Raw genomic sequence first — 144,179 nt, 5'->3', positions numbered from 1 at the left:
TATTGCTTGTGATTATAGTTCCTAAAGACATTGGATATAATCTTCTGGCTATACAGGAGGACCCTGTTTCTCTGTTTATATATATATATATATATATATATATATATATATATATATATATATTTTTTTTTTTTTTACTTTACAATACTGTATTGGTTTTGCCATACTTCATCATGAATCTGCCACGGGTGTACACATGTTCCCAATCCTGAACCCCCCTCCCACCTCCCTCCCCATACCATCCCTCTGGGTCATCCCAGTGCACCAGCCCCAAGCATCCTGTACCCTGCATCAAACCTAGACTGGCGATTCGTTTCGTATATGATATTATACATGTTTCAATGCCATTCTCCCAAATCGTCCCACCTTCTCCCTCTCCCACAGAGTCCAAAAGTCTGTTCTATACATCTGTGTCTCTTTTGCTGTCTCGCATACAGTTATCGTTACCATCTTTCTAAATTCCACATATATGTGTTAGGCTACTGTATTGGTGTTTTTCTTCTGGCTCACTTCGCTCCGTATCTGTTTACCTCTGCCGGGTCTTATTTGCGGCCTGTGGGATCTTCTGTCGACACTTTCTCTAGTTGTGGTGTGTGGGCTCTAGAGCATGTGGGCTTAGTTGCCCTGCAGCATGTGAGATGTTGGTTCCCCAGCCAGGGACCGAACCCACGTCCCCAGCATTGGAAGGTGGAGTCCCAGCCACTGGGCCCCCAGGGAAGTCCTGTCTAAGTACAGCAGTCTGAACTTGCTCAGTCCAAACTCCCTGTTTATCCCTCCCTCCACGCTTTCCCCTGTGGCACCCACGAGTTTGTTTACTATCTGTGTGAGTCTGTTTCTGCTCTATAAGTTCATTGGTATCATATTTCAGATTCCTCAAATAAGTGATACCATCACATTTGTCTTTCTCTGTCTGACTTCACTTCGTATGATCATCCCTCGATTCCTTCACATTACTGCAAATGCCATTATGTCATTATCTTTGAGGTCTGAGTAGTATCTCAGTGGTATATACAAAGATATCTGTATAGAATACCTCTTGTTTATGCTTTCATTTGTTGATGGACATTTAGGTGGCTTCCGTGTCTTGGCTATTGTAGACAGGGCTGCTGTGACCCTTGGGATGCATGTATCTTTTGGATTAGAGTTTTCTGCTGGCTTAAGCCCAGGAGTGTGACTGCTGCTCATGTGGTAGCTCTAGTTTTAGTTTTTTTTAAGGAACCTCCATACTCTTCTCCAGAGTGGATATGCCCGTTTTCATGACCACCAAAGAGCAAGGGGGTTCCTATTCCTCCACATCCTCTCCACATTTATTTAGTATTTGTACCCCTTTAGATGATGGCCTTCTGACCAGTGTGAAGTGACAACTCATTGGAGTTTTGACTTGTATTTCTCTAATAATTGGGGTTCCCCAGTGACTCAGCAGTCAAGAATCCACCTGCAATGCAGGAGACCTAGGTTCCATCCCTGGGTCAGGAAGATCCTGTGGAGGAGGAAATGGCAAGCCACTCCAGTAGTCGTCCCTTAAAAGTCCCATGGACAGAGGAGCCTGGCGTGCTACAGTCCAAAGAGTCAGACATGACTGAGTGAGCACACTCTCAGATATTTAGGGATGCTGACCATCTTTTCCTGTACATATTGCCCACAGGTGTATCTTTGGAGAGCTGTCTGTTGAGGTCTTCTGTCTAATTTTATTCTATTTATTTCTGTACTTACTTAGTTATTCATTCATTCATTCATTTTTTATTTATGACAGCCCCATGTCTTCATTGCTGTGCGTGGGCTTTCTGTAGTCGCAGTGACCAGGGATCGCACCCACGTTCCCCACATTGGATGGCAGACTCCCAGTCTACTGGACCACTAGAGAATTCCATGCCCAGTTTTAAAGCTGGATTGTTTGTAGTTTTTATATTGTTTTTTGAACTGTTGGTTTATGTTGGAAAAGAAGGCCTAGTGGTCACCCCATTTGTAGATGTTTTCTTCCCGTCGGTTGCATTTTGATGTTTATGGCTCCCTCTGAGGTGTAAAAGATGATAAGTTTGGTGAGGTCCTCTTTGTTTAATTGTGATTTTGTTTCTGTTGCCTTGGAAGGCTGACCTAAGAAAAACATAGCTAGGATTTATGTCAGAGAATGTTTTGCCTGATGTTCTCTTCTAGTAGTCTTTCGGTGGCATGTTCTCTATTGAAGTCATTAAGCCTGTTTGAGTTTGTGTCTGTTGTATGAGGGAGTGTTCCAACTTCATTGATATGTGTATGTCCCGCTTCCTCAATCCCACTTGCTAGAGGGACTGTCTTCTCTCTTGTATATTCCTGCCTCCTGTATTGAAGATTAATTGACCATAGGTGTGTGAGTTTATTTCTGGTGTCTCTGTTCCTTTCCCTTGGTCAGTCCATCTGCTTTTGTACAAGTTCCATGCTGTTTTGTTACTGTAGCTTGGAAGTATTGTCTGAAGTCTGGGCAGCTCTGTTCTTTTTTGCACAAGATTGGTTTGGTACTTCTGGGTTTTTATGTTTCCTTGGATTATTCTAGTTCTGTGAAAATTGTCATGGGTACTTTGACAGGCATGGCATGAAATCTGTCTGTAGTTTGCTTTGGATGGTAAGACTCTTTAAATAATACTGATACTTCATTCCAAGAGCACAGGGTGACTTTCCACGTCTTTGAATCATCTTCAGCTGCCTTTATCAGTGTATCATAGTTGTCAGCATATAAGTGTCTCACCTCCCTGGTCAGGTTTAGTTTTAGGTACCTTACTTTGTTTTTCAATGATTTGAAACAGGATTGTTTGTTTTCTTAGCTTTACGTTTCCGTTCGGATATTCTGTTGTTGGTGTGAAGAAATGCAGTTGATCTCTGCACATCAATCTTGTATTCTGCTGTCTGGCTGGACTTGTTTACTGGTGCCTGTAACTGACGTGTGGCATTTTTAGGATGCTGTCTATATAGTGTCACATTACCTGCATACCGTGACAGTTGTGCCTCTTTGATTCCAATCTGGATGCCTTTCATTTCTGTTTCTTAGCTGATTGTTGTAGGTAGGACTTCCAATCCCATGTTGAAGAGAAGGCGTGCAAGCGGGCTCCCTTCTAAATTTTAGTTGGAAGGCTATCAGCTTGTCATGGTTGAGTATTGTTTACTGTGGCTTGGTCCTGCATAACTATTATATTGAGATATGTTCCTTCCATAGCTGTTTTTGGAGGAGTGTTTATGATGAATGGATGTTGAGCTGTATGAAAAGCTTTTCCTGCATCTGTGGAGATGATAATATGGTTTTGTCTTTTCCTTTGTTGATGTGCGGGCTCACGTTGATTTATTTGTGTTATGTTGACCCATCCTTCTGAGCCTGAAATGAATCCAACTTGAATGTGGTGTGTGATCTTTGTGTGTGTGTGTGCTGAGTCACTTAGTTGTGTCCAACTCTCTGCAACCCCATGGACTATAGCCCACCAGGCTCCTCTGTCCATGGGGATTCTCCAGGCAGGAATATTGGAGTGGGTTGTCATGCCCTCCTCCAGAGGATCTTCTCAACTCAGGGATCAAACCCAGGTCTTCTGCATTGCAGGTGAATTCTTTAGGGTCTGAGCCATCAGAGAACCCCAAGAATCTGGAGTGGGTAGCCTATCCCTTCTCCAGGGGAACTTCCTGACCTGGGAATTGAACAGGGGTCTCCTGCATTGCAGGTGGATTCTTTACCAGCTGAGCTACCAGGGAAGCATGTTGTAATAGTTTGTGTATAGAAAAGCAGCTCAGTTAAACATATGTATATCTATCTATTCCTTGTTATAATGTTTCTTTTTTAGTCCCTTGTTAGACATTGAATGGAGTTCCCTGTGCTATACAGTACGACCTTTTTTGTCTGTTTTATATATATTAGTCTGCATCTGTGAATCCCAAACTCCTAGTTTATCCCTTCCCCACCCTTTCCCCTGTAGTGACCATGAGTTGTTTTTCTGTGTATGAGTCTGTTTTAGGTTTTCAAATAAGTTTATTTATATCATATTTCAGATTCCACATATAAGTGATCTCACAGGATAATTGTCTTTTCTCGTCTGACTTCACTTTATATGATCAACTCTCCATCTGTCCATGTTACTGCAAATGGCATTACGTCGTTCTTTCTTGATGGCTGAGTAGCATGTGTTCAGTTGCCCAGTCGTGTCCAACTCTTTGTGACCCCAGGGGCTCCTCTGTCCATAAGATTTTCCTGGCAAGAGTGCTGGAGTGGGCTGCCATTTCCTCCCCCAGGGCATCTTCCTCACCCAGGGATCGAACTCATGTCTCCTGCGTCTCCTCCATTGCAGGCAGATTCTTTACCTTTGAGCCACTTCAGTCTGTCCATGTTGCTGCACATTGCATTATGTCATTTTTCGGCTGATGGCTGAGTAGTCTATCCATGTGTATATATAGACATATCCGTATATCTCTGTAGAGCACAGCTGCTTTTATGCATTCATCTGCTGATGAACGTTTAGGTGACTTCCACGTCTTGGCTATTGTGGATAGTGCTGCTATGACCCTTGGAGTGCGTATAGCTTTTTGAATTTGAGTTTTCGGTGAATATAAGCCAGGAAAGGGATTCCTGGATCATGCGGTAACTGTCTTTAGTTTTTAAGGAACCTCCATACGCTTCTTCATAGTAGCTGTGCCAACTTTCAAAGAGTAGCATGGTTCCTTTTTCTTCATATCCTCTCTAGCATTAATTATTTGTAGCCCTTTTGATGATGGCCATCTGAACAGCATGAGTGACAACTCTTTGGAGTTCTGACTTGCACTTTAATAATTATGGATGTTGACTGTCTTTTCATGTGTCTTTGCCTAGGGGTAGTCTTCTTGGTGAACTGAGATCTTCTGCCCAATTTTAAAGCTGGGTGGTTTGTGGTTTTGGTATGGAGTTGCATGAGCTGTTGGTGCATTTTGGAAATGAAGCCCTTGTCAGTCACTCTAGATATTTTCTTCCAGTCTGTTGGTCGTGTTTTGATCTTGTTTATGGTTCCCATTGCTGTGCAAAATATGGTAAGTTTGCTGAGGTCCTATTTGTTTAGTTTTGCTTTTGTTTCAGTTGCCTTGGAAGAATGATGACAGAAAAACATTACTTCGATTTATGTCAGAAAATATATTATTCTTTTCAAGGAGCTTGTGGTGTATTGTGTTGTATTTAAGCCATTATGAGTTTATTTTTGTGTGTGGTGTGAGAGTCTCTCAACTCATTGACATGTGGCTGTTCAGGTCTTCAAGTACCACTATTTGAAAGGCTATCTTTTCTTTAATGTATGTTCCTGCTTCCTGTCTCAAAGACTGATTGACTGTAGGTGTGTGGGTTTATTACTGGGCTCTCTGACCTGTGCTGGGAAGATTGAGAGCAGGAAGAGAAGGGAGCAACAGAAAATGAGATGGTTGGATGCATCACTGACTCAATGGACATGAGTCTGAATAAACTCTGGGGAGATAGTGAAGGACAGGGAAGCCTGGTGTGCTGCAGTCCGTGGGGTCATAAAAAGTCAGACATGACATACCACTGAAGAGCAACAACTGACCTGTGCCTTCGATCCATGTGACTATTTTGTGCTAGTTCCATGAAGTTTGGATTACTGCAGTTTGGTAGCATTGTCTGAATTCTGGGCAGCTTTTTTCTTTTTGCACAGGATTGCTTTGGTTATTCGAGGTCTTTTATAGTTCCATATACATTTTAGGATTATTTCTTCTAGTTTTGTGAAAAAATATCATGGTTAGTTTGATAGGTATCACATGAAATCTTCAGTTTGCCTTGGCTATTAGGGCCAATTAAAAGCCATAATTTTTTCTACTCCAAGAGCGTGGGATGAGTGTCCACTTCTTTGAGTCATCTTCAGAGTTGCATTTGAAGTTGCATTTATCAATGTTTTTAAGTTGTCGGCAAATACGTCTCTCACCTCCTTGGTCATGTTTAATGATACGTATTGTGTTTTTTGAAACAGTTTTGAATGGGATTGTTTTGTTTGCTTAAATGGGATTGTTTTGTTTACTTTTCTTTCTGAAATTTCATTGTTAGCATGAGGAAGTGGAAGTGATCTCCTTGAGTCAATGTTGTATCCTGCTGCCGTGATGAATTTGTTCACCAGTGCTAGTAGCTGATGCGTGGCGTCTCTAGGGTGTCGTCTGTATACTATCACGCCACCTGAATACCATGAATGTCCTACCTCCTTCCTACCAATCTGGATACCTTTCATTATTGTTTCTTGTCTGATTGTTGTGGGTAGGACTTCCAGTTCCATGTTGAATAGAAGGGATGCCAGTGGGCTCCCTTTGTTCTTCCAGATTTTAGTTGGAAGGCTATCAGCTTGTCACCATTGAGTATTATGTTTGCTGTGGGTTGGTCCTGTGTAGCTTTTTTTTATGTTGAGCTATGTTCCCTCTATATCCACTTTAGGAAGAGTGTTTATGATGAATGGAGGTTGAATTGTATGGAATGCTTTTCCTGGGTCTGTGGAGATGATTCTGTCATGGTTTTGGTCTTTTCCTTTCTTGATGTGCTGGATCACATTCATTAATTTGCATTTGTTGAGGCATCCTGTGAACCTGATGAATCCAGCTTGATTGTAGTGTGTGCGTGCTCAGTCCCTTCAGTGGAGTCCTGCTCTTTGTGACCCCATGAACTGTAACCTGCCAGGCTTCTCTCTGCATGGGATTCTCTAGGCAAGAATACTGGAGTGGATTGCCATGCCTACCTCCAGGAGATCTTCCCGACTGAGGGATTGAAGCCACATCCCTTATGTATCCTGAACTGGCAGGAGGGTCTTTACTACTAGTGCCGCCTGAGAAGGGCATGGTGTGGTGTATGAGTCCCACTTATTTTCTTGGTTGAAGTGTCATTGAGTCACAGTGTTGTGATAGTTCCTGCTGTATAGACAAGTGACTCGGTTATACATATCTGTATATCTATTTTTGTCATATTGTTTATGGTTATAGTCCCTATAAGATGTTGACTGTAGTCCCCTGTGGTATACAGAAGGACCTTGTTTCTATGCTTTATATATTTTTTTAAAATGTTTGTTTGTTTAGCTGTGTCGGGTCTTAACTGAGGCCTGTGGGATCTTTTGTTGAAGCTTTCTCTAATTGCAGCCTCTGGACTCTAAATGGTGTGGGCTTAGTTGCCCTGCAGCATGTGGGGTGTTGGTTTCCCAACTGGAGATCGAACCCACATTCCCTAGCATTGGAAGTTGGACTTCCAACCACTGGACCTCCAGGTAAGTCCCCTCTGTTTTATGTATAGCACTCTGAATCTGCTAATTCCAAACTCCCACTTTTCCCTCCCCCTTGCTTTCTCTGTGGTATCTATGAGTTTTCTACGTGCTTGAGTCTGTTTCTGGTTTGCAAATAAGTTCATTGGAATCATAGCTCAGATTCTTCATTTAAGGGATACCATATTATTTGTCTTTCTCTGTCTGACTTCACTTCTTATGATCATCTCTTGGTCCTTCCGTGTTGCTGCAAATGCCATTATGTCATTCTTTTTTTGATGTCTGAGTAGTATTTCAGTATGCATTTATAGAGATATCCATATATCTCTATACATCTTGTTTATGCATCTGTTGATGGACATTTAGATGGCTTCCATGTTTTGGCTATTGAAAGCAGTGCTGCTGTGATCATTGAGGTGCATGTATTTTTGGAATTAGAATTTTCTCCGAATATAAGCCCAGGAGTGTGACTGCTACTCATGTGGTAGCTCTATTTTTAGTTTTTGAAGAATTTCCATACTTTTCTCCAGAATAGGAGGGCCAGTTTTCATGGCCACCAGAGGGTAGGGAGTTCTTTTTTCTCCACATCCTCTCCAGCATCTAAGCATCTGTAGCTCTTTAGATGATGGCCTTCTGCCCAGTGTAAGGTGGCAACTCATTTCAGTTTTGACTTATTGCTGAGCTTCCCCAATGGCTCAGCGATAAAAAATCCACCTACAATGCAGGAGACTCAGATTCACTCCCTGGGTTGGGAGATCCCTTGAAGGAGGAAATGGGAACCCACTCCAGTATTCTTACCTGAGTAATCCCGTAGACCAAGGAGTCTGACGGGCTATAGTCCAAAGGGTCGCAAAGAGTCATACACACCTGAGTGACTGAGCACCCTCTCTAATAATTAGGGATGTCAGCCATCTTTTCACGTGCTTATTGCTCACGGGTATATCTTCTTTGGAGAACCATCTTTTGAGGTCTTCTGCCCCATTTTACTTTTTTGTTCAGTTATTCATCCATCCTTTTTGTTTGTTTGTTTTTTGTTTTGTTTTGTTTTGTTTTGTTTTTTTGCTGCCTCGTGTCTTCATTGCTGTGCATGGGTTTCCTCTAGTTGTGGCGAGGAGGGGCCCCTCCAGTGCAGCATCCAGCCTTCTCTTTACAGTGGCTTCTCTTATCTCAGGGAACAGGATCTGGGTATGCAAGCTTCAGTTGTTGTGGCACACTCCTCACACTGGTTAGAAGGCTGTCATCCATAGGACTACAAATAATAAATATTGGGGAGGACATGGAGAAAAAGGAACCTCCCTACCCTCGGTGGCTATGAAAACTGGCTCAGTATTTGCAGTGTGCAGCTCTGTAGAGCGCGAGTGGGCTGCAGTAATTGCAGTCACCAGCTTAGCTGCTCCGCAACATGCAGGGTCTTCCTGGACCAGGGCTCACACCTACATTCCCTGCTTTGGAAGGCAGGTCCCCAACCACTGGACCACCAGGGAATTCCATGCCCAGTATTAAAGTTAGATTGCTTACGGTTTTGATACTAAATTTATGAACTGTTGGTATATTTTGGAAATGAATCTGTGGTTGGTCACATCATTTGCAGATATTTTGTCCCAGTCATTGGTTGTGTTCTGATGTTGTTTATGGTTCCCTTTGCTGTGTAAAAAGTGATAAGTTTGATGAGGACCTGTTTGTTTAGTTTCGATTTTGTTTCTATTGCCTTGGAAGACTGCCGTAAGAAAAACATAACTAAGGTTTATGGCAGAGAATGTTTTGCCTGATGTTCTCTTCTAGTAGTCTTTTGGTGTTATGTTCTCTATATAAGTCATTAGCCACCTTGAGTTTATTTTTGTCTGTGGTATGAGGGAGCGTTCTAACATCGCTGATTGAAATGTGAATGTCCAACTTCCCTAATACCACTTGGTGAAAGGACTGCCTTTTCTCTCGTGTATCTTGCCTCCTGTGTTGAAGACTGAGTGTAGACGTGTGAGTTTACCTCTGGTGTCTCTGTCCTGTTGCTTTGTGCCAGTTCCATGCTGTTTTGGTTACCGTAGCTTGGCAGTATTGTCTAGCGTCTAGGCAGCTTTATTGTTTTTGCACAGGATTGGTTTGGTAAATCTGGGTCTTTTATGGTTCCATGTACTTATTTGTATTATTCTAGTTCTGTGAAAAATGTCTTGGATACTTTGATAGGGATGGCATGAAATCTGGATTTTGCTTTTGGTAGTAGGGCATTTAAATAACCCTAATACTTCCATTCCAAGAGCATGGGGTAGCTGCCCACTTCTTTGAATCATCTTCAGTAACCTTTATCAGTGTATTATAATTGACAGCATATATATCTCATCTCCTTCGTCAGGTTTAGTTTTACATGTGTTTTTTGATATGATTTTAAATAGGATAATTTGCTTTGCTTTACTTTCCCTTTCTGATATTCTGTTGTTAGTGTGAAGAGATGCAGCTGACTTCTATACACCAATCTTGTATTCCACTATCTTGCTGAATTTGTTTACCAGTGCTCTTAATGTAGTTGATGAGTGGCATCTTTAGGATGCTGTCACCACAGTATCATGTCACTTGCGTGCCACAGACATATCTCTTTGCTTCCAACCTGGATACCTTTCATTTCTGATTCTTGGCGGATTGTTGTGGGTAGGACGTGCAGTCCCATGGTGAAGAGAAGATGTGAAGTGGGCTCCCTTTCTTCTTCTAGATTTTAGTTGGAAGACTATCAGCTTGTTACGGTTGAGTATTATGTTTGCTGTGAGTTGGTCCCATGTAGCTTATATTATGTTGAGATAGGTTCCCTCCATCCCCAGTTTAGGAAGAGTGTTTATGATGAATGGATGTTGAATCGTATGGAATGCTTTTCTTGGGTCTGTGGAGATTATCCTGTGGTTTTTGTCTTTTCCTTTGTTGACGTTCAGTAACTTGCATTTGTTGAAGCATCCTTGTAAACCTGAGATGAATCCAACTTGACTATGGTGTATGAGTCCTCTTCTGTTTTTTTTTTTTGACTGAAGTACCATTAATTTACAGTGCTGTGATAGTTCCTGGTGTATTGACAAGGGACTCAGTTCAATATATATATATAACTTTTCTTTGACATATTGCTTAGGATGATAATTTCTATAAGACAGTTTGTGGAGTTCCCTGTGCTGTACAGGAGGTCCTTCTCTGTTCTCTATATATTATAAGTATTTATTTAGCTGTCAGGTCTTAGGTGGGATCTTTTGTTGAGACTTTTCCTACTCGTGGCCTGTGAGTTCTAGAGCATGTGGGCTTAGTTGCCGTGTAGCATATGAGATGTTAGCTCACCACCCAGGGATCAAACCCACTTCCCCTTCATTGGAAGGTGGACTCCCTACCTCTGGACTTCCAGGGAAGTCCCCTCTGTTTTATGTATAGTAGTCTGAATCTGCTAATCCCTGATTCTCAATTGATCCCTCCCCTCTCCTGTCCCCTGTGGTGGTCATGAGTTTTTTCGATGTGAATCTGCTTCTGGTTTGCAAGTAAGTTCATTAGTACCCTATTTCAGATCCCGCATATAAGTGACACCCACGATACTCATCTTTCTCTCTGGCTTCACATGATCAACTCTCGGACCCTCCACATTGCTGCAGATGCCACTATGTCCTTCTCTTTTGATGCCTGAGTAGTGTTTCAGTATGTGTATATAGAGAGATCTGTATGTCTATATGGGGGCTTCCCCAGGGGCTCAGTGGTAAAGAATCTGCCTGAAATGCAGGAGACCCGGGTTCAATCCCTGGGTCAGGAAGATCCCCTGGAGGAGGGCATGGCAACCCAGTCCAGTATTCTTGCCTGGAGAATCCCATGGATTCAGAGAAGCCTGGCAGGCTTCAGTCCATAATTTGCAAAGTGTTGGACAGGACTAAAGCGACTGAGCATACATATATCTATGTAGAGTACAGCTTGTTTATGCATCCATCTGTTGATGGACATTTAAGTGGCTTTTGTCTTGGCTATTATAAGCAACACTGCTGTGACTCTTAGGTTCATGTATCTTTTGGAATCAAGCGTTTTCTCTGTATACAAGCCTGTATGACTGCTCCTCACATGGTAGCTCTGCTTTTAGTGTTTGAAGGAACCTCTGTTCTCCTCCCATAACAGCTGCACCAGTTTTAAGTGGCCACCAAAGGATAGGGTCATTCCTTTTTATTTACATCCTCTCCTGCATTTATTATTTGTAGCCCTTTTGATAATGGCCTTCTGAGCAGCATGAAGTGACAGCTCATTTGAGTTTTGACTTGAGCTTCTCTAATAATTAGGGATATTGTCCATCTTTTCATGTGCCTATTGCCCACAGGTATATCTTCTTGGGAGAATTGTCTGTTGAGGTCTTCTGCCCAACTTTATTTTATTTACTTATTTATTTGTTCATCCATCCATTCTTTTTTTTTCCTTTGGCTTTGCCTCATTGCTTTTCCTCATTGCTTTTACAGGCTCTGTCTAGTTGCAACGAGCAGGGGTGACTGACTCTCCATTGCATTGTCCAGGCTTCTCACTGTGGTGGTTTCTCTTGTGGAGTACAGGCTCTAGGCCCTCGAGCTTCAGTTATTGTTGCATATGGGCTCAGTATTTGCAGTTCATGGGGTCTAGAGACTCCCATTTGAATGCAGAGTTCCAAAGACTAGCATGGAGGGTTAAGAAAGCCTTCCTCAGTGATCAGTGCAAAGAAATACAGGAAAACAATAGAACAGGAAAGACTATAGATCTCTCTTCAAGAAAATGAGAGATACCAAGGGAACATTTCATGCAAAGATGGGCACAATAAAGGACAGAAATGGTATGGACCTAACAGAAGCAGAAGATATTAAGAAAAGGTGGCAAGAATACACAGAAGAATGATTAAAAAAAAGATCTTCATGACTCAGATAATCACAATGATGTGATCACTCATCTAGAGCCAGACATCCTGGGAATGCCAAGTCAAGAGGGCCTTAGGAAGCATCACTATGAAAAAAGCTAGTGGAGGCAATGGAATTCCAGTTGAGCTATCTCAAATCCTAAAAGATAATGCTGTGAAAATGTCAATATGCCAGCAAATTTGGAAAACCCAGCAGTGGCCACAGGACTGGAAAAGGTCAGTTTTCATTCCAATCCCTAAGAAAGGCAATGCCAAAGAATGTTTAAACTACGACACAATTGCACTCATTTCACAAGCCAGCAAAGTGATGCTCAAAATTTTCCAAGCCAGGCTTCAATAGTACATGAACCATGAACTTCCAGATTTTCAAGCTGGTTTTAGAAAAGGCAAAGGAACCAGAGATCAAATTGCCAACATCTGCTGGATCATCAAAAAAGTAAGAGAGTTCCAGAAAAAAAATATCTACTTCTGCTTTGTTGACTACACCAAAGCTTTTGACTTTGTGGATCTCAACAAACTGGAAAATTCTTCAAGAGTTGGGAAAAGCAGACCACCTGACCTGCCTCCTGAGAAACTTGAATGAAGGTCAGAAGCAACAGTTAGAACTGGACATGGAACAACAGACTGGTTCCAAATAAGAAAAGGAATATGTCAAGGCTGTATATTGTCACCCTGCTTATTTAACTTATATGCAGAGTACATCATGAAAAATGCTGGACTGGATGAAGCATAAGCTGGAATCAAGATTGCTGGGAGAAATATCAATAACCTCAGATATGCAGATGATACCACCCTTATGGCAGAAAGTGAAGAAGAACTAAAGAGCCTCTTGATGAAAGTGAAAGAGGAGAGGTTTTCCAGCTTTTTCAGCTGGCTTAAGCTCAACTTTCAGAAAACTAATATCAGGGCATCTGGTCCCATCACTTCATGGCAAATAGATAAGGGAAACAGTGGAAACAGTGAAAGACTTTATTTTCTTGGACTCCAAAATCACTGCAGATAGTGATTGCAGCCATGAAATTAAAAGACACTTACTCCTTGGAAGAAAAGTTATGACCAACCTAGACAGTATATTAAAAAGCAGAGACATTACTTTGCCAACAAAGGTTCATCTAGTTGGTTTTCCCAGTAGTCATGTATGGATGTGAGAGTTGGACTAGAAAGAAAGCTGAGCACTGAAGAACTGATGCTTTTGAACTGTGGTGTTGGAGAAGACTCTTAAGAGTCCCTTGAACAGCAAAGAGATCCAACCAGTCCATCCTAAAGGAAATCAGTCCTGAGTATTCATTGGAAGGACCGATGCTGAAGCTGAAGCTCCAATACTTTGGCCACCTGATGCGAAGAGCTGACTCATTAGAAAAGACCTTGATGCTGGGAAAGATTGAAGGCAGGAGGAGAAGGGGACAACAGATGGATGGATGCTCGGCATCACGAACTCAATGTACATGAGTTTGAGTAAACTCCAGGAGTTGGTGATGGACACGGAGGCCTGGCGTGCTGTAGCCCATGGGGTCGCAAAGAGTTGGACCCAACTGAGCAGCTGAACTGAACTGGGTCTATAGAGCTTTGGCAGGCTGCACTAGTTCTGGCATGTGTGCAGAGTTGCTCAGTGGCATGCGGGATCTTACTGGAATAGGTGCCGAACTCACAACCCCTGCTTTAGAAGTCAGACTCCCAGCCACTGGACCACCAGGGGATTCCATGCCCAATTTTAAAATTGGGTTGTTAGTAGTGTTGATGCTGAGTTGTTGAGCTGATGGTATAATATGGAAGTGAAGCCCTCGTTGGTCAACCCATTTGCAGATAGTTTCTCCCAGCCTATAGGTTGTGTTTTGATCTTCTTTTATGATTCCCTTGGCTGTGTAAAAGATGTTAAGTTTGATGAGGTCCTATTTGTTGTGATTTTGTTTCTATTGCCTTGGATTTACGTCATAGAATGTTCTGCCTAATGTCCTCTTGTAGCAGTCTTCTGGTGTCATGCTTTCTCTTTCTCTTTTAAGTCATTTTGAGTATCTTTCTGTGTGGTATGAAGTACTGTTACAGCTTTGCTTACTGACATGTGGATGTCCAGCTTCCCCAATACCACTTGTTGAAGGGACTGTCTTTCCTCTTGTATACTCTTCCCTCCTGTGTCAAAGATTCACTGACTGAAGATTCGTGAGTTGACTTCTGGTGTGTCTGTCCTGTTTCCTTAATCAATCGGCCACTTTTTGTGTCACTTCCATGCGGTTTTGGTTACTGTAGTTGGGTAGTATTGTCTGAATTCTCAGCAGCTTTTTTTTTTTTTTTAATTTATTGGAGGATAATTGCTTTACCATGCTGTGTTGGTTTCTACCATACATCAACATGAATGAGTCAGAGGTATACCTGTGTGCCCGCCCTCCTGAGTGCCCTTCCCTTCTCTCTCCCCATCCCATGCCTCTAGATTGTCACAGAGTTCTGGGCTGAGCTCCCTGTTTCACACAGCAGATTCCCATCTGCTCTCTGTTTTACTTACGGTAATGTGTATGCTTCCATGAAACTGTCTCCATTCTTCCGACCCTCTCCGTCCCACTCTGTGTCCACAGGCTTGCTCTCTCTGTCTGTGTCTCCATTGCTGCCCTGCAAACAGGTTCAGCAGTACCGTCTTTTTAGATTCCATGGACATATGTTAATACAATATTTGTCTTTCTCTTTCTGACTTATATCACTCTGTATAATAAATTCTGGGTTCATCCATCTCATTAAGACGGACTCAAATGCATTCCTTTTTTAATAGCTGAGTAATATTCCATTGTCGGAGAAGGCAATGGCACCCTACTCCAGTACCCTTGCCTGGAAAATCCCATGGGCGGAGGAGCCTGGTAGGCTGCAGTCCATGGGGTTGTGAAGGGTTGGACATGACTGAGCGACTTCACTTTCACTTTTCACTTTCATGCATTGGAGAAGGAAATGGCAACCCACTCCAGTGTTCTTGCCTGGAGAATCCCAGGGACAGGGAGCCTGGTGGGCGGCCTTCTATGGGGTCGCACAGAGTCGGACATGACTGAAGCGACTTAGCAGAAGCAGCAGCAATATTCCATTGTATATGTATACCACAGTTTCTGTATCCATTTATCCGTTGGTGAAGTCACAGGTTGCTTCCATGTCCTAACTGTTGTAAAAAGTGCTGCAACAAACATTGGAGTTTGTTTGCAATACTTTGGCCACCTCATGTGAAGAACTGACTCATTGGAAAAGACTCTGATGCTGGGAGGGATTGGGAGCAGGAGGAGAAGGGGACGACAGAGGATGAGATGGCTGGATGGCATCACTGACTTGATGGATGTGAGTTTCAGTGAACTCCAGGAGTTGGTGATGGCCAGGGAGGCCTGGCGTGCTGTGATTCATGGGGTCGCAAAGAGTCGGACACGACTGAGCAACTGAACTGAACTGACTGAATATTCCTTTGTATATATACACCACAATTTCTGTATCCATTTATCTGTTGATGAAGTCACAGGTTGCTTCCATGTCCTAACTGTTGTTAAAAGTGCTGCAGCAAACATTGGAGTACATGTCTCTCTTTCAGTTACTGTTTTCTCAGGGTATATCTCAGTAGTGGGATTGTTGTGACATATGGTAGTTCTTTTCCTAGTGTTTTAAGGAATCTCCATACTGTTCTCCATAGCGGCTGTATCAGTTTACATTCCTAGCAACAGTACAATAGGTTTCCCTTTTCTCCACATCCTCTCCAGCATTTTTTTTTTCAATGATGGCCATTCTGACCAGTCTGAGATGGTAACTCATTGGAGTTTTTATTTGCATTTCTCTAGTATTGCACAGTGTTGAGCATCTTTGCATGTGTTTTTTGGCCATCTGGACTTCTTCTTTGGAGAAATGTCTGTTCAGTTCATCTGCCCATTTTTTGATTGGGTTGTTTGTTTTTCTGGTATTGAGCTGTATGAGCTGCTTGTATATTTTTTAGATTAATCCTTTGTCATCTGTTTCATTTATGCTTATTTTCTCCCACTCTGAGGATTGTCATTTAATCTTGTTTACTGTTTTCTTTGTTGTGCAAGAGCTTTTAAGTTTAGTTAAGTCCCATTTGTTTACTTTTGTTTTTATTTCCATTACTCTAGGAGGTGGGCCAAAGAGGATGTTGCTATGACGTATATTTTCCTCTAAGACCTTTATAATTTCTGGCCTTACATTTAAATCTTTAATCTATCATGAGTTTATTTTTGGGTATTCTGTTAGAAAGTACTCTAGGTTCATTCTTTTACATGTAGCTGTCCAGTTTTCCTAGCACCACCTATGGAAGAGGCTCTCTTTTCTCCATTGTATATTCTTGCCTCCTTTGTCAAAGATACGGTGCCCATAAGTGTATGTGTTTATCTCTGGGCTTTCTGTCTTGTTCCATTGGTCTGTATTTCTGTTATTGTGCCAGCACCATACTGTCTTAATGACTGTAGCTTTGTAGTATAGTCTGAAATCAGGAAGGTTGATTCCTCCAGCTCCATTCTTCTTATTATGATTGCTTTGGCTATTTGGGGTCTTCTGTGTTTCCATATAAATTGTGAAAATCTTATTCTAGTTCTGTGAAAAATACCATTGGTATTTTGATAGGTATTGCATTGAATCCATAGGTTACTTTGGCTAGTATAGTCATTTTCACAGTATTGATTCTTCCAGTCCAAGAACATGGTATATCTGTTTGTGTCATCTTTGACTTCTTTCATCAGTGTCTTGTAGTTTTCTGCATACAGGTCTTTTGTCTCTAGTTTTATCCCTAGGTATTTTATTCTTTTTGTTGCAGTAGTGAATGGGATTGTTTCCTTAACTTCTCTTTCTGATTTTTCATTGTTCCTGTACAGAAATGCAAGGGATTTCTGTGTACACTAAGACTACTATATTCATTGATTAGCTCTAGGAATTTTCTGGTGAAATCTTTAGCATTTTCTATGTATAGTATCATCTCATCTGCAAATAGTGAGTTTTACTTCTTTTCCAATATGATTCCTTTTGTTTCTTCTCTGATTGCTGTGGCTAGACTTCCAAAGCAGTGTTAAATAATAGTGGCGAGAGTGGGCACCCTGTCTTGTTCCTGGTCTTTGACGAAATGCTTTCAGTTTTTCACCACTGAGAATAGTTTGCTGTGGGTTTGTGATGTGTGGCCTTATTATGAGGTAGTTTCCTTCTATGCCTACTTTCTGGAGAGTTTTTAATCTTAAATGGGTGTTGAATTTTGTCGAAAACTTTATCTGCATCTACTGAGATAACCATATGGTTTTTATCTTTCAAGTTTGTTGATATGGTGTATCACATTGATTTGCATATACTGAAGAATCCTTGTATCCTTGGGATAAATCCCACTTGATCGTAGTGTATGATCCTTTTAATGTATTGCTGAATTCTGTTTGCTAGAACTTTGTGGATGATTTTTACATCTATGTTCATCAGTGATATTGGCCTGTAATTTGCTTTTTTGTGTGGTATCTGTCTGGTTTTGGTATCGGTGTGATGGTAGCCTCTTGGAATTTGGGAGTGTTCCTTCTTCTGCAGTTTTCTGGAAGAGTTTTTCTGGATAGGTGTTAGCTCTTCTGAAATTCAAAATTCAACACCCATTTATGATTAAAAAAAAAAAAAAACTCTCCAGAAAGTAGGCATAGAAGGAAACTACCTCATAATAAGGCCGTATACAACAAACCCACAGCAAACATTAAACGTTTGGTAGAATTCACCTGTGAGGCCATCTGGGCTTGGGCTTTTGTTTGTTAGAAGATTTTTGAGTACAGTTTCGATTTTGGTACTTATGGTTGGTCTGTTCATGCTTTCTGTTTCTTCCTGTTTCAATCTTGGAGAGTTGTCTTTTTCTAAGAACGTGCCCATTTCTCCCAGGTTGTCCGATTTATTGGCATATAGCTGCTCATAGTCGTCTCTTACGGTCCTGTGTGTTCCTGTGTTGCCTGTTATGACTTCTTTTTTGTTTCTAATTTTATTGATTTGAGTCTTCTCCCTTCGTTTTCTCTTGACAAGTCTTCCTCGTGGTTTGTCAATTTTGTTTATCTTCTCAAAGAACCAGCTTTTAGTTTTATTGATATTTGCTATTGTCTCCTTCATTTCTGCTCTGATCATTACAATTTCTTTCCTTCTACTAACGTCTGGGTTTTTTTATTCTTCTTTTTCTGATTGCTTTAGATGTAAGGTTAGGTTGTTTATTTGATGTTTTTCTCTTTCTTGAGGTAGACTTGTATTACTGTAAACTTCCCTCTAAGAACTGCTTTTGCTTCATCCTATAGGTTTTGAATGGCTGTGTTTTCATTGTCATTTGTTTCTAGGTGTTTTTTTAACTTCCTTTTTAATGTCTTCAGTGACCTATTGGTTATTTAGAAGTGTGTTATTTAGCCTCCATGTGTTTGTGTGTGTGTGTGTGTGTGTGTGTGTGTTTTTACAGTTTTTTCCCTGTAGTCTCACAGCATTCTGGTCAGAAAAAATGCTTGATATAATTTCAGTTTTCTTAAGTACACTGAGGCCTGATTTGTGACCCAAGACGTGCTCTATCCTGGAGAATGTTCCATGTGCACTTGAATTGAAAGTATATTCTGCTGTTTGGGGATGGAATGTTCTGAAGATACCAGCTAGGTCAGTTTGGTCTAATGTGTAATTTAAGGCTTATGTTTCCTTATTAGTTTTCTGTCCAGATGTTCTGTCCATTGGTGTAACTGAAGTGTTAAAGTCCCCTTCTATTATTATGTTAATTTCCCCTTTTATGGTTGTTAGCATTCGTCTTATGTGTTGAGGTGCTCCTATGTAATGTGCATCAATATTTATAACTGTTTTATTTTCTTCTTGGATTGATCCCTTGATCATTATGTAGTGTCCTTCCATATTTCTTATAATAGTTTTTATTTCCTCTGATGAGTATTGCTACTGCTGCTTTCTTTTGATTGCCAGTTGCATGAATTATCTTTTTCCATCCCCTGACTGTCAGTCTGTATGTGTCCTTAGTTCTGAAGTGAGTCTCTTGTACATTGGTCTTGTTTCTCTATCCATTCAGCCAATTTGTGTCTTTTGGTTGAGGCATTTAATCCATTTACATTTAACATTGTTACTGAAATATATATTCCTATTGCCATTTTCTTAATTGTTTAGGGTTTGTTTTTATCAGTCTTTTTCTTTTGTATTTCTTGCTAGAGGAGTTCCTTTAGCATTTGTTGTAAAGCTGGTGTGGTGGTGCTAAATTCTCTTAGCTTCTGTTTTTCTGTAAAGCCTTTGATTTCACGGTCAAATCGGAATGAAGTCCTTGCTGGGTAGAGTAATCTTGGTTTTAGGTTTTTCTCTTTCATCACTTTAAATATATCCTGCCACTTCCTTCTGGCCTGCCAAGTTTCTGTTGAAAAATCAGCTGTTAGCTTCATGGGGTGGAGAAGACAATGGCAACCCACTCCAGTACTCTTGCCTGGAAAATCCCACGGATGGAGAAGCCTGGTAGGCTGCGGCCCATGGGGTCGCTAAGAGTTGGATACGACTGAGCATCTTCACTTTCACTTTTCACTCTCATGCATTGGAGAAGGAAATGGCAACCCACTCCAGTGTTCTTTCCTGGAGAATCCCAGGGATGGGAGAGCCTCGTGGGCTGCCGTTTATGGGGTCGCACAGAGACAGACATGACTGAAGCGACTTAGCAGCAGCAGCAGCAGCAGCCTCATGGGGATTCCTTTGTATGTTATTTTTTGCTTTTTCCTTGCAGCTTTTAATATTTTTTCTTTGTTTTTAATTTTTGTTAGTTTGATTAATATGTGTCTTGGTATATTTCTCTTTGGGTTTATCCTGTATGGGAGTCTCCGAGCTTTCTGGATTGGGTGGCTATTTCCTTTTCCATGTTAGGGAAATTGTCGACTATAATCTTCTCAAATATTTTCTCATATCCTTTCTTTTTCTGTTCTTCTTTCTGCGACCCCTATAATTCAAATGTAATTATGTTTAATTTTGTCCCGGGGTCTCTGAGATTGTCCTCAATTCTCTTCTTCTTTTTTCCTTGATTCCACTACTCAGCATTCATGTCTATCATTCTGTCTTCCAGCTCACTTATCCATTCTTCTGGCTCAGTTATTCTGCTGTTCATTCCTTCTAGAGAATTTTTAATTTCAGTGACTGTTGTTTGTCACTGTTTGTTCTTTATATCTTCTAGGTCTTTGTTAAATGTTTCTTGCATTTTCTCTATTCCCTTTTCAATTTTTTGAAACTATTTTTACTATCATCACTCTAAATTATTTTTCAGATGGGCTCCCTATTTCCTCTTCCTTTACTAGGTCTTGTAGTTTTTTTACCTTTTTCTTCATTTTTAACATATTTTTTTTGTCATTTCTTTTTTGTTTGTTTGTTTGATGGGTGTGACTGTGTTCCTGTCTTACTAGTTGTTTGGCCTGAGGTTTCCAGCAGTGGCGTTTGTGGGGCAGTTGGGTAGAGCCGGGTGCTAAGATGTGAACCTCTGGGATATCTCATTCCAATGACTATTCCTTGAGGCCTGGAGTTCTCTATACTCCACCAGTTCAGACTCTGAGCTCCCACCTGGCTCAAGCCTGGTCTCTGGCCTGAGAACCTGGATCCCACAAGCCATGGGGTGTGGGAAAAAGAGAAAAAAACAAAACAAAAAAATCAGAACAATAACAAAGAGTTGTTGTTGTTGTTCAGTTGCTCAGTCACGTCTCACTGAGTCAGTCATGTCGCTCACTCTTTGCAACTCCACGGACTGCAGCACACGAGGCTTCCCTGTCCTTTACTATCTCCTGGAGTTTGCTTAAACTCATGTATATTGAGTTGGTGATGCCATCCAACCATCTCATCCTCTGTCACCCCCTTCCCCTCCTGCCCTCAGTCTTTCCCAGCATCAGGGTCTTTTCTAGTGAGTCAGCTCTTCACATCAGGTGGCCAGAGTATTGGAGCTCCAGCTTCAGCATCAATCCTTCCAATGAATATTCAGGACTGAGTTCCTTTTATTGGCTGGTTTGACCTCCTTGGAGTCCAAGGGACTCTCATGAATCTTCTCCAACACTACAATCCAAAAGCGTCAATTCTTCAGTGCTCAGTCTTCTTTATGGTCCAACTCTCACATCCGTACATGACTACTGGAAAAAACATAGCTTTGACTATATGGACCTTTATCAGCAAAGTGTCATTTCTGCTTTTTAATATGATGTCTAGGCTTGTCATAGTTTTTCTTTCAAGGGTCAGTTCAGTCACTCAGTCCTGTCCAATTTTTTGTGACCCCGTGGACTGCAGCACTCCAGGCCTCCCTGTCCATCACCAACTCCTGGAGTTTACTCAAACTCATGTCTGTTGAGCTGGTGATGCCATCCAACCATCTCATCCTCTGTCATCCCCTTCTCCCCCCATCTTCAGTCTTTCCCAGCATCAGGGTCTTTTCAAATGAGTCAGCTCTTTGCATCAGGTGGCCAAAGTATTGGAGTTTCAGCTTTAACATCAGTCCTTCTAATGAATATTCAGGACTGATTTCCTTTAGGACTTACTGGTTGGATCTCCTTGCAGTCCAAGGGACTCTCAAGAGTCTTCTCCAACACCATAGTTCAAAAGCATCAGTTCTTCAGTGCTCAGCTTTCTTTCTAGTCCAACTCTCACATCCATACATGACTACTGGAAAAACCTACTAGACAAACCTTTGTTGACAAAGTAATGTCTCTGCTTTTTAATATACTGTCTAGGTTGGTCATAACTTTTCTTCCAAGGAGTAAGTGTCTTTTAATTTCATGGCTGCAATCACTATCTGCAGTGATTTTGGAGCCCAAGAAAATAAAGTCTTTCACTGTTTCCACTGTTTCTCTATCTATTTGCCATGAAGTGATGGGACCAGATGCCCTGATATTAGTTTTCTGAAAGTTGAGTTTTAAGCCAACTTTTTCACTCTCCTCTTTCACTTTCATCAAGAGGCTCTTTAGTTCTCCTTCACTTTCTGCCATAAGGGTGGTGTCATCTGCATATCTGAGGTTATTGATATTTCTCCTGGTAATCTTGATTCCAGTTTATGCTTCATCCAGTCCAGCATTTTTCATGATGTATTCTGCATATAAGTTAAATAAGCAGGGTGACAATATACAACCTTGACGTACTCCTTTTCTTATTTGGAACCAGTCTGTTGTTCCATGTCCAGTTCTAACTGTTGCTTCACGACCTGCATGCAGATTTCTCAAGAGGCAGGTCAGGTGGTCTGGTATTCCCATCTCTTTCAGAATTTTCCACAGTTTGTTGTGATCCACACAGTCAAAGGCTTCGGCATAGTCAATAAAGCAGAAATAGATGTTTTTCTGGAACTCTCTTGCTTTTTCAATGATCCAGTGGATGTTGGCAATTTGATCTCTGGTTCCTCTGCCTTTTCTAAATCTTGCTTGAACATCTGGTAGTTCACAGTTCACATATTGCTGAAGCCTGGCTTGGAGAATTTTGAGCATTACTTTACTAGTGTGTGAGATGAGTGCAATTGAAGCAGTAGTTTGAGCGTTCTTTGGCATTGCCTTTCAAGGGTCAAGTGTCTTTTAATTTTATGGCTGTAGTCACCATCTGCAGTGATTTTGGAGCCCAAGAAAATAAAGTCTGTCACTTTTTCTATTGTTTCCCCATCTGTTTGCCATGAAGTGATGGGACCAGATGCCGTGATCTTCATGTTTTGAATGTTGAGGTTTAAGCCAGCTTTTTCACTCTCCTGTTACACCTTCATCACAAGGCTCTTTAGTTCCTCTTCGGTTTCTGCTGTTGGGTGGTGTCATCTGAGGTTACTGATATTTCTCCTGGTTGTGTTGATTACAACTTGAGCTTCATTCAACCCGGCATTCTGCATGATGTACTCTGCATATAAGTTAAATAAGCAAAGTGACAGTATACAGCCTTGATGTATTCCTTTCCCAATTTTGAACCAGTCCATTGTTCCTTGTCTGGTTATGACTGTTGCTTCTTGACCTGCATACAAGTTTCTCAGGAGGCAGGTAAAATGGTCTGGTATTCCCATCTCTAAGAATTTTCCACAGTCTGTTGTGATCCACACAGTCAAAGGCTTTGGTGTAGTCAATGAAGCAGAAGTAGATGTTTTTCTGGAGTGGAGTTCCCTTGATTTTTTGATGATCCAGCAGATGTTGGAAATTTGATCTCTGGTTCCTCTGCCTTTTCTAAATACAGTTGTACGTTTGGAAATTCTCGGTTCATGTACTGTTGAAGCCTAGCACAACCCATGAAGGGTAGAACCAGACTCTTAATAGCAAAGAGAAGAAAAAAGAAAAGAAATGTGTATGTATGTGTGTGTGTGTGTATAAAAGAAAATAAAATCTAGCAGAACAATAATGAAGATTAAAAAATAATAGAATAAGTTTTAAACCTAACAGAAATAGAAAAGTTAAGAATATATATGAAACAACTACTGGAAGATAAAAACAAACTCCACTGGCAAATAGTATAAACACAGAACAAAAAGGTAGAAAAAAGCCTTTGCTGTGAAGGGCAGGGCTTAGGGATAGAGAGGCTTAGGCAGTGAAGGTGTTTAGGTGGAGGTGGTGGGTTTAGGCCAGGTGGGATTCTGATTCAGGGCTCAAGCCTTCAAAAAAGCTCCTGGGTGAGGGGGTAGCCCAGGCTCCAGCGAGCCAACCAAGGGGACCTCTGCAGTGCCTCCAGCTTCGGGGTGCAGAGGATAAGGCCTAAGCCCCCAGGAGGCTCCCCAGGGCTGTGGGTGGGGGAACAGCAGATGGATTCCCTTCTCCTCCACATCCAGAGGGACCTCTTCCTGACCAGCCTGCTCCATTTCCCTGCCCTCCCTCACCTGCAGGGCCTATGTGGGCAGAGGTGTCCTCTGAGGCGTCTCTAGAGGACAGAGGGGGCCATGAAGGGCTTGGTCTGGAGGGCAGAGGGTGACCCCAGAAGGAGAAGGGAACCAAGGGGTTGGGGGGTCCCGTATGGCAGAGAACCATGCCCAGAGGTCAGACAGGGCCACTGGGGAGTGAGGGGGCATGTGGAGGATGGAGACCCTGGAGGGAGAAGGAAACTGGAGAGTGGAAGGGGGCTCCCAGATGGTGGAGGGCTCGGTTTAGAAGGGTGAGAGGGCCTGGAAGGGAAGAGAGAGCTCTGGAGGCAAAGGGAGGGCCCAGAGGTCAGAGGGGAACAGCCAGGGGCAGAGAGCCCAGTCCAGAGGGCAGATGGGAGTCCCTGGAGGGATGAAGGGTTTCCACAGGACACAAGCCCAGAGGGAGGAGGAACCTGCAAGGCAGAGAGCAGGGGGTTCTGGTGGGAGCCCTGGTGGGTAGCTGGGGCCAGGAGGACGAGGTAGTCCTGAAGAGGGGAGGGTTTAGCCTGGTTGGGAGGCACTTCTATTCTTTTTGCACAGGATTGCTTTGGTAATTCTGGATCTTTTATGGTTCCATATATGTATTAGGATTTTTGTTGTTGTTGTTCTAGTTCTATGAAAAATGTCATGGATACTTTGATAGGGATGGCATGAAATCTGTAGTTTGCTTTGGATAGTAGGGCTTTTAAATAATACTGATATTTCATTCCAAGAGCATGGGGTAGCTGTCCATATCTTTGAATCATCTTCAGTTGCCTTCATCAGTTAAAAGTAAAAAGTGAAAGTAAAAGTGAAGTCGCTCAGTCGTGTCCGACTCTTTGCGACCCCAGGCTCCTCCATCCATGGGATTTTCCAGGCAAGAGTGCTGGAGTGGATTGCCATTTCCTTCTCCAGGGGATCTTCCCGAGCCAGGAATCAAGCCCGGGTCTCCCGCATTGCAGGCAGACGCTTTGCCGTCTGAGCCCCCAGATGGAAGCATATACGTCTCTCACTCCTAGATCAGATTCAGTTTCACATATTTTGTTTTTCAGTATGATTTTAAACATCGTTTGCTTGCTTGCTTTACTTTCCCTTTCTGATATTTGGTTGTTAGTGTGAAGAAATGCAGCCGATATCTGTATGTCAATCTTATATCCTATTATCTTGATGAATTTGTTTACTGGTACCTGTAGTTGATGTGTGGCATCTTTAGGGTGTTGTCTGTATAGTATCAGGTTATCTGGGTGCTGTGACAGTTGTACCTCTTTGCTTCCAATCTGGACGCCTTTCATTTCTGTTTCTTGTCTGACTGTTGTAGGTAGGACCTCCAGTCCCATGTTGAATAAAAGGGGTGCAGGAGGGCTCCCTTTCTTCTGGATTTTTGTTGGAAGGCTGTCAGCTCATCACTGTTGAGTATTATGTTTACTGTGGGTTGGTCCTGTGTAGCTTTTATTATGTTGAGATATGTTCCCTCCATCCCTGCTTTGGGAAGAGTGTTTATGATGAATGGATGTTGAATTGTATGAAATGCTTTTCCTGGGTCTGTGGGGATGATCATGTGGTTTTGTCTTTTCCTTTGTTGATGTGCTGAGTCGTGTTCATTAACTCACATTTGTTTGAAGCATCCTTGTGAATCTGAGATGCATCCAACTTGATCATGCTGTATGCATGTGTGCTGAGTCACGTCAGTCGTATCCAGCTCGTCATGACCCCACAGACTGTAGACCGCTGTGCTCCTCTGTCAGTGGGATTCTCCAGGCAAGTGTACTGCAGTGAGTTGCCCTGCCCTACTCCGGGATCTTTCTGGACCCAGTGACCGAACCTGCTTCTCTTACGTCTTTTGCACTGGCAGCTGAGTTATTTACCACTAGTGCCACCTGGGAGGCCAGCGGTGTGGTGTATGATTCCCTCTTTTTTTTTTTTAATTGTGAAAGTCACTCAGTCATATCCGATGCTTTGTGACCCCATGGACTATAAAGTCCATGGAATTCTCCAGGCCAGAATACTGGAGTGGGTACCCTTTCTCTTCTCCGGGGAAGCTTCCCAACCCAGGGATCAAATCTGGGTCTCCCACATTGCGGGAAGATTTACCAGCTGAGCCACCATGGAAGCTCAAGAATACTGGAGTGGGTAGCCTATCCCTTCTCCAGAGGATCTTCCCAACCCAGGAATTGAACTGGGGTCTCCTGCATTGCAGGCAGATTATTTATCAGCTGAGCTATCACAGAATTTTTGATTGAGATATCAGTAATTTACAAGTTTTAATAGTTCCCAATATATAGACAAGGGACTCAGTTAAATATATAATGTGTGTGTGTGCTAAGTTGCTTCAGTCATGTCTGACTGCTTGCGACTATATGGACTGTGGCTTACCAGGCTTCTCTGTCCATGGGATTCTCCATGCAAGAATACTGGAGTGGGTTGCCATGCCCTCCTCCATTGGACCTCTCTGAGTCAGAGACCGAACCCACGTCTCTTATGTCTCCTGCCTTGGCAGGTGGGTTCTTTACCACTAGCATCACCTGAGAAGCCCTAAACATATACACACACACACACACACACACGTATACATACATATATACATATACATAAGCATGTATATGTGTGCACATATGTATATGTATATACATGTGTGTACATACATATATGTATAAACATATATGTGTGTATATGTATATATATATATATACACACACATTACTTTGTCAACAAACGTCCATCTAATCAAGGCTGTGGTTTTTCCTGTGGTCATGTATGGGTATGAGAGTTGGACTATAGAAGGCTGAGTGCCAAAGAATGATGCTTTTGAACTGTGGTGTTGGAGAAGACTCTTGAGAGTCCCTTGGACCACAAGGAGATCCAACCAGTCCATCCTAAAGGAAATCAGTCCTGGCTGTTCATTGGAAGGACTGATGTTGAAGCTGAAACTCCAATACTTGGGCCACCTGATGCGAAGAGCTGACTTATTTGAAAAGACCCTGATGCTGGGAAAGATTGAGGGCAGGAGGAGAAGGGGACAACAGAGGATGAGATGGTTGGATGGCATCACCGACTTAACGGACGTGGGTTTGGGTGGACTCCGGGAGTTGGTGATGGACAGGGAGGCCTGGCATGCTGCGGTTCATGCGGTCACAGAGAGTCAGACACGACTGAGCAACTGAACTGATACATACATACACACGCACATATTTTTGTACATATATATATATTTATGTATACACACACATAACTATTTTTTGTCGTATTGTTTACAGTTATAATTCCTAGAAGATACTGAGCAGAGTCCTCACTGCTATGTAGGAGGACCTTGTCTCTCTGGTTTATATAGATATTAAAGTGTTTCTTTCTGTGGCTGTGTAGGTCTTAGTTGCAGCACGTGGGCTCTGTTGGGGGGGCATGCAAACTCTTAGTTGTGGCATGTGGGGTCTAGTTCCCTGAAAAGAAATCAAACCCTAGCCTTCTCTGCATTGGGAGCAAAGAGTTTTATACACTAGACCACCAGGGAATTCCCCATCTGTTTTATATATAAGAATTTTTTAATTTATTTAGCTGGATCGGGTCTCAGTTGTGGCCTGTGCGATCTTTTGTTGAGGCTTTCTCTAACTGTAGCCTGTGGGCTGTAGAGCTTGTGAGCTTAGTTGTCATGCAGCATGGGGATGTCAGTTCTCCAGCCAGGGATTGAACTCATGTCCCCTGTGCTGGAAGGCGGACTCCCAACCACTGAACCATCAGGAAAGTCCCCTCTGTATTATGGATAGTAGTATGAATCTGCTAACTCCAAACTCCCAATTTATCTCTCCCCGGCCCTTTCCTCTGTGGTATCCATGAGTTTGGTTTCATGAGTGTGTGAGTCTGTTTCTTGTTTGCAAATAAATTCATTGGTATCATATTTCAGATTCTTCATATAAGTGATACCATGGAATATTTGTCTTTCTCTGACTTCACTTCATAAGATCACCTCTCCATCCCTCCACGTTGCTGCAAATGCCATTATGCCATTCTTTTTTGATGGCTGAGTCACATTTCAGTGTGTTTCTATGGAGATATCCGTCTATCTGTATAGAGTACATCTTGTTCATTCATTCTTCTGTTAATGGACATTTAGGTGGCTTCCACGTCTTGGCTATTTTAAACAGTGTCCCTATGACCCTTGGGCTGCTTGTATCTTTTGGAATTAGAGTTTTCTCCAGAAATAAGCCCACAATGTGACTGCTGGTCATATGGTAGCTCTATGTTTAGTTTTTGAAGGAACCTCCGTACTCCAGGGTGACTGTGCCTCTTCACAGCCACCAAACGGTAAGCGGGTTCCTTTTTCTCTACACCCTCTCTTGCATTCATAATATGTAGCCCTTTTGATGGTGATCTTCTGATCAGTGCAAGGTGACAACTCATTGGAGTTTTAAATTGAACATCTCTAATAATTAGCAATGTTGCATCTTTTCACGTGTCTTATTACCCACAGGTATATCTTCCTTGGACAACTGTCTGTTGAGGTTGTCTGTGTAATTTTTAAAATTTATTTAAATTCATTTTTACTCACTATTCATGCATTCATTGCTCATTTTTTATTTTGGGCTGCCCCGTCTTCACTGCTGCACACGGGCTTTCTCCGGTTGTGGCAAGCAGAGGCTGCCCTTCGTTGCAGTGTTCCAGCTTCTCATTGTGGTGCTTTCTCTCGTTGCGGAGCACAGGCTCTAGGTGTGCGAGCTTCAGTTGTCGAGGTGTACAGCCTCAGTATTTGCAGCACGTAGCTCTATAGAGTGTGGGGTGCCTGCTTAGTTGCTCTGTGGCATGAGGGATCTTCCTGGACAAGGATCAAACCTGTGTCCATTGCATTGGAAGGGGCGAACTTCAGCCACTCGACTACCAGGCAGTTCCATGCCCAGTTTTAAAGTTGGATTGTTTGTACTTTTGCTATTGAATTGTCTGAGCTGTTGGTATAGTCTGGAAATAAAGACCTTGTTGGTTACCCTGTTTGCATATCTGTTTTTCCCAGTCTGTAGGGTGTGTGTGGATCTTGTTTATGGTGCCCTGTGCCATGTAAAAGATGGTAAGTTTGAGTTTGATGATAAGTTTGATTAGTTTTGATTTTGTTTCTGTTGCCTTGGAAGACCGACCTAAGAAAAACACTAGGAGTTATGTCAGAGAATATTCTGCCTAATATTCTCTTCTCGCAGTTTTTTGGTATCATGCCTGGTATTTAAGTCATTAAGCAAACTTGAGTTTATTTTTGTGTGGTATGAGGGAGTGTTCTAACTTCATTGATTGACATATGGACGTCTAGCTTTCCCAATGCCACTTGCTGAAGTGAAGTGAAGTGAAGTCGCTCAGTCGTGTCCGACTCTTTGCGACCCCATGGACTGTGTAGCCTACCAGGCTCCTCCCTCCATGGGATTCTCCAGGCAGGAATACTGGAGTGGGTTGCCATTCCCTTCTCCAGGGGATCTTCCCGACCCAGGGATCGAACCTGGGTCTCCCGCACTGCGGGCAGACGCTTTAACCTCTGAGCCACTCTCTACTATAGTCTTGCCTCCTGTGTCAAGGATTAATTGACCCTAGGCATGGGCATTTCCTTCTGGTGTCTCTGTCCTGTTGCCTTGATCAGTCTGTCTGCTTTTGTGCCAGTTCGATGCTGTTTGTTTACTGTAGCTTGGCAGAGTTGTCCGAAGTCTGGGCACCTTTGTTTTCTGGCACAAGATTGCTTTGGTAATTCTAGGTCTTTTGTCCTTTGTGATCCCATCTTGGAGTTAGGATTATTTGTGCTAGGTGTGTGGAAAATACCATGGATACGTTGATAGCGATGGCATAAAATCTGCAGTTTGATTTGGTTAGGAGGGCATTTAAATAATACTGATACTTCCATTCCAAGAGAATGGGATAGCTGCCCACTCCTCTGAATCATCTTCAGTTGCCTTCGTCAGTGTGCTTTAGTTGTCATATAACTCTCACCTCCTAGGTCAGGTTTATTTTACATATTTTGTTTTTCAATATGACTTTAAATGGGTTTGCTTTGGGGTTTTTTGCATTATTTTCCCTTTCTGATATTCTGTTGTTAGAGTGAAGAAATGCAGCTGATTTCTCAATGGCAATCTTGTATCCAGCTACCTTCCTAAATTTGTTTACCAGTACCCGTAGTTGGTGTGTGGCATCTTTAGGGGGGTGTCCGTATAGTATCATGTTACTGCATACCATGAGTTGTACCTATTGCTTCCAATCTGGATGCCTTTCATTTCTGGTTCTTGTCTGACTGTTGTCGGGAGGACTTCCAGTCCCATGTTGAACAGAAGGGGTGCAAGTGGACTCCCTCTTTTCTTCCACATTTTAGCAGGAAGGCGATCAGCATGTCACTGTTGACGTTTGCTGTAGGTTGGTCCTGTGTAGCTTTTATTTTGTTGAGATATGTTCCCTCCATACCCATTTTGGGAAGAATGTTTATGATGAATGGATGTTGAATTGTATGAAATAGTTTCCCTGTGTCATGCCCCTTATTTTTTTATTTTAGTATCATTAACTTAGTGTTTTGATAGTTCCTGGTTTATAGACAAGGGACTCAGTAAACATATATATTAAGAAGAGGTGGCAAGAATACACAGAGGAACTGTACAAAAAAAGATCTTAATGACCTGGATAACCACGATAGTGTGATCACTCACCTAGAGCCAGACATCATGGAGTGTGAAGGCAAGTGGGCATTAGGAAGCATTGCTATGAATAAAGCTAGTGGAGGGGATGGAATTCCAGATGAGCTGTTTCAAATCCTAAAAGATGATGCTGTTAAAGTGCTATACTCAGTATGCCAGCAAATTTGGAAAACTCAGCAGTGGCCACAGAACTGAAAAAGGTCAGCTTTGATTCCACTGCCAAAGATTGGTCAAACTACCACACAGCTGCACTCATTTCACATGCTAGCAAGGTTATCCTCAAAGTTCTTCAAGCTAGGCTTCGACAGTGGGGGATTCCCACGTGGCACCAGTGGTAAGGAACTTACCTGCCAATGAGGGGACATAAGAGACATGGGTTCAATCCTTGGGTTGGGAAGATCCTCTGGAGAAGGAAATGTCAACCCACTCCAGTGTTCTTGCCTAAAAATTCCACGGACAGAGGGTCCTGGTGGGCTATGGTTCACAGGGTTGCAAAGAGTCGGACATGACTGAAGTGACTTAGCACAGTAGAGGTTTCAACAAGTACATGAACTGAAAACTTCCAGATGTATAAGCTGGATTTAGAAAAGGCAGAGGAACCAGAAATCAAATTTCCAACATTCGATGGATCATAGAAAAATCAAAGGAATTCCAGAAAAACATTTACTTCTGCTTCATTGACTACACTAAACTCTTTGACTGTGTGGATCATAACAAACTGTGGAAAATTCTTAAAGAGATGGGAATACTTGACCACCTTACCTGTTTCTTGAGAAACTTGTATACAGGTCAAGAAGCAACAGTTAGAACCAGAAAAGGGACAATGAATGGACTGGTTCCAAATTGGGAAAGGAGTACATCAAGGCTGTATATTGTCACCCTGCTTATTTAACTTCACGCAGAGTACATCATGCAATATGCCAGGCTGAATGGAGCTCTAGGAAGAAGCACAAGCTGGAATCAAGAGTGCCAAGAGAAATATCAGTTACCTCAGATATGCAGATGACACCACTCTAATGGCAGAAAGCGAAGAGGAACTAAAAAGCCTCTTGATGGAAGTGAAAAGAGAGAGTGAAAAATCTGGCTTAAAACTCAACATTCAAAAAATGAAGATCATGGCATCTGGTCCCATCACTTCATGGCAAATAGATGAGGGGAAAAAATGGAAACAGTGACAGACTTTATTTCTTGGGCTCCAAAATCACTGCAGATGGTGACTGCAGCCATGAAATTAAAAGACATTTGCCCCTTGGAAGAAAAGTTATGACAGACCTAGACAGCTTATTAAAAAGCAGAGACATCATGTTGCCAACAAAGGTCATATAGTCAGAGCTATGGTTTTTCCTGTAGTCACGTGTGGATGTGAGAGTTGTACCATAAACAAGACTAAGCACTGAAAAATTGATGGCTTTGTACTATGGTGCTGGAGAAGACTCTTGAGAGTCCCTTGGACAGCAAGGACATCAAGCCAGTCAGTCCTAAGGGAAATCAACCCTGAATATTTATTGGAAGGACTGATGCTGAAGCACCAATACTATGGCCACCTGATGTGAAAAGCTGACTCATTGGAAAGGACCCTGATGCTGGGAAAGAATGAGGGCAGGAGGAGAAGGGCACAACAGAGGATGAGATGGTTGGATGGCATCACTGACTCAATGGACATGAGTTTGAGCAAACCCCAGGAAATAGTGAAGGACAGGGAAGGCTGGTGTGCTGCAGTCCATGGGGTTACAAAGAGTCAGACAGAACTGACTGACTGAACACCAACAATACCTGTTTTTTGTCATATTGTTTAAGATTATGGTTCCTATAAGACATTGAATAGAGTCCCCTCTGCTATATGAATGAGAGGACTTTGTCTGTCTGTGTTAACATATTTTTAAAAACATTTATTTATTTAGCTGGATTGCATGTTTGTTGTGGCCCATGGGATCTTTGTTGAGGCTTTCTTTAGTTGTGTGAGGGCTCTAGAGCACGTGGGCTTACTTGCCCTGCAGCGTGTGAGATGGTACTTCCCCAACCAGAGATTGAACCCACCTCCCCTGCATTGGAAGGCCGACTCCCAACCACTGGAGCCCCAGGGAAATCCCCCCTGTATTATGCATAGTAGTCTGAATATGCTTATTCCAAACTTTATCCCTCTGCCACCTTTCAGCCGTGCTATTCATGAGTTTGGTTTCTATGTGTGTGAGTCCGTTTTTCATTGGCATTATATTTCAGATTCCTCATATAAGTGATACCATGTATTTGTCTTCGACTTCCTTTCGTTGTATCCTCTCTTGGTCCCTCCATGTTGATACAAGTGCCATTATGTCATCCTTTTTTGATGGCTGAGTGGTAGTTCAGTGTTTCTATACAGAGATATCCATATATCTGTATAGAGTACATCTTGTTTATGCTTTCATTTGCTGATGGACATTAAGGTGGCTTCCGTGTCTTGGCTATTGTAAAGAGTGCTGCTGTGACCCTTGGGGTGAATGTGTCTTCTGGAATCAGTTTTCTCCTGGGATAAGCCCAGGAGTGTGACTGCCGCTCTTGTGGTAGCTCTATTTTTAGTTTTTTAAGGAACCTCCATACTGCTCTCCAGAGTGACTATACCAGTATTCATGGCCACCAGAGAGTAGGGGTGTTCCTTTTTCTCCACATCCTCTTCCTGCATTTATTACTGTAGCCCGTTTGACGATGGCTTTCTGAGCAGTGTGACGTGACAACTCATTTGAATTTTGACTTGAACATGTCTAATAATTAAGGGTGTCTATTACCCACGGGTATATCTTCCTTGAGAACTGTCTGCTGAAGTGTTCTGCCCAATTTTATTTTATGTATTTATTTATTCATCCATTCATTGATTCGCTTTTTAATGTGGCTGCACCAGGCCTTCATTGCTCTGCATGGGCTTTCCCTAGCTGCAGTGAAGAGGGGCTGCTCTTCATTGTGGGGTTGCAACTTCTCATTGAAGTTGTTTCTCTTGTTGCAGGCTGTTTGCACGGCTCTTGTTCCTGTTTGCACAGGCTCTAGGTATGCAAACTTCAGTTGTAGCATACGGGCTGTTTTTCCTGCACATTGGACTCTATAGAACATGTGTGGGCTGCAGTACTGGTGCGCTGGCTTAATTGCTCTGTGGCATGAGGCTCTTCTTGGACAAGGGTCGAACCCGCGTCCACTGCATTGGAAAGCGAACTCCCAACCACTGGACCACCAGGCAATTCCACGCCCAATTTTAAAGTTGGACTGTTTGTACTTTTGATATTGAACTGTTTGAGCTGTTGTTATAGTTTGGAAATGAAGACCTTGTTGGTCACCCTGTTTGTATATATATTTTTTCCCAGTCTGTAGGTTGTGTTTTGATCTTGTTAACGGTGCCCTGTGCCATGTAAAAGATGATAAGTTTGATGAGGTGCTCTTTGTTTAGTTTTGATTTTGTTTCTGTTGACTTGGAAGACTGACATAAGAAAAACATACTAGGATTTATGTCAGAGATTGTTTTGCCTAATATTCTCTTCTAGCAGTCTTTGGGTGGCATGCCTTGATTTAAGTCATTAAGCAACCTTGAGTTTATTTTTGTGTGTTGTATAAATGAGTGTTCCAACATGTGGACATCCAGCTTCCCCAGTACCACTTGCTGAAGGGACTGTCTTTGCTCTTTTGTATATTCTTGCCTTCTGTGTTGAAGATTAATTGACCGCGTGTGTCTGAGTTTATCTCTGGTGTCTCTGTATGGTCGCTTGATCCATATGGCTTTATTCTTAGTGCCAGTTCCGTGCTATTTTAACTTGGTACTGTTGTTTGAAGTCTGGGCGGCTTTGTTCTATTTTGCACAGGATTGCTTTGGTAGTTCTGGGTCTTTTATGTTTCCGTATACGTATTAGGATTCTTTGTTCTGGTTCTGTTGAAAAATGTCACGGATACTCTGATGGGGATGGCTGGAAATCTGTAGTTTGCTTTGGGTAGTAGAGCCCTTTAAATAACCCTAATACTTCATTCCAAGATCAGGAGCAGAGGTAGCTGTCCACTTGTTTGAGTCATCTTCATTTGCCTTTATCACCGTTTTATTGTTTTCTACATGAAATTCTCTCGCCTCCTTGGTCAGATTTATTTTTATGCATATTATTTTTTGATATTATTTTAAATGGAATTTTGTGTTTGCTTTACTTTTTTTTAAAATATTGTTAACATGAAAAAAATGCAACAGATTTCTGTCAGTCTTGCATCCTGCTGCCTTGCTGAACTTGTGTATCAGTGCTAGTAGCTGATGTGTGGATCCTTTGGTATCCTATGTACAGTATCATGTCCTCTCCATACCATGAAAATCATACATCTTTGCTTCCATCTGGAGACCTTTTATTTCTGTTTCTTCTCTGGTTGTTTATCGTAGGACTTCTTCTTTTTTTTTTCTTTTTTTTATTGGAGGCTATTGGTAGAACTTCTAATCCCATGTTGAATAGAAGGGATGTGAGTGGGCATCCTTGACTTGTTTCAGATTTTAGTGGGAGCACTATCAGTTTGTCACCATTGAGAATTGTGCTGGCTGTATGTTGGTTGTAAGTGGCTTATATTATGTTGAGATATGTTCCCTCCGTACTTGCCTTGGGCAGAGTTTTTATGGTGAATGTATGTTGAATTTTATTAAATGCTTTTCTGCATCTATGAAGTGATTCATGTGTTGTTTTTTTTCCTTTCCTGTGTTGCTGTTCTGGGTCATTGATTTGTTGTTGTTCACCCATCCTTAAAAGCCTGGGGTGAATCCAACTTTACCTTCGTATTTCATCTTTCTTATGTGCTGTTGGTTTCTTTTTGCTAATATTCTGTTGAGAATTATTCCACAGGGATATCCCACAGGCATATTTGCCTTTAATTTCTTTTTGCTAGTGTTTTTGTCTGTTTTTTATATTGGGGTAATTTTCCCTTCACCAAATGACTTCTCTGTGTTCATCCTCTTCAGTTTTTTAAGAGTTTCAGAAGGATCCATGTAAGTTCTTTGTATGTTTCTTGTAATTTCCCAGTCAAGCCATCTTAGATTGGTTTTTTGTTTGTGGTATGTATATATTTTTAATTATCATTTGTTTGTCACTTCTTGTGATCAGTCTGTTTTAATTATATATTTCTTTCTGATTGAATTATGGTGGAATGTTCTTTTCTACAAACTTTCTCATTTCTTCTAGGTAGTGCTGGGGGATATGAGATATGTGCAGTTCATAGGATTGTGGGGTTTTTTTTCCAATATCAGTTGTTATATCTCCTCTTTCATATCTTAATTTTTTAATTTAGGTCTCCTGTTTATTCTTTAGTGTCCTGCCCAGAGGTTTGTTGATTTTATTACTCTTTGAGAAAAACAGCTCTTGGTTGTTTTGAAATCTTGAATGTTGTTTCATCTGGTTTTATTTTCCCTCTGATATTTATTGTTTCTTTCTTTACCTTTCCCTGTTTTTTTTTTTCTTCCTAATTTTCTTAGGTAGTAGGTTAGGTTGTTTATTTGAGATTTTTCTCATTTTTTAGGAAGACTTGTATTTATTTTATTTTAGGAAGACTGTGCTTCCCTCTTAGGACTGCGTTCGCATCATCCCAGGGATTTGCATGGTGGGCTTTTTTTTTTTTGGCTCTGCTGCATCTTCACTGCTGCATGGGCTTTTGTCTAGCTGCAGCAAGTGGGAAGAACTCTGTGAATGCAGCGCACAGGCTTCTCATTGCAGTGGCTCCTCTTGTTGCAGAGCATGAACTTCAGGATGTGCAGGCTTCACCAGTTGCTGTATGTGGGCTTCAGTTCAGTTCAGTCGCGCAGTCATGTCCGACTCTCCACGACCCCATGAATTGCAGCACGCCAGGCCTCCCTGTCCATCACCAACTCCCAGAGTTCACTCAGACTCATGTGCATCAAGTCGGTGATCTTCTGTCATCCCCATGGTGCATCCTCTGTCGTCCCCTTCTCCTCCTGCCCCTAGTCCCTCCCAGCATCAAAGTCTTTTCCAATGAGTCAGCTCTTTGCATAAGGTGGTCAAAGTATTGGAGTTTCAGCCTCAGCATCAGTCCTTCCAATGAACACCCAAGACTGGTCTCCTTTAGAATGGACTGGCTGGACCTCCTTGCAGTCCAAGGGACTCTCAACAGTCTTCTCCAACACCACAGTTCAAAAACATCAATTCTTGGTGCTCAGCTTTCTTCACAGTCCAACTCTCACAACCATACATGACCACTGGAAAAACCATAGCCTTGACTAGAGGGACCTTTGTTGGCAAAGTAATATCTCTGCTTTTGAATATGCTATCTAGATTGCTCATAACTTTCCTTCCAAGGAGTAAGTGTCTTTAAATTTCATGACTGCAATCACCATCTGCAGTGATTTTAGAGCCCCAAAAAATAAAGTCTGACACTGTTTCCACTGTTTCCCCATCTATTTCCCGTGAAGTGATGGGACCAGATGCCATGATCTTAGTTTTCTGAATGTTGAGTTTTAAGCCAACTCTTTCACTCTCCTCTTTTACTTTCATCAAGAGGCTTTTCAGTTCCTCTTCACTTTCTGCCATAAGGGTGATGTCATCTGCATATCTGAGGTTATTGATATTTCTCCTGGCAGTCTTGATTCCAGCTTGTGCTTCTTCCAGCCCAGCATTTCTCATGATGTACTAAGCATATAAGTTAGATAAGCAGGATGACAATATACAGCCTTGATGTACTCCTTTTCCTACTTGGAACCAGTCTGTTGTTCCATGTCCAATTCTAACTGTTGCTTCCTGACCTGCATATAGGTTTCTCAAGAGGCAGGTCAGGTGGTCTGATATTCCCATCTCTTTCAGAATTCTCAACAGCTTATTGTGATCTACACAGTCAAAGCTTTTGGCATAGTCAATAAAATAGATGTTTATCTGGAACTCTTTTGCTTTTCTGATGATCCAGTGGATGTTGGCAATTTGATCTCTGGTTCTTCTGCCTTTTCTAAAACCGGCTTGAACATCAGGGAGTTCACGGTTCACATATTGCTGAAGGAAGCCTGGCTTGGAGAATTTTGAGCATTACTTTACTAGCATGTGAGATGAGTGCAATTGTGCGGTAGTTTGAGCATTCTTTGGCATTGCCTTTCTTTGGGATTAGAATGAAAACTGACCTTTTCCAGTCCTGTGGCCACTGCTGAGTTTTCCAAATTTGCTGGCATATTGAGTGCCGCACTTTCACAGCATCATCTTTCAGGATTTGAAACAGCTCAACTGGAATTCCATCACCTCCACTAGCTTTGTTCGTAGTGATGCCTTCGAAGGCCCACTTGACTTCACATTCCAGGATATCTGGCTCTAGATTAGTGATCACATCATCATGATTATCTGGGTCGTGAAGATCTTTTTTGTACAGTTCTTCCGTGTATTCTTGCCACCTCTTCTTAATATCTTCTGCTTCTGTTAGGTCCATACCATTTCCGTTCTTTATCGAGCCCATCTTTGCATGAAATGTTCCCTGGCATCTCTAATTTTCTTGAAGAGATCTCTAGTCTTTCCCATTCTGTTGTTTTCCTCTATTTCTTTGCCTTGATCGCTGAAGAAGGCTTTCTTATCTCTTCTTGCTATTCTTTGGAACTCTGCATTCAGATGCTTATATCTTTCCTTTTCTCCTTTGCTTTTCGCCTCTCTTCTTTTCACAGCTATTTGTAAGGCCTCCCTAGACAGCCATTTTGCTTTTTTGCATTTCTTTTCCATGGGGATGGTCTTGATCCCTGTCTCCTGTACAGTGTCACGAACCTCATTCCATAGTTCATCAGGCACTCTTATCTATCAGATCTAGGCCCTTAAATCTATTTCTCACTTCCACTGTATAATCATAAGGGATCTGATTTAGGTCATACCTGAATGGTCTAGCGGTTTTCCCTACTTTCTTCAATTTAAGTCTGAATTTGGTAATAAGGAGTTCATGATCTGAGCCACAGTCAGCTCCTGGTCTTGTTTTTGCTGACTGTATAGAGCTTCTCCATCTTTGGCTGCAAAGAATATTTCAATCTGATTTCGGTGTTGACCATCTGGTGATGTCCATGTGTAGAGTCTACTCTTGTGTTGTTGGAAGAGGGTGTTTGCTATGAGCAGTGCATTTTCTTGGCAAAACTCTATTAGTCTTTGCCCTGCTTCATTCTGTACCCCAAGGCCAAATTTGCCTGTTACTCCAGGTGTTTCTTGACTTCCCACTTTGCCATTCCAGTCCCCTATAATGAAAAGGACATCTTTTTTGGGTGTTAGTTCTAAAAGATCTTGTAGGTCTTCATAGAACCATTCAACTTCAGCTTCTTCAGCATTACTGGTTGGGGCATAGGCTTGGATCACCGTGATATTGAATGGTTTGCCTTGGAAATGAACAGAGATCGTTCTGTCGTTTTCAAGATTGCATCCAAGTACTGCATTTCAGAGTCTTTTGTTGACCATGATGGCTACTCCATTTCTTCTAAGGGATTCCTGCCCACAGTAGTAGATATAATGGTCATCTGCATTAGATTCACCCATTCCAGTCCATTTTAGTTCGCTGATTCCTAGAATGTTGATCTTCACTCTTGCCATCTCCTGTTTGACCGTTTCCAATTTGCCTTGATTCTGGACCTAACATTCCAGGTTTCTATGCAATATTGCTGTTTACAGTATTGGACCTTGCTTCTATCACCAGTCACATCCCTTCTATCACCAGCTCCATCCCTTTATTCTTTCTGGAGCTATTTCTCCACTGATCTCCACTAGCATATTGGGCACCTACTGACCTGGGGAGTTCACCTTTCAGTGTCCTATCATTTTGCCTTTTCATACTGTTCATGGGGTTCTCAAGGCAAGAATACTGACGTGGTTTGCCATTCCCTTCTCCAGTGGGCCACATCCTGTCAGACCTCTCCACCATGACCCACCCATCTTGGGTGGCCCCACCGGGCATGGCTTAGTTTCACTGAGTTAGACCAGGCTGTGGTCCGTGTGATCAGATTGGCTAGTTTTCTGTGATTACGGTCTCAGTGTGTCTGCCCTCTGATGCCCTCTCACAACACCTACCGTCTTACTTGGGTTTCTCTTACCTTGGACGTGGGCGTAGTCGTTGCCATTCCTGGGCTCTGGAGTGCAGGCTTAATAGTTGTGGTGCACGGGATTAGTTGCTCTGCAGCCTGTGGGATCTTCCCAGCCAGAGATTAGACCTGTGTCTCCGGCATTCACAGGTGGATTCTTTACCACTGAGCCACCAGGGAAGCCCGTGTTGATTTTTCTTTGTTGTCTGTCTCACAGTTTTTAAAAATTTCCTCTTTGATGTCATCGTTCACCCTTTGGTTTCTTAGTAGCGTGTTGTACAGTCTCCATGTAAGCCTTTTTTTCTCCTTTGTGTCTCTGTAGAGTTCTGGTTTCATGCCACTGTGGTCAGAAAATATTCTTCAAATAATTTGTATCCTTAATTCATTTAGGCTTCTTTTCTGATCTAGTATGTGGCTTATCTTAGACAATGCTCTATGTGCAGTTGAATAGAATGTGTATTCTAGTTTCTTTCCATGTCATATCCTAAAAATATCAATTTAGGATTGTTCTATTGTGTCATTTATGATCTCTTTTACCTTACTGATTTTCGGTCTAGAAGACTGTCCATTAATGTCAGTGGGGTGTACAAATCTCTTACTATTATTATATTCTTATCAGTTTCTCCCTTTATGTCTGTTAGTACTTGTTTTATGTAGTTAAGTCCTCTTATAATAGGTGCAATATGTTAATGAATGTAGTATCCACTTCTTATATTGATCCTTTTATCATTATATTGTGTGTGTTTCTTTATGGCCTTGGTTTTTAAGTCTGTGTTGTTTGATATGAGTGTTGATCCCCCCTCCCACGTTATTGTCATTTCCATTTGCAAGAAATATTGTTTTCCATCCCCTCAATTTGAACCCATGTGTCCTTTGCCCTAAAGTGTAGCCAGCCTACTGTTGGCTCTTGTTTTACTATCCAGTCTACCAGTCTATGTCTTTTGCTAGCATTTTAGTCCACTGACATTTAAAGAAATTACTGAAAGACATCTTGTCATTTTAAACTTTATTTTCCCATTGATTTCTCATTTCTTCTTTGCTCCTTGTCTTAAAATTGTCTGTTTTTGGTTGTCTGGGTCTTTGTTGCTGCGTGTGAGCTTTCTCTAGTTGCAGCGAGTGGGGGCTGCTCTTTGCTGCAGTGCAGGGGCTTCACGTTATGGCGGCTTCTCTTGTTACAGACCAGAGGCTCGAGGCCCGTGGGTGTCAGTGGCTGTAGCGTGCGGGCTACAGGCTGCAGGCTCTATAGAGCATGGGTTCAGTGGCTGAGGTTCCCAGGCTCTAGAGCGTGGGCTCGATAGTTGTGACACATGAGCTTTAGCTGCTCCAGAGCATGTGGAATCTTCCCCTGCCCAGGGATCAAACCCGTTGTCCCTGCATTGGCAGATGGATTCTTATCCACTTACCACCAGGGAAGTCCCTTTTCTCTTGTGATTTGATGGTTCTTTTTTGTATTATGCTCTTGTTCTGTTGTGTGTGTGTGTATATATATTCTATGTTTTTGTTTGGTGGCTACCCTGTTTTTAAGTATGTTAACCCATCATTATAACTACTTGCTTTTAACTGGTAGTCATATAGGCTCAAGCATATTCTGAAAAATAAGCTACACTGTCTTTCTTCCTCCACATTTTAAGATTTTGATGTCCTCTTTTATCCTTTTTGTGTTCATTGTAGTTACCATGACATACAGAAAAACTGGTTTGATTATTTTTTTAATTTCTGTACTGGTTTATTTAAGTGATTTCCTTTCCAATTGTGTTTTCTCTTTCCCATAGATTCTACTTGAGTGAATATCTTTCAATATTTTAGCGTAAGTTTTGGTTTTCCTGTATTCTTTTAGTTTATTCTTCTCTGAGACAGTCTTTCTCTCTCCTTCCATTCTAATGATAATCTTGCTGGTTAGAATATGCTAGGTTTCAGGTTTTTCCTGCCGCTCACCTCTGGTCTGCAGTGTTCCTGTTTTGAAGTCAGCTATAGCCTTATGGTGGTTGCCTTGTAATTAACTCTTTCTCTTGCTGATTTTAGAATGGTCTCTTTAAGACACATGTACCCCAATGTTCATCGCAGCACTGTTTACAATAGCCAGGACATGGAAGCAACCTAGATGTCCATCAGCAGACGAATGGATAAGAAAGCTGTGGTACATATACACTATGGAGTATTACTCATCCATTAAAAAGAATACATTTGAATCAGTTCTAATGAGGTGGATGAAATTGGAGTTGATTATACAGAGTGAAGTAAGCCAGAAAGAACAACACCAATACAGTATACTAACACATATATATGGAATTTAGAAAGATGGTAATGATAACCCTATATGTGAGACAGCAAAAGAGACACAGATGTAAAGAACAGACTTTTGGACTCTGTGGGAGAGGGAGAGGGTGGGATGATTTGGGAGAATGGCATTGAAACATGTATACTATCATGTAAGAAACGAATCGCTAGTCTAGGTTTGATACAGGATACAGGATGCTTGGGGCTGGTGCACGGGGATGACCCAGAGAGATGATATGGGGAGGGTGGTGGGAGGGGGGTTCAGGGTTGGGAACTCATGTATACCTGTGGTGGATTCATGTCAATGTATGGCAAAACCAATACAGTATTGTAAAGTAAAAAAATAAAATTAAAAAAAATAATGGTCTCTTTAACTTTTGCCATTTAAATTATAATACGCCTTGGTGTACGGCTCTTCACCTTACTTTGGACCATCCATGTTTCCTCTACCTGGATATCTGCTTCTTTAGGATTGGTAAGTTTTCAGCCAGAATTTCTTCAAATACATTTTTTAAACCCTTTGCCTTTTCCCTTCTACCGGGATTCTTGTGCATAGCATAAATTGACATGCTTTATATGATCCCGTAGGTCTCATATATTATTTAAAATTTTTTCCTGTTATTCTGGTTGGGTGATTTGTGTTCTTCTATCTTCCAGATCACTTATTCATTCTTATGGATTCTTTAGTTTGCTATTTTTTGCCTTTAGCTTGACTTTCATCTTAGAAAATGAGTTTTATAATTGGCTCCTCTTTATGGTTTCTAGGTCCTTTTACACTGATTTGTATTTTGATCAATAGTCTTTCTTAATTCCTTCAGTCTTTTTTATTACCTCCTTCTTGAGGTAATAATATTAATATTACCTCAGGGTCTAGTGGGCCAGAGAGTTCTGCTTTATTGTTCTTTCAGGGGATTTTCTTGTTATTTCAGCACATTATTGACCAGAGATGTATTAATGTCTTTTGGTGCCTGATCATTACTGACTGAAGATGTTTCAGTGTTAACTTACATAACACGTACCTGGCCAAAGGTATTTGTTTCTGCCAAAATCCCCCAGTCAGTAATGGGAGTCGTTCTTCTGCTTTTTCATTTCACTTAAATTTCTCCGACTCTGATTTGAAGAGAAATGTATCTACTGTGGTGTTGAAGGGCTACTTTTATGTGGGAGTGTCCGTGTAGCCTCAGTCTACTATTTCTGGTGCGAGGACTGTTTTTAGTATGGATGTCTGCCATGTATTTCTCAAGTGCTGGACGATATCCCCTTGGTAGGTGGTGTGATTGGTATTTCGGTGACCAGAGCCTGTACTGCATGTGCAGCAGGCCCTTCTCTTGCCTCTGTGGTTGTTACAGCCCTGTTTGGGGTGGGTCCACTCCCCAGTTGTGGGAGTAAAAGCCCCAGATCCATTTCTGAGCTGTGATGTGAGGTAGGGGGGACTGGAGTTCTCCCGCCAAAAGAGGAGCCACTGAGCACTCCCCCACAGGCGCTGTCCAGTGGGAAACGTGCTCTGTGGCATTCCCTGCCGCCGGCTCTGCAGGCTCACACAGTACCGTATTGTCGGAACTGCCCTCAGCCCCGTGTCAGCTGTGGGAATGCAAGCAACCTCCCAGGTGTGCCTGAGGCACTGTGCTCACAAAGCCACTCGCGTAGATTCTCAAGTCAGTTATGGGCGCTGCGCTGGTCACATACCTGGACCCGCCATGGGAGCTGGTTAGCTCAGGCCCTGGCCCTGCAGCCACACACGTGGGGCCCACCAAGCCTGCAGCTATTAACGCTGGACCGCATTAACAGTAGGAGCACTAGATACCTGCTCAGGGGTCCCACAGGCAGTGAGGTTACAAAGCCACCGGCAAGCAGTATAAACTGCTTAAGTCACATAGCTTTCAGCCCTGCCTCCGCATATGGGCAACCCACCCGCACCTGCACACTCGGAGAGGTGGTGCCATGCCCACTATAAGCACTTCACAGAGTGTGGCTGCTATGGCAGGACCCCACCTCTCCCTTGGTGTGCACATTAACAGTGGGGCTTCTGTAACCGACCTATACTCTGTCCTGCACACATCCCACTGCAGCCTGGACCACACTCAAGCCTCTTCGGGCTGTCTGTGCAGCCAGCCTCAGTCCTCTCCCCAAGGCTGTCTGCTGAAGCCCAGGTTTTCAGCACCAGTCCCCACACACTCCAGCAGATATGTATTTTGGGCTGCAGAATGCAGCAAGGTGGCCAGGACCAAATGTGCTGGTCTCTCTCTCTCTCTCCTGCCTGCTGCAAGCCAACTGCTGCACAGGAAAAGCCTGTAAAAATAGAACAAAGGAAGGTCCGAGGACTGGAGTGAGGACATCAGGTGGGACAAAGAGCACTCCTGACTAGCCCAATTTACATAGGGCAGGTCCAGGGGGGAGAAAAAAGACATAAAAAGAGGAGCCAAAGGGCTGGGGGGTCTCTCTCCCCCGTGCGCACACTCTCTCTCTCTCATCTTTTGGATCGGCATGCCTTCACACCTCTAGGATGTATTTTCTTTATTTTCTAAATAAAACTGAGGGAGCTGTCCAAGAGCTGTGACGCACCGAGGGCTTTAATGTCCGTTGCTTCAAATTTTTGTTGAGACAAGATAGAACCGAGGAGATTACACTCCCCTGACAGTTCCATCCTGGTTCTTATTTTATTTCCTGTTTCATCCTACCCAGTTACATGGTGATCTTTCCTGCAGCTTTGTTTGTATGACATTCTCTACCAGCATTCAGTAGGTAATCTGTGAGAATTATGCCACATGTTGATGTATTTTTGATGTATTTATGGGAAGTGAGCTCCATATCATTCTGTTTGCCCTCTTGATCTTTCTCTCTGATGCCTATTTTTTATTAGAATATAATGTTGTGTTAGTTTCTGCTGTATAGCAAAGTGAATCAGCTATATGTATGCATAGAACTCCTCCCTCTTGAGCCTCTCTTCCACCTCCCCAACCCCATCTAACCCATCTGGGTCATCACAGAGCACCAAGCTGAACTCCCTGGCTAATACCACAGGTTCCCACTCTCTGTTTTATACATCAGTTCAGTGCAGTCGCTCAGTGGTGTCCAACTCTTTGTGACCCCATGGACTGCACATGCCAAGTTTCCCTGGCCATCACCAACTCCTGGAGCTTGCTCAAACTCATGTCCATCGAGTCGGTGGTGCCACCTAACCATCTCATTCTCTGATGTCCCCTTCTCCTGCCTTCAATCTTTCCCAGCATCAGGGTCTTTTCAAATGAGTCAGTTCTTCACATCAGGTGGCCAAAGTATTGGAGCTTCAGCATCAGTCCTTCCAATGAATATTCAGGACTGATTTCCTTTAGGATTGACTGGTTTGATCTCTTTGCACTCCAAGGGACTCTCAAGAGTCCTCCAACACCACAGTTCAAGCATCAATTCTTCGGTGCTCAGCTTTCTTTATAGTCCAACTCTCACATCTATACACGACTACTGGAAAAACCACAGCTTTGACTAGACAGACCTTTGCCAGCAAAGTATTGTCTCTATTTTTTAATATACTGTGTAGGTTTGCCATAACGTTTCTTCCAAGGAGCAAGCGTCTTTTAATTTCATGGCTGCAGTCACCATCTGCAGTGATTCTGGAGCCCAAGAAAATAAAGTCTGTCACTGCTTCTATTGTTTCCCCATCTGTTTGCCATGAAGTGATGCGACCAGATGCCATGATCTTCGTTTTTTGAATGTTAAGTTTTAAACCAGCTTTTTCATTCTCCTCTTTCACTTTCATCAAGAGGCTCTTTAGTTCTTCACTTTCTTCCATAAGGGTGGTGTCACCTGCATATCTGAGGTTATTGACATTTCTCCCAGCGATCTTGACTCCAGCTCGTGCTTCATCAGCCTGGCATCTCACATAATGTGCACTGCATGTGAGTTTTACACATGGTAGTGTATTTATGTCAAACTTAGTCTCCCAATCCATCCCACCCTCGCCCTTTTCTCTCGTGTCTATGCGTCTTTTCTCTCCATCTGCATCTGTCCCTGCCCTGAAACTAGGTTCATCTGTACCATTTTTTTTAGATTCCACATACATGCATTAATATATATTTGTTTTCTCTGACTTTATTCTGAATGACAGACCCTAGGTCCATTCACATCTCTGCAAATGATCCCATTTCTTTCCTTTTTATGGCTGAATAATATTCCATTGTGTGTATCTACCGTATCTTTTTTATCCACTCATGGATACTTAGGATAGACATTTAGGTTGCTTCCATGTCCTAGCTGTAGTAGATAGTGATGCAGTGAACACTGGGGTACATGTGTCTTTTTACATTATGGTTTTCTCAGGGTATATACCCTCTAGGGGGATTGCTGGGTCATACACACCTCTATTTTTAATTTTCTAAGGAACCTATGTATTAATTCTCCATAGTGGCTGTATCAATTTACATTCCCACCAACAGTGCAAGAGGGTTCCCTTTTCTCCACACCCTTACCAGCATTTACCACTTGTGTATTTTTGGTTTTTTTTTTTTTTTTTTGATCATGGCTATTCTGATTGCCATGAGATGGTACCTCATTATAATTTTGATTTGTATTTCTCTAATTAGTGATGTGTTGAGCATTTTTTCATGTGCCTCTTGGCCATCTGTATGTTTTCTTTGGAGAAATGTCTGTTTAGGTCTTTACCCATTTCTTTTTTTTAAATTGGGTTGTTTTTCTGATATTGAGCCTGCATGAGCTGTTTGTGTATTTTACAGATTAATCCTTTACTGCTTCACTTGCAAATATGTTCTTCCATTCTGAGGGCTTTTTGTCTTGCTGTGCAAAAACTTTGGAGTTTAATTAGGTCCCATTTGTTTTTGTTTTTATTTTCATTACTCTGGGAGGTGGATCCAAAAAGGTGATTTATATCAGAGTATTTTTCCTGTATTTTCCTGTAAGAGCTTTATAGTGTTGGTCTTACATTTAGGTCTTCAGTCCATTTTGAGTTTATTTTTGTGTATGCTGTTAGGCAGTGTTCTACTTTCATTGTTTTACATACAGCTGTCCAGTTTTCCCAGTACCACTTATGGAAAAGATTGTCTTTTCTGTTGTATGTTCTTTGCTCCTTTGTCATGGATTGGATAACCGTGATGCATGGGTTTATCTGTCCTGTACGATTGATCTGTATTTCATATTGATCTGTATGGTATTTGTGCCAGTACCATACTGTCTTGATTCCTGTAGCTTTGTAGTGGTCTGAAGTCAGGGAGCCTGATTCCGCCAGCTGTTTTTCTTTCTCAAGATTGCTTTGGCTATTTGGGATATTTTGTGTTTCCATACAAACTGTAAAATTTTTTTGTTCCCATTCTGTGAAAAATGCTGTTGGTAATTTGATAGGGTTGTACTGAATGTGTAGATTGCTTTGGGTAGTATAGGCATTTTCACAACATTGAGTCTTCCCATCCAAGAACATACTTGTCTCTCTCCATCTGTTTGTGTTATCTTTCTTTCATCCCTTCTTTAGTTTTCTGAGTACAGGTTTTTTGCCTCCTTGGATAGGTTTATTCCTAGGTATTTCATTCTTTTTGTTGTGATGGCAGATGGGAGTGTTTCCATAACTTTTTTCTGATCTTTTGTTTGTTGTTAGTGTATAGGAATGCAGGAGATTTTGATGCATTAATTTTGTATCCTGCAACTTTACCAAATTCATTGATGAGCTCTAGTAGTTTTCGGGTGGCATCTTCAGGATTTTGTATATAAATAGTATCATGTCATCCGCAAACAGTGACAGCTTTACTTCTTTTGCAACTCTTTTTCCCTGATTACCATGGCTAGGACTTCTAAAATTAGGTTGAATAATAGTGGTCACAGTGGACATTTCTGTCTTGTTCCTGACCTTAGAGGAAATGCTTTCAGTTTTCCACCACTGAGAATGATGTTTGCTGTGGGTGTGTCATATATGGCCTTTATTATATTGAGATAGGTTCTCTCTATGCCCTTTTCTGGAGTTTATTTTTTTAATCATAAATGGGTATTGAATTTTGTCAAAAGCCTTTTTTTGTATCCATTGAGGTGATTGTGTGGTTTTTACTCTTATATTTGTTAGTATAGTGTATCACATTGATTTTTTATATACTGAAGAATCCTTTCATCCCTGGGATAAATCCCACTTGATCATGGTGTATGATCATTTTAATGTATTACTGGATTCTGTTTGCTACTATTTTGAGGAGTTTTGCATCTGTGTTCACCAGTGAAAATGGTCTGTAATTTCCTTTTTTGTGTGTGATATATTTGGTTTTGGTATCTGTGATGGTGGCCTCATAGTGTGTTTGGGAGTGTTCCCCTCTCTGCAATTTTTTGGAAGAGTTTGAGAATAGGTTTTACTGCTTCTCTGAATGTTTGATAGAATTCGCCTGTGAAGCCATCTGTCTGGTCCTGGACTTCTATTTGCTGGAAGATTTTTCACTGCAGATTCAATTTCATTACTTGTGATTGGTTTCTTTATATTTTCTAATTCTTCCTGGTTGAGTCTTAGAAAGTTGTGCCTTTCCAAGAATTTGTCCATTTCTTCCAGGTTGTCCATTTTATTGTCATATAGTTGCTTACAGTAGTAGTCGTCTCTTATGATCCTCTGTACTTCTGTGGTGTTAGCTGTAATTTTTTTCTAATTGTATTGAGTCCTCTCTCTTTTTAATGTTTTAAAGAAAATTTTAACTGGATAAAAATTGTTTTACAATGTTGTATTGGTTTCTGCCATACAACAGTGTGCTGCTGCTAAGTCACCTCAGCCGTGTCTGACTCTGTGCGACCCCATAGACGGCAGCCCATGAGGCTCCCCTGTCCCTGGGATTCTCCAGGCAAGAACACTGGAGTGGGTTGCCATTTCCTTCTCCAATGCATAAAAGTGAAAGTGAAGTCGCTCAGTCATGTCGGACTCTTCTTAACCCCATGGACTGTAGTCTACCAGGCTCCTCCGTCCATGGGATTTTCTAGGCAAGAGTACCAGAGTGGGGTGCCACTTCCTGCTCCGCAAGTGTGAGTCAGCCATAATTATACACATAGCCCCTTCCTCTTGAGCCCCCCTCCCCTCATCCCACCCGTCTAGGTCATCACAGAGCACCAGGCTGAGCTGTGTTCTATAGAGAGCTCCCCAGTTATCTGTTTTACACATGATAGTATATATATATGTTGATGCTACTTTCTCAAATTCAACCTGCCCTCTTCTTCTCCACTGTGCCCACAGGTCCATTTTCTTCATGTATATCTCCATTCCTTCCTGCAAACAGGTTCAACACCTATTTTTCTAGATTCCATATATGTGCATTAATATATTTTTCTCACTCTCTATAAACAGGAGCTAGTTCATCCACCTCAGTAGAACTGACTCCTTTGTTCTCTTATGTGGCTGACATTCCCTTGTATATACCTACCACATCTTCTTTATCCATTCATCTGTAGACAGACATCTACGCTGCTTCCATGTCCTGGCTATTGTAAATAGTGCCACAGTGAACATTAGGGCACATGTGTCTTAGAATTGTGGCTTTCTCAGGATATATGCCCAGTAGTGGAAGTGCTGGGTCATGTGGTCAATTTATTCCTACTTAAGGAATCTCCATAACAGCTCCGTCAGTTTCCATTCCCACCAGCAATGTCAGAGGGTCCTCTTTTCTCCATGTCCTCTCCAGCAATTTATGGCTTGTAGATTTTTGGATGATGGCCATTCTGACTGGTGTGAGGCAATACCTCATTGTAGTTTTGATTTCTCTATTAAGTGATGTTGAGCAACTTTTCATGTGCTCATTTGCCATCCCTTTTTTCCTTGATTATGGCTAAAGGTTTATCAGTTTTGTTTATCTTCTCAAAGAACCAACTTTCAGTTTTACTGATCTTTGCAACTGTTTTCTTTGTATCTACTTCATTTATTTCTGCTCTGATCTTTATGATTCCTTCTAACTCTACTGTTGCAGTTGTCTGGTTGCCTTAGGTATAAGGTTAGATTGAGATTTTTCTTGTTTCTTGAGATGAGACTGAACTGTTGTAAGCTCCCCTCTTAGAACTGCTTTTGCTGTGTCCCGTAGGCTTTGGGTCATCATGTTTTCATTGTCACTTGTTTCTATTTTTTATTTCCTCTTTGATTTGTTCAGTGACTTCTTGGTTATTCAGCAGAGTGCTCTATCAAACCAACGAAATGCAGACAGTGGTCCTACATCCGCTTCACTTCTGACTTGAACTCTTCTAAATGTGCTTTGACCTGATGACTGTGGATCAGAGCACAAGTCACTAGTCATGGAGGTGTGGTCTGTGCTACGTCACCTTCCTGTCTCTGCTTACTCTCATGCATCAAAGGCTGAAAAACACCAACCTGGAGGCCACTACAGTTACATGAAGCACTTTTATGTGGTACGAAGACATAAACAACACTTTTTGGAAATAAATACGTTTATTCTCAAATTAATGCAAATAATTAAAATTATAGAAGAGGATGTTAAGGAGAGATTATGAAAAAAAGCAAGCACAAGATAAAGTAAGGCTATTACAACAGACAACTCACAAGGCTCTCAAACACCTGATTTTTTACAGGCTGTAGCTGGTAGCTACCAAGTCAGGCCTCTGTCATTACTTCTGTCACTACTGGATCTAGCTAAAAGCAGGTTGTTGCTAATAAGACCCACAGAGAAGGCAAAGGAGCTCACAGCTGTAAGGAGCAGGTAGAAGCATCAAAATGCCACCTCTTGGGTGTGCCATGCCTCCCTCTAATCATATCCTGGGCCTTCTTTCTCTAGAGTTTACCCCATAGCAAGTAGGTCCTCAAGGAACCAAGTCATTTGGTGGAAAACCATATAGCAAAGGTGGCATTCCTTGGCTTGATTCTGGCAAAGTACAAGTGGGCTGAGAGCCAGAATGCAAAGCTAGGGCACCTGATGGACAGAACTAACCCAAATAATCCTTCAGAAAGACCTCTCACTTCCTGGTCATAATGGAACAAGAGGCCCAGGGGTTACCTCTGCAGATATCTGAGGGGTTCTGTCAGCTCCCAGAACAAATGCAGGGTTTGAAGTCAGTGTCCTTTCATAAGATGGAACCACACTGCCCAGCTGGCTAGGGACCACCCAAGACAGTCCAGTCCATCATTAAGATGTGTGCAGATACGGATGATAACTGAAAACATAAGGCAGGACACTGGCTTTGAGGAACTCGAGATGCGAGTTCCCAGCTTCCCTTTAAACAGGTGTGACCACCACTCCTGGTAGAGCTACCAAGGGTAGTGCTTGGAACTGAGCAGAGCTGCCACTCATGTATGGCTGTGACCTGGTTCTAGTATCAGTGGGCATGCACAGCCACCTCCCCACAAAGGAGCACTTTCTCACCAGCAGCCAGTTTGCAGCAACCACCACCCCAGCAGGTTATCTCCCCTGTATGCCTAAATAAACAAATGAATGCGGTCATCCATCCACAATGACTAAGATTTGGGACATTTTATTACTTAGTTGCTTCTTAAGAGATTATTGCTATAATTAGGAAGGGAGCCTTGAGATGGAAAAGGGGGAGGTTAAAGACAGAAAAGATTTTAAAGAGGCAAGTACCATTTTCCAAGTATAAAACTGGTCATATTAAAAGTGACACGGCAGTATATTCATGCAACTACTTAACTCTAACCCAGAAACAAGAGTAGTTTTTGCAGAGGCCAATGAGACATCTGCGAGCAACATGATATCATGAAGACATTCCATCTACCGCTGCAGGCTAGATGCTACTTACGCACACAGGTACGTAAAGAACAAAAAGCCCACAAGTGTTTAAGTCTAACACTCATGATCATAAAGTGGCGACAGCAGGTCCCTTTGAAAACACCACAGCCCACAGAGGAAGGTCCTGGGGAGACACGGGAAGCAACAGGACACTCTGCAGGTATGTGCTTCTTCGTTTTTAGCAGCTGACAAACCACAGTCGTGCCTGCTAAGTGGTTCTGGGTCCCTGGAATTCCTCCAACACGATGAATGCACTGGAGATCCAGGGATGGTTCACACACAGTGCCCATCAGTTCATCAACCAGGGTGGAATGTGACTCCCCTATCCAAAGGATCTCTGCTTCTAACACAAACATACCCACATTCCTGGAGCCCACAAGGACAGAATGAAACACAACACACCAGCCCTGCAATGACACAGCCAGCCAGTCGGTTACTGTGGAGGAAGTACAGCACTTAAGAACACTTAGACGAATGTGCCAGGGAGTCTGGGGGAAGTCCGGGCCAGCACTGCCAGTGAAGAAGGCTAGAGGACACCAGCCTGAGGAGGCTGGGTATTCAGGAGTCCCTGAGAAGGGTGGTGGATCAGAGGAAAGTGTCTCCTGACTTACCCCTACCCAGGTAAAAACCTCAAAGACTGATCCAGTTCACTCCAGGCCTGGGTCAGGAGTAGCCCATCACTGCTCACTGCTGAGAAAGAAGGCACATCATGTGTTGTCATGCGGGTAGGATAGTGGCTCAACCGAGATCAGGGCCCTGTGCAGGGGGGCAAAGAGTAGGAAGTGGGCGCAGGGTTGGGTCCTGTTCCTGCGCCACCCTGAGCAACTGGTCTTAATGAAGGAATCCCAGGCCCTAGGCCTCAAGTGACACTTGATGTCTTCCTATTCTAGAAAGTTTCTCTCATCCTAGCCAGGGCCGAGGAGCGTCCAGTACCTGAGGCTTGACTGCCGTCGTACCTTTGGGAGTTGAATGAAGGGGGAAGAGGCAGAAAGAACACACTAACAGAGATTTTCCTTGCCTTGGGGGCTCTCTCATGCCCTCCCTGGGTAAGTCAAGGCAACTTGTGAAGGTGCTTTGAGCTGTTCCTTCAGGCAAACAAAAAACAAACATGTGCATGACGGCTAGAGCAGCAGGGCGGGGAGGACTGCTGCTAACTCTGGTGGCACGCCCGAAGTTTGGGTACCTGGAAGTCTGGGAGCTCGTCCTGCGCTGATACTCAGGGAGGTCTAGAAAAAGGCCTGGTTCCCGTCTTCAGAGGCCCAGGAGAGGGCTCAGGTGTGCTCCAAGAGGCAGCACCAGGGCCAGAAGGCCCTAGCTTCTCTGGATCCCACACCATTCTCGTCCTAATCCACGCAAAGAGGAACAAACCACTGGGAACGGAAGGCGATGGCAACCAAGTACCACATGGGGACTGCAAGCACGGACAGGGAGCAGCGACCACTCCAGACCCTGCCAGCCCCGCATCGCAGAATGATGGCTGGCCAACCTGTGTCCTTGAAAGCATAAGCTGTGAAAGAAGGGACTCTAAGAGAGAACACTAGGGCTGGGAAAGCCTCCTGCTTGAGCAGACCTCACCCCCACCTAGGGGAACACCAGATACAGAACAGAATTCCTGTCTGACTAGCTCAGCTGCCTGAGGTAACAAAGTACACCTTTTCCTATCGTAAACTGGAGCCCAGCTTCCCTAAGGAGTCGGGACAGGTCAGAGCTGCCACACCAGGATTAAGGGAAGTTGGCAGCAAGAAAGGTTAGAGAAGGAAATGGTTAAAACAATTCCCAGGGGAACATTTAGAACAAGGACAAAACAATTACGTCATGGGATCCTTTGAGGTCTTCACATTAAAAACCACCAAAGGATGAGAATCCTGAGGATCGCGCTGTCTCATGGTCTGTGTCGCGCTCTATGGAGCAAGACCAGATGTTGAAACCGCATGGCCTGTCCCACACCCCGAGAGCCTCCTGAAGGCCAGACGCCCCTCGGGGTTACAGAGGGTCTCAGCTCAGCGGGGTTTCGGAGAGCCATTCATCTGGCTGCCCTGAGCTACAGTGTCTGTACTGAAAAGGCTGTCCAAGAAGACGGAGGACAGCTCCGCCACCAAGTTCCTGTCGACGGTAGCCTGGGCCATGCCATAGATCGCACCCTAGAAGTCAAGTCAAAGAAGGTCATTAGTGATGAGGGATTTGAAGGAAACAGAAAGTTGTGGTCGTGCGCCCCTCCTCCCCCCATCTCCCACTCCCATCCCAGGCGCAGTTCCACCAGAAAGATAGCTGGCGCAAGATGTTCGTCATAGGCTTTTGCCAGTCTGCCTTTCTGCCTAAAGAACTAGCCTGTGGGAAAGTGTAGAAAATTTCAGAGGAAACTGGCTTAGTGCCTTTCCTGTGTAAAAATTTTCTTTTCAAAGGAACATTACCACTGCCTGCCTTCATGTTAACACTCTCTATTATTTTATCTATAGGTACCTTATTTGAGACCAAAAATCTCTGGGAATGGGTAAGCAGAGACCATCACTTCTGATTAATGAAGAGGTTTGTGGATAAGGGGCAGAGGCAGGAACAGACTAGAGGTCATCTGATTCTTTCAAACCCACCACCAACACCTAAGCTTCCACAGGAAAAAAAAAAAAAACAAATGTCCCTACCATTCCTGTGGTCTTTGCTTTCGGATTCTTCATGATTTGAGTGACAGATTCCCGGATATCCTTAAGGAACTGTATGGCTACCCGCTTGCGGGTGTGTACCAATGTGATGCAGAAATGAAGGCTATGGGAGAAGAAAGACAAAGTGAGATGAATCTGGGAAAAAGAGGGAAACACATTCTGAAATCAAGCAGCTCCAAATGCAGGAATTTATTGGTTGCTTATTCATGTTGTTATTCATAACAAACATAGTCAAGTTGCTCCCAGTCCTAGGCATCAGGGCTCTCAAATACCCAGACTGTAGGCTGGCATGAGGGTGTCATGCCCTGAGCATGATCAAGACCCACTGTGGTAAGTTGAATACACCTGGCTGTCCTGTGCCACCCCTCCCCTCAAACTGTCCACTGCTTTAGGACTTTTGTCTTAGGTGGTAAACCTCATGGTGCTAGGGTCACATGGCCGGGGTCTTGAAGGACTTCAGGGCAAAGAAACTCTGACTCCCTCTGGAGGGAGACTGGGTACAAAAAGGCTGTGAAGAGACCAGGAGTCCGGATGGGACTGGCAGCGGCACCAACACATCAAAGAATCAGGGCTGCATGGAGGATACTGGGAGACCTTCTCTTGGAACGGAGTGCTTACTTATAGGCGTCACGGAAGACTAGAAAGGCATGTGCAAGGGGACAGTATCAGGCCCAAGTGATCAGAGGCCCTCTGGAAGGTTCTAAGCTCACTGTTATTCAGGTAATCAGAGGAAGAGAGAGAACAGAGCCCAGAGCAGGGGTGGGGTAACAATCTCACTGTCTCGAGAGGCTGCCACCCCATTTGCCATAGTTTATAGCTAACAGTCTTATTCTTGAAACTGAGAAACTCCTAACGGCAAGACAAACGATCTACAGATAATACAGCTGCCATAAAAGTGCTGCTGGCAGTCCCTCTCTACCCTTGAGGTCACCTTGCTGCCATAGCTCTTCAGCAGCCATAGACCAAAGGAAGCGTCTCCAAGCTCACCTGGGTGGGAACTGCAACTGATTCAAGTTCCAGCCCTTGGCATGCATCAAGTTGAACAGTCGGTAGATATCAAAATCACGAGAGCCCAGAGCGATGACTGACAACTGAGGATTCCCAAAGACAAAGATGCCTTTGATGTTTTCTAGTCTTAAAGGGAACAGAAAGGAAATTCAGGCACATTATTCCGGCCATCATCTCATGTCACCCTTACAACAATCTAAGCTTTGGGGACTTGAGTTTCCTAATCAGGTGGCTAGACTCAGATCAGTAGTTCCTAAATATTACAAACACTTAAAGGCCCAAACCCCACTAGATCCAATACTTTTGGCTCCTAATCTATCTGCCTAGCTCCTAAATTATGTATCCCCCCCAGGAGTATCTGAGGAATAAACAATGCACTTTTTTTTTTTTTAATCCTAGAAAAACGATCCCTCCATCTCTCCTTAAAAACTCATCCATGTAATCCCTGAAGCAGGAGATGGTACAGCAGTTCTCAGCAGATGGGTGTATCAGGACAATATACAGGCCTTGGTCAAATGAGCCAGGCCTAGCAGCTGCTTTCGTTCAACCTCGGTAACATATACAACCAAACAGGTAACACATGAAGAAGAGACATTAGACAAAGCATGCAGCATGGTTTTGCCTTAACAACCCAGATTTCAGCACCGCCTCCTCCCCAACCCCTTCCAATTCTTTTCTTATTCTAGTGATTCTACAAGTGTGATTCTTAGGCCTGCAGCATTAGTGTCTACTGGGCATTTTCAGAAATGCAAATCCTCGCATTCCTGTTCCAGACCTACTGCGTCAGAACACTCGGACTGGGGCCTGGTGATCTGCCTTTTAACAAGCCCTCCAGGTGATTAGGATTCAGCCTCAAGTTTGAAAACTACTGTCTTAACCATGAAGCACTTGGTAAGAGCTGCCAGTTGGTAAGACATCCTTAGAGACAAGATGGCCTACAGATGAAGCCTGGCTGTGACCCCAAGTCACAGCATAGCAGGGGAGCTTATTCTCCTCAGCCAGCACCACACTCCTAAGCTTCAGGGGACTACAGGTGCTGGAGCTGTGGTGCTTGGCCTGGCAGATGCCTTGAGCCTACGTGCCTACGACGCAAGAGACAAGGCAGAATGCCAATCTTGCACACGTACTCTGACTTGAGGAAGCGCGTGGTTTTGATGATCTGTTTGGTAGCTTCAATGTAGCCGCTCTCACCGAAGTACATCAAGGAGGCCCAACAGGCTGCGCTAATGCCACCAGGCCGTGAGCCTGCAATGGTTGGGGAAGCGTAGATACCACCCTGCCAGTCTGTGGCAACGAAGAACTGATAGCGCCTGTACTTCTTGTCAGAGTATAAGACCACTGAAGAGCCCTTGGGGGCATAGCCGTACTGCAGGGAGAAGCAGACAGGTGAGTGAGTGGTTCGCATGGTGGACCCGCCCCAGAACTCTAGGCATTTTCCCTTCACCTGTCCGGGTCTCTTGACAGTTTCATCTCACATTAAGATTTCCAACTCAGAACTTACTCAAGAATAGAGGACACCAAAGGGAAGGGGTTTCAAATTCTCTATTTTAGGACTGAGGAATCTGAGGCCTAGGAAAAATAATGTCTTATCTAGTTAATGGGTTTTTGCCTCTCTTCATTCAGCATGTAGTTTTCCTTATTTAAAACAGGACCTCAGGGCGGTATGTCAGGATGGAAACTTCCTGGAAGGAAAATTTCCACTGGAAGCCAGGAAAGAAAGGAATTCAGGTCACTTGGAGCAACTAAATTCATGATTTGACTCACTTTCCATCTTTTTTGCTTAGTATACTTTCCTCTTCAGAATACCATGGTGCTCAAAATCTAGAAGCTACTTAATCCAGATTTAAAATAAACTAGGTACTTGACTAACGTGCCCTCCTAATTAACTCTCACTGAAGCTAAGATGGAACTCATTTCACTCCCTGAGCCACAGATGGTAAGAAAAAGGGCATGGGGCTATCTGATGTAGACTTTGCCTCTGGGGACAGCAGGCATGGACATTTCAAACATCACAAGCCAAACATTCCTGAGCTCATAAGTTCATCCCTTTTCCCAGAGGCCTTTCCTGTTGATAAATTCTAGTCACTCAGGTGCAGGAGCCCCAGGAGCATGGGGATTGAAACATTAACATACCTCCTCTTAGGAATTCTGCTATCAACCTCACCTCTTCCCCAAAACTCTTAAGGGTCCAGGAACCTTTGTGTAAGAGCCACCACACTATTATGTCCTGGTTACGTACAGTCACTGGATACAGAAATTCTCTTAGCCATATGACACAGAAATAATAGGTTCCTTTCCACTGCCCCTCGTCACCTCCAGCTCTATATCCTGTCATATCACTTTACCTTGAGACAACTATCAGCTGCCCTGGCAAGAGCAAAGAGCCAGATCTAATTTTACACTTATGGGGGAAACTGAGGCTTTGACTGATTTCTTTTGTTGATAATAGTCAAAATAATCAACCGTCAACTTTGATTAACATGTGGTCTTTTTCCTCGCTCACCTTATGAGTATCAGCTGAAATGCTGGTCACGCCTTTCACCCGGAAATCAAATGGCTGCTCCAGCGGGTATCCTGCTTTCTCCATAAAGACGATGAGGAAGCCCCCCAGACAAGCGTCCACATGAAGAGGTATTTTGTATTTGACAGCCAGCTAGTTCCAAAGACCATAAAGAATATCAGTTATAGCCCTATAACAAAAGCTTTGCGACACATGGGTGGAAAGCTGGGATATAACCAGAGCATAATGTACTATGTTTTAAAATCCTGGTTATTTTTGACATTCTTAATAAAGCTCATCTTTCAAGTATAGTTAGCCTTTAAAATAATTCACCTGAAATGTGGTTTCTATTTTAAATATACAGGGCCTCCAACTCACTGAAAAATCATGCAAGAAATGAGCAGAACTCTGATTTAGGCTTGAAGATGTATGGTGTCCTGCTCTAGTAACTGCAGGGTGGGGAAGGAGGGAGGGGTGCTCTGGGGCAGCACAGTGGGTGAAGACCACCCTCTGGTAGGCATGCCCCTAAATGCAGATTATTTCCTGATCTGAATCAAAATGTCAGCACTACTGCAGAATGGACAGTTTAAATGTGTATTATCCCTCCTCCACAGCCCAAGCTAGTTACCTTCAGAGACTTCCAGAGAGCTATGCAGCTTACCACAGGGTGGATGAAAGGTATTCACCACCACTGGGCTACGATCTAAACTCAAAATCACTTTCTTCTTTCCTATAAGGCACCATCAGACTCTAAAATCTCTATCTGCCTGCCTAGTAGTCCTTTCTCCCACATACCTTGGCCACTTCAGGGATAGGGTCTATCACACCATGAGGGAACTGTGGGGCAGAGCAGACGAGCATGGCCGTATTCCTAGAGATGGCTCTGCGCATTGCCTGAGGGGATAAAGTTGAAAGGAAAATGAGAAGTCACATCACAGTTACTCTGCTCTCATGCTGCCAAGAGCAGCCTAGGCTACCAACCTAAAGGTTCAGCTCCACCAGCACACCCCCTTCACCTCTCCAGCTCAGAGGAAGACACTGCCCCACCATGGTGGTCAAATATAAACCCCTGGGGAAAACAGCAAAACCACTGTGATGGTAAAGAAGAATAGTGAGCTAAGAGGCAAGAGCGCCCCACGTTAGCAGTGAAAGCTTGAGGAAACTACTTAACTTCAGTCAAGTGTGTTTCCTCATCTATAAGATGCAATAATACTAACTGCTTCTATGATCCCCCCAGGTTATCATGAGGCTCAAATGCGGCTCTGAAACTAGAAAGTTCCTCTACACAGATGCAAGGCACACAAATAATCACTAAAGACTTATTATTCTGGCTTAAAAAAGAAAGCCTGCCATTTGAGACCATGTAGATGAACTTGGAGGTCACAAGCCTAAGTCAAATAAGTGAAGTGAAGTCGCGTCGCTCAGTCATGTCCGACGTTTTGCAACCCCGTGGACTGTAGCCTACCAGGCTCCTCCGTCCATGGGATTCTCCAGGCAAGAGTACTGGAGTGGGTTGCCATTTCCTTCTCCACGGGATCTTCCCGACCCAGGGATCGAACCGAGGTCTCCCAGATTGCGGGCAGACGCTTTACCCTCTGAGCCACCAGGGAAGCCCTACGTTAAATGAGCCAGACACAAAAGGACAGATACTGCATGACTTGGGAACTGAACACAGCCGAACTCACAGAAGCAAAGGACAGAATGGCGATTGCTAGGGCTGGAGAATGAGGGAAATGGGGAGACATTGGCCAAGGGGTGCCAAGTTCCAGTTATTAAGATGAGTAAGTTCTGGAGATCTGATGCAGAGTCATGGGACTACACTGAACAACGCTGCACTGTATACCTGAAATCTGCTTAGAGATCTAGAGGGTATAAGTATGCTTACCATGAAAAAAGAAAAAGAAAACTATGTGAGCTGATGGAGATGTTAAATAGCTTAATTGTGATGATTATATTTCACAATGTATCCATATAGCAAAACACCAAATTGCATACCTTAAATATACACAATTGTTTTTGTCAATTAACACCTCAATTAAGGTGGGGGGATAATGCTAGTAGTAATAAATTGGACAATTTACTTCTAAAAAATACTTACCGTTAGAAGGGCAATGGTACTAATTCAGGCCAACTGAAAACAATGAGTGTCTTGGGGCAAGTTAGTCCAGGATCATTTTACAAAGAGAAGAGAAAGTGACGGTGCTGAAGCAGAACTCAGGTCTTTAAGGTACCAAGTTAGCCTCAGCTTCCTATGAAGAGTTCACGTACATATGAAAGGACTGATGCTGCAAGGACTCACCACTGCCAGTGGCAGATTTTCCAAGTCCTAATGCTATAATCAAAGGCACTCCCAGTCTATCCATGTGTGACCCTGAAAAAAGCTAGTGATCAGGTGCACTTTCCTGCTTGACCCAGCCCCAGACAGACAACAGCCCTTCGGAGGAACTCACCCGAACATCCACCTCCATCATTTTGTTCAGGGGAACTCGTATAATCTTCATCCCAAAGTAATTGGCGGCTTTGTCAAATGCAGCATGGGCACTCTGGGGGGCTACGCTAAAGGAAAACAGTGAAATTCAATCAAACCAGGTTCAAGAGATACCATGGCTAGCAGCTAATTGCAATCACCAGGAATAAACTTCTGCTTATTTTTCCTCAAAAATTTTTAAGTGTTTATGTTGTTTTACTTTTCGTTTTAAACACAAACAAAAAGAGTCAAATGATTTTCTAGAGAAACCTCCTACTACTTAGGAAATCACTTCGGTAGCAGGAAGAACTTGGAAGTAATGCCACATGGAGGAATCCCAAGCTTACATCAGGGCAGATAGGTGAAAGGTGGCAGAGAATTTGGATCAGATCACCATGAAGGTGTGCTTTCTGGTTGTCCAACCAAAGAAGGGCACCCCAATGAGGAGCAAGCTTCCTGGCACCACACACACTCAGGCAGAAAATATAAGACTGCCTGGCAGGGATGTTAAAGCAGTGATGCTTCAAGCATCACATCGATGGTCTTCTCCATCTCTGGAAGACCATGATCCTGTGAAAAACTAAAATTCCCATTTGTCCTACACACTTGGGAACAGCATTTCAGACAGTATGGAAATCAAGTCATTTGCTTCAGACTTCCCTCAGTTACTCCACTCTTAAAATTAATCGGTTCCCTTTGAAGGAAAAAAATTGCCATCAGTGACTAAGTACCAAGTACCAAAGATGTCTGTGTGAAGAAAGATGGTAGCCTGACTTCCTCTCTTACGCTTGGCGTGAATTATAGCACGAGATCACATGCAACAAAACCTGGAGTCACTGACACTTGTGGGAAACCACTAACCTAAAAGCTGTGGTATGAGCATACTGTACAAGGGAGGGGGCTGAAAGAAAAAATGAAAGCAACCAAATACAATATCGTCATCTCTGGATTTTTAGAATTTTCCTTCCCAGAACACAGCTGGCAGGCTGAAATTTTCTTAAGGAGCACCCTGAAACAGTCTAAGTAATTTTCATTTAACTAAGGTAAGTTAGAGAGTTTTCCTTAGGTTCCAGATAAACTTACAGTAAGTATCACAGAACTCAAAGATATAGTCCTATAACTGTTACTTTTAGAAAAAGAATCTTGTTCTTGCAGTATATACCATGTATAAATTGGGGGGGAGGGGTGGGTGGGTAGGAAAGGGAATATTAACTAGCAAAAGCACTCAGGATTTTGCTGAATGTGAAGGGTAATAATGGTCAAGGGCACAGGACAGGACGGAAGGGGACTGGAATTGCCAGAAGAAGCAGAAAACAGATGGTCAGGCTGTTTCCCACAGAAAAATCTAAACTGGCAGGGGCAGAGGGGTGGGGAGTCAGCTACACATAACACAAAATATTAGGGGGGAAAAGTTCCAAAAAGCAAAAGCTGAATTTGCTACACACCAGCAACTGTTTACACAGCATTTACATGTTAAGTATTGTAAGTAATCCAGAGATGATTTAAGACTATAGGGAGGATGTGTGAAGGTCATATGCAAATACTACACCACTTTACATAAGGGGCCTGAGCATGGAGAATTTGGTATCCATTGGGGTCCCGGAACCAACACTCCATGGATACTAAGGGACAACTGTACCTACATTTCTGGAGTTTTGATCCCATTCTCGAAGGCTAGTTCCCGATAAGCTTTGCAGGCCATCAAAATACTTTCTGTGCCCCCAGAGGTCACCTGTAATAGAAAAGAGAGTTGGGGTAGCTATCAGCATGCGCTTTCTGCCTTGATCTTGAGGGTATCTGATGCAGAGACGGATAAGCTCTGGGATACACACTTTAGAGCACATGCTGCTGTCTTTCAGAAGGAAAACTTGACTTTACTGGCTAAGCCCAATCTTGGCTCAGGAGAAGAATAAAACTACTGACTGATGAGGAGCTCCACACTGTGTGAACAGGTAAACGCGTCTCTGCCCAGACCACCTGTGCACAGTACACTTACATTTCTGTTGTCACCCAACTGCAGACAGGACAGGGCTGTTTATCCCCTTCCAGAAGCATCAGGATTACTGACTGATTTAAATTTCTAATGCCCACTAAAGAATGTGAAACTGGGAAGTTATAGCTCTAGTCAACTATGCGATACATTAGAAGACCAAGAAGAGACACTTAGACATTCCAGAGTAAACTTGTGATTTTGACAAGTTTGAAAGACAGAAAAGTAAGGAGCCTCTGCTTAGAAGTTTATTAACTTACTTATCTGAAATCAAAACAAAAATCCTAATGTTTTTAAAGGAAGAAAAATGTCTTCCCGAAGCTAGGCCTATCTAGCCCCTCTGACACAGGCCAATTTTACCTGAGTTGATACAAAAATACTTGAGGTCATTTCCTTCATCCTGTTTTCCTCACTAGACTACAACCTCATGAAGGTGGCGACCAGTCTGTTCATGACAATACTCCTGATACCCAGCTAGGAAAGCTGACACCTATCAGATCGTCAGTTAACATTTCCTAATGCCTGATTTGACTCTCAGTAAACCACAACCAATACAGGTACGTCATACCCATCTGGCTTTCCTTTGGTAACTTCTAAGAATGAAATCATTTCAAAACACACACACACACAAAAGAGCCATAGCACTGAGCTAGGTGAGTATTTCCTTAGACTTGTCATCTCCAAAGACTCGTACAACCTTAGAAAACTTTTCCGTTTTATAGCTAAGAAAACAGCCCTGAGAAACTGATTCACCCAAAGTCATCCATCTTTTGATAAAAAGTAAAACTTTCTATATTTTCATATTTAGTGTAACCTGATGAGATGAAATGAGAGCAGATGATGGCTGAAATTTCCTACAGTAATATCCATATATAAGACAGAAATACCACAGGCTACAAAATCCAAGTGGTTAGGAGTTACATGACAGATTAAAAAGTCAGTCATCCTGTAATTGAGGAAGCCATCAGGAAACACGTGACCATCATCCACACAGTAAGGCACTGAACTGGGGCACAGGACCCTTGTTTCTGTGCTTACAGTTGAGGTCAGTGCTGCAGACTGCAGTGTGTCCTGGGGTCCAGCATAAAACCTCAGAACACCACATGAGGAACCAAGACAGCGGCGAGGGAAGTCAGGAAAGCACCAAGTTCTCAGTGCTCTGTTCTCTCACTGCAGTTCAGCAATGACCTAAGCAGAAATATTTCCAAACCCCTAGTCACTCACTTCACATGTCCTATTTTCACTCCAGTAACAAATCCAATCAGTATCATCTGTTAGGCAAACAATGGTGTACTTTGGACTGTAAAAGCAGGAACACCTAAATTCTGCTTCTGATTTTAATTTCTGACCCCAAATTCTGTGTTCAAATTTTGCTGCTACTCTATTTCCTCTACCCCCTGTCCCCTGTACCACCCCAAAATGGAAATCTAATTCTAAAGTAAGAAGACAGAAGCCTCAGTAACTACTGGACACATTAGTCAACATCTTTCAACACTTTCAAAAACTCTCACCCTGTATATGCTATGTCAGAAAACAAGGGCAGAACAGGACCTACTGGGAAATTTTTCTTTTAGATACTCTTTGGACCCGATGGCATTTGTACAAGCCAAGACTTTACTGCAGCAACCAAATTTCTTTCAGTAAATAAAGTCACCTCTCACTCATTCTAACTGAGGCAAATGAAGCTACAAAAAGGAAAGACGGTGTCCGGTGAAGAATAAAGAATGAGAAGAGCTTAAGACCTCAGTTGGGAACAGGTTCCAGACTGCCCAGTTAGCTGGCTTTGTCTTCTTGTTTCCTACCTCTGAACTTTCCTCACCAAAAGGAGATCATCAAGAGAGACAGAGACACAGAAAGGCAGAGACTTAAGAGAGAACCAGAGAAACTCACATAATCCCAGAGGTAATTAGTTCTCTTATAACAGTCTAAGTGCCTGAAGAGGCTGGGGAGCTGAGATTCTATCTGGTCTCCTCCTGACCCCTGACACAGTGCTAAAAAAAGGTCCTAACTGGAGAGGCATGGAAACAATGCAAGAAAACATGAGTTGGACTTTGGTATTAAGGTGGAAGACTGAAACCACTTCACAGATTTTCTCCCCTCAGTATATGCAAGAATGAAGGAAAAAAGCAGTAAAACCCTGCAATAACAACAACCAAACAAGGAGATAACCTAACACGATAAACTTCAAATACTGGCAATGAGAAAACAAAACAAGTCCCTGAATCATGGCAAAGAGTGAAACATAGTTCCCAATCCCTCCTCCAAACTGCGGAAATTGTCCTGGTAAAACAGCAAAATGCTGAGAATTGTCATTAATATTCCCCAAGTGAAGGGGGTTTCCTTACTGTCTGATGAGTGGGTAAGAGAGACATGGCAGCTGGGGAGAAACAAGCAGCCCAGGAAGGGGGAACACCAGGACTTGCTCTTTAAAATGAAGCCTCCAGGGATATAGGATGAGCTAAAGAAATACTCAAAGCCCAAAGAGTATTATTCTCTTCCAGCTAGGCAGAGTGAACTCTGGTAGGTGACTTTGAATGAAGTTGCAGAAGAGGCCAAGATATTCTAATATAGGTGGAACAAAGCTTTACCCAAGCCTTGCCTCTCAGACAAGACCAGACCTGCCACGCATCAGAACAAACAGAATGTCTAGAGACAGTCACAGAAACACGAGCCAAGATGAAAGAAGATGGCATGGTAACTATGCAAACACAGAGAAGAAAAAGAAGGTAGCCTGCAAAATAAAGGCCAACTCAGAAGGTAACAACCTAAGGAACAGAAGGAAATTCCTCCTGTGTCTCACTGTAGGACAAAATAATAAGAACAGGAATTCAAGAAAACAAGAGCTCAAAGAGTGGACACTGAAATGATGAGACTACAGACCTAAAAAAACCCCACAAAGTATCAAAAAGCATGACTGCAGAATTACTATATACATTAGGAATAGCAAGGAACATCCTAAACACTGCTGAGAAGCTGAGAACCACTATACTGAGTATAGGAAAGGTTTAAGGTCAATTTAGTGAATCCAGAGAAGGCAGAGACTGAAAACTCAGTGCTCTGGAGAACTGTGTCCATGTGCTAGTCATACATAGCCAAAAAGCACTGAGAGGAAGGCTGGGCACGGGTGGAAATCTGTGAGATCGTATTCACTTAGAAAACTGAGTATCCTAGGAAAACCATGGTGAAGAGAGGATTGAGGGGAAAGAGGCTTTCAAGTATGCAAAGGTCTCCCATGTAGAAAAAAATAATCATGGAACTTCTGTTTCCAGCAATATACATTATACATCTTGGGCCACCCTCCTATATGAAACAGCTAAAAAAGCCTGCTAAAACATTAACAAGTATGTTTACATCCATCCACAGCTGAGCTAACAAAAAGGAACACACTGGATCAAGAACTGTGTGATCAAGAGTCATCTAAGCTAAGTGTCAGAGCTGGTTGCAACTCTGAAGGTTACTGCCAACTCCTAGATCAGACTTCAAACTTTCACTTTGACAAATAAATAGGAAACAAATTTAGGGCCTGTTCAAGGTAAGGCATCTAAGAGGGTATGGCTGAAAACACTGATTTCACCCACACTCTTAGCAGTGAGAGAAATAAACCCTGCTGGCACAGAGGAGGATAGCCATAAAAACTGCTTTTCTCAACCCAGATACTCAGGGCAAAGAAAAATAAGGATCTCTCAAGAATGTACGCTGAAACAGCTTTTATTTGGGTGTGTGGTCTGAGTTCAGACTACTTTCACAGTACAAAACTAAGGGCTGAAAATCGGACTTACACTGGCTCCGACGTGGCAGTACTTCCCAGCCATTCCCCAGTAACTGGCAGAAGTAAATACAAATCTCAACTTTACTTCAACCATCAAGTTAAGTTTCCAGGAAAACCCTAACTCATAGGGGAAAAAAAAAGATCAAAGATATAAGGATACAAACAACGTAAGTAAAACTAGAAAAGTTAAGTTTCCAGGAAAACCCTAACTCATAGGGAAAAAAAAAAAAAGATCAAAGGTATAAGGATACAAACAACATAGGTAAAACCAGAACAGAAACATAAAAGTAAGGCTCATGGAATTATCAGATGTAGAATATAAAATAATTATGTGCAATATATTTAAATAAACAAAACATAAGCCAAGGAAAGGGACTACAAAGAACAACCAAACAAACTAAAAAAAAAACCAAACAAACAGAATTCTCAAGAATGAAAAACACAGTAAATGAAATTAGAAACCCAATGGAAGAACTAACGAGAAGAATACACACAGTTAAAGAGGGAATTAGTAACACCCCTGCATGTATCACCCAGCTCCAACATTTCTTAACTCACAGCCCATCTGCCTTTTACCAGCAACTGCCCCAGCCATCGTTGCTATTGAGAACATCAGTTGTTCTAATAGTTACACCTTTACAGGTTATCTATTTCGGGGGACTGCTTTTAAATATGAACTAGAGGTGTGCTAGCCCTTCTCACTCTATCTTTCATGTCTCTTCACTTTCTATTCGTTTCTCTGGGTTTTATTCTGGTTAACTGTCTTTCTTTGTTCTATAAATTTTACTTTTAGGAACCATGAAAATATTTTACATGGTTATAAATCAACTTGAACTAGGGCTGATTCTGGATCTGAAGCAGGAAATGTAAAAGATATTTTCACCAAATAAAAATATTTTCTCAAAAAAAAAAAAAAAAAAAAAGGAAGGGTGGGGAAGAAAGGAAGCTTTCGAAAACTACTTTGAGTCATGCAAAAAGACACTGGAGTCAAAATTAAGAAGCTCTCACTGGCAAAAACTGGAGCAATCTGAGCGTCAATCTCAGTGACAGCTACAGTAGCTTGAAGCATACACAGTCTCCTACAATTTATCAACCCCACCACTGACAGATAATTTGAATTATTTCCAGTATTTAACTATCATGAACAATGTCGCTATGAATATACATCTACCCTGATATACACATGTACTAGCTTTCCTAGAATATATCCCAAGAAGTGGAGTTTCAGGGTCATAACATATGGGTATTTTCCACTTTACTAGATAAACCACAAGTTGGTTTTGTGGTTGTTTAACCCATACTCTCTTAAAAGTTCATTAAGAGTCTAATGGCACAGAATACCCAGGTACTGTAAGAATATCGGCATCTGTATCACCCCATTCATTAAATGCCATAAGGGAACCCACTGCTAGATTAGGGTTGATTCAGATTTTAACAGTTTTAGAATCTTTTTTTTTTTTTTTAATGAGTGTCTAGAATACCAGACACTCATTTTGTTAGCTACTGAATATTTGAACATGTTGATTTTTCATGGTGCCAACTTAGAAGTAAAACCCAATGCTGCTTATTGGGGGAGAAAAAAGTAACTATAAAATGTTCTTGTCTTGGGATGGGCCCTTCAGTAATTTAATTTGCAGACTTCATGATGATTAGAGAAGTATGACAGGATCACACCTAGAAGTTACCATTACAGTACCCTGGGTTAACTCTATCTTGCATAAGCTGAAATTTAGTTTTTTCTAGAGAAGGCAATACCAGTCTATAGTAACAAATCTCAATAGAAGTTCATCAATCACAGTTTACGAAAACTAACAAACATCTACTAGAAAGAACAGTTGAGAGAAGGAATCCTCATGTATATCTTTAAACATAATGACTCTTTCTTTAATCCTAAACCAACTAAGATTTGATTTATGGCAAAACAATATCCAGCTCAAGCAAAGCAAGTATATCAAAAAACGATGAGATGCTTTGACAAAATTATACAGCAAGGAGATCCAACCAATCAACCCCAAAGGAAATCAACCCTGAATATTCATTGGACGGACTGATGCTGAAGCTCCAATACTTTGGCCACCTGATGCAAAGAGCTGACTCATTGGAAAAGACCCTTATGATGGGAAAAATTGAGGGCAAGAGGAGAAGGGGACAATAGGAGATGAGATGGTTGGATGGCATCACCGACTCAACAGACACGAGTTTGAGCAAGCTCTGGGAGTTGGTGAAGGACAGGGAAGCCTGGTGTGCTGCAGTCCATGGGGTCACAAAGAGTCAGACATGACTAAGCGTCTGAACAACAACAACAAAGTGGTTAGGTATGTGGGTGGAAGAAAGAAAGGGAGGGAGAGAAAAAGAGAAGAGATAGGAGAACTATCCTGACAATATAAGTTTAAAGATTTTCAAAATAAAAGACTGAAGAGAAAAAAAATCTAGAAGATATTTACTAAAATAATGATAAGACACTAATTACAAAATTGCAAGTAATCTTTAAAAATTTCTGTTCAGCTCGATCCTCCTACAATAATCATGTATTACTTGTGTAACAGTATGTTTTTAATAACCTCCTACTTTATGCTAAAAAAAAACAAGTCATATTATAGAATGTCATTTGCACATACTTACACATCCACAGGAATCTGGTCCCCCATTGAATAGGGAACAAGCCATCCTCACAATCTCTGCCTCTATCTTCCGGAGTCCGGGGAAGATATCTGGATGCAGTGGATTACTCCATGCAAAATCTCCATAAGCCTATGGAGAAATGCAAGCACATGTGGAGACGCTTACATCATACAGGAAAAAGAATCAGACAAACTATGTTAGATACCATAGGAACTGGGAAAATGGTAAGATATGGCCTCCAGTCTAAAGAAGATCAAAATGCTGTAGTGGAAGAGACAGGCATAAAAATTATCTTGACCCAGTGGTAACAGAGGAAGAATAAATGTGGTTAAAAGCACTGACTAAAACACCCAACAGACCCAGTTTGAAATCTTAGCTTTATCTGTCACGGCTAGCTGTGTAATCTTAGGTAAATAACCTCACTGAGGCTGTTCCCCATATGTTAAAGAGGATAATCACAGTACACGGCTGATGGGGTTCTAGCCATAAGCAAGATAACACACACGAAGCAAACACACGCGAAGCACTTAGTAGAGTGTGTGGCATAACTATTTTCAGTGTGATACCAGATTTGTATATGTGCATGAAGGCAAGGGGCCTCAAAGAGGAGTCTCGAACATTCTGAGTGGTCTGGTGGTGTCTGTTGAGTGGAACCTTGAGCCGTGAATAAGAATTCATCATTAAGAACAGGTACCAAGAACGAGGGAAAGGAAAACAACAAAGAAGCAAGGTACTCAGTAAACAGAAAAGGCAGGAGTCAGTGTTCATGTGGGAAAATAACAAGAATGGTTGAAAAAAATAGGTGGGATCTGGCTCATGAAGGGACTGGTATTTTTGGTTGCATAAGCAGCTTAGGATTTGTCCTGTAGACAATGGGAAGTCACTGAAAGATTGTTAAGCACAAAAGTAAGGTCAGGGTATTATGTCAAAATACAGCTGAGCAAAACATGTAGTATGTAGTAAGGTATGCACAGTTTCATAGTTCTAATAATCAAACACAAAATCCTTAGAAAGCAACAGTCCAATGCCAATTTTGTATGACAAAGTGAGATTTAAAAAATAAATCTGATTAGAAATGGAAGAAGCTAAAGCAATTCTAAAGTCAACAAAAAAGTATGACAATTATATGAATTATAACTGAGACCACTGCTCATTCTCAGATTCTCTGATTTGAGACTCAAGGGGTACAGGAAACCATGACCAAGTTTCCATCCCTTATCTCTTCTGATCCAACAAAATATATCTTATCATTAATAATCGCAAATGATGGACTACCTTCCCTAGCAATCTGCTTTCTACACAAGGTGTCTATTAAGCCTGGAGACATAAGTTACATTTTACTTTTTTACAGACTGAAGATGTCTTGGACAATGTTATGCATATTTGTCTATGTTGGGTAAGAGACATTGAACCTGTTCAGTTTTAACAATAAACTTTCCTTAAGTAATTTTTTTAAAATTACAAGAATAAAGAGAAAAAGATGTGATCATCTAAACCAGCAGAGCCGCACACTCCTTCCGAGGACTGGGCACTTGCTCACCTTCACGAGGAGGTCGGTGAGCTCCTTTTCCCCACTGTACACTGCTCCGGAGGCTTTCCCCTCTTGCCACAAGACATCTGCACAGAAAGGGCAGACCACTGGATCAGTAAGCAGGAGCCTCTGGGGAGACAGATTCTAAAGAAGAAACAGTGAGAAACTCCTCTGCGTACAAGAGTTGGAGCGGAAACTCCAAGGCATCCTTATGTTAAATCAAGAAAAAGAGCTTCAGTAAAGACTGTCACAGCAAAATAAAGATGAAAGGTCAACCACTACCATCAACAACAGTGTGAAAAAGGTAGCAACAGCATCTAGGTACAATAAAGAGAGTCCACTAGTAACGTCATCATCCCCAACTGGCCTCTACCAGCAGAACCACTTCCTCTATCTACACTCGCTTTCTGTTCCCTGTATGGCTCCGCGTGACCTTTTTCTGCAGGGGCTTCCACCTTCTCTCCCTTTCTAGCCAGTCAAAGGAAGTGTGGAAACTGCTATGAGCAGAGTTAGCAGAAAAGAGTAAGGCAAAGTGCAAAATCTCAGCACAGGATCACCAGAGCTGGAGTCAGGGAACTGAATCTCTGACTGGACAAACCATGGTGAGATGTGAGCCATCAGCATCACCCTCAGACAAGCCTGGAAACCCGTACAGAGTCAGCCACCTGCTTCCAGCAACATCTGCCGCAGCACTCAGCGTCAGCAACACAGCTAGCACTGGGAGAAGGATCCGAGGAAAGGTTCCTGACCAGGATGTGAGGCCCGGCCTCCCACTCTTCTCTGAGGTGCTCCCCCAGACGCTTCACAATGCCAACAAATCCACTCGTGTGGGGGTCTCGGGTCCTTTAACATGCCTGCACCCTACTGAAAGTGAGCAGTGAGAACTACAGGATCACTCAAACTGAAGACTGCTGCCATCGCTCTAACAGAGCCAAGGTCTGCAGCTCCAGGGAGAGCAGAGACGGAGCAGTGACTATCCAGACAAGCCCTCATCCTCACGTGACCGGCCAGCTCTGGCTTGTGGCCAAGCTGACTTTGTCCTCAGAGGGACTGGTCTGTGACAGGCACGTCTTCAGACCAGAGGTCACCTGCATTTCAAAAGTAGGGCGTGTGCTTTCATTCCCTGCTCTTTTACTGGAGCTGCAGAGTAATGGGAATGGACAGCGACTTAGAAATGGAAGGGAGGGAGATATGAGGCAGCCAACCCAGCACTCATATGTAGAGATCTTTCATCTACAGGTCTCAGAATGCTAATCCCTGTTTTATATCCTGTATAATTCCTGGACTGTATCTAGTTTTGTATCATCTAATCAAAAATATCATTAAAAATTCAACACATGTCAATTAGAACTTTTAAAATACAGTATGGTACCCTGGATCCTGGAACAGGAGAAAAGACATTATAGATAACCCTGGTGAAACAGGAATTGAATCTGTGGTTTAGGTAACAGCACTGTACCAATGTTAATTTTTTTAGTTTTGACACATGTACCAAGCTTATTTTAGATGTTAACATCAGGAGAAGCTGAGTGAGAGGTTTGTGGGAAATCTCTGTATATCTTTGCAAACTTTCTATAAATCTAAAATTACGCCAAATGAAAAAGCCTCTGTTTAACTTATTTGTAATATAATCCTAATTTGTAACAAACATGTTTGCATTAATAATAGTTAATATTTATTGAAATTTATTGAGTACCTATTATAAACCAGGTGTTATATGCTTATATGTATGACCTCATTTAATCTCTACAATTATCCTTTCAGGTAAGTATTACAATTACTATCCTCATTGTAGAGAGAGAGATACAGAGGCATAGAGAAGTGAAGTAACTCACCTGAGGCCATCCTGTTAAGTGGCTGAACTAGATGTGAGTCAAGGTTGAGTCCATGGGCTATACTCTTAACACTAGGCTGCTAAGTGCATTTATCCTTCCTACATGCATACATGTACACGCGTGGGCTTATTACACAAAATACCATTAACATTTTGAGATATAGATATATAGATATATATATCATCTGTGTTTGTCTTTTGAGGATGAAATTATACTGACTTCTTATTTCTTCTGTGCCTCTATACAGATTCCATAATTTCTAAAATGAATCTCTATTTCAGTCTTATCACATTTTGTCTTTCCAAAAAACAAATCTATTTTATTCAGGCTTAGAAAAGAAGTGGAACCAAGTTCTATCTTCTCTGAGATCTGCTTGCTTTATAGGTGAAGAATGAATCTAAATATAGTTTTTAAAAGATGAAATTCAGCCTTTGAGACAGGCGGTGGGCCCTCCTGAACACAGAAGCACCAGGGATGAACTCTACTTAATCTCTATAAACATCCAATAGTGAGCGAGTGACCAGCCACATTAAAGAAGTGGGCAGCGTGCATTTGCTGAGAACCGTACCCTTAGAGCTGTATTCTTTGAGCTTCTCTAGGACTGCAGCCGGGCTCAGACCTTGAGGGGGCAGGGCTTTCACGTAATCTTGGTCCACTTTCAGGAATGACATGTTCTTGCTAATATCTTCCTTGGTCTTGTTCAACTTATCTTGGATCTCCAAAGGTAAGGAAGATAAAGTTAACAGGGAGACAGGAGAATACAGTATTGACAGTGAAGAACCAGTTACATCACCAAACCAACCACTTGATGCTGGGCACTGCACAAGTGCTTGAGAACAAGGACGGTACTTTTTCTTAAAGAGGTACGTTGACATTTTGACCCCTTCAGCTGTTATCTCACCTGGGCAACAGTCTCTTAGAAGTCTGAAAAGTCAGCTCTCTCTCTAAAGGTCAAAGATACACCCGGTGCCCCACCCCGCCCCGCCCCTTTCCTCTGTCAGGGTGCTATCACCAATGCTTTGCCTGGTCTGCATTTGCTGAAGTCAGCACTTCTCTGTGGGCAAGAGTCAGACCTTGTTCGGGCCTCGGCAGCAGCTACAATGTATGCACCGAAGAAACCAAGGCAGAACCATGAACAGCAGCCGGGAAACAGGCCAAGCAGCAGTAAAACAGATTCTGGTGCTCGAGCCAGTGAGGGGCTCCTTCACCAGGCACGCCCAGAACCCACCAGGAACTGGAGGCCTTACAAGAATCCCACACAGAAGAGGAAGGCAGACATGCCAGGAAGAGCCAGGGAGGCTGCCGCCTGTCTCCTCGGGCTGACAGCTCGCACTGCCCCACTCTCCAGTGCTAGGAGGCGCTTCGGGCCTTTCTGCCACATAATTTATCAACTATGGCTATTTCGTTTCCATCCCCATCCTCATGTTCTTTCATTCCTTCACTAGTAAACATCTGTTGAACTATACGACAGTGATACACAGTGGGCCAGGGATACACAGTGGACAAAACAGACTTGGGCAGTACCAGCTTAGGTGGGGCGGGGGGGTAAGTCCTGTCCTGAAGCTTATCTTTAAGCATCACAGTCAGAAAATGAAGGTAATGAAAAGTGCTAGGGTAAGGGGGGAAGGGAGGAACAGAGCAGATAGGACGAATACAGCAGAGACTGCTAGTTGTAATGAGAGACTCTTGGTTTGCAGATTTAGGGAAGAGTGGCTACACATTACAACTTGTGTGTGTTACAGTGACATGGTTTCAGCCCTATGTCTGTTAAAGTTTGACGCCTCATTGAAAAACATTTAGGTTGTCTCATCTCTAGCAGTGGATGATTAGAATCCAAGATGGTCTTCTTAGCTGTGGCCCTCAATAAAACCACAGGGAAAGCCCCTCCTTTGGAACATGTCTGCAACAGTCTATCGGGCAGGCACTGGAAGGAAGAACAGGGAATACTCCTGGACAATGCCAGAGCAGTATGTGATGGGTACGAAGATATTTTTTGGATTCACATAAAGAATTGTGCTGCATAAACGTAACCAGAACTATGGAAGCTGGGCTTCCGTGCACAGCTGATGCTACTGTAATAAAACAGACAAAACTGACCATAAGAGGCGCATCAGAAAGCACAGCAAGCACTTCCTCACGTCACCTCATCAATTCTCGCCTCTGAAGCGCCACTGCATTTTAATTTCACAGCATTTATCTCAAAGGGAAATTCGTATGTATTTGCTTCCTTATTCATTTTCTGTCTTTCCTTAGTACTGAAATGTAGATTCCATGTGGGAAGGGCGTGGCCTCCCAAGTGGTCCTGCACTATGTCCCCAGCACCTAGAATGGTACCTAACGCTGAGCAGATGCTCAATGAATGAGGAGGGACACACACACTAGCTCAAAACAAGTAACTTTAGTCTCTGCACCTCATAATCTGCATCTGAAAGTTGAAAGCTGATTATACATTTTCTATGTACCTTCCAATGCTGCTGTATTTACTAAGTAACACAATTGAATAATACCTTCCAATGCTGTTATCATATAAATTTAATGGGTTCTGGAACCCCAGCATTCATTTGTATCAAAATTAGAAATGGGAGGAGCAAAGTGTAAGGAATAAGGGGGGGGGGAATACAGGAAATGATAAGGGAAACACTCTTCTCCCTTGTCATCAGCCTGTCCTCCCTATCCTTCCTCTCCCCTGCTCTTTGTTCTCTAAGGACTACAGCAGATTGATTTTAGGGCTTAATATGATTAAGGGTCAAATAAAAGCCCTCATTTCTCTCCTTCTCCAGCCGTTATTACTTCCACTTCCCCACAGGAAATGAACCTAAAAATACAAAGTTCTGGGAGAGTTCACACAGTCTTCTGAAGGGACATCAGTCAAAGGCTGGAAGTAACTGCCATCTTTTCTGATTTGGCCAGGAAAGGGGGAAAGGAACTGAAAGCCAAAAATCAAAGAAAACTTGCAGGGAAGCTGAGGGGGAGGGCGGGAGGCAGGGGAGAGGAAGCCATCGAGGGCCGTGTGCCTTCGTCAAGAGCCCGCAGTGGGGCGCCTGCCCTGTTTGTCTTCATCTGTGATAAAGAATCCGTGGGAAGGCAGAGGCGACTGTCTCATCCTGAGTGTGGGTGAGGTCAGAGAGGAGCCAGTGAGGGGAACAGACTACGCTACAAATATGAACAAAGAGCGAGAGAACAGCTCTGCTAAGTTTCTGAACCTGGGATCAGCAAACTACAGGCCGAGTGTGGACTGTGGCTATGAGGAGATTCTTGCTGCAACACAGGCCCACTCCTCCACCCGCTGCTCTACTGCTGCTTTCCCTCCACAAGGACAGAGCTGAGAGGCTGACAGGTGTGGCGTGGCCTGCCACGCCTAAAATGCTTCATATCCAGCCCTCTACAGACAAAGCCTGCCAACCCTGAACCATGTAAGCACTCAATCCCTGCTAAGTATCTAAATTCAGTTCAGCCAAATATTGCTCCGCTTCCCTCATAGCTCAGTTGGTAAAGAATCTGCCTGCAATGCAAGAGACCCGGGTTCAATTCCTGGGTCAGGAAGATCCCCTGGAGGAGGAACTGGCAATCCACTCCAGCATTCTTGCCTAGAGAATCCCCATGGACAGAGGAGCCTGGCAGGCTACAGTCCATGGGGTCGCAAGAGTTGGACACGACTCAGTGCCTAAACCACCACCAACAAATATTCTTCCAAAGCTTCCTGTCACTTCTGTCAGGTGGTCTAATTTCAAATTTTTCCTAAACAGACATCTCCTTTCTCCTCTGGTCAAATATGGTAGAGAAAGAGTGTCATCATGCTTCTCACTCGTGGCACTTCTACGTTCTGAGTCTGATGGGTCTCCGCTGCATGGCCTGCCCTGCGCACTGGAGGATGTTTAGCAGCATCCCTCGCCCCTGTCCGCTCAATGTCCAGAGCACCCACCTCCTCTTCTGATATCCAAAAATGTCTCCAGACGTGGTCAAATGTTTCTTGGAGATGGGACAAAACGCACCCATCCCCCTTGAACTCCTAGCTTTAGTAAACAGAAAGAAAGAGGTGTGATGATCATGGGGGAGCGAAGCAACAGGGAAAAGCGAAATGGCTCTGCTTACCTGACGACCAATGACAGGCATCTTCCGGATAAGCTTAAAACATCTCTTCTTAAACCTTGACCATAAACCTAAAAGAAACAAACGGTTCTATTGAAATTCCCACGGATTATGGCCTGATAGTCATAATTTATGAACTATTCAATATTCAGCATGTCCTCTGTAATCACACTTGCCTTTAGATGACAAAGGTAGTTTCTTAAAAAAAAATTTTTTTGAACAAGTAATATATTATAACATGGTTCAAAAAAATAAACACACACACTCTCATCTATCCCCCAGACCCTCACCCTACCCCCAGGTTAATACTACTACTACTAGTTTCTAGATACCCTTCTAGAGTTTCTGTTTGCATATACAAGCAAGAGTGAAGACACGTTCTTGTCTTGTCTCCTTTACACAAAGGGTAGCATACTCCAGCACTGCACTAGACCTGTTCTGCTCAGCAGCAGTCTTTTAAAGACCAGTGCTCCCTAATGCATTCTTACATCCATAGAGTATTCCATTAGATGAACGTACCTTAGTTTATTTAACCTGCCCTTTCCTGATGGAAACGTAGGTTGTTTCTGACGTCTGCTGTTACAAACCACGCTGAAATAGCTTAGCCTTGTAACACATGCTATACTGCATCCAACAGAGCATATCTGCAGGATAAGTTCCCAGAGACAAAACTGCTGGGCCAAGTGTACCGCAGAGTTCCTTACCTTCCCAAGGTTTCCAGGTGCCCAATACTTCTCTCCCCTGCCTCAAAACAAATGACCAACCCATGCATCTTCTCAGAATCTGTGCTCTAGTCTCTCATTCAACACATATCCCAATAACATTTTCTGGACCTAAAAAGGCTTTCAGATATCATGGACACCAATCAGACTTCATTCTGTTGGGCAGTACATAGGACAAATCTGAAATTCTGATCCTGTAAATTACAATTATTATAAATGCATGGCATCTAAACACACAGTCATGCCTTTTAATGAATTCATGTTCAGTGTACCTCAACTGACTTCAACAGCAAGATTCTGAGGCTGGCATAGAAGGCACTACCTACTATCCAAGGGCAGCTGAGGATCAAAGCATTAATAACTTGCTCAAGGCCGAGGATCATATCAGTGATGGGGCAAGGATCTAAATGAAGTCTCTGTTTTTCTAGTCCTAGACTCCTAAGACTCTACACTGCTTCACACGCACAACAGAATTTTCAGTTATCCCAAATGAGTTTCAAAGGAATCTAGACCTATGCTTTCTGCAAGGATACAAGGCATGAACTGAATGAACTTTGCTGCTTTCCTAGGAGGTCTGTGTATTCCAATTTCCTTGCCCAAAAGTAGCTTTCAACAACCAAAGAAGGTGTCTGCACCATCTACGGGTATTTATTAAATGATGCTATGCATCTTTATAGTAGTTTTTGCCTAGGTTGCATCCCTAAGTGCTTAGCACTGAGGTTAACACTCTATAAATGTCTGGGACAAAACCAGGTATCTAAGACACAGGCTAAGACAAAGAGCTGAAACCAGTTACTTTCTGCTTAAATTTTTGAGTATTTCCTTTCAGTCCTGAAATCTTATGGTACACAGAATATTGTATTCGCTTCTCCTTTACAGCATTTCTACATTATTATAAATTCTTCTGAAGTGTATTCTTAAATGTCACCACAACAATCCATCAAACGAGCAGCATTCAGTGTTAGGTGGTTCAGCTGCTTATTATCTGATTATTTCTAACAGTGCTAAAGCTGTAAAGATTCAGAACTACTCCCTATTTTAATGGATGAAGCAATTAATTAAGGAGGTAGAAAGAAGTCTAAAAATCAGCAAGCTGAATCAGGTGTCTGAAAGTACATTAATGTGACTGGGTGGAGGAGAACACGTAATTTTGTGAAATCTGTGAGATAACATGGTACAGAGTAAAAAGAACAGAATACAGATCAGAGACAGAGACATTAAGAATGAAAAGACCATGTGGTCGAGACCTGAAAAGATGATCTCCAAAGTAAAAATCAGGAAGTAGGAGAGAGGGACTAACAGAAGGTGCACTACTGTGCGCAGAGCAGGTGACTGCTGAGAACCGACTGGGCAGCTCTGGGAGCTCCACACGGCGCAGAGCCGGTGACTACTGAGAACCGACTGGGCAGCTCAGGGAGCTCCGCACGGCGCAGAGCAGGTGACTACTGAGAACCGACTGTGCAGCTCAGGGAGCTCCGCACGGTGCTGTGCGTGACCTAAATGGAAAGCAAATCGAAACAGACATGTATGTGGAGAGCCAACTCGCTTTGCTGTACAGCAGCAAGTAACACAACAGTGTAAAGCAACTATATGCAATAAGAGTTAATTTTTTAAAACAGTAAAAAGCCCCAGAGGTCCAGAAAGAAAAGTAACGAGAACATTTTAAGGTAATAAAATAGGAAATGCCAGTGTAAGAACAACAATGCATGCCTCTTTTTAGTTTACAAACCCCTTTCACACCAGTGATGCCACTCAAGCCTCACAGCACTCTCTGACTGGGTAAAGCACTATGAGTATGCCCATTTCACTGCGAGGAAACAGGCTAACAGGCTGAAGGGCACTGCCCAAGGTGCCATGGCTAGAATCCTCCTACAACCACAGAACTCTGGTGTCTACTGATGACCTACAGACAATCCCACAGGTAAAGCCAACATCAGTGAGGAAGGATGTGAGCTGATAACCACAGAGAAGTAAAAAAGAGATCACGCCCTACAAGACTGCCAACCCTGCCCTACCCTCCTGCCGCATCCAGTTCTTATCTACCTGTGTCCATCCTGTGTTCCACAATTACCCTCTCTCCCTCAGGAGGGTACCCAGAATTTGAAGATCAGCAAAATTTATCACTAGTCGGACTTTAGACTCCCCTAGGGCAATACACCAAAAGGAACTCAGTGCTTACTAATACACAGAATATGTCTACGTGAGCAAGGTGCTAAAAAAATAGGCAATTCTATCAAAATTACCCAATCTATGGAGGGAAGACATTTCTATCTGTGTCTAAAGTTCAAGGTGGAAGCTATAAAATAAAAAGTGTGTTTTGTATTTAAGCAATATGAAACTGCCAAAATTCAGCAATTTTCAACCTACGAAATTAATTTTGTATGATTCAGATACAGAAAGAGGTGGGTGCCTGCATGATCAGTTGCTCAGTAGTGTCCAACTATTTGCATCCCCATGGACTGTAACCTGCAGGCTTTTCTGTCCATGGAATTTTCTAGGCAAGAATACTGGAGCAAGTGCCATTTCCTACTCCAGAAGATCTTCCCAACCCAGGGATCAAACCTGCATCTCCTGTGTCTTCTGTTTTGGCAGGCAGATTCTTCACCACTGAGCCACCTGGGAAGCCACAGACAGCCATACAGATACATAAACAGTGGCTATCTCTAGGTAACAAGATTTTAATTTCATTCTTATGGCTTACCATATTGCCTGATTTTATACAATGAAAATGTACTGCTTTTATAGTAAGAAAAAATGTTACTAAAAACCATGCAATGGTTTGGAGTTCACAAAGATTTAGACGGCACATACCATTAACACTGCTAGTATTAGTGTTCTCATGGTGTACTCAGAGCTCGCACATTCGTTTCTGAACACCAAAGGCAGGTAAGTAAGTAGCAGGACCTCAGATGGCTGAGCTTCTACTATGGGTTAAACAAAATGGGCACGGGCACGGGCACTGTGGACTGCACAATGGAAAATACAAGTAAATACCTAAAGCTAATACCCAACATACTGAAGAAATATAAACCTCAAGGTCCCTGACCTTGACTCTGGCCTGACCAAGGTCTCTGACCAAGACCAAGTAAATAGATAGTTTCTCTAACAGGAAGACATGCTTATGATTGTAAGTAAATCTGTCGCTCAGATTTACAAAGCGCCACTTTAAAAGGAAAAGCACAGAGAATGGTGAATGCCAGAAGCTGAGGAGAGAAAGCAGTGGGAAGGTCAAGTTTCATGGGCACAGAGCCTAGAATTATGAGAAAGGTGGTGGTGATGGCTCCATAACAATGTGAATGTTCTTAATGTCACAACTTTCCACTTAAAAATGGGTAAAATGATACATTTTATGTTCTGTATATTTCATCACAATAAAAAAACCAAGAACTGCTACTCCTTAGAACCCTCTGGAATCAGACAGAATGGTGGGTGGCACTGAATCAAATGCTTCCCAGGAAAGGAATAAGCCTGAGCAGGAGGACAAGGGTTGCGTCTGTTCCCAAACCATGGAGCAAATGAAGCACAAGGGTTAGTCTGTATAATGTCATGAATTTATGAGAAAGTCTTGCAAGCACTAGGAGCAGAAACTGAGGACATTTCACCTCTACTTTAATTAAGTGCGATGCTAACTCTGCTATAACTTGGCAATGTGGCAGAGTGTTACCGGACGGCTGGCTAATCATCATGGTAAAGGGATAAAACAGAATCTGGCCTCTAAGCTGACTTTCCTAGGAGAAGAAGGAAAAAAACAGAAAAAAATATCAGTTGAAAAGCCCCTTCAAATAGATGTTATCAGGGAAGCAAACAGTTAACGGAAATTTTAAACAGATGAGAACTGATAAGGAAGTCTCATCAATGTTACTAACTCAGATACCCTACTATGGGTGAGGAAGGGGTGCAGGGGCGTGTACAGAACACCCATCTCCTCCCCTACCGCTGACTTACGCAACCCAGCCCACAGGGGAGGAACTCGGAAGGAGCTAGCACACCACCAAGTGGTGGGGGTGGGGGTGGGGTGCAGGGAACACGAGGAGGGTCTTAGGAAGGATGGAAGATGGACAAACTGATCACTAAAAAACTTCTCAGTTCCCACACTCCCTGAGGAGAGGCCTTCTCTGCCCATCAGTCTGGCTGCCGGAGTCCCTACCCAGGAAGCTCAAAGTGTACTGTCCTGACAGCAGAAGTTCAGTTCCAAGAGGACAGGGACCCTGTATTACTTGTACTGTAGAGACATCTCTAGAGCGTGGCAGTGCCTGACACACAGCAGACATGCCAATGGTCACTGCATGGGTGCTGTTCTAATTTCACATAATCTTTTATGGGAAAAAAAGCCTATAATGAAAGCAATAAATCCATGCTTAGAGAACTCCAGGTGACACAATTATGTTCTAGGCAAGAAAGTAAAAGTGAAGAGGGTCTGAGCCACATTCTGGGTCCTTATGATGACTAATCTCTCAGGGGTTTTAATGTAAATTTCAAATCCAGGAAAATCAACATAAACAGTTACAGTCACACAAGAGTCCTATTAAAACATTACCAGTCAGAAGGCAATGCCCTTTCTATCTAAACAGATTTTAAGAATCAGAACCAAACCAACCAGGCAAGAAGTTAGCCCAATCCATTAGCCCCGAGTTCCAAAGCTGGTGTCAACTCCACTGCACCTTTACAGAGGGGGGCAATATACTTACTCTCTGGCTGGAAGACAAACTCATACACCCAGACTATGAGCAGGGTCCACACGACACTCCACACAATCAGCTGCCAGGGCTCGCACTTGGTACAGTGCCCGTTCACGTAGTTCTTGGCCTTTGTGGAATACACTTCCAGAATCTCAAAGTAGGGCTCAAAGGCCTTCTGGAAATACAGAAGAAGAAAATATTGCTTTCAGAGAGAGAAAGGAAGTCTGTTCTTAGTTTGTTTTCCAACCCTTATTTTTTCAAGGGCAAGGCCATTCATGATGTGGCCCTACCCTAGCAGTAATCTTATCATCCTCTAAAGTCCGCAAAGCTTCTGCTCCAGGGACTGCAGTGGACACTGCCCCTTAACAGACATGTGGACTTTGACAAAGTTTCTGATCCTCTGTCTGTAACATAAAAGGTTGAGCTGGGTCATCATTTCAGCTCTGAAACTTCTGGAAGACTGCAGGACTTACTGTCCTACCATCTTCTCCGTTGGCTGCACTGGAAGTACACATTGTCTGAACTGCCCCACAGCACGTGGTATCTTAGTTCCCTGACCAGGCACCAAACCCACATTCCCTGCACAGGAAGTGGATTCTTAACCACTGGACCACCAGGGAAGTACCCATCCCATTATCTTAACTCAAACTAATCCTCTCAATATGTCTTTCTCTTCTTCTCTTCTTTATTTGAATCTTTCCCATTCTTTAATCCAAAAGGCAAACAGACAATTCATTGGAAAAGTCCCCAGTGCTGGGAAAGACTGAGGCAGAAGGAGAAGAGGACGTCAGAGGAGGAGATGGCTGGATGGCATCACTGATGAACATGAACCTGGGCAAACTCCAGGAGACGGTGAAGCACAGGAAGGCCTGACCTGCTGCAGTCCACGGGATCGCAAAGAGTCAGACATGACTGGGCAACTGAACAACACCACAACCCGAAAGGCAGCAGACTATTTCTGTAAAAGGCCGCAGAGTAAATATTTTAGGTACTACAGGCCAAGCAGTCTGTGTCACAACTACTCAGCTCTGCGGCCACAGCAAACGCAGGCACAAAACAGAGGGTGAAGACTTGAAGGGAGCCGTGTTCCAACAAAATTTAATTTCAGATGCTAAAACTTGAATTTCATGTAATTTCACAATCACAAAATACTTTTTTTATAAAAACAATTGCAAAATTAAAGTATCATTCTTAGCTCACAGGCTATACAAAAACAGGCAGCAGGCAAGGTTTGGCCCCATAGGCCACAGTCCACCCATCTCTGCTCTAAGGTCCCATTTGACAAAAACTCTTAAGGCAAGGAACTGTATCTTATGACGTGAGTCATTCACAACAGCTAGCACAAGCAAGAAAAAGCCCTCTCCTCTGAAAAGTCACCAGAACACCCAACTCATGAGAGCAAACCTCCTGTCAAGCATTCACTCGTGCCTCAACACAGAGCTTACGACAATGTGCCGTGCAGTCGACTCGGGATCCTCATCTCCCTGCACGGCTGGGTACCTGAAGACTGACCGGATCCCAGCCATATTCACAAGCGCCCCGAGTGCCCCAAACAAAACAAGCTCATCTTTAGTTTGCCATTCATTCCCTTCCTCGACATTTATGAAGCTTCTCCAGTGTTTAAGGCAGTAAGCTAGGGGAACGTCAAGGTAAACAGTGTCAGTTCTTGCCCTTACCGAGCTTATAATCTAATGAGGCCCATACATACACACACAGACACACGTGGGCACATGCATAAATAAATGAGTAATCAGAACTATTCAGGATAAGCACTACAAAAAGGATGCGAAAAGAGATCACTAAGGAAGGCCTACCTACCTCTACCTGTGGGGAGATGAGGAAGACAAGACAGGATAAAATCTACAGAATGACCAAATAAAAGTCTCTAGGTAGAAAAAACAAAAACTCATACCCAGAAGAGAGAATAATAGCAGCAAACGCATCAAGGAGCCTGGGAATGGCAAAAAGCTCTGTGCAGTAAGCGCACACACAAGATGAGGGCAGAGACCGTATTCTGTCTTCTCCAGAATCCATCCTCAGCACCTAGCATGGTGCCTGGCAGACAGGCTGTACTGAACAAAGGCCTGGACATGGCTGACAGAGGCCAAGTAAATGAGGGAACACATCAAGTTACAAGCGAACTGAGGCTAGGGGAGTACACTAGGTCCAGATTTAAAATGCGCTTAAAAAAAAAGCACAGAGATTGGAAGCATAAATTGACAGGTACTTTTGTAAGTGACTTGTCAGTATCTATTAACATTTTACGGAGAAGGCAATGGCACCCCACTCCAGTACTCTTGCCTGGAAAATCCCATGGATGGAGGAGCCTGATAGGCTACAGTCCATGGGGTCACTTAAGAGTCGGACACGACTGAGCGGCTTCACTTTCACTTTTCACTTTCATGTATTGGAGAAGGAAATGGCAACCCACTCCAGTGTTCTTGCCTGGAGAATCCCAGGGACAGGGGAGCCTGGTGGGCTGCTGTCCTTGGGGTCGCACAGAGTCGGACACGAATGAAGCGACTTAGCAGCAGCAGCAGCATTAACACTTTAAATGTACATTCATTTTGACTCAGTAATTCCAATTTTTGGTATCTACCTGTTTGTATCTATGTGCGTGTTCAAGGACATACACTTTGTGACAGCAAAAGAAAAAAATATAAACAAACATAAACATCTACTGATAGAGAAACAGTTAAATAAACTATAATATATACATTTTATATACCCATACTTAGCAGCATTAAAAAGACAGATTTAAATGAACCACCATGAAAATTTTCCAGAACACGGTGTAGAGTTTAAGAAAAAAGCAAACTGAAGAATAATTAAAAACAAAACAAAATGCATGGGTTATTAATCAAGAGAGCAATTTTTTTTTAAAGACAACTTCATGGGAAAGGAATAGAACAGGACAGAGATTATAGAGACAAAAAATTTTAGTTAACAATAAATTTTATTTATTGTTGAAATAGTCCAAAACAGAAATAAACTGGGCTTGACCTTAAGAGCTATATATCAGGGCCAAACAAACAGCACAATTTGAAAAACAATTTTAGAGGTAGAACAAACAGGGTTTAGTAACTTATTAGACACAGGAAGTATGGAGTGGGAAGCATACAGATAATTCCAGATTCTCAAATTCACGTTTGAGAGACTGGTAAGCAGTGACAGCATTAACTGTGGTAGGCAAGAGGGAGGGAAGCTGAAGATGGTGGAGACTGTGCAAAAAAGACAATGCTGCTACTTTACACTCCTGTTGGCAATCTACATGCCATGTTCTAGCAGAAGCATGAAAGCTTAGGAGGAGGATGGGTGGCTCAACTAATGTTTGCTGAAAACATTTATGCCCTTAGCAATTAGGCTGTGGTATACAGTAATTAGCACTGGGCAAGTTCTGGGTTCCCAGAGGGCTATCCATAGAAACACAGCTTATTTGCAACCCCCTCCCCACAGTTCTTGGTGGCCATTCCCTAGAGCCCACTGTTGCTATCAACAATCAATCCTGCTCAGCAGTGGCAGTGCTGGATGAGACCTGAGAAAGATCAGAGGAGGCTACCATCACCGAAGGTATGTCATAATTTCGATTATTACAGAGCATCTTCTAGTGTTAAAGCTGTGATAAAACCAAATGGTTAAACAGAGTGCATGAATGGGACGATGGGAGAACCATCATTCCAGCTTTTCAGATCAGTTTTCCCTCTGGTGATTCTAGTTCCTAGTTCACCCATAAATAAGAGGTTACCAATGTCAGAAGATAACTGGATGTTATCACAGCACTGACTGAACAAAAAAGTAACATAACTAGTATTAGGGAAAGAGCAAAGGATCAGCAAATGCTGACTATTAATAATTCCATCATAAAAAGCCTATTAAAATACAAAGGCATTCCTTGCTAATGTTTACAAAATAATATTCAGCAGAAGTATATTTTCTTTGTAATAGCTCTGAGAAGATAATGGGAATCCATGAATTTGAAGTCTTTGACTACATCCCCTTAAGCACAGAGAAACACCTCTTAAGGAGATGTATTTCTATATTCTCTTATTCCAATGATAGAATGCTTCTGTACTTGGACAGGTCCTAGCAAGTTTTCTGAACAGGTAACTAGTTGGTCACAGAAATTACACCTCCTGGCCTCATTCCAAGGTCCTTTTAGATCACCACAAACAACCTAGGCTCAGTCCTCAACGAAGAAGCACCTCACAACACTGGCAGCTCACTGCATGAAAGAGCTGTGGGGGTAATGTTTGCTATCTCCTTGGATAGCGAAAAGGAGGCGGCAGTTCCTCGGGGCCTTGCAAACGACACCAACCCTAGGCTGGATTCTGACGCAATAAAGCAGCCCTGGGGAAGCATGCAATCTAAATGCTAAAGAGAGCTTTAGAGACCAAACCCACGTCTTCATTTCATAGAGGCCCCGAAGTAGAGCGCGGTGCCTAAGCTCATCCGGATGGGCTTGAGTTACAGCAGAGACGAGGAACCCAGGCCTCCTGACAGTACCCAGTACTCTTTCAAGCCTCCATCCTCAGTGTCACAGGCAGAGGAGGACTAAACACATCACAACCCAGTGCCACTCCAAGAATTTTCTTTCCATAGTTTACGCTCTGGGTCGAATATACCTTGGATATATGGTGACACACAGCTACAGAGGCTTCTATTTATTCCAACTTAATCTCTACACTGTGTCTCTGGAAATACAAGAGCTATGAATGGTCATCTACAAAGGCCACTAGCTTACTGTACACCTCCAGGCAGATTATTTCACCTATCTGTACCTCTGTTTCTTTATCTAGAAGGGACACAGAATATCCACTAAACAGTGTCTGTGTGTATGAGTCTGTGGGTGGGTGTCAGTGTGATCTATTAAGCAAGGATCTTCTTGGTATTGGTGAAACTTCCACCAAAAAAACATTCTCTCCTTCACACTTTGTTAGAAAACTGAAAATGTATTCTTGTAGAGGAAAAAACCAAAGCACTTTGCCCAATGAATGTATATAAAATGATAGTAAAGAATACCATAAATCTTTTAGAAGTATAATATTAAAGGAAAAAAGATCAACTTTAGTGTGAAGATTCAAACATTAAGCACTTTAAGAAGCTATCAAATAATGATAAAAGTAACCAGACTTCCTCTTTTTCTTTATTCCATTTCCAATCTAAAGGTTTATTCAATAATCCTAAGCAAGACACTTTTATAACCACAACAGTACCAGTCTGCCAAATCTAGTAAATTTAGGGCCTGTTGCTTTTTTAGACTGAGTTTCAAACTGTCCCAATGCAGTTCCACAGAAATGTATTTTACAATACAAACTCGCATATATAGCAACAGAAAATATAAAAACAAAACAAAAATTTCCAAAATACTTTATGCTTTATTACTAGTGACAGACTTACATTTCTTTTCTATTTCTCCCTTCTTTTTAAAGGCTTGGCCCACTGAATTGATTCTGCATCTCTCTAAATGGATCATGACCCTCAGGTTTAAAACCAGTGTCTTGAGTGATTTCCCTCCTGGCTTCCTTAAATTCAGAGTGTGGTTGTGTAACAGAACAGGAATTAACACTAAGGCTCCACTCAACACAATCTCAGTGCTTTTTATACTTAGGGTTTATTTTCTTAACATTTTCACAAGGCCAGGACTATGATGTGATAGAGTCCATCTAAGTCCAGGAAACTCAGAATTCTTGCATCACAAATTACTTTCCTATCAGCATGGACCTACAGATCTCCCCAATGATATTAACCATTTTCAGTCTTTGAATCCCTTCAAGAGAACATGACTCTGTAAGCAAACTCTGCATAATGTCACCATCCACATCTTCTTTCCCCCTCTCCCCTCCAAAAAACTTCTTTGAGAAACAGTACTGCACTTAATCAACTTCCTAATTATGCAGTGATATTTTTTTCCCCATTAAATTTCTTAATTAACAACTCAGACCAGAAGAATTCTAAAAATTACTATCACTCAAAGAAGATATTTCCAGACCCAAAAGGGATGATGCTTCTTTCCTTAATAATAACCAGTAGAAGGCACCAAAATCATCCATTGTTTTCTCAGAACAATCCACCCTGCAGGACTGTATGTACAGAGTGGAGCCCAGAAATATATATTTTGGAAAATGTCCCCAGGTGACAGTGACATCCTCACTTGGTTAGGAACCCTTTCTCTACACCATAACATGGCCCCTTCTCTCCTCATCCCCTATTTTGATAAAAGAAATACTCAGCAATTGAGTTAACATATTACTGCGCTTACTCGCTCAGTTGTGTCCGACTCTTGGCAACCCCAGGGACTATATATAGCCCACCAGGTTCCTCTGTCCATGGGGTTCTCCAGGCAAGAATACTGGAGTGGGTTGCCATTTCCTTCTCTAAAACATATTACTAGATGGGGGTAAAAGACATCCACCAAGCTTAACTGGAAGTGTTAAAGCTGGGGCCCAGCCACATCAATTCGCTGCTCATGGCTAATATTTATTCTTTGGCGAGATACTAATGATCAAATCTAATCTAACTATTAGATACTAATAATCAAAATCCTCTAGTAAAAGCGCACAACTCAACACTCAATAGTCTTTCCACAAGAGCCTGAAGTCAGAGCTTTAAAGCAGGAATGGGCTGTTGAGGAAAAGAAAAACCTGTTTTACCCAGTCCACCCACTGCCTTAATGTCTTAAAAGCAAATCATACTTTAATGACTGAGACTACAATAAGGGTGTGAAATTGAAATAGAGAAGAAAGGCAAAGAGTTAAGGGCTTATTCTCACTTTACTTCTACTCTAAAAATAGGAGGAAAAAAGCTAACTGAATCTGATTCTCCTTCAGATTACATTCTGCAAAACTTCAAAGTACAAAGTAAACAGGTAAGAAAACACTATTGTCTTTAGAGCCTCAAAAGGCATTAAGGTTTATCAGCAAAAACAGATCACAAGCCCAAAGGGAAAACTCCCTTGAGTCATTAAAGAAACTGAGCAATAAACCAAACAGCAATTCCAACCAACCAGGGGTAACTGTGTGATACAGAAACGTTTGAAGGGAATGAGTCATCATTTCTTTGGAGGTAAAAAGCAAACCATATACTTCCCCCAAAATTCCGCTACGTAAGTCAAATGATCCAGTATCTGAGAAGTTCATCTGAAGACGCTTAACTGTCCACACTTTCCCTTCCAGTCAGGCCTCAACAATCAGATATATATTCTCAGGATTAGTTCACAGGCCTGACAAGACTGACTGCTCTACACTTAACACTAGATTATTTGGGCAAAGCACCTCAACCATCACTGGAACACAATCTTGGCCTCAGAGAGGAGACAGCCATGCAACGTAAGACAGTTGTTAAGAGTGCATTCACAGAAAATTCAAGCTCCTAAAAGCTGGCAGCTACCAAATGGTCGTTGAAAACTTTTTATTCCTTTAGGTCAGGAGCAGGCATCCAGTGAAGACAGATGCTGATTATGTCAACTGTCAACTCTGAGCACCGCTCTTCTAAAATACATCAAAAAAGACATTATGGGGAGCTTCAACCTAGCAGAGAATACTGAAATACATGCAACTAAGTTCAACAAGCAAAAGGCACAGACTGAGGGATACAGTGCGTGCTCACTCAGTCGTGTCCAACTCTTTTCAATCCCATGGACTTAGTCCTCCACACTCCTCTGTCCATGGGATTTTCCAGGCAAGAACACTGGAGCAGGTTGCCATTTCCTTCTCCAGAGGATCTTCCTGACCCAGGGATCGAACTGGCATCTCCCATGTGTTTTGTATTGGCAAGCAGATTCTTTACCACTGAGCCACCAGTGTTTTCTTGGTAAATACGACCTCAGGCTGAGGGATGTGGGGGGAAAGCACTCCACAAATTTGAGCACCTAATGTTGCCAAATCTGCAATGAACTCCCAGAGTCTCTTACAGTCAGTAGCTAAAGGACTTACTGTGCACATGTACACAAAGTTACCTGTCAAAGTAGAAAAGAACTTCATCATCCTCTTAAGACCAGAAAGGACCTCCTGGATAATAAGCAAGGTCTAGTAGGAATAGGAGAAGGGGACGACAGAGGATGAGATGGTTGGATGGCATCACCGACTCGATGGACATGGGTTTGGGCGGACTCCGGGAGTTGGTGATGGACAGGGAGGCCTGGTGTGCTGTGGTTCATGGGGTCACAAAGAGTCGGACACAACTGAGCAACTGAACTGAACTGAGTGGGAATAATCCCACATTCTTCACATAAAAAGGAGAATTCTTGACTTCCCTGAGCAACTGGGGAAGAAGTCAGTCATCTAGGTTTCTCTCTTCCCGTAATTCTTTTACTAATAGGATTATCTACCTACCTTTGTCAAGAGTTAAAATAGCTAGACTTTCCAAATTATAACTAGTTACAGAAATCCCCTCCCTTGAATAACAGTCACCCAGCAATTAGAGATGAGAAATACTGAACACATGCCCAAAAGTGTGACCTAAGTACACCACAAGGGCTACTTCTCTGCAACTTTCTAACAAGTAACACTGTTCAAACAAATAAGCTAGAGACGTATCCCTGGGTCTCTGACTGATCCTCAACTGATACAAACACTTTTAGAATGTCTGCTTTCAAAATCTAGTCATGAAGGAACTACTTTTTAAAACTGAAGACTTTAAATTTTAAATGAATACTTGGAAGACTTTCAGACTTTTTGGATAATCTGTTGAAAGTGTAGGAGAAAATGTGTGCTTCCAGTGAAAAAGTATATACTGTCAAGGACACCCCTCTGAGTTATTGGATTCTGGTTATATGTAAGTTGTTTTACAGGTTTGGACTTTGCAGGTGGCTCAGTGGTAATGAGACGCAGGTTTGATCCCTGGGTCAGGAAGATCCCTTGGAGGAGGGCATGGCAACCCACTCCAGTATCCCTGCCTGGAGAATCCCAAGGACAGAGGAGCCTGGTGGGCTACAGTCCATAGGGTTACAAAGAGTCAGACATGTACAAGCTGTAGATAAGATAGTAATGCAGACTGCTCTTAATGTATATCTGCATGACCAGCAAAGGCTCAATGACCTCCCTTCTCCACTATGGAAGAAACTGTTTTGGCTCTATTTGTATATTCGTTTCAATACTACAAATGTGTTGGTTCGCTGGACTTCTCTTTTGAACGCTGTAAGTAGAAGTGTGTATTTGTTTCATACCTGTACGAGTGTTGCAACTTTACCTTCTGGGGGAAATTATCATTTAACAAAAGCTAAATGTTCTCAGTCCCCTATGCTCCCCCATCAAAAAATGCTTAGGAATATAAAATCTCGCAGATAATTACAAAGGGTTCAGGGCATCCTAAAGGCCAGTCCCTGGGGTTATATTCCTCAGGTTAATAACTCCTCTAATATGACAAACTATCCTATTGTATAAAGCAAACCCAAGACTCCTATGTTTCCTGCAGGTGAGAACAAAATACAAACACTGAATATATCCATTACTTAAAATTCTTCAGGAAAAGCCTCACGCCTTGATGTTCTGATCCAAGCTACAACATGGATGAATCTTGAAAACATCATGCTAAGTGAAAAAAGCCAATTATAAAACACCACATAGTATATAATTCTATTTATAAGAAATGTTCTGAACAAGAAAATTTATCAACAAAAAGTAGTCTGGTATTTGTTCAAGACTAGGAGGCTGCGAGGAAGTTACTACTAAAGAGTAAGGGGTTTCTTTTGAAAATGTTCTAAAATTGTGGTGATGGTTTCACAAACTCTGTGAATACACTAAAAACCACTGGATTGTATACTTTAAAAGACAAAAAACCATTATGACTCAGCAATTCCATTTATGTTCACCAAATGTTCTCTCAGCTAAGACCAACCACCTAAATTGTTTGTATTCATAGACTTAAAAAAAAAAAGTCTTTCTGAAAAAAAGCTTCCATATGACCAAAGAGAGCAGAAGCTTTGCAATTCCAAAAACAGAGATTAAAGCTCTGGGCTCCAAATGAAAGGATCCGTAAGTGTCTAAAAACAATGAAGAAATCTGTAGAGTAATTATGTACAAACTAGACAAAAAGGATCACTACTGTTTAAAGGTATCATTCTGAGAGTTCATAAACAGAATTACTAACTGCTAAAACGATGAAATTTTTTTAAAACATCTGTTGTTTTTTTATGAATACATACTCCAGCCACTATCCAGGATATCTGAAAAGGACACCCACCTCTGAGTACTGTCCTGAACTTATACCTCATCACGACTCCTGTGGACTCAGAGTTGTGTTAATAGTGTTTCACAGGCCACTGTTGCATCCTAGAAGTCTGGATAGTGTTCAAAGGCTTCTACTCTAATTTTAGCTCTAACTTAGAAGCTGTGTGACCTTTGGTAGTTACTGAACCTCTATGCAACTGGATTTTCCTCATCTGCAAAAACAGATGCCATCGTTATAATTCAACAAAAAAATTCACAAGAAAAATAATAATTCAAGGGTTGCTGTGAATCTTAAATGCAGTAAGGTAATGAGCAAACAGCTTCAGATAATACACACTTAACTAAGTATCTGATGAGTGAATTCTCTGGTGATAAACATTTTCCTTTCCTTTTCATAAGCAGCAAGGAAAAGTGACCTTTGCAAGTTTCCAAGCAAAGCCACAGAGGCAGAGCTTTAAGAGGCTTTACAGAGTTTGATTCCCATGCCTATGCTGTATTTTCTTACAGACGATGCTAATAAATGCAGGTAAATAGTAAGCTGCCCCTCGGTTTTGTAAGACAGATGTTAAGTCGTCTTATTGCCTTCTTCAATTGAATTCAATCAGAAGGTTGCAAGTGTCCCCTTCTGTTCCGAGAAAACCAGATTAAACCAGTTACCTATTAATAATTATGTTTACAGATCATAAACCTGATTTCAGTCATCCAGATAGACTGCTGCTGACTGCTGCAGTCATGATTTGTGGAACATCTGAAACCTTATTAAAAAAAAGGGCTAGATAATGTAATCCTAGCCTTTCTTTCACCGTGGCTGTGACACAACTCAACCATGAGCAGGGCCACAAAGGCATTCTCATATTTGTCCTCAATTCCGTCCCATTAAAATTTGAAACGAGTATCAATTTGCCTCAGCTCTCTCAAAGACTCAGCAGCCCATTAAGAGGAGAACTCAAGATAGGATCAATGAATTCCTTTTTAGACTCATCAGCCAAAATGCAATTCAAAGGACTGTATTCAAATGTCTCGCAGTAAAAGTCTCCAAAGAGACAGGTCTTCTCACTACCGAGCATGAAGTGTAAATATTCCACAACTCCTACTTAGGTTCCAAAGAGTTCCAAAGGATTATGATTTCAGCCTTGGAATTAACTGCTGTTGCTGCTGCTAAGTCACTTCAGTCGTGTCCGACTCTGTGTGACCCCATAGACGGCAGCCCACCAGGCTCCCCGGTCCCTGGGATTCTCCAGGCAAGAACACTGGAGTGGGTTGCCATTTCCTTCTCCAATGCGTGAAAGTGAAAAGTCAAAGTGAAGTCGCTCAGTCGTGTCCAACTCTTCGCGACCCCATGGACTGCAGCCAACCAGGCTCCTCCACCCATGGGATTTTCCAGGCAAGAGTACTGGAGTGGGGTGCCATCGCCGTCTCCAGAATTAACTGCTACAAATGGTGTTTTACAAATCTAAACTTTTAATATTCAAAAAAAACCAAGTTTGCTTGTTTTTCCCATCAAATGTTTATTAATATTTACAAACTAGATAAGAATGCAGAGAAAAGAAAGGGTGTAATCACATTTTAAAAGTACCTGCATTGCTCCAGGAAAGTTCTCAAAGCTCTCTCCACTGTCTAGTATGCAGGTAACCAAAAGTGAAGACTTTTTGCCCAAAGCTAAATTCAAAAGTTACATATTAAGAAAACATAGGAGTAGCAACTGGTACAACCACTTTAGAAACCTGTTTGGCAGTATACCTCGTGACCCAACAACCGTACCCAACAACTGTATTTATGGTTACTAAAGGATAGGTTCAAAAATGCTGCAATGTCATTGATAACAGCCCAAAAAGAGAGACATAAATGTTTGTCAATTATAGGATGAATAAATTGTGGTATTTCATACACTGTACAACTGCATAGCAATAATTTTTTAAAAATCTTCCTACACAGGACCATGGATGAAATTCACAGATGCAATCAACATCGGAGGGAAAAAGACATTAATGAAAGATAATGTATGTTTCCATTTACACAAAGTTGAAAAATCTTCAGAACCACCTATCGTGAGAAGAGTGACCACCTTTGGCAGGCATCAAGTGGGAGGGAAATGAGGAGCTTGCTGAGAGGCTGGACACTTCTCACATCTTGATCTGGGCAATGAGGACATGTATCCATATGCCCACATAATTAAGCCTAGGGCCCTTTACTGTATACAAGTCGTACCTCCCAAAAAGAAAACTCTATTGCCTGGAGAACAGACTTGGCAGAGTGCTCTGAAGCTCCTGCCTCTACAACAGCTAAGTCATTCATTCACCAAAAATTTATAGTTTGCCTACTTCATAACAAAAAGCTCATGTGGCTATGTTATATTAAGTCAAAAAGCATTGTTAGATAAAAATCGTAGCTTACTAGGTAAGATGTAACAATTTTAAATCTATTATGTACCTAGTAAGAAAACATCAAATTATGTACAACAAAATCTAACAGAACTACAAGAGGAAATAGATAAATAATAAGGTATAAGATTCAAAGAGGCATCCACAAAACAGGAAATCCAAATAATCAATAAACATTTAAAGGACACAACGTCATTAGTAATCAGGGAAATGTGCAAGGAAAGCAATTAGATTTCAACCCTACTGGACTGGTAAATAAATTTAAAACCTTTTAAATATCAAGTTTGTCAAGCTCTGTAGAAACAAGAACTTGCATATAATGCTGCTAGGAGTCCTAGACTGTATCAACCTCTTTGAAAAAGTTTGGCATTATCTAGGGAAGTTAAGGATATATACTGTTTAGAATCCACCAATTCCACTACTAGGAATAAATCCCAGAAAAACTCTGTAACACTTGTGATCATCTGTCATATACAAGAATGTTTGTAACAGTAATCTTCAAAAAAGTCCCAGATTGGAAACAGTCCAAATATCTATCTTCAGTGGTACGGCAAATAAACTGTGATAATCGTGCATTGCTTATGCTGTAATGAAATGCTAGACAACAATGAAAATGAAGGAACTAAACTATGAACTACACGCAACAACAAGGATGAGTCACAAATACTGATACAGGAAAACGATCAAAAACACGTATAAATCATTTAATGCAATCCCTTGTCAAATTATCAGTGGTATTTTTCACAGAACTAGGACAAAAAAATTTTAGCTTGTATGGAAACATAAAAGACCCCGAATAGCCAAAACATTCTTGAGAAAGAAGAATGAACTGGGAGAATCACACTCCCTGACTTCAGACTATACTACAAAGCTACAGTAATCAAAACAGTATGGTGCTGGCACAAAAAGAGACATATAGATCAATGGAGCACAACAGAAAGCCCAGAAATAAACCCACACACTTATGGCCAATTAATCTACAACAAAGGAGGCAAGAATACACAATGATGAAAAGACAGTCTCTTCAATAAGTGGCGGGGGAAAACAGGACAGCAACACGTAAAAGAATGAAATTAGAAAACTCCCTAACACCATACACAAAATAAACTCTAAATGGATTAAAAACCTAAATGTAAGGCCAGATACTATAAAACTCCTAGAGGAAAACACAGGCAGAACACTCTTTGACATAAATTGCAGCATTATTTTTTTGGACCTGTCCCCTAGATAAACAGATACAAAAACAAACAAATGGGACCTAATTAAAACTTAAAAGCTTTTGCACAGCAGAAGAAACCATAAACAAAACAAAAAGATAACCTATGGACTGGAAGAAAATATTTGTAAATGACACTACTCAACAAGGGATTAGTTTCCAAAATACACAAACAGCTCATGCAGCTTAAATATTAAAAAAACCAAACCACTCAAAAAATGGGCAGAAGCTCTGAATAGACATTTTTCCAAAATACACATATACAAAAATGTTCATAACAGTAATCTTCAAAAAAATCCCAGATTTTCTGGAAACAGCCCAAATATCTATCTTCAGGGGTATGATAAATAAATTGTGGTAATCATATATTGATTATGCTATAATGAAATATTATGCAACAATAAAAATGAATCAACCATGAACAGATGGCCAACAGGCACACAAAAAGATGCTCATTATGTCTAATTATTAGGAAAACGCAAATTAAAATTACAATGAGGTCTATAACAGAACAGTTAACATCAAATACTCTACAAATAATACATGCTGGAGAGAGTGTAGAGAAAAGGGAACCCTCGTACTGTTGGTGGGAATGTAAATTGGTGCATCCACTATGGAGAATACCAGGGAAGTGTCTTAAAAAACTAAAAATGCAGTTATGTGATCCCGCAATCACACTCCTGGACATATATCTGGAGAAAATTCTAATTCAAAAAGATACATTCACCTCAGTGTTCATCACAGCACTATTTACAATAGCCAAAGCATGGAAGCAACCTAAACACCCATGAACTGATGAATGGCTGAAACAATGTGGTACATACGTAATGGAATACTACTCAGCCATAGGAAAAGAATGCAGTAATGCCATCTGCAGCATCATGGGGGGACCTAGGGATTACCGCATTAAATGAAGTAAGACAAAGACAAATACCATATGACATCACTTATAAGTGGAGTCTAAAAAATGATTCAAATGAGCTTATCTACAAAACAGAAATAAGACACACAGACACAGAAAACAAACTAATGGGTACCAAAGGGGACAGTGGTGACAGAAAGGATAAATTAGAAGCTTGGGATTAACATATACACACTACTGTATATAAAATAAACAACCAAGACCTACTGTGTAGCACAAGGAAATATATTCAGTATCTTGTAATAGCTGATAATTGACAAGAATCTGAAATATAAATGGATATGCATATCTCTCTATATATATGCTACTGCTGCTAAGTCGCTTCAGTCGTGCCCGCCTCTATGCGACCCCATAGATGGCAGCTCACCAGGCTCCCCCGTCCCTGGGATTCTCCAGGCAAGAACACTGGAGTGGGTTGCCATTTCCTTCTCCAATCTCTCTCTACATAAAAATGTATATATATGTAACTGAATCACTTTGCTGTACACCAGGAACAAACCTAACATTGTACATTAACTATACTTCAATTTTTTAATGGTTAAAAAAATACATATAAATCCATTTGTAGCAAGTTGAAAAATAAAACTAAAATTAGGGATGCACAAATAGGTGGTAACACAATTTTTTTCTTAAACAGCAAGGGAATAACTATTCTCCAAAATCAGGACAGTGGAGTAGTTTCCCTAGAGGAAAGGGAAGGAGGTGTTACCAGGGTGGGGAACATAGGCTTGGGGGTAGATATTCTATTTCCTAACCCAGGTGGTAGATACATGATTGTTTCCTTTATTATTATTCTTTAAAATAAGGATAAGTGCTTTATTGGGGCTTCCCTGGTGGCTCAGACGGTAAAGAATCTGCCTGCAATGCAGGAGGATCCAGGATCTTAGATCAGGAAGATTCCCCTGGAGGAAGAGACGGCAATCCACTCCAGTATTCTTGCCAGGAGAATCCCATGGAAAGAGGAGCCTAGAGAGCTACAGTCCACGGGATCACACAGAGTCAAACATGACTGAGTGACTAATACCTTCACATGCTTTATACAGGTTTGTTTGTATAATAAGTTAAGAATACAGGCAAGCTCTTCTTCCCTTTCCACTTCCTGCCAAATGAAACGCGAACCTAACAGCTCAAGCTCCAAGCAGCTGTTCTGATCCCAAAGGGATGCACTCTGAGCAGTGGAACTTCCTCAAAGAATTAGGAATAATGGTTATCGGTCATCAACTGTCTACTCTGGATTTCTCTTACTTTAGAAAAATTTACTTCCATCTTAAAAATCTCTGATACTTTAGATTTTTCTCTTCTATTCAGCCAAACCTAATCCTGATACATTCTGTGATTTGGACAAATAAAAAACTTTCTAACAATTAAAGCTGTCCGACAATGGAAAGGACTCCCCGAGAAAGCCTTCTGCACCCACTCCTGGCCAGGCATCCTAGGAGGGCTTCCCACGCGGCAAGGTAAGTGGCAATGAAGGGCTTCTAAAGGCCCTCTGGCAATTAAGACTCTAAGGCTACTATGGAAACAAACTGGCTCTGAAGTTGTGGCAACTGTGCTTCTGGGGATCTACGCCTCTGTTATAAACGAGAACATTTCTTTTCTATAATGTTCCCTGACCTGCGTTCTTCAAGACTCTGCTCAAACACTGTCTTCTCAGCGTATCTTTCAAAACTAACCTGAGGGTTTCCCTGGTGGCTCAGTGGTAAAGAATCCACTTGCCAATGCGGGAGACACGGGTTTGATCCCTGATCCGGGAAGATCCCACATGCCGGGAGCAACTAAGCCTGCGCGCCACATGCCCTAGAGCCCCCGCTCCATGACAAGAGAAGCCACTGCAATGCGAAGCTCAAGCACCACAGCTGGAGAGCCAGCCCCTGGCTGCCGCAACTGGAGCAACGGAGACCCAGCACAGCCAAGAATAAACTAAGGAAGAAAACCCAGAAACTAACTTGACCTTGATTTCAGCATCCTGGGTATCCGATACTCTACCCAACCTTCCCCAACTCCATTACGTGCCTCATGGGGCTGTCCTCTCGATTCAGTCACCCAGGTCCCCATGTCCTCTGGCTGCCAGTTGGGTTTGACAATGAAAACCTCCAGCAGAACATCTGAGGTGTTTATTTCCCTGGATCCCCTCCTGCTAGGCCACTGTTCGGAAGTGGCTCCATTCCCACAGCTTACCCTCTCTTTCAAGTCCCTCTCTTGCCCTTTCAGGCCTAAGAGAGCTAATCGCTCTTAACACCAACCCCTCTGGTGTTCCCTAACTCTGGGCACTCAAACTGCTGGAGTGCGCCAGGAGATAACAGACAGACCCAACAAATTATTTTCAGCCTGCACTGTTCCATCTCCCCCAGTAAATGGCTCCTTTCTCTCCCCTTATCCCTTAACATGGTTCTTCTCTCAGTAATTGCATTCTGTGTGTTTTCACATGTGGACCGATTCACTGCAAATCAGTCCCCTATGGAAAAGTCTCAATCCCAAGCTGATTCCCATTTCTGCCACCGATGTGAACAAACTGCATGTAATATCAGATTGTGCAAAACCTAATTAGGAAGGTATATGTTACTAAAAATTCCTGACACACAGACTGCAAAGTCAAGCCAAAGACTAGGATTTGGGGGTTATCTATTTATAACTTCCCCTTCCTTCACACCAAAAACTGGAGAAATTATCATACTTGTTATTATATTTTGCTTTATTTACAAAATTAGAACATCAAAACCAGTGCTCATCCTACAACGGCCACTCAAACTGTCAACAAAATTTCAAATGTCCTGCCTGTCCTCCCTCTCTTCTAGACAAGACTACAAATAAGACATCAGATGCAAATAACAGAAATGAGCTTTTACTGTCCATCTTTCAGTTTATTGCTTAAACTCCATTAGAGAGTCATTAGGAAAGCACCCCTGAAAAGGATTCAAGGGTCAAAGATAAAGCTCTAAGATTTGGAAAGATTTGATTTTTGAACCTGAAAAACAAAACTGAGACGGGTTTACTGCTTCCAAATCAAGAAAACAGTGCTGCAGAAATGTAGTAAAAGACAGCATTTCTTAGGAATTTTACCATGCTTCAGAAAATTATGCTCTCCAATGTATATTCCAGAGTAGTAGAGCTTGATCCATGGGCAAAATAACCCAACTACCACTGTGCTTATGCTCACTCACCTTAGTCGTGTCCGACTCTTTGCAATCCTATGGACTGTAGCCCTCCAGGCCCCTCTGTCCATGGGATCCTCTAGGCAAGAATACTGAACATCCAGGAGATATTCCTGACCCAAGGACCAAACCTGCCAACTCCTGCATTGCAGGTGGATTCTTAACCGCTGAGCCACCAGGGAAGCCCTTAAAAATGTCTCTGCTGCTGCTGCTGAGTAGCTTCAGTCGTGTCCGGCTCTGTGCGACCCCATACACGGCAGCCCTCCAGGCTCCCCCGTCCCTGGGATTCTCCAGGCAAGAACACTGGAGTGGGCTGCCATTTCCTTCCCCTAAAAATGTCTCTCAGTTCAATTCAGTCGCTCAGTCGTGTCCGACTCTTTGTGACCCCATGAACTGCAGCACGCCAGGCCTCCCTGTCCATCACCATCTCCCGGAGTTCACTCAGACTCGCATCCATCGAGTCCGTGATGCCATCCAGCCATCTCATCCTCTGTCGTCCCCTTCTCCTCCTGCCCTCAATCCCTCCCAGCATCAGAGTCTTTTCCAATGAGTCAACTCTTCGCATGAGGTGGCCAAAGTACTGGAGTTTCAGCTTTAGCATCATTCCTTCCCAAGAAATCCCAGACTGATCTCCTTCAGAATGGACTGGTTGGATCTCCTTGCAGTCCAAGGGACTCTCAAGAGTCTTCTCCAACAAATGTCTTTAGACATTGCCAAATGTCCTGGGGCCATGGCAGGGAGGGGAGCAAAAATTGCTCCTGGTTGAGAACCTCAACCCTAGATAAACAACTATCACTGAAACCCCACCCAGCACTACCACAGTGCATACAGTAACACTGCACCATCCCTTTAGGGGTCTAAAACCTAGACTTAGCTTTACAAAGTATCTTTTTCTTAAAATCTAGGAGCATTTTGCAACTCTCAAAGTGATCTAGCCCCTGAGCACTAGGAAGGAGGATAATATGGATAAAAAGAATGGTTGCTAAAGTGGTGAAAGATTGCTAAAAGATTTCCAGACTTGAATTCCCTCTGAAAGCACTGCAATTCTCAGATGAATGAATCCACTCACTCATTTTATTCTCTCTGAGACGTAAGTGGAAAGTATTACAGTCCACGGCATAAATGAGCAAATGGAAAAAAGGCAGGCTTACCACCTTAATGAAATGAGGACAAAATCAAGGACGGGAAAGCACCGAGGGCTGACAGCCCAGGAGTCCTCCTACGGAACCCTAGGCTTGTTACACATGGACTCCAGTTCACCTTCGAGTTATACTGCCCTCCACACAGTGGTATTCAACCTATCAGACCCAATGCCCTTTTCTGTAACTAATATTTCATAATGCCCTTTATTATGACATGAAACTCAAAGAATATAACATTATACCTATAGACATAACTTTTAAAAATGTCAATATAATGCCCCAACTGCAACATAAGAGAAAACAAACATGAAGATCTGTGTATTAAACATGTTATGTTCAGACAAGACTAGATCAGAAGCCAAAAGCACCCTCCCCAACTCTTCCAAAGTGCCCCCTTAGAGGGCAGAACTATTTCACTAATGCTCCACACAAACCTGCTCTCATCAGCCACAAAGTTCCGTAACTTCTTTGCCTTTCCGTGAAGACAACTTACAGGTGGCTTCACAAAGTAGACAAGAAAGAGGGTTTTTAAGACAGACTAACTGTGGTTAAAGCTCCACCACCTCATTGCTATGATACGCTAAGTCTGGTTTTTCATCTATAAAAGGAGAATGCCAGCATATTTTTCAAGGAATTTTAGGAAAATTAAATGAGTAATTTAAATTTAAATGAGTAAAATTAAATGAGTATCTATTTATGCACCTAATGCATAATATGTGCTTAATAAATGTTAGCTATCAGACTTACATTATTACTCCTGAATCCATCTCTTATTTATCTTAGCTTATGCCTATCTGATTCCCCCAGGAGAAAAGATGGATGACTGGATATTACTTTAGCAGAGATACTCTAAAAAGGATGCATGTACAATAAAAGTAAGAAATTGCATCATATAACTTGCGAGGTTGTTTCTAATTCTGAAATTCTACCATATGCTGCCCTATGCTGAGGTTATCTTCTATTAACTCGAGTCCTTTCTTTCCAGTTAGAGGGCCAAGAACATGTGTAATGCATCACACGATACAAAAGCAAGTACAGAGAAACACCTTGAACTCAGATCTTGACCAAATGTTTATAGCCTCCTCATTGAAAACCGAGCCCTGGTCACTGGTTCTTTACCATTTAGCACAGTACAGTCAAAGAAAGAAGGACAATTTTTCCATCAAGAGCACCTCAAGCAACATGTACAGTGTCTTCAGAGAGTGATGATTCTCACGGGCCAGCTGTTATTTGTATGATTTAATTCCTTACACCAATGAGCAAAGCAACACCTATAAAAAGCTAGATTTTCAAATGAGGAAGTGAAAAGCAGTAGCGATAGCTAGAGAAATACCTCAAAACAAAACTGATTCCAAAGTTAATATTCTAAATAAAAGCACTCACTGCTCAGACTGCTAAAGGGAGCCCACAGGCCCAGGAAGTAATACACACATCTCTGGGTATGGAGTTATATTTTACTAACATATAGGAATCTTAATTTACATATACATACTAATTTATAAAAGAGAAAGAAATTGCCAATTATTGCAGATCATTCTGCAAGGTGCTAATAGTGGCTATTTCTGAATAGCGGAATTATTGGGGGCTGCTTCCTTTTATTAATAGCTTCCAATTCTTCTAACATAACTGCTCTTGTAATAAGAATTTAATATTACAGAACACAATTTATTATCTACTAACAATGTATGAAATTTGAGGCAAAAAAAAAAAACTATTTTAGGTGAACCCTTCATCTGAATCTTGAGTACCTGTCTATGTCTCCAAAGTCATCCTTGCTCCTCATCACAAACCAGAACTAGTCACAACTTGGTTGATCTCTCAACTTCTGCAGACCTTAGAGATTTTGACACTACAGGACATCAGCCGTGGATATTAAAAAAAAAAAAAAACAACTCACTACTAGTTTCTGCCAACTTCCCAGTGACAGCTATCAACTCTCTGGGATAGTGACAGCAAGAGAGGGAAAGGAAATGTTTTCAAATTAATGTCTCATCAGATTCAAAGACGTAACATTAAAAACTAAACACATTGCTATTTGAAAATCATGGGTTCCTCACAATCTTCTCACTAACATCCTCTATGAAAAAAATAAAAATCAATAAAGAACTTCTATGGAATCTACAAATGTCCCAAGAAAAAAACGTCATTTTGGTAAACACTCATTTGGCAATTCTATTTTCCCTGCTCACTGGGAAGGAAAAAAAAAAAAAAACCAGCACAGAAAGATCTCAAGAGAAGAGAGGAAAAAAACAGCCTCTACCAAAACAGGCCAACTCCTCACCACAACAGAAGAAAATAAATTCAAACTAGCTCAATTCAGCAATTAGCAACTTATTATATACAGAGCACCATGACAGGTGTTTATCATCTCTAAACAAATAAGACAAGATATCTGCCTTCCAGGGAATAACTCTAGTCTGGGAAACTAACACTTATAAACTAATATATGGCAGATCCAGACAAAACTTCATTGACGTTTTAAAACGGTTCTGGTAGTATAGAAAGAGAGAGATTAAAATCAACTGCGAGAATTTTGCAAAAATTCTTCATATTCATTAAATAAATATATATATTCATACATTTATTTCAGTCACTACCCATCTAATTATTAAATCCAAAATAAAAGGAGGCAGAAACTCTCAGCTATCAAAGGCAAGCATCAGAGATTAAATCTACACATTCATCCTTTGGACTAAAAATAAAACATACTGGACAAGTGCCTTACAACAAGAAAGATATTTGGAAAAGGACTCACCAACGACATTAGATCTGTACTGGGCATTTTCCTCTCCCAGACGTGCTTTCAGTGTCTCCCCTCTGCAAAAGGGAACCAGGTTTGTTTACTTTTAACGCTACAAACTGTCCCGTTGGCCCGCCTATATTCGCCAGAGCTGCAGAGAAATGGTTCTGTTCCCTCCTTGGAAAGCTCAGCTTTCACTCTTCGCTTTCACACTAAAGCCCAGCACCCCAACCCAGCGAATTAAGAATCCTGCTGGCAGTCTGCTTCCCTCCCGCCGCTGACCAAACGCCACCAGATCCAGCCCCCCTACAAAAGCAATTCCCTTCCAGGTAGATCCGAGGGAAACGCCCAGCCCGCAGCGGACAGAGGCCTCGCGGCCCGGAGCCCCGCCCACTCCAAACTAACCCGGCGGACCAGCGGCCGCTCCAGGCAGACCAGCCCCAGGGTCCAGCCTCCACTGGCCGCTCTTCAGAAACAAGCTGGCCTCGTTCTAGACTTCATCCCTCCCTCCACACAACCCTTTCCTCGCCGGGGAAGGATCGGCAAACCTGCCCACCGCGAGACCACTCCTACCGCGCCCGCGAGTGGAGTTTCATATCCGGCTCCGTCTCGGCCCTGGCGCGAACCTGGCATTCAACTCAAGACCTGGGGTGGCCTGCGCCCCTACCCTCAGCCCGAACCCGAGCCCGCCCCGAGGTGCTGGCCCCTCGGTCCGGCCCGGCCCTTCCAGCAGTCCTCACCCGCTCCGCCTCAGGGCCCCCCGCCGTCCCGACACTCCTCCTCCGCCCCGGCCAGGACCCGCCTCCCATTCAGTCCCGACTCTCTCCAAACCCAAACCAAAGCCCTCCTCCCCAGCGCGGACCCGTCTTCTTCCTCGGGGTCCGCGGCGGCCCAGTAAACCTTCTCTGCCGGGAGCCAGCGCCCGCGCTCCTTCCCTCCCGACACCCTCTAGCCGCCCTTGCCTCTCTTCACAGCGAGACCGACTCACCGGCCGCCGCCGAGATTAAAGATCCGGCCGCCGGCGGCCCCGCCCCTCCCCGCCCCGCCCGGAAATGGCCCCCGCGTTGCCCCCCGCCCGTCCCCCAGCTCTGGCGTGCGCGGCCCCGCCGCCGAACACGCGCACGCGGGGACTCGGGCGCCGGGCCCGCGTCCCCTCCGAGCCCCAGGGGGCGCGCGCGCCTCCTACTGGCCTGGCGGGGGCGGCACCAAAGCCCTCCTGGGAAGGTGGAACCAGCCCTCCCCATAAGGTCCCCCCAGCTTCGTCAGTCTCCTTTTTAAAACCAACTTACTGGTCACTTTTGGTGACTTGAAGCCCCTGAGAGAGTCAGCCTGCAGAGCACTGTACAAACTGATCCAGAACGTCGATTCAAGATGTGTCTCTAGAGAGGCTTCTGGAATTTCAGTGAGTGACTCAGAGATTTGCTCCTTGTCTCTTTCCTGAGACTTCTTTTGAGGTCAACGATGGGTGAAGAAAAGCGACAGGAAAAGGCTCCTTATTGGAAATGTCATCCCCATCCTTCCCTCTGCCCACAAAAAGGGAGAACAGGGACTATAGGTGTTGGGCAAAAATTGTATCAATACTACTTTATTTTCATGAGCAATGTTGGTGAAAGTACTCACCCGGATAGCAAAGGTCACCCGTCATTTCTAAAAGGACCAACTCTGAAGTCAGCTTCATGACTTGTCTGTGTTGTCACGACACTAATTCGGCAGAAGCAGAAGACAAGGTAGTCACTTGTAACTGATCAGTGATCTGCATACAGTATTTTTTCAACAAATTATTTAAATGACACCTACCTGGAATCTTGACATCTTAATAAAAAATGACACTTAAGGAGGGTACCAAATTCCATCCTCTTGCAAAATGTTGTCATGACACTAATTGGGGGGGGGGGGGTTCATCAGTATTGTCATTACACTCATCTAGTGTTTTTAGGATGGAATTCCTTGTTATCACGCCTGCCCTTCTCTGCACAGCCCTTTTTGCACTTCCCAGTTTCCCAGATAGAATGGTCAAAATTCTGAAAGAGTCAAATAAGATCTCTCTGGGTTTCCCCAGCTTCACCTCCACCCATCAGAAGTCCTGGACATCTCTACTATCCAGAGCTCCTGAATCAGACACTAATAATGCCAGACCCTTAGCCCTTTTCCTGCTGTTGCCCAGTAGACATTCACTCTCTACTGTGTTGAAGGGTCAGAAAATGTCCTGGAACTTCCTGCCAATGCCTATTCATCAAGAGTAATTTGGGGGACTGGGGGTCCAGTGGCTGGTGGTCCACCTGCCTGGTGGTCCAGTGGCTGGGAATCCACCTCCCAATACAAGGGACACGGGTTCAGTCCCTGGTCTGGGGAGATCTCACGTGGCATGGAGCAACTAAGCCTACGCACCAGAACTGCTGAAGTCCACGCTCACCTAGAGCTCATGCTCCACCACGAGAAGCCATTGCAATGAGAAGCCTGTGCTCAGCAACGAGAGAGCAGACTCTGCTGCCACAACTAGAGAAAGGCTGTGTGACAGTGAAGACCCAGAGCACCCAAAAATAAGTAAATAAAATACTTTTTAAAAAAAGAGTAACTTTAGGGCTTCCCAGATAGCTCAGTTGGTAAAGTATGTGCCTGCAATGTAGGAGAGCCCAGTTCAGTTCCTGGGTCAGGAAGATCTCCTGGAGAAGGGATGAGCTACCCACTCCAGTATTCTTAGGCTTCCTTTGTGGCTCAGCTAGTAAAGAATCCACCCGCAATGCAGGAGACCTGAGTTGAATCCCTGGGTTGGGAAGATCCCCTGGAGAAGGGAAAGGATACCCACTCCAGTATTCTGGCCTGGAGAATTAAGTTATGATCAACCCAGAGAGCATATTAAAAAGCAGAGACATTAGTTTGTCAACAAAGGTCCATCTAGTCAAGGCTATGGTTTTTCCATTAGTCATGTATGGATGTGAGAGTTGGACTATAAAGAAAGCTGAGCACAGAAGAATTGATGCTTTTGAACTGTGATGTTTGAGAAGACTCTTGAGTCCCTTGGACTGCAGGGAGATCCAACCAAGTCCATCCTAAAGGAGATCAGTCCTGGGTGTTCATTGGAAGGACTGATGTTGAAGCTGAAACTCCAATACTTCGGCCATCTGATGCGAAGAGCTGACTCATTTGAGAAGACCCTAATGCTGGGAAATATTGAGGACAGGAGGAGAAGGGGATGACAGAGGATGAGATGGTTGGATGGCATCACCGACTCAATGGACATGGGTTTGAGTAGACTCCGGCAGTTGGTGATGGACAGGGAGGCCTGGCGTACTGCAATTCACGGGGTCACAAAGAGTCGGACACAACTGAGCAACTTTCATTTTCACTTTGGGGATTCCAGGTTATGTCCTCCCTCGCCCTCAGTCCCCACCCTTCTGCTTTATTTCTTCTTCAGATCCTAGGATCTGCTTTCCCTAGCCTGCTTCTTAGCTGTCACCTCTCTTCCTTTAATCTAGAATGTCTGTGCCAGCTGCCTGAAGAGCAAGGTCCATATGTGATTCCTCCCTACACCAGTGTGGTACAGCTTCACTGGTCACACGCACAGCAGGCAGCCTGTTCGTTCTTCCCAAGTGAATCAGTTCAACCATATTGTCTAATCTTTATTGTTATGGACTAAAAGATCTCCCCCGAAATTCATATGTTGAGCTCTAATGGCAGGGCCTCTGGGAAACAGTTAGCTTTAGGTGAGGTAGTGAGGGTGGAGCCCCGTAATAGGATTCAAGTCTTTACAAGAAGACAGCAAGACCAGACAGAGCACGCCCCCTCTCTGTCTCCCTTTTTCTCTCTCTCTATCTCTCTGCACAAAGTAGTCCTGCAGGCACACAGTGAAATGGTAGGCATTTGCAAGCCAGGAAGAGGATCTTGCCAAAAACTGAATTTGCCTGCACCTTGACCTTGGACTTCCCAGCCTGTAGAACTGTGATAAATCAATGTCTCTTGTTTAAGTCATTCAGTCTGTGGTACTCTGCTATAGCAGCCTAAGCTGACTGAGACAGAACTATGCTAGGCACCTTTACATCCAAAGCTCTATTTATGTCCTAACGTGCCCAGACAAGCTGACTCTCATCATCTCTCAACTTGTAAATAAGGACATGCGTATGTGCTCAGCTGCTTCGGTTGTATCAGATTCTTTTCAACCCTATGGACTGTAGCCCGCCAGGTTTTTCCATCGATGGAATTCTCCAGGCAAGAATAGTAGAGTCGGTTGCCATGCCCTCCTCCAGGGGATCTTCCAGATCCACGGATCGAACCCGCGTCTCCTGCATCTCCTGCGCTGCAGGCAGATTCTTGACCCACTGCGCCACCTGGGGAGCCTGTAATCAAGGACGCTAAACCCCAAAGAAGGTAAACAATCATCCCAAAGACACGCAGGAGAATGGAGTGGAGTTCAGATGGGAAGGAATGACTTCAGATTTTGTAGGAAGAACCTAAAAAATGTTTGTTAATGAATTTGAATCAAAGAATGTGAGAGCTAGAGGGGCCTTCAACTATTTGCAGTTCAACCCCATAATACATGCATGAAGAAACCAAAGCCAGGAAAGGAATATGCCTCCTGGCAGAGCCCAGGGGCCCTGTTGTGGGGGACAGACAGGGGGTGAGGTTTCAGGACCCACTGCTCCTGTTTCCCACATTCCTTCTGATGCAGCATATCATCAGGGATTACAAGAGAAGCATCGTAGAAAATGACCAGAGATAAAAGATGTGTGAGAATTAAGAAAGAAAACTTCAGCCTTTACAGGAGAATCACAATGTACCAAAACAGAACAAAGTCCCCACTGACTATCAGGTTCACGTGTCCTAGCTATATTGGTGGGCCCTGGGGAGAAAGGAAGAGAGCAGAGAGCAAAGGGGACATAAATAAAAGACAGAGTTACAGTTCAGAGAGAGGAAGGATTTGGAAAAGTCAGAGTGGTGGTTAAGGAAGGGACCACATGCCCTCTCCTCCCTCCCCCACCGCCTAGACACTCCCATGCTAGAGGCTTCAGAAGTTCTACAAATGAGGGGCTCATCTGGCTGGTAGAGGGGCAGAGGTGCGGTGCTGGGGCTCCCATACTGGCAATGAGGTCTCCCAGCAAACAGCCCTGGCAGCCCAAGGGAGCTGATTAGAAATCCAGGTTCCTGGGACCGGGCTCCAGAGCTACCGAATTGCAATCTACATTTTATCAAGATCCCCAGACATGATAATATGCACAGTTGCACTTGAGAAGCACTTCCCTCAACACCTTGCTTGCAGAGAAAGCTTGGTGTTTTTCAGTTAAGATTGTACATTTGTTTGGGATGATTTAAGGAGACTGATCAAAAAAAAAAAAAGGATGGGGGTGAAGAGGAGAACTAAGGCTCCCCAAGTTGGCCTTTGGTGCCATCATGGAGCCTTTCAGGATAACAGAAGACTGGGAGGGATTAGAAAGGGCAGGAGGGGTGGGAGGAGAGGAAGAGGGGAGGGGGAGAGGCGGGGTGGCTGGGGGTGGGGGGCCACCAGGGAGGGACTGAAATAACTGCTGATGACAGAAGGTTGGGGATGGCAGGGAGGAGTGTGGAAGAAGATGGTCTGGGATTTTTTTTCCCCTCACATGGATTCTTTTAAAATAATTCATACCAGCAAATCTGTTTCTGCTTAAAATGGCAGCTGGCCATGGCCAAGTTGGAGACACCCCTCCCTTCGCATACGAGCACACACGCTCCACTCTGAAAGGCAGGAACATGCTATCATGCCTCCACTCCTGTCCCTGACACCCCTCCCCCCAGCCCCAGCCATCCCAGCCAGGGATTTTCTGTGGGAGCTCTGGTTTGGACAGAACTGCCGGCAAATCTCATGGAGGTTGCAGCTTCTGAACTCTTGGGAAGGAACAGCGCACAGGAAAGCCCCCACCGCAGGACATCCGCTCATGGAGCCTAAAACGCCCAAGGAGGGCTGTAGACCACTCAATGGCAGCAGGCTGTGAAATGATCCTGACCGGACCTGCCACTGGGAACAAGGGTGCTGAGAGCCGACCCGACGTGGGAGCACCTGGGCAGGAAGCATGTGTCCAGAGGTTGCCAAATGGGATGAAGACTAAAGAGCAGTGGATCACTAAGCTACACATCCCAGACTCAGGCAAAAGTCAGAGCGGCCAAGTCTGATCTTGAGAGACGAGCGATTTCCCAAGAAAGCCCACCTTTCCTGAGGAAGCACCCTGTTGCTATCCAGGCTGCACAATCACTCCTAGCAAAGCATCAAAACCAGAGAGTGACTGCTTATCGAAAACCAAATAAATACCAACTTCCTTGGGCAAAAGGAAACCACCTGGGCCTGCAATGATGGAACAGCTTTGAAGGCAGGCTAGCCTCTACCCAGAGATCACTGTGTGGCCTCAGGCAAGTGGGTTTAACTGAGCCTGGGCTTCCTCAGTTGAAAAACAAAGGTTGATAGCATCTATCCTGGGACTGTGGTGGCAGGTGGATATGTGTACCCAATGTAGGGCCAAACCCACAGAAGGCATTCAAGAGCTGTTAGTCTAACTTCCCCCACGTGCACGAGGGAGCTCAGATAACCTGCCAGGCTGGGCTCTGGGACTGGCTAAACCAAACCTTGCCCTCTCACCTCATTGCTCTTGGTCTGGCTCGGTCCCCATCAGGACCTGATCCTGACAGTTGATTAGTCTTTCCAACCAACATGCCACTTGCCCCATTAAGTGCACCCTAGACCGCTTGCCCTAGGTCTTTTCCAGGCTTGCCCAGGAGCTACAGTATTCCTGCGGGTTTTGTTGTCTGTTGTCTCTAGATCAGCAAGTCCCAAACCAATGAGCCCTAACACCCTTTTTATGGGCGTTACAAAATATATGTCATATACAGGGGTGTGTACCCACCTATATAGCAATATAGTGTCCTAACTTTAAAAGTGAAAGACATCATTTAGAAAATTGTCCATGAAGTTAGCAGATGAGTGAACTTAGAATGAATAAGTATTCACTGAAGAGAAGGTGATATTTAATTGAATATTGTTGTCACTTTTTCCTTTATATTTGCCGTTTTGAAATAAGGGCTAAATGAGGTTCTTTATATTAGTACATACAGCTTTTGAGACTAGGAAAGCTACAAATGCAGGACAGAGGTCTTGTCTTTGTGACACTATTGCTCTGTGAACACCAATGCCATGGGTGATGTGATTTTCCAAAATGACAGATTAAGAGTTGATAAAGTTCCAAGCAAAATGAAGGATAACCTACAAGCAACATTCAGCATGGTAGATGTGTACCAGGAAGAGTGTATAATAAAACCATGTTTTTAAAGAAATCCACTTTTTTTTTGTATGAAAGTGAAATTGAGCTCTTGGCTCATTTGACTGAACCACAGCTTTTCCCCTATATGATTGTTCTGGCTGTATGTTATGTTAAAAAAACCAAAATGTGTAGGGCTCAGGACACCTCTTCATGTGAGGGGCTACCTTTGCAATGTCCACATTACAAGACATCTAACATTCATCACCGTCACCGAATGCCAGAGAAACTGCCCCAATCATTGTGACAACCAGACATTTTTTAAATTTCAGGATGCCCCCTAGGGAGCCAAATTGTCCCACTGAGGACTGAGGACAGGAATGGTTGCTAAGACAAGCCTCATCTTCATATCTACAGCTGAACATCTGTCAAGTTAAAGGCACTCAAGCATCATCCAGCCCAACCTTGCCATCTAGCATTATATATCAGAAATGCCAAGGAACTTTTCTGAATCCCCATGTTAGGACTTCCCTATATTCCCTAGTGAATGAGGGATAGGGTCCAAATATCTGTATTTTGAACACCCTTCCCTGGTGGCTCAGTAGATAAAGAATCCACCTGCAATGCAAGAGACTTGGGTATGATCCCTGGGTCAGGAAGACCCCCTGGAGAAGGAAAAGGCAACACACTCCAGTATTCTTGCCTGGAAAATCCCATGGGCAGAGGAGCCTGGTGGGCTACAGTCCATGGGGTTGTGAGAGTCAGACACAACTTAGCAACTAAACCAGCACCAGCTAAAAGTTGCTAGGTTCTATTCATTCTCATCAGTGTCTACACCTTGGTCCCATAGCTAGTGGAAACCAAACCTAGAATTCCTGACCTTCCAGCTCCAGAAGCCCAGGCCCACAAAATGTAATGAAACTTACAGGTTCTCATGATGGCTTTGAGACTCACACACGGTGTGGCTTTGGATGCACCATTTACCCTCTCTGGGTCTCAATGTCCTGACCTCAAAATTGTATAGACAGAGGACACTGCACTCCAACTCTGTCAGTCTAGAATTCTCTCTGCCCCACTTGGGTTACACTTTCCAGATGCCACTCCACCTCTCTGTGCTCCAGTTCCCAGGAGGGACCCTTGATCACATAGTTATTTGGAGGCAGAGGGTGTCTGCCCTGGTCCTGTGCTGGGGATGCATGGTGAGGCCTGGATGCCTGTGCCCTCCCCCTCTCCTCCCTCTCAGTATTGACACAGATGGGATGTGATGAAGAGTAATGCAAGCCCTGTGCAAACAGAGGACTAGGCGGGTAATTAGTGACCCATGGTTACTCCTTGCCTGGCCCTGTAGAACCTGTTTCCAGGGCTGACTCACACAGAGGAGCCGGCTTGGGACTGCTGGGCAGTACCTGCACCCAGGGCTCAAGGTCAGAGTGGAAGGAGAGGGCATCCATCTCTGCAAGCAGATGAAAAACATTTTATGTCTTACAAGGTCAAAGAAATTTCCCCATGTTGCTATTTGTTTGCTTGTTTGTTTTTAAACTAAGGGCAGTTCTCCATGTTCCGTGCTTGGGGGAATGGACGCAGGCAGCGGGATCAAGGATAGCATGAGCTGAGAGGGCGGGATGAGCAGGAGTTAACCAGGCAGAGTGATGCAAGAAGAATGTTCTGGCTGAGGGCACTGTGTGTGCCAAGGCCCAGTGGCCAGTGTAGGAGGGCCAGCAAGGGTGGCCAGGGTCAGGGGGAGGGGAGGGAGAGGCTGTACAGGTCAGTAGGGGCAGATGTGTAGGGCAGGGGTACAAATACACATGCCTTCAGGGTCCCAAGCATGTAAATGGGAGAGTGACTACTTTGGGGAGCAGACCTCAGGCTCATTCATTCATCCATTCAACTATTTAAATGTTATGTTGCAATATCCTGAGTGGGGGATGAATCACTGAGCAAAATAAAGATCTGTGCCAACATGCAGCTTGCATTCATGTGGAAGGAGACAAACAGAATAACTAACTATATGGCAAGTTAGAAGGTGCCAAGGGCTATGGAAAACAGAAGTAAAGCCAAGTATGGGAAACAGAAAGTGTAGCGGACGAGTAGGTGGTCGTGGATGCTGCCGTTTTAAGTAGAATATGAGGTGAATGCAACTTGCGAAGACTCTTTTGCCTTAGTTAGCAACAGGAAACAGCAAGCCAGCATAATTTCTCGAGAGAAAGCACAAAAATATTGTGGGACCACATTGTGTTCCTGTTGTCATTTGCAAAATCTATCTTGTGACCATGATGTCACTTGCTGAATCACCCCTCTTTGTTAATTCCATCTTTCTCTCCCAAGACAGAGAAGAGAAATTTGTAGTTGCAGAGTGATCAGCTTGAGACTTTGTAAGACTTCCCCAGAGGGATGTAGCGAGTGTCAGAAGCAGGCTTATAGCTATAAACAACTTGCTTTAAAGGACTGAAATGATTTGTATATTATAGGGACTTAAAGAATATTTGAATGAAACAAGTTTTTAATTGGGTCTAAGAAGATGCAATAATGAGGGACTGTTTCATTAGCTGTTTGGGCAGTCAGTGGAATGGTTTGTACATTTCGAATGCTTGACTTACGTGAGAAGCGGAGAGTCAGAGCAGGTATTTGAGATATGTCTGAGTGAGTGGTTTCCTGTGCAGTGACCCTTGCAACATCTGTCCCTAAGTGGCAGATGATGGTTTGCGCCTCAAAACTGAGTGTCACAGTCCCCTCAAGCAGATTCACAAGGACTAGCTTCAGGCTGCTTTGCCCACCAGGAGGCGAGTCAGCAGTGGACCCCAGGGTTTCTGGAGATTTTGGAACCCCAGTCACTGCTCTGACACTGGGACACTCAGAGGGGACATAAGGCAAGTAGGAATGGCCGTGTCATCCTGTCCTTCCCATGAGTCCTTTTTCAACCTACTGAAGCATGGGAATCTAGGTGTATGAATTTGCTAGGACTGCTGTAACAAAGGACGATGAACAGGGTAGCTTGAACAGCAGACATTTGTTGTCTTACTGTTCTGAAGACTAGAAACCTGAGATCCAGGTGTTGGCAGGACTGGTTCCTTCCAAGGGCAGTAGCAACAGAGAATGGGCCCCAAGCCTCTGCCCTAGGAGGGCAGTTTTCTGGCAGTCCTTAGTGTTCTTTAACTTGTAAAAGCCTCGTCCCCATCTCTGCCTTTGTCTCTGTGTGCTGTCTCTCTGTGTGATGTCTGTGTGCACACTTCCCCTTTTTATAAGTACACCAGTTATATTGGATGAAGGTCTCATCCTCCTCTAGTTTGACCTCATCTTAACGAACTACATGTATGATGACCCCTTTTCCAAAGAATGTTCCATTCTGTGGTGCTGACAGTGAGGACTTCAACATATGAATTATTGGGGGGCACAATTCAGCATACCACACGAGGGTTGATAGAAATAGCTGCAGCGTGAATGTAGCTACTCTATTGGTTACTGCCGAAACCCACTCTGTTTTGTGGGAAATGATCAGATCAGAAAGAATCCTGTGGTTAAAGGGGAGGTACCCATCCTGGTCTGACAGGTTAAAGGTATAGCCCTCTAGACATGGATTAGTTTCTCTTGAGCTATGAACATGACTTGTCCCCTGGGACTGTTGACCTGAGGTCACACATGGCAGGATGCTGGTCAGGGCACAGCGTGGACTGTAGTTCTGGGAAGCTCTTTTTAGTCAGTTTATCTCACTTTCCAAGAGTCCTGAGCTTGTGCCCTTGTTCAAATTCTAGAACCAACTGTCTTTACTCTTTGCTGAGATAAATGCAAAAGCCTGGTGCCTAGTCTGCCATTTGAGACTAGGGGCATTTGAGACCAGAGGGGATTGCCCAGTGCCATCTCTGAACACAACCTCACAACCACAACAAGTCAAAACCAAGGCTAAGTGTCAGAGAATCCACTGCAGAAAATGCATGAACAAGGGTCAGCAGAGATTGCCTGGGCCACACCCCAGACTATTTGGAAAGTTCTTACCTAAGTCGCCCATAAGTGGTAATCCATAGGGGGCTTCCCTGGCGGGTCAGCGGTTAAGACTTTGCCTTCCAATGGAGGGGATGCAGTTTCGATCCCTGGTTGGGGAACTACAATCCCACATGCCCCGTGGCCAAAAAGCCAAGAAACATATAACAGAAGCAATATTATAACAAATTCAATAAAGACTTTAAAAGCAGTCCACATCAAAAAATTTCATGAAAAAGATGGTAATCCACAGCAATAAACATCTGTCAGTAGATGTACTGATCTGTCTGTGAATTAAATTATATACCTGGAGAGGATGACCTCTGAGGGAAGGTACCATACAAGGCCCAGTCACCTGAATGCTCTTCTTGAACTTGGCCCACAAGGCCCCTGGGGAGAGAGCCCCTGCCCTCTCTCTACCTTCAGCTCCCACATCTCTACCTCACTCTCAGACATTATACCCCCAGCATAGCTAGAGTAACCATGTAATTAATCATCCAATCTGGGACACTTCTGAGGCTGAGGACATATTAGTAAGTTTTCTGGGAGAACAGAAAAAAATTGGTCTGTCTTGTGCCATCTGGGATTTCTGGTTTCCCAACCATGTGGAATTACTTAGAGTTCCCATAACATGCCATGGGCTCCTATATCTCCAGACTTTGGCATATACTCTCACTTCTTGGAACACCTGCTTCTCCCACGTCCATTGAGACCACCTTCTACAGCCCACTCCTCTGTGGAGCCTTCCCCAAAACTCACAGATGAACTTGGAGTCTCCACTGTCCTTATTACGTTCGATCTTCATTTTTATTGATGTCCCACAAGACCAGTAACCTCTTGAAGATACTCATTATTTCTTTCCATCTTTGGGTTCTCTAGTGTATTCCATGTTGCAGGTACTCAACAAATATGTGTCTAATCAGTGATTTTGTGACTAGCCTGGAGAAGAGGTGGGTATGAGAACAAAGTTCAAATGTGTACAGAGTTGTCATCACACAGAGGACCTAGACTTGATTTATTCTTATGAATAAATCAAGAATATTGACTAGAAGCTTCAGGAAGATATATTTAAGTGCAATATTAAGAAGAACTTTCTAGCCAACAGGATCACAGACAGAAAAAGAACAGGCAACCTTGGGCAGCAGAGAGCTCCCTATCACTACAGCTGTTTTGTTGACAAGTATTAGCATACAGTGGGTAGGAATTCTGAGGTGAGGATTCAGATATGGAACGGGTGAGTGGCCAGAATAACTACCTTTAGACTCTGATTCATCTATTCATGAATTCACTGAATATTTATTGGGCATGAGGCATTGTACCAGGTGTTTGATAAGTAAGTACAACACACACAGACTCACGTAACTAACCACCATGCAGAGCAAGGCAATATGCTTGGTGATGAACAAGATGGAGGTATCCTCTAACCTTTTGGAACTGACAGGCTTACAATAAAGAGATGTGAAATTACAAGAATTATTGGGTATTCAAAGAGAGTTTGAGGGGAGAACGTGGGGTGGAAGCGGAGAATGACGTTTAAGCTGAAAAGAGATAGGAAACTTGTTGGATTCCATGAACTTAGATCTTTCTGGAGAGCTGAGACTTATTCTCTCTTCTCTGATGTCTGCTCTTCTAAGTGAAACTTCCTGAATGCTGACTTAGACCAGTCTGTAGCTGCCAGCTGCAGAGCCTTGGGTCCTGCTCAGACGACAGGTTACCAGGTAACTGACCATCGCAGGGGAGACAGGTGGGGTGGCTGAGCCACGGGGGGTCATTAGTCATGCCGCTTCCTTTCCTCCTTTCTTCTCTAAAATATCATCCAACAGCTAGTCACACAGACTTTGGGACAATAGAAGCACAGGTAATGCCATGGTAGGTAAGCCCAAGAGCCTGGTAGAGGCTCAATTTTCAGAGCAGTTAAGTCTCATCAAAGCACTCAGTGATACTGGCCGCAATCCAGAATCCCATGTATGAAGCAGAAAAGACACAACAGGTGAGATAAAGGGACATCATCACAGGATTTTCTCCTGTACACTGATGGGAAATAGCACTGGGATAATACAGCAGCCATTCACAAAATGTTTGCTTGATTTTGCAAATAGTAAGAAAAAAAAAATACTATGCATTAAGCCTTCATGATGGGCAAGGCGCTGTGCTGGGTGATTATATGCATTATCTCATTTATACATCAAACAGCCCTATAAGGTTGGCAGAATTATTATCTTTATTTTACAGAGGAGGAAATTGAGGCCTAGAGGTGTCGAAACTTATCTAAGACCGCACAGCTAGAGAATGGCAGGTCTGAGTATCTCCAGAGCCTCTGTTCTGAGGCCTTTTCATGGGGATGAATGAAAGCCCAACAAAGCGGAGGGGGTTTCTAATTCCAAAAGCAGGTGAGTACGCCCTCAGCAGAATACCAATTTAGGAAGAGAGGAATCTAAATTCACAGCATAGACAGAGTCAGCAGAAGGTCAATGAACTAGGGAAAAAGTTTTTAAATTACTCATATTACAAATAAACAATCTAACATATATCCATGTAAGGACTGAAAAACCAACAGAAAACTGGACAAAGGATGTGAACTGAGATCACAGGAAATGTATACAAACAGCACTTAAGCATATGAAAAGACGCCCAACTCCATTGATTAAAGAACAGCAAATTAAAACTAAACGTTTTGGCTCAAATGGTAAGGAATTTACCTGCAATGTAGAAGACCCAGATTCGACCCCTGGGCTGTGAAGATCCCCTGGAGAAGGGAATGGCTACCCACTCCAGGATTCTTGCCTGGGAAATTCCATGGACAGAGGAGTCAGGCAGGCCCCAGGGCATTGGGTCACAAAGAGTCGGACACGACAGAACAACTAACACTTTCACTTTGCAAGGTAATGTCATCGCCTACAAACCTGAAAATGTTGTGGAATGCAGCTATTGTGACCTTACATGTACAATATATTTGAAAAGAAGGAAATTGAAAGCAAATTACTTAAGCATCCTTGTTAAGAGATTACAAAAACACAAACTAAACTCAAAGAAAATGGAAGAAAGAAAATAAGAGGACCCCCAAACCTAAAATTTTTGGTGGGGGTTGGGGAGACTTCTAAACATAATAACCCTGGCAGGACTGATCAAGGAATGAGAGGGAGAGAATGAGCAAATTCGGTGCAATATCCAAAATGAAAAAAGCATCACTGTAGTTCCTAGAGACAATACAAAGACATGTGAAAGTTAAAAAAGTCATTTCTGACTTTTGTGACCCCATGGACTTGTAGCCCACCAGGCTTCTCTGTTCATGGAATTCTCCAGGCAAGAATACTGGAGTGGTAGCCACTCCCTTCTACAGGGGACCTTCCTGATCCAGGGATCAAACCTGGGTTTCCTGCATTACAGGCAGAATCTTTACTGTCTGAGCCACCAGGGAAGCACTGAGAAGTTCCTAGAGGTAATACAAAGATAGAGCCAATGCTATAAACTTGAAAAGGTAGATGCTTTGGAAAAATTCCTTGAAAAATGCAATAGATGCCAACAGCAAAATTACAAAGGTATTAGAATTAGAATTATTTGATGTATATATATGAAGATTTTATAGCAGATGGGACTTTTAAAATGTTTCAATGAGCAATAAAGAATGCACTTGAAGTAAGTGGGGAAAAAAATAGAAAGCCTTAGCAAAGAAATAGGAGACATAAAGAACCAAAAGAAAATTATAAAACTCAAAACTACAATAATTGAACTAAAATCTCAGTGGATGGGCTCAAAATCATAATAGAAGTGAAAGAAGAAAGAATCAGTGAACTGGAAGATAGAGCAATAGAAATTATCCAGTCTGGAAAACAAAAACTAGACCCCCAAAAAGTGAAAGTGAACAGAGCTATAGGGACCAAGTGGAAACAGTGTCAGACTTTAATTTTTGGGGCTCCAAAATCACTGTAGATGGTGATTGCAGCCATGAAATTAAAAGACACTTACTCCTTGGAAGAAAAGTTTTAGCCAACCTAGATAGCATATTCAAAAGCAGAGATATTACTATGCCAACAAAGGTCCGTCTAGTCAAGGCTATGGTTTTTCCAGTAGTCATGTATGGATGTGAGAGTTGGACTGTGAAGAAGGCTGAGCACAGAAGAATTGATGCTTTTGAACTGTGGTGTTGGAGAAGACTCTTGAGAGTCCCTTGGACTGCAAGGAGATCCAACCAATCCATTCTGAAGGAGATCAGCCCTGGGTGTTCTTTTGAAGGAATGATGCTAAAGCTGAAACTCCAGTACTTTGGCCACCTCATGAGAAGAGTTGATGTGCTGGAAAAGACCCTGGTGCTGGGAGGGATTGGGGGCAGGAGGAGAAGGGGACGACAGAGGATGAGATGGCTGGATGGCATCACGGACTCGATGGACGTGAGTCTGAGTGAACTCCGGGAGTTCCACTATAGGGACCCATGGGACTATAACAAAAGCTCTAATATTTGTTCTATCAAAGTCCCAGAATAAGAGAAAGAAAGAGTGCAGAGCTGAAAAAGAACTCAAAGAAATAATGGCTAGAAACATTCAAAATTGGGCAAGAGACAAACCTAGAGCTTCAGGAAGCTGAACAAATCAAATAAAATAAAGCCAAAGAAATCCACATGCAGACATATTATTATTAACCTTCTGAAAACTAAAGACAAAAAAAAAAGGAGGGGGGCAGCCAGAGGAAAACAACATTTCATCTAGAAAAGAAAAGAAATAAATAAATAGAATGACAACAGATTCCTCCTCACAAATCAAGAAGATCAGAATGTAGTGGTACAGTATTTTTCAGATGATATAAAAAAGAAATGAAAACCCAGAATCCTATATCTAAGCAAAAACATCCTATAGGAATGAAGGGGGAAATCAAGACATTCTCCAGATGAGGACAACTAAGACGATTTGTCACCAGCAGTCATGCCCAAAAAGAATAAAGAAAGTTCTCAAAACAGAAAGGAAACAATAAGAGAAGAAACCTTGGAACAGCAGGAAGGAAGGAAGAAAACAGTAAGTTAAAAATATGTGTAAAAATAAATAAATGTATATTTTAAAAAATATATGTGTAAATAGGCTTCCTTTCTCGTGAGTTTTCTAAATAAATGTTTGAAAGTTGAAGCAAAAATTATATCTAACACTGCTTGATATGATTCTAAATGTATTTAGAGGAAATTATTTAAGACAGTGGTATTACAAAAGAGGAGAGTAACGTACATAAAAGGAAGTAAGATGTCTATACTTAAAACCTTCACTTGAACTGGTAAAACAATGATACCAGTAGACTGTGGTAAGTTTTTTATATATAATGCAATACCTAGAGCAACCACTGAAAAGTTATACAAAGAGATACACTGAAAAACACCACAGGTAAATAAAAATGGAATTCTTTGCAGGCTGATTCTTTACCATCTGAGCCACTTAAGAAGCCCCAGCTGAAACCGCCTTAAAAACCCAGAGGATGAAGAGCTTCTGGGAGTTTGAAGAGCTTCTGGGTTGAGATGTCTACATGTTTGGAGTGGCATCCCCAGCTCCACACGGATAGATGCTCCTGCATACAGAACCTTGTCCTACGTACCTCTTCATATGGCTATTCACCTGTATCCTTTATGATACCCTTTACTATACACTGGTAAACATAGGTATTTACCTGAGCTTTTTCAGCCATTCTAGCAACCTTTCAAACCCAAGGAGGGGATCATGGGAACCCCAATTTAATGCTGGCCTGTCAGAAATACAGATAACAACCTGGACCTGTGCCTGATGTTGTTACAAGCAAGGACTCATGTGTCTGAGGTCACAGAAAGCCAAATTCTGACAGTGGGTGTTTGCAGCAAAGTAAGGGTTTTATGGCCACACACCCAGCAAGGAAGTGGGAGACAAGTCTCGAGTCCTCTCCATTTGGTCTCTGAGCGTGGGGTGTTTTGAAGGGAAGAACAAGGAGGCTGGGATTACTCTGTCATCAGTGACACTTCTGTGACTATAGTTTGGGGATTCGGGAGGTCTCTAGTTTAGGATTCTTCAGCCAGGTTGTCCATGGCTCGAGGCCTGTTGGCTCACTTTGCCGTGGAGAAACAGCGTGACTTAGACCTTAATGATGTACCTATGGTAGCAACCTTAGGACATCAGTGTTATCAACAACAGCAATTTTAGTCATCTGACTCTGGTTGGTGAGTGTTCAGTTAGCACAGGACTGAGGTCAGAGGGGACAAGAAAGGGAATTAAGTTTTGAATAGAGAGATTAATCATCAACGTGGTAAGGGAACTGGGTTTCAGTGGGACTCAGGTTCAGGGTCTGAAGAGGGGGCAGCCTTGAAGCACTGAGCTCTTAAACTGTGGGGTCTGATGCTATCCCCAGGCAGATAGTGTCAGAATTAAGTTAAACCTGTAGGACACCCAGTTGGTGCCTGCTGAAATGCAGAAACCTATGGTGTGGAAAAACCCCTATACATCCAGTTTCAGAAATACTGAGAGTGGAGGAGAAAAATAGAGTTTTCCTTGATGAAGTTTCACATCACTAAATATCAAGATGTATTTAAAACTACAGTTATTGAGAGTGTCCCTGGTGGCTCAGACGGTAAAGAATCCACCTGCAATGCGGGAGACCTGGGTTCGGTCTCTGGGTTGGGAAGATCCCCTGGAGGAGGGCATGCAACCCACTCCAGTATTCTTGCCTGGAGAATCCCCGTGGACAGAGGAGCCTGGCAGGCCACAGTCCATGGGGTTGCAAAGAGTCAGACACGACTGAGCAACTAAGCACACACTACTGGTGGAATGGTAGACTCAGGGCATTCGAAAGGAAGAATCCAGATACAGACCCACACATATTTGGACAATTGAATTTTGACAAAGATGATACCACAGAGAAGCAAGTCAAGGAAAGTGTTTTTTAAACCAGTGCTGATCAGGGACTTCCCCTGGAGGTCCAGTGGTTAGGGCCCCATGCTTCTTTGCTGGTCAGGGAACTAAGATCCTGCATGTGGCAGTGTGGCCAAATAATAGAGGCGAAAACGGTGCTGGTCAAAGAGATATTTGTAGGGGAAACAATATGGCTCTGGACCTCTAACTTACACCATACACAAAAACCAATTCCAGATTGAACATAGATCTAAATGTGAAAGGTACAATAGGAAACTTTCCAAAAATAATATGGGAAAAAAAAAATACCTTCCTAACTTTGGAGAGGCAAAGATCTCTTAAAAAGGATGAAAATACTATTCATCACTAAGGACAAAATTAACCAATCTGGCTAAATTAAATTTAGGAACTTCTCTCCATCAAAAGACTGTATTTGGAGACAGAAGAGTAAGCCATGAGGGGAGAATATACCTTTCTTATATGTAAGAAAGGATTTCTCTGACCATCAACTTCCTCATCTGTAGAGTTAAATGAGATAATATGCTTACAAGGATTAGCTCAATGCCTGTCACATAAGAGGTATTCCATTGAATTTTATATTGCTCCTCTTATAACTGAGTCATCTCAGCAGGATGATCGCACTTCAAACCATTTCCAGGCAGACAAGAATCTCCCTCTTCTTTTTGACACTCAATAAAGAGGCGGCTCAGTAGTAAAGATTCCACCTGCCAATGCAGGAGACACAGGTTCAATCCCTAGATCAGGAAGATCCCCTGGAGAAGGAAATGGCAACCCACTCCAGTATGCTTGCCTGGGAAATCCCATGGACAGATGATCCTGGTGGGCTACAATCCATGGGGTTGCAAAGAGTCGGGGCATGACCGAGTGACTGAACACAAAAGGCAGTCAAAAGGATGTACCCTGAATTCCCTCATAAATCTTATAAAACAGTGTTGAGGGCATCTATAAGGTACCCCCTTCAGTCCCAAAGCTGCAATCTGCACGGAGATCCGGTGTCCAGTTTTAAACAACACAGTGGTAGGGGTAAGAAGTACAACGGGGGGATGAGTGGGTTTTATTCTTGACTGAGTCAGGCCACATTGTGGGAAATCCCCCAGGTGAGCTGAAAGCAGCGCAGAGGAGCTGGCAGGAGGGAAGAAGCCCTCTCTTCTTTCAAATACAGTCTCATTTATCATTGTAGCCACCAGGATTCCCAGAAGCATGCAAGAGGGGGCTTTCAGAATGGTTTCAAAGGGGTCACCTCATTCCTGCAGGGGCAAGCCCAGGAGAAGCCAGAGCCTAAAAGCCCTAGAGGCAAGGTCACATTCAGAGGCCACCCCAAAATGGGTCACTGCAGTGGCTTGAGTCACCACCCCCCAGAGGGGATAGGCAGAACTTTTGAAGGACTTGTGTTTGCCTCTGGCTATCCTCCTTCCTGCTCTTCTCCCCAGCAGAGGACACAGAGTGGAAAAGCCTCAGGCCACTGATAAGAAGCCTGGGAGGCTAAGAAAGACCCTCCAATAGGCCCACACCCATCCATTTTGAGGGCCAGCAGCCTCACTCCTTGGACAGGACCAATTGCCGTCTGCAGACTCTTCCATTTACATAGCCTGTTTACATCCCTAGCAGCCTCTGACCTCACCTCAGTCCTGTGGACAAAGGATTATCCTGAGCCCCTTTTTCAGGTGAGTCTCAAAGAAACAAAGTAAACTGCCCACAGTAGTTCTCAGGCTCAGGACCCATCCCATCCCCCTCCATGAAGATACCAGTGACAGATTCAGTTCAGTTCAGTTCAGTCGCTCAGTCGTGTCTGACTCTTTGTGACCCCATGAATCACAGCACGCCAGGCCTCCCTGTCCATCACCAACTCCTGGAGTTCACTCAGACTCACGTCCATTGAGTCCATGATGCCATCCAGCCATCTCATCCTCGGTCGTCCCCTTCTCCTCCTGCCCCCAATCCCTCCCAGCATCAGAGTCTTTCCCAATGAGTCAACTCTTCACATGAGGTGGCCAAAGTACTGGAGCTTCGGCTTTAGCATCATTCCTTCCAAAGAAATCCCAGGGCTGATCTCCTTCACAATGGACTGGTTGGATCTCCTTGCAGTCCAAGGGACTCTCAAGAGTCTTCTCCAACACCACAGTTCAAAAGCATCAATTCTTCTGTGCTCAGCCTTCTTCACAGTCCAACTCTCACATCCATACATGACTACTGGAAAAACCATAGCCTTGACTAGACGGACCTTAGTCGGCAAAATAATGTCTCTGCTTTTGAACATGCTATCTAGGTTGGTCAAAACTTTTCTCCCAAGGAGTGAGCGTCTTTTAATTTCATGGCTGCAGTCACCATCTGCAGTGATTTTGGAGCCCAAAAAAATAAAGTCTGACACTGTTTCCCATCTATTTCCCACGAAGTGATGGGACCAGATGCCATGATCTTTGTTTTCTGAATGTTGAGCTTTAAGCCAACTTTTTCACTCTCCTCTTTCATGAAGAGGCTTTTTAGCTCCTCTTCACTTTCGGCCATAAGGGTGGTGTCATCTGCATACTACAATTTAAAAAAAAGATGCCAGTAACATTAGTGATTAGTATTATTACCATTTGTGAGCATCTCTTATGCGCCAGGCATCTGACAGGTGCTTCGCTTCTATCAGCTCATTTGTCCTTCAGAACGACCTGAGAATTAGGTGACGACACCCCATTTTACAGGCTCCGAGAGGGTAATAACGTAGGAGATCATATCTGGTGCCAGGGACTATTCTAAACACTTCCATGTGCATTACATTCAGTTCAGTTCTGTCGCTCAGTTGTGTCCAAATCTGCAACCCCATGGACTGCAGCATGCCAGGCTTCTCTGTCCATCACCAACTCCCAGAGCTTACTCAAACTCATATCCATTGAGTCGGTGATACCATTCAACCGTCTCATTCTCTGTCGTCCCCTTCTCCTCCCACCTTCAATCTTTCCCAGCATCAGGGTCTTTTCAAATGGGTTGGTTCTTCCCATCAGGTGACCAAAGTATTGGAGTTTCAGCTTCAGCATCACTCCTTCCAATGAATATTCAGGACTGATCTCCTTTAGGATGGACAGGTTGGATCTCTTTGCAGTCCAAGGGACTCTCAAGAGTCTTCAACACCACAGTTCAAAAGCATCAATTCTTCAGTGCTCAGCTTTCTTTATAGTCCAACTCTCACATCCATACATGACTACTGAAAAAACCATAGCTTTGACTAGATGGACCTTTGTTGGCAAAGTAATGTCTCTACTTTTTAACATGTTGTCTAGGTTGGTCATAGTTTTCCTTCCAAGGAGCAAGTGTCTTTTAATTTCATGACTGCAGTCACCATCTGCAGTGACTTTGGAGCCCAAATAAATAAAGTCTGTCCTGTTTCCATTGTTTCCCCATCTATTTGCCATGAAGTGATGGGACCATATGCCATGATCTTAGTTTTGTGAATGTTGAGTTTTAAGCCAACTTTTTCACTCTCCTCTTTCACATTCATCAAGAAGCTGTTTGGTTATTCTTTGCTTTCTGCCATAAGGGTGGTGTCATGTGCATATTTGAGGTTATTGATATTTCTCCCAGCAATCCTGATTCCAGCTTGTGCTTCATCCAGCCCAGCGTTTCTCATGATGTACTCTGCATATAAGTTAAATAAGCAGGGTGACAATATACAGCCTTGACGTACTCCTTTCCCAATTTGGGACCAGTCTGTTGTATCATGTCCAGTTCTAACTGTTGCTTCTTGACCTTCACACAGATTTCTCACGATGCAGGTCAGGTAGTCCGGTATTTCCATCTCTAAGAATTTCCCAGTTTGTTGGGATCCACACGTCAGAAGGCTTTACATTAGGCAGTCTCAAAATCCCATGAGAATGAGCGCAAAAATCATCTTCCATTTCAGAGACATGAGAACTAAGGCTCAGAGACATCAGGTAAATTGTCTGAGGCTGCACAGCTAGGAGGTAGAGCTGGAATTGGAACCAAGTATTCTCGCCACTGTCGCACACCTCTGGCAGCACAGATGACACCCCTAGGGCAGCACACCTAGGGAGGGTCAGAATCCCATTGAGACCCCTGCCACTGACAGTCCAGGGCCCTTCCACCCAGCTCTCCTACCTGGAGTAGGACCGCAGGAAGGCTTTGGATCCTGTTGGCGGCCACCTCCTTTCCTTCTAAGAGACAGCTCTCTGAGAATCAACCCCCAGAAATAGGGCGCAGGGGGACAGACTCCTCCACAGTGGCAGACAGCCTGGTCATGCCGACAGAGCTGGCACCCAGCCCAACCAAACCTTTTGGCCAGTTTTTCTCTCTTTGCCTGCTGCACGCTGGCTGAAACAAGCCCCCAATTCTCATTTTCTCCCTTGAGCCCCATTGAAAGTGCTGAATGGGAGAGAGAGGAGGAGCCTGGAGGGCAGGAAAGCAGGGGGTGCTCGGTAAGCCCTTCTGCCCCTCCAGGAAGGGTAAGAGGAGCTGGCTAGGGGTGAGGAGAGGGGTGCTGGGGAGTGGTTCTGGAGTTGTAGGGCAGGGGTAACCTAGCAACCACTGGCTGATGCAGTCACAAAGCGACAGGCTTTCCCACAGAACTGACAAGGCTTCCCGCTGTCTTGTCCTTTGGCTCTTTTCTGCTCCAGCAGCGAGGGCTACTCACCCACATACTATAGCGGCCACTTTCCTTGGTGAGTGCAGAGGTCAGCCAGTGGGAAGGCACAGAGGGGGAAAGGGAAGTTCTGTTTCTGAATTGGTATCAGCCTTCAGGGCCCTTGTGCCTGGCCAACTGGGAACCCAGGGGCAAAGGGAAGGAAGGTCAAGGGCAGATGCAGTGGGGCCCGGCCTGGCCCGCTCTGGCAAAGGCAGGCCAGGCCCGTTAGAGGCCCTGTTGACCTCTTCCCAGCCGCTGTGTGATATGGCCCACAGTGGCTTATAAAATCAATGAAATAGTTTGATAACAACAAAACGAAGACAAAAAGTAGGATGACACTATCAGTATGTGTCACATACAACAAGGACAAGAACTGCTTCAGTTTCACGTACACACACAAGTAAATGCACACGTGTGTGTGTGAACTGGGTTACGATATAAAAATGAGTTTCTTACGATGGTCACAGTCAAAAGTATTTTTAAAAGTCTCTATCGTGTTGATTCCTTTTCCTGTAGGCAGGTGGGTATGTGCTTGTAAATGCCCTGTCCTCAGCCCTGCAGCATCGAAGTGCTCTAGAGCAAGGGTTCCCCGTCTCTGGGATCTAATTCCTGATGATGTGAGGTGGAGCCGACGTAATAAAACAGAAATAAAGTGCACAATAAATGTAATGTGCTTGACTCATCCTGAAACCCTTCCCCCTGACTCCCCGATGTGTGGAAAAATTGTGTTCCATGAAACCAGTCCTTGGTAACAAAAGGGTTGGGAACCACCGCTCCAGAGCCTAGCCTCTTCATCAAGGATGTCCAAACTCCCTTCAAAGGATGCCCTACCAGCTAGTCTTGTCTTTAGGGAAAGATTAGGAGACTGAGTAAGGATGCCTGGCTCCTTGATCTCAAAGTCTCTCCCCTTCCCCAATCTCAGGCAGTGCTGTTTGCTCCCCTCCACCCTAACCTGATGGGAGCCTGGCCCTGGGAGAATCTCTGGGGTGCCCTGCAGATTCTATGACTCAGAGGGTTAATTCTCAGAACGTGCTGATTGCTGCACCCATCCTCGGCACCTGCAACCCCAGCACTTCACTTACAGATTCATCGTCACCTTGAAGTGTCAATTTGGCTTTGCCGTTTATCTTTCATTCAAGTCATCTAGCTTATTTAGTAATATGACGAATGCCAATAAAAGCACCTCTGAAACCAAGAGCTAGAAAGACCACCAGCAAGACATCCTACGTGCTCCTCTCCTCCCCCCGCCCTTTATCTGCCCTCAGAAATAGCCACTACATGAATTTTGCAGTTTCATTGCTTTTGTTTCATTACCTTTATGATAATTCTGCTCGCTCTTGAATTTTATTTTTAAAAAAGGATCTCAAGCTATATGGTCTTCTGCAATTTGCTTTCCCTGACTGTTCATTACGTTTGTATGATTCATCTATGTTGTTGCATGTAGCTGTGGTTCATTCATGTTCACTGCAGTATAATGTTCAGTTGTCTGAATGGGCCACAGCATATTCATCCTCTCTTCTGCCATTGGACATGTGAACTGTCACCAGGGTTTTTAATTCGAACAATGCTGGTTTGAATATTCTTACACATCTGCAAGAGCTCCTCTGGGGTATATTTCTGGGACAGTAATTGTTGGGTTATGCTGGGATATGGCATGCGAACGTTCCATTATAGGGCTTCCCAGGTGGCGCTAGTGGTAAAGAACCTGTCTCCCAGTGCAGGAGACATAAAAGAGGCGAGTTCAATCCCTGGGTTGGGCAGATCCCCGGGAAGAGGGCATGGCAACCCACTCCACTACTCTTGCCTGGAGAATCCCATGGACACTAGAGCCTGGCAGCCTACAGTCCATGGGTCGCAAAGAGTCCGACACGAATGAAGTGACTTAGCACGCACACACATGCAATTGCTGGGTTATACTGGGATATGGCAGGCAAATGTTCAATTTTATAAGCTATTGCCAATTTTTCCCCTAAAGTGTCTGTTCCTGTTATGCATCTTCAACACTCGTATTAAGAGCACCAGTCTTTACTCTGTTAGAGGCCTCCTGATGGCCACAGAAGTGAGGGCCCAATTGGCAGAGCATTCACTGCCGAGGTAAGGTCCCCAGTGCCTTCCCTGCTGACGGAGGAGGTGGAGGGAGCTGGGGAGGGTAGAATACAAAGGAACTCAACAGTTTGAGGGTCCAAGAGGAGGTCACCTTCCCTCTGCTATCAGTCAGGCGCCCAGTGGGTTCTCAGGCCTGAGTTAACACAGGTCACAGGCAGGGCCCCTCCTGGGTCGAGAGAGGGTGTGGTGGCTCGGGTCAGGAGCATAAACATTCCGGGGGTTTCAGGGGGTGACTTCCACTGTTAGTTGGGGGCAGGGGAGGTCAGCTAACAGTGACGTTCAGGGAAGGTTTACTTTATTTCTTTAAGTCCCAGATCCCCTAGAAGCGAATCGAGGATGGAACAGGAAACTCAGGGGCCTGGTCAGCGAAAGCTTCAGAGGGCCCCGGGGCAGCATGCCTTGCTTAGCATATCCAGAGTCCATCTACACACCTCCAGAGGGCCTCCCTTCAGCCAGGGCCGCCGGAAGGGGAAGCAGACAGCGAGCAGGCAGGTGGTCCCACCAGGCCCCTGGAGGAGAGCAGCCCACCCCTGGATCCTTGCTGGACCGACTCCACCTATTCCTCTGGGGGGAGGCACAGCATCCTCAGGAGAGGGAAGGGGTGCGGGTGGAGGATGGAGAACCTGAGACGCTTGTCTCCAGTGAAGTGAAGTGAAGCGAAGCAAGAGCTTGAAGCTTCCCCACAGCGACGCAGCCCAGATAGCCAGACCAACAGTTCTGCAGCTCCCAGGGGGCCCCTCACGGGAAGAGGACTGGCTGGCCTAGTCTGGCTTTGGCATCAGCTCCTGGATGCTGAGTCTGGGCCAAAACTGCTCCTGAGGGCAAGGCGGGGGGCGGGGGGTGGGGGGCAGCCTATAGCTGGCTTCCCCTGGGCCGCCCACTGTCTGGCTTGGGGAGAGGCCCGCGCTGGAGTCAGCCCCCTGGCCCTGGAGGCGCACAGAATGTGCCTGTGCTCCACCACAGGGGTCTGGACGGGGAGGTAGGTCTAGAGCTTCTCCTTCTGGGTTCGGAAATGGTCTCGGAGAGAAAACTGGGTCCTGGGAGATTCCATCTGAGTTCTCTCAGATGGATCCTGGCTCCCTACTCAGGCATCGTAGGAAGACCGAAGGTTCCCCAGGGCTGGATGGCATGGCTGAGAAAGGACCCTGGGAGAGGCCCGGCTCAGTGCCATGGGGGTGGCGGTGGAATCTGTTAAGCAGTTTTCAGAGTATCTCAGGAATGGACTCCCATAAGCTCGGGTGGGCACTGCTGCCTAAGGCTCCATTTGCTTCTCCCTGGCCCTCTCCTTTAGTCCAAAGGCTGAGCCGAAACAGGAAAAGAAGTCCGGTTGCCGGCCAAGGAGCCACGGGGACAGCGGGCCACAGAAAGAACCGATGATCCCAGGGATCATGGATTTCAAGCTGATCCGAGAGGCAGTGAGGACATCCAAGCCCCAAACTCCCAGTGCCTACCGCTTTGGTCGCCTCAGCCACCACTCCTTCTTCTCCAGGCACCACCCCCAGCCCCAGCACGTGACCCACATCCAAGGTAGGGCTGGGGTAGGCCACGGCCTGATGGTGGGGGTTGGGGGGGCCACTGGAAAGGGAGGACCCAGCCACTATTGGCCAAGCCAAGACCTACCTGGAGCAGGGTGGATTCCAAGGGCAGACTGCACAGCCCTACAGGATTTATGTCACTGCCGATTCTCCCAGCTTACAAATCACAGAAAGGGATGAATATTCTGTTCCAGAGCTGTGCTCTCTTCTCTGACTCAGGCCATTTCATCCATTCAGCTATTTGTTCATCAAAGATCTAATGAGTGTGAACTATGAGTCGGGCACATTTTCAGGTCCTGGTGTTATGACCAAGCAAGACAGATGGTCCCTGGTCTCAGAGAGCCAACCTTTAGTGGGGAAGAATAGGAAGGTGTTAGAAGATTGGAAGTGCCAAGGCTATATACAGAGCCAACATCATGATACTCGAGTAAAGACTAAAGGAAGACAGGGCATGCCCCATGTGGATCTCAGGGGGAAGGTGTCCCAGGCAGACGGAAGGGCCTCCTGTTGGAGAATAGTGAGGACGCGGGTGTGGCTGAAGCAGAATGAGGAGGAGGAGAAGTGAGACACATTAGAGGCAGCAGGGCCCACATCGTGTGGGCCTTGGAGCTCACCGTGGTCATCCTTAAGCCATCTCACTGAGTCAGATGGCAACCATCAGAGGGTTGAGAGCAAAGAAGCAACAGAAGGGCTCTGCTGGCTTCTGAATGGACCGTGGCTTGGACCAGAGAGATAGCAGTGGAGGAGTTAGCGGCCCTGCTCTGGAGAGATACAGAAGGCGAGGCCAACAGACTTGGCTGATGGATTAAAAATGGAGTATGAGATGGAGAGAAGAGTCAGGCTGACTCCCAGGTGTTTGGTCTGAGAAACTGGGAAACTGGGTTTGCACTAAGATAGAGGAGCCTATAGACAGGGCCAGTGGAGGATGGGAAGGGTCGGGGTTTGGCCTGAGATGCTGGGAGATGCAGCATGTGAGATGCCTCTTAGAAGTCCAAGGCGGGTGGGTGGGGAAGCCCGAGGGGAGGTGCCAAGTAGGCTGTCGTGTCGGTTTCAGGCAGAGATGCAAATGTGAGAGCCACTCAAATGGGAGTGGTGTTTGAAGAGGTGTGCTGGCTGGGGATCGTCAGAGGACACTGCAGAGGCTAGGGAGGAGAGCCTGCTATGAATCTGGGGACCCCAAGGTTAAGGGGTCGAGGAGATGAAGGAGAAGCCACAGAGCAGTGACTGGTGAGCTAGGAGGACCCGGGAGAGAGAGGGGTCCTGGCGCCAGAGGAAAGTGTTCCGGGAGGAGAGAGTGAGAAACTGCAGTTAAGTCCTAACCACGCTGCTCCCCAAAGCTTAACCATCTAACGATGCCATTGCATACATGCTAAGTCACTTCAGTCACTTTGCAACCCCATGGACTGTAGCCGACCAGGCTCCTCTGTCCAAGGGATTCTCCAGGCGAGAATACTGGAGTGCCATGCTCTCCTCCAGGGGATCTCCCTGACCTAGGGCTCAAACCCACGTCTCTTTCGTCTCCTGCAACGGCAGGCGGATTCGTTACTACTAGTGCCACCTGGGAAGCCAGTGATGCTACAATCGCACACAGACCTTAGCCTGGAGGCTCCTCACATGTAGATTCTCTCTCACCACCCCCAGGCTGCCATGCACTCAGACCTGCAAGGCTGACAGGTGGCATGAAGTCTTATCCAGAGGGTCTCGCCCCCTGTGGTTTGAGCCCAGGCCCTTCTCACCACAAACTGTGGCTTAACGCCCTGCTCCCACTCCTCTGCTTAAAGCTGCCTGCCTCTGTATGCTCCACACACTCTGTGTGCTCACACCTACACTTCATTACCCTGTAAAACCAAAGGGACCCCCAGATGAGGGTCCCAGGTCGCCCAGGTTCTCCTCTCCCCTCGGCCAGTCTCACTATGTGACCCTGAGCCCACCCTTTCGCTGCCATGCTAAGTGTGCCCAGGGGTGAGGTCAGAGCGTCTGAGAGGCTCTCCAGCCCTAGCCATCTCTGGGGTTGTGTTTACTGGAAGAAGTGGGGCTGAGTGCTTCCCTGCCCACTAGCCTCCTCTCATTTTCCTGGAGTTCTTGGGGCCCACTCAGGTCCCCTTTCCCACCGCCTCCAACCCTTAACAGATCTCACCGGGAAGCCTGTCTGTGTCGTCAGGGACGAGCTCTCTCTGGCCACCTCTCCTCAAGCCACACTCTTATCCCGCTATCTGATCAGGATGCCCACCATCTCGGTGCCTGTTGGAGACCCGCAGTCCAATCGGGACCCCCGGCTTTATTCTGGTGGGTACTGGGGCCCTCTACCTTGGGGCTGTACCTGGCCCCAAGGGCTGCCTGGCTTGGGCAGGTGCCCGAGAAGGAAAAGACCATGGCTACTAGGTGGGTGGGGGTCCGAGGTCCTCAGAAATGTACCCCTGCTTGGCTCTGAGGTGCCTGAGGAGTCAGAAAAAGCAGAGGACAAACAGATCTGGGCAACAGACATGTGACTTCCAGCTCTAGCCAGGAACAGTATTGGAAATACTGAATTTTGTAACCTGTGTGCTCAGGCACCGGCCAGTCAGAACAGTTAGCCACAGAGAGTGCTGGGGCAGCATTTCAGAAGCCTCCACTGGGGCCAAGCCTCTCTCTTTCCCCAAAGAGCAGGGAGGATCCTGGAGAAGGGGCAAGAGGGGCCCAGAAGGCTTCCTGCAGTCCTCTTTACCAACCTGGCCACTCAGTGTTGTAGCAACGGGCACAGCCTATCAACCTAATCTCTGCCCTGGCTTCATTTTCCTAAGAGGCAAAGCTAGTCTAAATCACAAACATCTCGGCACACGTAGCCAAACATTCTCCAGCATTTCCCAGCTAAGACACAGGCTGGGACACAAATGTCAGCAGCAAGCACTCCCACCCACCCTCCAACTCCTTCCTTCAAGGGTACCACTTGCCCTGTGAAAATACCCTTCCCTTTAAGATGCTGGGTGGGAGGGCAGGGAGGAGAGGAGGCTCTTCCACCTACCCCCCTTCCACACTCGGCACAGGGAGGGTGTACCGGGAGACCCCGGGGATCTATCGGCCAGATCTTGCCCTCTTCTCCCAGAGGCCTGGAAGAAGGAGTTGAAGGACCTGGCTTCCCGGGTGGCCATCTTCACCAAGGAGAGTGAGCTGAAGAGCAAGGAGGTGGGTGCAGAACAAAGGAGCTGTCCAAGAAGAAATGAAATGGACCCACTCCTTTGTAACTAAAGCACTCCCACGTGGTTCCAACCACACCAGCACAGAGCAAACCTTCTCAGGAAGGCGGGAGGCACTGCTGTTGGCAGAGGGGAGGGGTCCCTGAATACAACCCAAGGGACAGGGTCACACGGAGGGTTCAGAGGACACAATGTACCTGGTGGAGAAATCCAGGAAGGGTTCATAGTTTAGAAGAGGAAGGGAGGAGGTGTTCTTGGTGGAGGGAGGGGGGAGGTGTTCCTGGTGGAGGCACATGGCACAGATGTTCACTCGCAAGCTAGAAAATACAGGACAGCGTCTTACAAAACGGAGGGTTTAAAAGTACAGGAGATAAGTGGGCAGCAGTGAGAGAGGAGTCGGAGGGGGGCCGGCTTTGGATGTGGGCAAGATCAGCTTGCTTCTCATTTCTGAACTTAGTTTCATGTTTTACCTGACAAAGGGGTGGAGAATCACTGAAGGATTTCAGAGAGATTGGGAGTAGCCTGAGTGTTATTTGCTGATAAACCAGTAAAGACAAGTAGGAGGCAGCTTGAAGGTAGTTGGAACTGGTCCTAGGACAGGCCTGGCCCCTGTTGGCTAAGATTGGTCTTACCCTTGTCTTGTGCAGCAGAGTTCTCATTCTCATTCCACAGCTAACTTGCTGTAACACTCAGGGTAACTCAGCTAAGCTCTCTGGGCCTCAGTTTTCTTATCTTTAAAATGGGTGGTCTCATGGTTTAAAATTCACCTGCCAATGCAGGGGACACAGGTTCGATCCCTGGTCCAGGAAGATCCCAGTTAAAAAGTTCGCAAGCCACAACTAAAAGATCCCCCATGCCGGAACTGAGACCGAGCACAGCCAAATAAATAAATATTAAAAATAAATAAAGTGGGGAGAAGGATACTACCAGTCTTAACTGGAGTTCCAGGGGCAGGAGGTCCCAGGCCTCGTGCCCACCTGGCTCGGGAAGGTTTTCCAGGGCAAATAAAGGATGCTAAGCTGTGGGGGACAGGTTTGGGGGCAGCAGAGCTAAGAATTAAGGAAGCAGTGGGGGTCTTGGTACAGGATACTATTTTCAAATCTCTGATGGGCTGAGGGGAGGGACCTGAAGGAGGGCCTACCCAGGCAAGACCGAGGACCATGGGGGTGGGGGCAGCCAACCTTCAGTAAAATTCCAGGAGGAAGAGCAACGGCTATAAAGGAAGGGCTGCCCCCACTGGTAAGTGGGGTCTAAGACAGGTTGAGGCTGGCCTGGTTGACATCCTGGGTCCCTGGCCGCCTCCTCTTCTTTTTACCTTTTCCTCTCTGTTTTCTCTTCTTTCTCTCTGCCTGGAGTCTCTGGCCACATTTTTCCCCAGCAGAAGGAGGAGCCTCAGCGGGAACAAGGGGCAAAGTACTCAGCAGAGACTGGCAGGCTCATCCCTGCTTCTACCCGGGCCATGATCCGCCGCCACTCCCACCAGGGCCGAAACCAGCCTGCGAGCAGAGATGGAGGAGACCAGACCTTTGTCCTACAGGATCAGGAGCTGCTGGTGAGGTGCTGGGAAGGCTGGGGGCTGTGGACCCTATGGAGGCCCTCATCTGAGGGCAGAGAACTTGGTGGAACCTGCTCCCAGGCTCATGAGGATCCGACTAGGACCCTTGCAAAGTGCTTTCAAGTATGGCTTCTCCCAGAGAGAAAGTCTTGTCCCTGAGACCCTAAGACTCAAAAACCTCAGCTCTGGGAGTCAGGAGCCTGGATTCCAGTCCCCAGCTGCCTCTAGGTTTCTGTGTGAGCCTTTCCCTTCTAGGGACCTTAGTTCTATCATTTAGTCAACCTGGAAGAACAGGTGTTTTACCATAAGGTCTGGCCCCACGGAGATGCTTGATAAGTTAAGGAAGGGGGAGCCACAGCAGCGGAATGAGAAGCATGGAGGTGGAGGTCTGCCTGGAGGTGGAGGCCCTGCCTGGTACATCCTCACTACACCCAGCGGGTTCCCCCCGCAGTCTGCAAGGCTGGTCCCAGCCAGGTCCCCACACTCTGGAGGAGTCTGGTCTGTGCTGGAACAAAGCATAAAGACCCCTCCTCTGTGTCTGAGTTTCCCATTAGGGCCTGGGAGGCACGCAGGACTCATGCCAGTGAGCAAGGCAGTGCGAGTCCCTGTGCAGAGGTGCACGTGTTCTCCAGCAGAGGCCAGACTGTGGCGGCATCTTGACACCTGCCCTGTGACCAGCGCTTTAAAGCACGCGGTCCCCTTGGAGCCTCACAACAGCTCAGGGAACAGACAGAGCAGATAGGGCAGGGATCCCCACTCCACAGATGAGGAGGCTGAAGCCCTGCCGGGTGATGGCCTATGGCCCAGGTCCCTGGAGAAGGAGCAGCCTAGCAGGGGCTCAAACACAGTGCTTTCTCCACCATAGGGCGGCCTCACCTTGCCTGGAAGTAGGTTCTCAGGTCCTATGGGGAGGGGGCACAGGGCAGGTAAGTTGGATGCGGAGAATGGAGGAGGGCCCCACGCCGATGGGGGGTGGGGGTCACCTCAGCAAGCGGGTTCCCTGGGGGAGAGGGGAGGCAGCCTAGCAAGCGGAGGCCTGGGGCAAGGCCTGGCCCAGTTTCCACTCTGCCAGGGACGTGGCAGACCTGGGGAGACTGGCCGCCAAACACTGAGGGGACCCCACTTTCCTAGGACTCCAGGAGCTCCACCACCCACAGCAGGCCCTGGCTCTACATGGCCGCCGCCGCCGTCAGCAGCCCGCCCTAGGGAGCCCCCGTAGCCCTCCTCAGTCAGGCCTGGATCTCCTGCCGCTGACCCTTTACTGGAGGACGCAGTGGGGAAAGGGTCCTGAAGTAGCAAAGATGTGGGAGGTTGAGTGGGCTGAGAAGGACCCTGGGAGTGAAGACAGCCCAGCCCTGGGCGGGAAGGGGCTGCCGACTAAGCAGTGCACAGAACCAGCTGGCTCCAGCCCTCAAGCTGTCCACAGGGATCAGCTCACCTCCTTGCTAACATCTCCAGACTCTGAGCTTGGGCGCTTCAGGGAGGGGAGGCCCGCGAGGTCCCTGAAATTCCCACACCAAGGACCCAGGCATTCGGAACTCGGTGCGTCTCTGAGGAGCTGACAGCTAGCTCTGACCTCGCCTTTCCAGTGAGGGACCTTGGGGTACAACCGCTCAGGGATGGGGGGTCCAAGAAACTGACTCCGAGGCTTTGATCTGCCGCAGCATGTCTGCCAGGTGGCCTCCTCAGATCCCTCATCTGTCCAGGAAGGGGGTGAAGAACCTTTCTCCAGGGCTGTTGGCAGAGAAAGCTTTCTACAAAGTGTGAAGTCCATGCAGAGGGTAGGCAGGGACTGCAGAGGGTAGGCAGGGACTGCAGAGGGTAGGCAGGGACCGTCGTGGGGGCCAGTCTAGCCACGGACGTGGGGAGAGAACACTTTATGGGGAGGAGCTGTGCTGCCGGCTAGAATGTGCTGTCCGGCCATGCTGACCCAGGCCTGTCCTCCTGTCCACAGATACTGGAACTGCTTTCGCAAATTCTGCAGACAGACTCCTTGAATGCTATCCAGTTTTGGCTACTCTACGCGCCCACCAAGGGTGAGGACGTCATCCTGGGCCCAGGTCCTCATCTGAGTGGAGGCTGCTGAGGGCCGTGTCTTCTGGTTCTGCAGGACTCAGAAGTCACTCGGCTCCCATCCCATGGCCTTACACGGGGGCTGCTCCTCCTTTTTGGAGCCACAAACTAATCTTTTCCAGCTAGACAACATCACTGCCCTCTCCTCCACAGGGTTTCCACGACACTGCTTCTTAGAACGAACCCTCCTGCATGCTGACCACAGGATTTGGCCCCTGGGAGGGAGACAGACAGTCCTTAATCCACCTCTGTGGGAAACACACATACACAGAGATGCAAATACACACACGTAAGAGCACACGCGTGTGTGTACACGTGAACGGACACACGCATTCATGCTAATACACGTACATAAGCGCACACACGTGTGTGTACACGTGAACCGACACACACATTCATGCTAATATACGTACATAAGAGCACACGTATGTGTACACAGAAATAGATAAACGCATTCATGCAAACACACACTCATAGCAGCACACACATGTGTACGTGTGAATAGACGTACACATACACACTGGGATGGTGAGTGGAAAGTGTATCTAAGTAGAGGGGTGAGGGACAATGAGAGCCAGAGAACTGGTTGGACGAGAGAGTGGAGGAGGAAGGGGAGGGAGGCTGGTCCCCAGCAGCCTTCCCAGAGGGCCAGGGGGCATGATGGCAGGTACACCAAGAATAAGGTGCACACGAGCAGGTGTATAAAGGTGTGGACGGCTGAGGCATGCTGCACATATAGGGGCCGGAGAGATGCATGGCCCTCCCCATGGACTCCTATGGGGCAGAAGAGCTGGAGGCCCTGCTGCTGCCCATCCCATCCCGCAGCAGGACGGGGCCCGAGGTCTTGCCCCTGAGCGTCCTCCCCCCACCTCGGCTGTGCTTACAGAGAAAGACACGGCACTAGGGCTCCTGCAGACCGCGGTGGCTCAGCTCCTTCCCCAGCCCCTGGTGTCCATCCCAGCAGAAAAACTCCTGAACCAGCTCCTGGAAGTTCAAGACTCACTTCAAGAGAGGCACCAGCTACCCTACAGGTGGGTGTCATACCCCTCACCTGCCCCTCTGTTCCTGGAACTGCTCCCCCATATTCAGCCACCTGTCCGCCCAGGTGTGGCCCGAGGAGGCCCAGGGAAGGAGGCCAGAGCCTGGGCTGCCTGTGCCTGCACTCGAGGAAGAGGCCCCACTCTCCCCGGGACCCCTGGTGCCACCTGGCGGCTCAGAGGCTTTCTCCGCCAGACCAGACTCCAGAGGCCTGCTGTGGAGGAGATCGAGGGGAGGAGCAGGGGAGGTGGCAACCTGCGTCACTTGTAGCAAAACAGAGCTGGATAAGCCACACCCATCAAGCTCTCCAGGGGCTCCTGGGCCTTGGGAAGACACAGCAGAGAAGGAAGGGTCACATACGGCAGGCAGAAGTAACTTTGTGCTGGTACTAAGTCATCCAGATGGCTGAAAGAAGGATTAATGACAAGCTGGGGAAGGGGAAGATGAGGGCAGGCTGCACGCAGCAGGGCCTGAGTGTCAGCCATGGGGCCAGCGATCCTGAGTGTCCAATGTATGTACCTGACACGGCTGGGTGTTTAACACATTTCTAGTCCATGCAGCCACCCATGGAGGCAGTATGGCTTCCCATTTTACAGATGAAAAGACTGAGGCTCAGGACAGTTGAATGACAGCCCAAAGTCACCCGGGTGGGCAGCAGAAAAGCTGGGACTCATATTCAGGCTTGGGCTTCTCAGATGGCGCTAGTGGTAAAGAACCCACCGGGCAATGCAGGAGACATAAGAGACAAGAGTTCGATCCCTGGGTTGGGAAGATCCCCTGGGGAAGGGAAATGACAACCCACTCCAGTATTCTTGCCTGGAGAATCCCATGGACAGAGGAGCATGTCAGGCCATAGTCTATGGGGTCACAGTCAGACAAGACTGACACTTCTTAGCATGCATGCAGACTCAGGCTTATCTAACTTGCCAGCCCAGCAGCACTCAGTTACCTAGGAGCTGGATGGAAAGGCAGATGCCCAGAGACTGCCACACAGTGGAGTCAGGGTGAACATGGAGATGTGTATCTTGAACAAGCAAATGCAAGAGTAGGGCAAGTCAGGAGTGAGGAGGGCTGGGAAAGCCAGGAACTTGAAGCGATAGGTAATGTGAAATTTGGGAGCGGCTGGAGACTGGGCAGACTGAGAAGGAGGCGGCGGGATGCAGTGCTGGCTTGAATGTGTTAAAGGTATAGGTGCTTGCTCTGGCCCCATACTTGGTTTTCTTGTTTAGCTTGAGACCAGTGGAGACACAGTGGTAAAGCAAGCCACCTCCCATCTGTGAGCCTCAGTTTCACTCTTTCAAAAACCCCCTCTCCTAAAGTCATAGAGAAGAAACATTTACATCAGGTGCATCAGAAGGCTTGCAGAGCCTATACAAGATAGGAGCATTACCCATGCTTGTCAGTAATTCACTAGGGTTCCCACCTACAGGAAAGCAGCAGGCCAAGGGAGGGCCAGTGCAGGGGCCTCTCTTACAGCCCCCTAGAGAAGGGCCTTGGTTCCTTGTGGCCACGGTAAGCGACGGTGCTGCAGTTGTTGGGGTCCTGCTCAGGGTGGGGCCATCCCTGGACAGATACCTGCTGGCTCTTCTGCCTTTCCCAGGGGCACCTTTCCTACCTCCCAGCCCGCCCTGTCACTCAGCTGGCTGTCTGGCTCCAGCCTGACCTTCCTAGCTTTCCTTGTGTTGGTTTTAGCCAATCCCCGAAGAAGATGAAGACACCACCTCTATCAAAAAGCGAAAAACCAGGTAAGAGTCCCCACAGCAGGGCACTGGGGGGGCTCACTGAAGCCCACCACAGCTAGATCCCTTGGGGGATTCAAGGACCCCTCTAGAGATGGGCCCCTGCCCAAAGAAGCTGCTCATTGTATCCATCCATCCATCCACTCAGCAGATCCTTAGTTAGCACCCAGGTGCCAGCCTCTGGGAATCACTAGGGGAGAACTCAGAGATGGGTTCTGCTGCCTTGGAGCTTACATGCTAGGGAGAGACATGCAGACCACAAAGACACCTGAGGGAGACGGTGCCATAAGGGAAATAACAGGGCAATAGGAGAGTCAGAAGGATTGAGTGGGGGGTGGCGGGGGCATGGAGAAGGGTCCATTGAGCCGAGAGGCAGAAAGGATCCAACCCTCTGTCGCAGGGAAAGCCTGCGACAGGCTTCCACTGCCAGGTGTGTGGGCGAAAGAGCAGGCGGGCGGGCCAGGGTGGCTGGACCCTCGTGGGTTGGGAACAGCGGGAGGGAGTGGGACACGTAGGCAGAGCCAGCCCACAGGCTGCGGCCCTCCCCGCAGGGAAGGTCAGGTGTGTGGTCTCATGCAGGCTGCATGGGGTTCACTGGAGGGTTATCAGGGCATGGGGGGGACCCCTCGGGCGGCCATGTGGAGAATGAACTGTGGAGGTCCAGAGGGGATGAGGGAGTAGGGGGCGCCTTAGACCAGGGCAGGAGGGCAAAGGGAGGAAGGTTGCAGGGAGAGAAGACAGGTATTCTTGACGTACACTGCTCTCCCCCCCAGACTGTAAGAGGTCCTGTGTGCCAGGGCGAGTGTCTGACATAGAGTAGGCACTGTGCAGACATCTGTGACCTGGATATAGTAGTGACACCCAGATGTAGTAGAGGGTGGAGGTGAGGCTGGGGGAAGGGAGTCAGTCCCTCCCAGGTGACCGGGGAGCCTGAGCAGAAGCCTGGCCTGACCTGGGCACCGGGGCCTGGAGCGGGGAGCAGGGGTCTCCCCAGATCTCCTAGGCAGCTCCCTCACACTCTCCTGCCTGCCGTGTCCCCCCACCCCATCCCAGAGAACATTGGAAAAGCTCAAGTTCTTCGAGTGCATTCCAGCCAGAACCCAGAAAAGAAAGCGGCAAAGGCAGAGGGCTGAGGAGTTTGCGCCTCGCTCAAGAAAAGCGCCTGAGTTCGAAGACTCCGTCCCTAAGTCCTCATCAGCAGTACTGGTTTTCCTATCACGTGGAGCCCATTAAACTACTGTCTTCCCCTTAAGAGGACAGTTCCACTCTCCCATCAGCAGGAGGTCTCTGTGCTTATGTAGTTTGCTCCGGGAAGGGGGACGAGCTGAACCAAACCATCCCGACTCCGTTGGAGAAAGCCTCCCTGTGTGGGGCTTCCTTGCTTCGGTTTGCTTCCAGAGAGTCAAAGGGCAAGGGGTAGACAGGTCTGTGCTCATCCCTGAGCCAAGGCTCACCGGGCTCTGGGTAGATTAGCGCAGAAGTGGGGAACTCACAGGCCACTTTAGAAGACTCACCCATAGCAACGATTGAATTCCTACCAGACACTAGGACAGGACTAAGGCACTAGCTACTGATGAACACTCTGAATTATTGTGTGCACTTTATATGTGGTACTGTATCTGATGCTCACCCAAAACCCCAGGAGACAGAGATCACTCTCATTTTCTAGATAAATAAACTGAGTGACTGTCAGAAAGGTGAATCAGCTTGCCCAAGGCCACATAATAAAGTGAGAACTCAGGAGCCAAACACAACACGTCTACTTTTAGAATTCCTGCTTCTATCTGCTGGACTCTGCTGCCTTGTGAACAGTTCAGTTCAGTCGCTCAGTCGTGTCCAACTCTTTGTGACCCCATGAAATGCAGCACGCCAGGCCTCCCTGTCCATCACCAACTCCCGGAGTTCACTCAAACTCACGTCCATCAAGTCGGTGATGCCATCCAGCCATCTCATCCTCTGTGAACAGTAACTCTCCCCAAAAGTTGGGCTTACTTTCAGGATGAGCATAGAGTTAGCACAATGGTGGTTGACAAAATCGAAAAGGAAAGGGATATCACATAAATATGACCCAGATGCAGCTGGGGTATCTCTATCCTTTAAGATATAAAGAAGATGGCCCTGACTCTCTGGGAATCCAATGTCTTCCTCGAGATTTCTGCAGGTTTCTTGGTTGGGGCTGGGGGACTGGCATTGAGTATTTACAATGCCGTGGTCACGATGGCTCTGAGCTCCTGCTTCTACTGACTTGGTTCCGTCCACAGGTTGTGGCTCCATTCTACACCCCCAGCACTGCTGCCATTCTCCCTGTGTTAATCCAGGGAGCCCCTTTCACACAAAACTTGCGCTCACCAGGCTTCAGTCAAGAAGAGGGACTGGGTGGGGATTTGCTGTAAATCCAGCAAAAAGCTTCATGGCCAGTGTAAAATTGTCCTGTTTTTAAAAGGGCCTTGGCTACTAGGGATGTTTCCCTGGTGGCAGCATCATATGTGACAACTATGCCCTGGGACTTCCCTGGCAGTCCAGTGGTTAGAACTCCATGTTTCCACTGCAGAGGGCACAGGTTCGATCCCTGGTCGGGGAACTAAGATCCCATATGCCCAGTGGCACAGCCAAAAACAAAACATACAGACTAAACCAAAAACTATGCCGTCTCTCTGACTTCCTTCTGCTCTGTCCTCAACCCTTGCCACCAGTTTGCCCCCAGAAAGCCCACAAAAATTTTCCAATTTTTTTTCTTATAAAAATATACACGACATAAAATGAACCATTTAAACCACTTTGAAGTGTACAGTTCAGTGTTTTTTATCTATATTCACACCACTTGCAACTATCACCATCAGCCATCGCCAGGGCTCTTTACATCTTGCAAAGCTGAAATTCTCAAACCCGTTAACAACTCCCTATTTCCCCCTTTTCCCAAGACCTGGCGCTCTACTCTCTGCCTGAGTCTGACTACTCTAGATACACCGTATTAGTATTAGTAGAATCATACATCTGCCCCTGCAGAGTATCATAATTTTCTTATTCTCTGGAGGGTACCTCCCCTTTTAAGTTTCCTAGGGGATTTCCCAGGTGGGTCCAGTAGCTAAGATTCCTCACTCCCAATGCGGGGGTCCTGGGTCCAATCCCTGGTCAGGGAACTAGATTCCGCAGGCTGCAACTAAGAGTTCACAAGCCACAAGGAAGATCAAAGACCCCTCATGCCACAGCTAAGACCTGGTGCAGCCAAATTAAAAAATATATATAATTGAAATATGCAGAATTGAAAACACATATGTAATTTTTAAATGTACAACTATATAATGGAGACACTTGCTATTTAAAAAAATCTCAAGGTATAGCCTCTAAAGAAAAAACTAAGTTTCTTAGCCCATCCTTCACATCTATTTATTTTGCTTTCTCCATCTTGTGTTTGCTTTTACAACTCCCTGCAGAATGCTTGTGTCACTGTATTTAAAGAGAAGACATTCTGGGTCTGGCTTCTTACCCGTGTATTTTGAGGGTAGACTGTGAACAGATGAGATCTTTCTCAGCAGCTCTGCAATCTGTTAGGAGAAAGATAAGGGAACCGAACTGAACCAAGCGCACATAGAAACACTGTGGAAATAAACACACGACATGCTGCTCTGTTGCAAAACCACAGATGGCCAACCTCTGGTTGCCTGGGATGATCTGATCTCACTCAGGGCTCACAGCAACCCGTAGGCAGCTTTCACAGGTAGAAAAATCCAAGGCTCAGAGCAACAGTAACATCAAAATTCACACAGCCAATAAGTAGTGGATTCAAACCCAGGGCTGTGGGCTTCTCAGTCAGTGCCCCTTACTTCCTGCCAGCTGCCGTCTCTCAGGCTCACCCCAAGGCCCACTCGTCTCCAAAGAGAGAAGTGGACCCACCCCTCACTTCCAGTCACTTCACCCCTCTTCCTCCTGGTCCCTCTTCCTCCATCTCTGGAATATGGAGCTCAGCAGGGTTTGCTGACTTCCTGGCCCTCTTTAAGGTCCTCCAACAGGCTTGCCTACTTTCTCCATGTTTTAAGGGAGTCGCTGCTGACTGCCCAAGGGGCAGCCAGCTGGGGGAATTGGAAGGTTCCAGACATCTCACAAAGCACAGTTGTCACTGGCCTTTCTGGAAATGCAAGTGGCATCAGGCCGGCCTGCATTATCACTTGCACAGAGCGCGCTCTAGACCTAAGCTCCTAGGCAGGTTGGAGGCCGGGCTGGTTACTGGGCTGTGGTATTTAAGCGCAACTTGGCTTTGCAGAGCTTCTGTGCTCTGCTTAGCAATGCTCTCTGTCTGAGCCCCTGTTTGGTCATCAAGGGGACTTCTGCTGGGTGTCAGTACCCCATGGCCACTTCTGAGTCACTTCTGAATTTTCCTTGGCTCCTGCCGCCCTGGAATTTCTCCTCTCCCCACGTTCTGCTGCTCTGACTGAAGCAAGAAGACAGATTTTCCCTTCCAGTGTTCTCTGCTATTAGGTCCTCCTTGGGATCCAGTCTTCTTACCCACTGTGGAAGCCCCTGTTGGGGTGCCCAGATGTCCCCTGCCCTCCTTCCAGGTGGGCCTGAAACTTAGCTCCATCCAACCGGAGTATCGCATCCCTGGGCACAGGGACTGGTTCAAGGACTGGATAAGCATCTGACCCAAACTGGAAGAGACACCGTCTGCTCTTGGGACCTTTTTGCTGAGTGGGAAGGAATGTCGGCTTTTGAGATGACACCGTCAGTGGTCATCATTATTCCCAGAGACAGGGCCAGGGACTCAGGCACACTTGATGAGTCTGACCCTCCCCCATTCTTTCCCATTGCTTGAGAATAAAATTCCTTCTTCATAGAATTGATCGTTATGTACTTTTTTTTTAATTTTTATTTTTACTTTATTTTACCTTACAATACTGTATTGGTTTTGGCATACATTGACATGAATCCACCACAGGTGTACATGCGATCCCAAACATGAACTCCCCTCCCACCTCCCTCCCCACAGCATCCCTCTGGGTCATCCCCGTGCACCAGCCCCAAGCATGCTGTATCCTGCATCGGACATAGACTGGCGATTCGATTCTTACATGATAGTATCCATGTTTCAGTGCCATTCTCCCAAATCATCCCACCCTCTCCCTCTCCCTCTGAGTCCAAAAGTCCGCTATACACATCTGTGTCTTTTTTGCTGTTTTGCA

At 44.4% G+C, this 144,179-nt stretch overlaps 2 protein-coding genes and 2 long non-coding RNA genes across 15 annotated transcripts; 3 read left to right on the top strand and 1 right to left on the bottom strand.

Annotated features, from left to right (window-relative positions):
- Window positions 1-50,182: 50,182 nt before the first annotated feature.
- Window positions 50,183-134,007, bottom strand: SGPL1 (sphingosine-1-phosphate lyase 1). Of its 12 annotated transcripts, none has more exons than XM_069571991.1 (18): window positions 133,913-133,985; window positions 129,510-129,771; window positions 104,719-104,799; window positions 104,388-104,544; window positions 103,114-103,175; window positions 81,389-81,554; window positions 75,982-76,049; window positions 72,458-72,605; window positions 70,064-70,140; window positions 68,524-68,652; window positions 61,786-61,874; window positions 60,126-60,231; window positions 58,471-58,569; window positions 57,679-57,828; window positions 56,303-56,541; window positions 55,155-55,301; window positions 54,150-54,270; window positions 50,183-53,651 (listed from the first exon to the last, which is right to left on the bottom strand). In XM_069571991.1, exons 5-18 carry the CDS (start codon window positions 103,138-103,140, stop codon window positions 53,511-53,513), a joined length of 1,707 nt encoding a protein of 568 aa, XP_069428092.1. In that variant the 5' UTR covers window positions 103,141-103,175; window positions 104,388-104,544; window positions 104,719-104,799; window positions 129,510-129,771; window positions 133,913-133,985; the 3' UTR covers window positions 50,183-53,510. The 12 variants fall into 12 exon arrangements, with proteins under 12 accessions (XP_069428092.1, XP_069428093.1, XP_069428085.1 ...); XM_069571992.1 differs by having other exon boundaries at window positions 104,388-104,541; XM_069571984.1 differs by lacking the exon at window positions 129,510-129,771 and having other exon boundaries at window positions 133,913-134,007.
- Window positions 51,044-57,986, top strand: LOC138430114 (uncharacterized). The gene is made up of 2 exons (XR_011253002.1): window positions 51,044-55,748; window positions 55,862-57,986. It is a non-coding gene; the product is annotated as an uncharacterized lncRNA (long non-coding RNA).
- Window positions 107,067-110,391, top strand: LOC138429967 (uncharacterized). The gene is made up of 2 exons (XR_011252926.1): window positions 107,067-107,463; window positions 108,746-110,391. It is a non-coding gene; the product is annotated as an uncharacterized lncRNA (long non-coding RNA).
- TBATA (thymus, brain and testes associated) lies at window positions 127,765-143,836 on the top strand. Its single transcript, XM_069571994.1, has 9 exons — window positions 127,765-127,877; window positions 129,181-129,416; window positions 131,555-131,710; window positions 132,507-132,586; window positions 133,979-134,149; window positions 136,107-136,188; window positions 137,112-137,256; window positions 138,956-139,008; window positions 140,056-143,836. Exons 1-9 carry the CDS (start codon window positions 127,831-127,833, stop codon window positions 140,133-140,135), a joined length of 1,050 nt encoding a protein of 349 aa, XP_069428095.1. The 5' UTR covers window positions 127,765-127,830; the 3' UTR covers window positions 140,136-143,836.
- The last annotated feature ends 343 nt before the right edge of the window (window positions 143,837-144,179 follow it).

This window comes from Ovis canadensis, chromosome 25 (assembly GCF_042477335.2).
Source record: "Ovis canadensis isolate MfBH-ARS-UI-01 breed Bighorn chromosome 25, ARS-UI_OviCan_v2, whole genome shotgun sequence".
NCBI lineage: Eukaryota > Metazoa > Chordata > Mammalia > Artiodactyla > Bovidae > Ovis > Ovis canadensis.
Note: the sequence above shows the minus strand (reverse complement) of the source record. Positions and strands in the feature narration are given on the sequence as shown.

Coding starts and splice junctions, on each gene's coding strand:
- TBATA (XM_069571994.1), top strand. CDS start 127,831: ATGGCCACAGAAGTGAGGGCCCAATTGGCAGAGCATTCACTGCCGAG. Junction 131,711..132,506: donor GGACCCCCGGCTTTATTCTG/GTGGGTACTGGG, acceptor CTCTTCTCCCAG/AGGCCTGGAAGAAGGAGTTG. Junction 134,150..136,106: donor TACAGGATCAGGAGCTGCTG/GTGAGGTGCTGG, acceptor TCCTGTCCACAG/ATACTGGAACTGCTTTCGCA.
- SGPL1 (XM_069571984.1), bottom strand. CDS start 103,140: ATGCCCAGTACAGATCTAATGTCGTTG. Junction 72,606..75,981: donor TGCCTGTCATTGGTCGTCAG/GTAAGCAGAGCC, acceptor TTACCTTTGGAG/ATCCAAGATAAGTTGAACAA. Junction 53,652..54,149: donor AAGCAAAGACCACAGGAATG/GTAGGGACATTT, acceptor CTTGACTTCTAG/GGTGCGATCTATGGCATGGC.